Here is a 142,693-nt window from a genome sequence, read left to right on the forward strand (position 1 = left end):
GAGGGGAAGGGACAAAACCCACCTGACACCCAGCCTGGGCTTTCTAGTTCAATATTCCCCCGACATCAAGCAGTGGCCCAATGAATATTTCATTAGTGACGTAATTGAACTTGGCCCTGGGCTCCTCCTCCTGGAACTCTCTGGGCTCCCCGACCTTGCTCAGGCCCATCCCCCCCAGCACAGGCACTGCTGGACCAGGCGGAGGGAGGGCCCTACCCTCCACCCTGGGCTCACCACACCTGTCATTGATCACAAAACGAAGCTGCTCTTCGGACAGAGAGACGACAACCAGCCCCCATCACTCATCTCTGGGGAGGCGCCCAGTTCCCCTCCCCCACCACAGCTCGGCACAACCCGAGGACACATGGCTTCTTACTTGTTCTGAATTTACTGTCCAGTAAGTTTTCTGTTCTCATTTTATGTGACAGGCAGCCAAGCAATTTTTCTCCCAGGCCTCCCTCTGAATCCCAACCACCCCCATAAATCCCTCGGACACCTCCTCTCCGGTCCCAAGAGAAACAGAAAGGTTAGCTCGGCTTTGGTGGCCTCTGCAGGGAGGGGGCAGCTTCTCCCCAGAGACTCCCCCGGCGCCTGGTGGCTGTCTGCCCTGCGCCCCGTGAGCACCGACTGGGGGGGCGGGAGGAGGGGGTGGGTGGAGAGGAGGCAGCCCCCCCCCCACCTGCAGCACTAACAGCCGGGGCGGGGGTGGGGGGGTTGGAGGGGCGATAGACCTCCTGACCCACTCGCGTTTTGTCTGTGGGCACTTTGCAGGACTCAGGCTCCTGCCCTGAATGTCCATGAGGGGCACAGCAGCTGGACCAGCCCCATGGGTGGACGCCGGGTGCAGGGACGGGGTGGGAAGGACCGGGCCAGAGTTGGGGAGGCAAGTGAATCAGGGCCCTGGTGTGGCCTGGACAGGGGTCTGGGCTTCGCTCACAGGAAAGGGGTCGCCAGTGGCTTCTGAGCAGGGACTTCAGGCAGTTTACAAGGCTACCGGCTGCCCTGGCTGGCAGGGGCCCTGAATTAGGGAGAGAGTCAAAGCTTTGAGGACAGAGTGATGGGGGGGGGCGGGCAGCGGGGGAGGTGGTTCTGGGGGCAGCCTGTGGGAGGAGCCGAGCATCGCCCCTGTGAAGGGGGGCAGGGTTCCGCGGAGGAGGGAAAAGCGGGGGTGGGGTGGACGCTGCACCTCAGGCAGCCCCCCACTGGCTGTGTGCGCTGCTGGGCACCCTGAAGTTCTCTGGGGCTCAGTCCCCGTGGGGTGCTGCTGCGGGGGTCTCACCAGTGACTGCATTAAAGTGGGATCTGGCACAGAGTGAACACGGAGGAAATGTTACTGCTTCCACCGTGTTTAACACGAGAAGCCGCTGAAGAGGGTGAATAACTTGCCCCAAATCGTCATCGGGAGGGATAAGTCGGCGGCGCTCCAGGGCATAGTAGCCACTCCCACAGCGGCCACCAGAGGGCGCCTCGGCCTCAGGACCAACCGCAGCTGGGGCGCACCTGGCACCCACGCGCCTGAAACACCAGGCGGAGGGTGGGAGACGACCAGACGCTGCGCCGGGTGGTGCGGGGTGAGTCGCCGCACAGGTCCCCAGGAGGAAGGACCGTCTAGGCTCCAGTCCGCGCCCCCTCACTCACAGTTCCGTGAGCTTGCACATACAATCTAACTTTTCTTTAACCTGAACGCCCACGGTGGCCCCTTCCCCAGCCGTCGGGGCCAACCAAACCCACTCTCTCGCAGCCGCACGAGGGTTGATGCGGGATCTTGCGGAGGAGCCTCTGAGCGGCTCTGTGTGGCCGCCGCGGTTGGTCCCCGGATGGAGGGGGTGCAGGGGCGGAAAGGAAGAGACTGTGCAGAGGGAACAGCGCGTGCGAGGGCTCAGAGGCAGTGGTCGGGGAGAACAGGTGCATCCTGGCGCATGGTGCGGGGCTGAGGCCTGGAACGACCACCGAGAGCAGAAGGCCAGAGGTCTGGGTGGGGAGGGCCCCCAAGGGTTCCTTGCTCTGCTGCTCATGAGACCGCTCGGCCTGGGAGGGGAGCAGCACAGACCCCACTGACCTGGGCAGCCCTGGGGGTTGAGGGCGGGCTACCTGGTCCCTGGCACCGTGGACGCCGGAGTCAGGGAGGGGAGGGAGGAGAGGCACCCAGACCCTCGAAGTTCCAGTGAGGACAGAGGCTGGAATGACCTCGTCCGACCTTCAGTCCCGTCCTGTCCCTGTGGGGGGGGCCTCAGGGAGCCACACCCCTACACTGAGGGGACGCAGAGGCTTCCAGAGTTCATGGTGCATGTGGGGCTTGGGCACAGCTGCCCCCGTGGCGCCCAGGCAGCTGTCCTGAGCACGGGGACAGCCTCCCTTGTCCCCCACCCCCCATTTCCTCTCCCCCTGGCTCTGTGGCCCTGCCAGGTGTCACGGTGCTACAGGGACAGGTGAGGTTTCCTCAGAAGCTGGTCCAAGAGGGTGAGAAGGGGGTTGGGGTCAGAGAGGGGCTGGGGACACGGCCTGTCACCGGGGCCTGGCTAACGGGTCTCTTCTCTTGGCACAGACGCACAGAGCTTCGGCTTGCTGGACCCCAGACTCTGCTACCTGTTGGACGGGATCCTCTTCGTCTACGGCATCATCATCACTGCCCTGTTCCTGAGAGCACAGGTGGGCGCCCCTGACTCTGGGGGCGGGCGTGGGCCTCCCTCGGTGGGTGTTCAGAGGGGCCACGGTCTTGCAAAGTCTCGAGCGTGGGTTGTACCTATGGCTTGTACCGTGGGCCGAGCAGGGACCGGCCCAGGGGGCACATTGGGTAGACTGGGGACCCTGTACTGGCCAGCTTAGTGAGGAGCATTGACATGCGACACCAAGGTCTCGGTGGGGGGAGGCAGGTGCTGCTGGAAGGAAACGGCCTTGTACTTCCGTCTCTCCCCAAGTCCACTGTCCGTCTGCCCACGCAAGTCCCTGGCAGGAAGTGGGAAGTCTGGCCCCAGCTGGGTTTCCGTGGAGCCTCACCGGGCCTGGGTTTCTGGAGGGGCGGGGGCTCGGGTGGAGGACGAGGGAGGCCTGGCGGGGAAGGAGGTTCCGGCCCTGTTGTCGCTGCAGCGCCTCAACCCAGGCTGTCTGGGAGTTGAGACTTGGCTGTTTCATTGGAAAAGCAGAGTTGTGTGGACTTTCTCTAATGTCTGAAGGAGCCGCCCCAGGTCCCAGGTCCCTCGGGTGGGCCCCGGCTCCGACCTGCAGGGCCCGGCAATCTCCGGCTGGGCGGGGAGCGGGAAAGGGGCGGCTCGGGTGCGCCCTGCGCTGGTCCTCAGGACCCTCCGCCAGCACCAGGCGGGACTCGGGCAGCACAGGAGTGGGACCTTGTGCAGCCACAGGGCCACGGTGGGGCTGTCCTCCAAGGTGCTGGGAGAAAGGGCCTGGGAATATTCTGCGGGACACAGAACTGGGGATACAGAACTGCGTGGGGTCGCCTGAAGTCTGCCAGGACCAGCGCGGTGCTGCCGGTGTCCCTGTGTGGGGTGGGGCTCACACCGGGCCACCAGGCGGCAGAGCAAGGTGGTGGCCCCACTGGGGCACTCACACTGTGCTGTCCCCTCTCTTCCAGTTCAGCCAGAGTACGGACACCGTGGTACAGGCACAGGGCCAGGGCCCAGGTCAGCTCTACAATGTGAGTCTGCTTGGTCTCGCAGCCAGCGGGGATGCGGGGGCCTTGGGCAGGGCATGGCCGGCAGGGAGAAGGGGCGTCCTCCACTGAACCCCGGAAAACCCGGGCAGTAACACACCTGCGTCGGCGGGAGCTAAGAGGCCAACAGGCTCTCGGGACCGGGTGCTGGAAAGGCCCGCTCTGCGCGGTGTGGATGCTCACAGGGCCGGGCTGGCGGGCTCCTCCCCTGCGGCGGACCCCGTGCAGTCAAATGGACCACTGCCCCGACCCGTGGTAACATGACTCCGAGGGGTTCTCTGAGATGCTGGGACCCGAGGGACCAGTTACTGTTACCCCCAGTCCCTGCTGCTCTCTCTGAGAGCCCCCAGGGTCCCCCCCCCAGGTACCCCCCACCCCGCCCACACGTTCCTGTTTCAGGAGCTCAACCTGGGGCGGAAAGAGGAGTATGACGTGCTGGATAAGAGACGCGGCCGGGACCCTGAGATGGGAGGAAAGCAGGTAGGACTTTCTTCTTTCTGCCTGTGCCAGTGTGTGCGTGGGGGTGGGAGGGGCAGGGCCTGGCGGGAGGACCCTTCAGAGCCACTAGCACACAGTCACTGCCCCAGACCCTGCCTGCAAGGGGCCGGGCCGGGAGAGCTGGCCCCGCCCCCGGGTCTGCACCAGTTCGCGCATGCGCATGCATGCTGGGGGTGGGGGAGCTGCACCGCCCCCTTGCCCAAGCTCCCCGAGACCCTGACTGCTCCTCTCTGCCCCTCGGGCCCCTGAGATGTGCTCCCAGTGGCACCATCTGCCCTAGGGGGACAGACCAAGAGAGCCACCTGGGAAGGGGTGCTGGGTGCTAGGTCCCTGAGAGTGCGGTCACCACCGGGCAGCTCTGTCCCCCTCCTATGCCAGGGCAGCAGCTGGACGAGGCCAGGATCACCCTGCCTGACACCAGCAGGGACCCTGATGTCCCCCCAGCACCCCCCATCTGAGCTCTGTGCAGGGTGTGCTGTTGTTGTAGAAAATGGGGGGACCCCCTCCATCTCCTTGACACCCCGCCCCCCAACCCCCCAAACCTTCTCTCCTTACCTGGACCGGGAGGGGTGAGCGGGTGGGGCTGGACGGGTTGTGGGTCCTGCTGAACAGAGGCTGGCCGTGCTCCCAGTGGGGGTGCTTGGTGCTCTTCCCCTTCAGCGAAAGCCTCACTTGTAAGCTTGTGCTACAAGGGCCAGTGTGTTGGCCGGGGGACCGACGGGCTGCAGCGGACACCCAGTCTGTCCCGGCATGGCTGTGCAGGGGACTGTGAGGGGCCCACAGAGGGCAGGGTGGGGGTGGGTGGGGGCGGGTGGGGCGGCTGCCCCCACCGTGACAGCCCCACACCTGACCCTTGCCTGTCTCTGCCGGCAGAGGAGGAAGAACCCACACGAAGGCGTCTACAACGTGAGTGGGGCTGCGGGAGGGTCCCCTCCTGTCACCCCCAGGCCTCCTGTCCCTCGGCCCCAGCTCATGCTGCAGGTCCTGGGGGCCGTGGGGGCAGGACCTGCAGGTCAGGCTGGGTGGGCCCTCCGGGGGCTCCCATTCCCCGTGTGGCCCTTCACGCCCTTCAAAGGGAGGCCGACCTTCCCACCCCAGTGGGCCTGACGCTGTTTACAGACGTCACTCTGGGTCTGCCACAAAGCAGGGGCCTGGCGGGGGCCTGGGGAGAGGTGCCCCTGCACCTCTGCAGCTGGTTGACAACTGGCTCAAATGCATGATTCCGGGGCCCACTGAGCCCCGAGCTGCCCACCACCCCTGTTCCATGGCTGGAACCCCATGTCTCGCCCTCCTGGGCTGCTCAGCTCCGGGCAAAGGGCTGGCAGCCAGAGCCCCACCCGAGGGCTGAGGAAGAGAGAGTGGGTGGGAGCTGGCTCTTGGCAGACAAGTGAATAAGGACCCCCCAACTCAGGAACCGAGAGGCCTGGTGTGGGAGGGGCCCCAAGTCTGCCGCAGTGGGGGACCCGTGTCCCACGCTCCCCCCTCCAGGCGCTGCAGCGGGAGAAGATGGCTGAGGCCTACAGTGAGATCGGGATGAAACCCGAGGTGGGTGCCGCTCCCTCGCCAACCCTGGGGGGCGGGGGTGTGCTCCATGGGGAGCCTCCTGGCTCTCCCCGCCCACCCACACCGCCTGCTGAAGCCTCATGGTGACCACGGGGGCGAAGGTTAACTCGCTCCTCCCCACCCGGCACTCGAAGGACACCACTGAGGCGCCAGAGCCCTGGAGGATTCAGAACTAGGCCCCGATGCCAGGGGCCTGAGCCTGGTCCCGGCAGCGCAGGTCTGTCACTACTGACATGGGGGGGCCTGTGGCACTGGAGGCCCAGGTCACAGAGGACCTAGAGTTGGGACAGACTCTGTGGTTGGGGCTTGTGACCCCATGGAGCTGCTGCTCCTGGCAGCTTCGGTGACCAGCCAGGACCCACGAGGCTGTGCGGAGACCTGTGTATTCCAGTGGCAGGCAGCGTGGCCTGGACCCCCGGAACCGGGTGTCCGCGTGGATCTGAGTGGGCAGAGGAAACCTGGGCGCGGTGGAGCCTGGTCCCTCCCTCCCTCTGCAGAGGTCCAGGCCTGACCGGTGCCCTCGAGAGAGCAGAAGCCACAGCCGACAGCCTGACCCGCCCCCTTTCTCATCTCCCCCGCAGAACCAGCGCCGCCGAGGCAAGGGGCATGACGGCCTCTACCAGGTAAGGGCCCACCTGCACGCCTCGAGGTCCGCCGGCACCTCCTTCCCTGCTGGCGCCACCCAGCCAGGGCGTGGCCAGGCTCCCACATGCTCTTGCTAACAACTGGTCAGGGCGAGCGGTGGGGGCCAAGCAGCCACTACCTGGGGCTGTGCCATGCGGCCCCCGGCCACCACCCGGCCCGTGCAGCTGCTCCACCTCGGAGCCTCAGACCTCTGAGGATGGCAGGATGGGCGGGGAGGCTGAAGGGAGAAAATCAGGACCAGTAATGAGTTTGACAAGGAAGTGCCACAGCGAGGTGGCTGGTTTATGCAAATCAGGGGAGATGCCTAGGCAAACATCACCCCAGGGGTCTCCTCTACAGCTGGCTGCCCTGGCCAGGTCCCAGCTGGGTCCCCTCACTGACTCCAACCTGGCAGGCTGGCCCCAGTCACCGTGATGTCACAGGGGCCCCGGGACGTGGCTGAGACAAGCCTGCCCGTGGCCTGGCGGATGGAGCTGTGTTGGCGTGGCCTGGGAAGAGGCGGCAGGGGCTGCCTGGGCACAGCACTGCAGAGCAAAGTGGGGGTTCAGCAGGAGAGGAGCTGCCCTCCGCCATGCCCAGTGGGGACACCACTGTCCCCCGCCCCGGAAACGAGGGGCTGGTCCCTGGGCCTCTGGAAATGTGTGGACACTTCCTGTTGGCCCAGTGGTCTTGTGCCCTGACAGCCTCCAGCCCACTGTCTTTTCTGACTTCCTGTCCCCAGGGGCTCAGCTCGGCCACCAAGGACACCTACGACGCCCTCCACATGCAGGCACTGCCGCCTCGCTAGCGGCTGGGCGCACGCTCCCAGGCCAGCCCTGCAGACACGGAGATTGTGAGGCCCAGGACAAACCGTTTCCGACCTGGCTCGCAGCCCTCACCACTGAAGTCTTCCACTCCCGGAGCAGGACGCTTCGCGCCGTGACCGTTTGGTCCCTTCCACTCCCAGCCCTTCGCTCACAGGACTTTGCCTGGTGCGCCGTGAGGGAGAGCGTCCCTGGGCGGTGGCCGGTCCTCCGGGAGCCCAGGGGTCCTCAGTCTTGTCCGGGGACTGTGGCTCCTGCCTGGGGGTGGGGGGGGGGAGGGGGGGCACTGCCCCCAGCCAAGCGTTTTGGTAAAGCCCTGCACATGCACCCCCACCGAACAGTCCTAACTGTGCTGTCCATTTACGCTGCTGTAAATTTGGCTTCTGTTATCAGCCGTCCATCCCCCAACCCTGCTTGATAGCTCGTAATGGGGCCAGGGGCAGCCTCCTCCTGCAAAGGTCTGGCCAAGGGGCTGGGCCGGCAGTGGGAAGGCTCTGGAGCCCCCCTCAGCCGGCGCCCCTCCCACACCGTGGTCTGGGGCCAGACGCCCTGGGGCTGAAGGAGGAACTCACCCGTCTGCCTTCACGGGGAGCCTGCCAGGAGTGAACTAGTGTAAAACCCCACGCCGGCACCGAGCGTGACCGGGCGGGGAGGCCATGGCAGGGCCGAGGCCATGTGCGTCCTGGGCACTGGTGCCCGTCACACTGAGTTCAGGGCGCACCCATCACCGTGCAGGCCTGCAGGGAAGAGTCCACACCACTTGGGCCCACAGAGACCCTGGAGGACAGGGGCCCAGATGGACACCCTTCTGCTTGGCCAGGTTGAACTTACGCCGGTTTGCTAAAGCTGCCTCTTTGCCTAATAAATGCTTTGGTGAAATCACTGCTTTAGGTCAAGTTTATTTCGGCAGTTCCCGGGGAACAGGTCTGCCACCAGCATGGGGGTCAGACGGCCTGTGGGCAGGGCGCAGCGTGGCGCCGGCTGTGGGGTGTGAGACAAGCCCAGGGGGCTGCGCAGCACTGCCCTCAGAGGGTGTCGGGGACGTGGGGACAGCACTGATGACACAGCACAAACCTCAGGCCCCAGGGACCTGGGAGGGCAGAGGAGAGAGGGCAGGAGGTAGGTTCCCCTCACCAACAGCAGGCGGCCCTTCCTCTGGTGGCGGCGGCTGCGGATCAGGCCTAACTCGTCAGCCCACCGGCTGGTGCTCGGTAGAGGCTTTGGGATCTGAGCCTTCACTTGTTCAAAGAAGTAGCTGGTCCGGGCTGTCAGCGGTCCAGCGTCTGGGACCCCAACCAGAATGACGTGCGCCGCGGCCAGGCACACGTCACCCTTCCCGGCAGCTCCTCTGTCCCAGCACCTGGCGAGCCACCGGGAAGGAGAGAGAAGTGTCAGGAATCGTCACAGGGTTAGGGACTTAACTAACATTTTGTCCGGTCTCAGCCCCATCCTCTGAAAGGACACAGCACCCTCAGCAGCATCAGGACCCCCGGGGGCAGGCGGGCAAGAGCCGCTGCCAGGGGGTGCAGAGGAGCCGGGAGGCTGGAGTGGGGGCGACCTCCAGGGGGCAGGAAGACCTCAGTTGCGCTTCACCCACTCAAGCTCCCCAGGGCAGCGCCCCTGAGCTGTGCCCCTGGGCTGTGCTGGGTCCTCTACTCACGGGCTTTCAAAGGCAGCAGGGGGCCCGTCCGCAGGTCAGGCGAGGAAGCCTCAGCCGCACGCTGGTTTGCAGGTCTGCTGAGCTGGGCGGCCGGTGTGGCTTGCTTGACATAATAAGGGAGTTGGACCCACTGTGTCAAGAATTTGGAGGCAAGGGGAGGGGGGCAGGGCCAGGAGGGGGTGCTGCATGCAGGACGACCACAGACAGGCACCCTGGGAGGGGACTGAGTGACATGCTGACAGACGGAGCCCCAGCGCCAAGGTGAGAGGGGCCCTTGCAGCTGGAGAGAAAAGACAGCAGCAAAAGAACTCCTTTCTGGTGGGCAAGTCGCCGGGTCCACAGGCCACTGCACGTGGGTCAGGACACGCCCACCTTCCAGGAAGAGCGATGGGACCCCAGAATCGCACTGGCCCTGTTTCCTGCCTCCTGAGGGTGAGGCCAGTGGGCTTTGCCTTCCAAAGTCCTCGTCACCCTGGTGAGTACACCGGCGTCTCTACCAAACAGGATTCCTGTCGAAAACTTGGAGCAGTTTTAAGGGAATAATATCACCCACTTAACCACAAGCTGTAAATACAGGAAGTGGGGCTGGAGAAGGTTGGGTAGAGGAAGAGGACCCCAGCGCCCTCCCGTAGAGCCCGGCGGCCAACAGCCGCCCCCTAACTCGAGGAGTGTGTACGCCACGTCCAGCAGGCGCTGGTGAGAGAGCGGCGGCCACAGCAGTGTCCCCCCGTGATGAGTCGCGTGAGGACGCAGTCCCCCTGCCCTGTGGTCCACAGCAGTCTGGAGACAACCGCGCACGGAGCCAATCCAGCAGGAGGGCTCTGCTCGGGCAGCAGAAACAGTGACACGGCAGTCGAGTTCACTGTCAGTTCTGTGGCCAAGTTCCCAGGGAAAAGGGGTCTTTGGAGAGCCCCCTCGTGGGGTCCATCAGGGGCCTGCTGTCTGTTGGCAGCGAGCACTAGGGTCTGAAAAGCCCCCTACTGGTGGCTCCTGCGCCCCGGCACTCAGGCTGGGGGGAGCGGGGTGTGCAGCACCCAGGTCTGGACCCGAGACTGTCAAGGAAACTCAGGACAACGTGGAAACACTTGGAAAACGGTTTAATGGTGTTGTACAACAGAAACGAACTGCACAGTTACAGTCGGGTTTCGTATCTATAAAAATTACAGCAGACAAACACACCTGCACAGAACCTAGGCTTTCCTACCACTCACCGCCACCTTCACAGCCTCTCCCGAGCCTGCAGCCCCGCAGGCAGCCTGGGGAGGGGGGGTCACAGGAAGGGGACTTTTAAGGAGACAGCACCACTCATACCCTACCCACCCCCCCGACTCCTCAGGCCTAGGGAGGGGTCAGTGAATGCCCCCAAATGAGAAGCTGCTTGTGTTTCCTGGGACCCAGATAATGAAGCCCCTGACTCCAAGTTACCAGCTGGTTTTTATCAAATCTTCCTCTGGTGGGGGAATAGCTACTGGGGTGTGGTGGGGCCGCAGTGAGGGGCCGTAGGACGGCCACCCGGACAGCAAAGTCACTTTGAGGAGACGTGGAAGGACTCCCAGTCCAGGACCCTGGGACCGCCACTGCCTCGTGACAGCCGCCGGACAGTGCTGGGAAGAACCGTTTCCACCGCGTCGGGAGTCTCCACACAAGGGAACTCCAACTCACATTGTCAAGTCAAGTACATGAAACCAGAAGCTCTGGGAGGCCTTGGGGGCCAACCCCGCCCTGTGCCCTTCCCCTGACGACACTGGGGAAGTACCCCTGAACCAACATGTACAAAACAAAGCAAGAAAAGAAAAAGGTGGGGAAGTCATTTAAAGGCAGAAAGAAAGAAAACAGCTTCAGAAAAACACAATCACTGTGTCTTTACAACAGAACAAAGCCCCAGCTGGGAGCGGGAATCAGCGAATCGGCACTCGGGTTGAACGAGGACGTTTATTACTGAACAGCATGTACACTCAGAGGCTTCCATTGTCTCCGTTACTGTGGACACCCAGGCAGTGAGAACTGTTATGTTAATGCACAGAGACACACCCCAAACATACAAAAATACTATTATTTCAAACTACTAGGATAGGACAGTTCAGTTACCTCCATGCTATGACTGTACACTAAACAAATGACGAGTTAAGCGACATTTTTTAATATCCCAGGAATATACCAAAATATACATCTAAGCTTTGGAATTGCTGAGGTCAGACGAGCGACGCGAGTGCTGGGCACGCGCACGGGACACGCGAGTCTGAGGTTCTGCGGGACGGAGTCATCTTTGGTATCTGCGTCAGGCTGACGTTGCTCATCAACATCTGGATTCTGCTTTGGGATAGAGCTTGTAGGACCCTAGAACCAACCCCCCCAATCAACCGAGAGTAAAAAGGTCTGTGTAAAAAGCCCCTCTGCTTGCACCCCCCGCCCCCCGGTAAAAAGCCGCAGGCATCTACCCAGCACAGAAGGCCGTGCCGACGATGCATAGTCGCGCAGTGCAGACAAGGGACCGGCTACGTCAGGGTGACAGCTCGGCAGTTTGCCCGCACACTCTCACACCCGGGGAGGGGCTGCCTCCAAGTGTCCCCGGGGGAAGGACAGGGACGGAAGGCTCCAGGGCCCAGAGGTTAGCACCCGGCAGAGCAGCCAGGCCTGCGCCAGAGTCTCCAGCCCACCCCCCACTCCGGGGAGCCCTGGGCCGTGGGGGCCCGCCCTGCCCGTCCCAGGCCAGGCCCTGCTGCGGCCATGGCGGCTGTGGGTGGACGGCTACGTGGCGGGTTTGTCTGCTGAAATGCCAGTCTGCTCCACGGCGCGGTCACCAGTCGGCCGGGGCCGAGTGCGCACCTGCAAACCAGATGGGGAGGGCAGCCGCCTGCCAGCCCCGCTGCGCTGCAAGCCAGGGCGCCACAGACCAGGTCGGCACCGAAGACTGCCCTTCTCTTTGGTTTTTTTTTGTTTGTTTTGAGTTTATACAATCATTAAGAAATCTTTGGTTTTGGCTGGAAATTTAAAAAACAAAACAAAACCAAACAAAGAAACCGCCCTCCCTGGCGAAGGGCGGCTGCGACGCAAAGACCGGCGGCGCCCTCCGACGCGGAGTGGGGCTGAGGCTGAGCTACATTCAAAGGGAGGGTGGCTGGGGGTGGGGCGCAGCTCCCAGGAGCCGTGGGACGCGAGATTGTCAACTTATAACGACGACAACGAGGACAACTTAAACATCTGGATCTCTTTTGGTCACGTCACAGGACCGACAGTGAGAGGTGTGCAGCAGTCGGTGCCAAGGGGCCTCTTTGGTGCTGTCCCCCCCCAGGTCCTGAAACGTAGCAGAATGGGTAGGCAAGGGTGGGAGCTGGCGTGTGGCCAGCGGTCGGAGAGGGGGCGCAGCCGGCAGCCCCCAAAGGCGGTGGGGGCTGCAAGTGTAGACCTGTGCAGACCCCTTGCAACACAGAGGAACGGAAGATTGCAATCTGCCCTCAGTTCGCACCAGCTTTCCAGCAGCGGCATTCGGAGGTGTCGGAGGTCCCAGCCCAGGCCACAGGCCCCTGGTGCTACGGGCCAGAGCCCGGCAGGGTTCTGGGAGGGAGGGCAGGCTTGGCAACTCTGTGGGGTTTAGAGACACTCAAAGCGAGCTACTCAGTCACAGTTGGAGTGAGGTTTACGGCGGCCCTGGGCTGCAGTGGGGAGAGGCCTGCGCTCACTCGCCCAGCCTTGGCCGCCACCTAGGAGGAGGGGACAGATGGGGGAAGTGGCATCTCCAAGGAGGGCGAGGGTGCACACAGGCCTGCTCCCCAGAGGTAAGGGGCTGCAAGTCCGTCTGTCCCCCCCAACCGAGCCCCGGGGCCGACGGTGCAGGCTGCAGAAAGGCCACGTCGCAGAGGCGGTGGGTCTCAAGTTCGCAGCGCAGGGGGCAAGGCACACCCCACACGGGCCCGTGCGGCTCAGAATGGGGCAGGTCTGTCCCTCACTAACAAAACCATCACCCTCTGAAAGTGCATTGATTTTCCTGCCACATGGCTCCCACAGAGATGGGGGGGGCCCCGGGCAGCACAGGGTCCTGTCCCTCCGAGGCCCCAGCTGTGCAGAAGCGCCTGAACACCTCACCAGGAGCAGTGCCGTGGCCAGCCACCTGCCTGCAGGCTTCAGGGCGCACAGTCTAAACTTAGGGTCCCTCAGCTGTGCTCGGAGTGGACGTGGCCCACCAAGCACTGCAACACACAAGTGACAAAGGAGTCCCGGGGGGACTTCGCAGCAGACCTCGATGTTTCTTCGAGGGGACCTAGGTTTGCGGTCTGAACCATCTGAGAGGGTCGCACGTCTGAGCCAGACGGTGGTGCAGGTGGTGGAGCCCTGTGCAGGGTGGGCAGACCCCGGGACCCGGAGGGTCACAGAGGGTGTGCACCTTCTCCGGGTCCTGGGGGGTCTCATTCTGCAACCCAAGTGGCACCCACTGAGCACGCTGGTTTCCTCTCAGCCCCGTGTCAAGTGCCTCCATCTCCCACGCCCCACGGCCTGCCCAGAGGTCTGGGAAGTCACACAGCGCAGACACCCTTCCACGTGGCAACCGAACAGGCCCATCAGAAAAGCTCTGGTAAAGTTCGACAGCCTCACAGTCTTGCACGAGTATTAAAAGAGCGATACATTTCTTGCCCCCTCTCCCTGTCTGGGTCCCAGCAGCGGCGCCCGGGACCACTAGCTCCTCCACTCCCGGAGCTCGGCTGGCAGGATGCCCTGGAGCAACACCCAGGACAGCCAAGGACAGCCTCGTGGCTCCCCAGGTCACCCTGCTCTTGAAAATGCTCACCTTCTACAAGCAACAGAACAGAGACAGTGCCTCGAAAAGCTGCCTGAACTCAAACTGGCTGCCCTGGCCCTGCAAACGTTAGATGCAGGGGAATGAAGAATTCCGCCCTCCCCCACCCCCGCGATTTCCCACAACCCCAATAACCTCACGGCGGCCCTGGGCAGCCCCGCCTGCCCCTCAGACCAGCAGAGTGGGATGAAGGACACAACATCGGCTGCTGGCACAACATCCGACGTGACGTGGGGCAAGAAGAGCCCGCTCCACTCCTGCCGCCCAGCCCCACGCGCCGTCCGCTCCTCTCCTAGTTTAAAGGGGCACTTGCAGCCACTCGCACGTGTGCGTCTCTGCCCTCGCATCCGCTACTGGGGGGCGGGTGAGAGCCCTTAGGAGAGGCTGGCAGGGCCAGTCTGCGGGCACTGATGCCCAAGGGGTGCCTGAACCCGCGGGTGGCCCCGCAGATCAGACCACAGCGAGGCCAGCGGCCCCTCCACCCAGTCAGAGGGGCGGCATCGCCCCCTTCGGCAAGTCAGACACAGGAAAACAGACTCCACGGGCGGCAGTTTCCCTCCACACGTGGTCACCTGGCCCCCCGCCCCCCGAACCCCACGCGCTGTTGCCTACAAACAGGACCCGACACACACAGCGTCAGTCAGAACACACACGAGTCACCTAAGTGCTACAGCTACAGTTACCCCCACTCCTTAGAAAGTTCTTTCTTCTATCTGTTTTTGAGTTTAAACCAGTTCTGCAACAATGCTAACCTGTGCTGAGGTATTTCACGGAGGTGCCAGGGCTCACTGCTACCCTTCAGTGTCACCCTCATGGACTAGGGTGCTGCCATTCCAAGAGAGAAGGGAGAAGGGAGGAGAGACCAGACTCCAGGCCCCGCCTTGCTCCTCATGGGCTCCTGAGTCTGGCTGAGGCCAAGGGCAGGAGGCCCTGAGGGCAGTGAGCAGCGCAGCTCGCACATGGGGGTCTGGGTGTGAAGCAGGCAGCTCAGAGACAGCCCTGCCCGTGGGCAGAACCGTTTCAAACAGCTGCCCAGGAAGCCTGGGGTGCCCCCCGCAGCATCTTCGGGTAAAGAGAAGGGTGAGCGGGCCGGGCCCCCGCCTCTGCCCAGTGCCTGGTGAGTGCCACCTCTGCAAGGCCGGTCCGAGCGCCTCCTGAAGGGCCGAGGAGGGCTTGTTTTCCTTCTCAAAAGTAAGGTGAGCACTAAGGAAGATGGGCCATTTCATTAAGTGTTGTCCTCAGAATGTCTTAAAGACGGAAATGACTTCAAATGGCCAGGGCTTTGAACGTCACACAGTGAATGCTTTTCACACACACACACACAAAAGTGAACCCATAACGGTTACAATCAGATTGACCGTCCTTTCTCACTGGAGTAACCCTAAAATTCGGACCTTTGGTCTGTAACCCTCTCAGCTCTATTAATGCGGCTGGAGGGGCACCTGCTCTGGAGCCGACCGAATGGAAAGTGCCGGCCAGGCCCTCTCGCCACCGAGGGAGTCTCTTCTGCAGCCCCTCCCCCCTCCCGGCGCCCGAGGCCCCCACTTTTGCCTGCCTGCCCTCCTCCCCCGTCTTCCTGGCCCAGTGCTCCACTGTCCACCTGGTGAGGAAAGTTCTGCGAGGGGCCGTGGCTTGGGGACAACTCTGGACTGTGACTAGGCCACGTGGTTATCACACACTAATTGCCATGCTTACTATCAACATGTATAACTCTGGAAGTCTATACTAATGTCCCATATTTGCAAATGTAAGCCAGCTTTCCCAGCAACTTAAATAGAAAATTTAATGTTAAAGATTGGGTTGAATTTAAATATCGTGTCAAGCAAATATCTGTGCTTCTGGGTAATACAGACCAGGTTCTCTCTGCCTTCACAAATGAATGAAGGAAAATAGGGCAAAATAGTATTTTTTAAAAGAGGTATAATTGTGCTTCTTCCCCCCAACAATGAATTATGTAGAACCAACCAGCAAGATAATCTTACTAAAGTTTTTACATCAGCCCCATCTTCCCTCTAAAGAAAGACTGCGGTCTCGAGAGCGCTGCCATGGCGCACACGGGTGCGACCCCACGGACAGCAGCGGGGCCCTCGGCCGTGCTCTGATGACGAGCTGCGTCAGTGGGGTCAGGACCGAGCCTCCTCGTGAAGCAAGCACAGGGAGTGTGCACGGGACCCGCACATGGCGCCCACTCCAACAGCGTGGGCTCACTCCCGCAGCCAGGAGCCTGGCTCCACTCAGACCTGTCCGAGGCAGGACTGCGGTTCGTGACCGAGCGCACTGCTGTGAGCAGCCGGGGTGGCCAGGCCACTCGCCACTCCCCAGGGAGGGCCCATCCCCACGGGCCAGCGCAGGGCCACGACGCACGCACCAGATTTAGTCTTTGGTTTAACGCGCTAACCAGTCCCAGGGGTGAAGCAAAACTGGCACTGACAGGGGGAAGCCAGGAGACAGGTGTGCTGAGCTGCAACGGCCCATCTGGCCCTTCCTCCCAGAAGCACAAAAACTCAGACCGACACCTCTTTTTGGTCAGATGCCCCCCTTAATTTCCAGACTCTTCCACGAGGAGTCTAATGCTACGTCTGAGCAGCTGGCTTCGGAGGTTCATTCCACGCAGAAAGCTGTTCTTGAGGTGACAGCAGGAGAGGCGGAGGGAGAAGGACACAGACAGGCAGAGCCGGGGGCAGCGCGGCCAGAGGGCCACCTAGGGATGGGGCGGGGTCTGTTCTAGTCTGACAGCCAGCAGCGAGCTGTGTTAGTGTTCCGCACAGACAGCCGGGCATGTGTAAGTGCATCTTTCATCTTGCAGCTTGTTTTTAAATAACAGAAAAAACCCAGTTAGCTTTGTCTAAGAATTTACTTCTTTTAAATGCAGGTTTCCAAGCTGGTTTCAGGCTTGGGTGTCCTCATGGGGGGTCCCTGGCAGGGTCCCTTGTCCCGAGCTGACGGGAGGGGACAGACAGGGCCAGGGACAGAAGGCCATTGCCCCGGGGGCTGAAGTGGAGTATTTCTGTGAATGCTGCAGGCGCCGGGAATCACAGTCCGGAGAGGGCGCGCCCTCTGAGCCACACGGGGACGGAAGGACGGAGCCTGGCCTCGCCCCTTTGGGCTTCAGTCCCTCAGGACTCAATTCTTCCTTTGGTAGCCACTTTGGGAGATTAATGCTATCGCCTCTGACCCAGTATTGGGGGCACCCGCACCCCCTCCCTGAACACTGCCTCTGCACCTGCCCCCCTCCAGAGAGCCCCCCACAGGCAGCGGCGGGAGGGCCGACAGTGCTACAGCCACGGGCCCGGACTGCTCAGGAGGAGGCCCACGCTGAACCGCGTCGGGGGCAGCGGGCGTGGGAGAAAAGTGTGTCACTGACACTGTCGTTCGGTTCACACACCACACGAACTAAACTAGCGAGAACTCAAGTTCACGTCTGCCCAGAGGATAGTACAATTTACCAACATAAAAGATTAAAAGAAGCAGCAACTTTTACATAAAATTAATAAGGACAATGAAAAAGAAATTGTCAGTAGCATCTAACTCCTCGATGGGTCTGAACCGCACGACATGAACTAGTCCATCAGTACAGCAGCTAAAATTGGCTTTGGTTCAAGCTTAGTTAAAAAAACACAACATAAAACACACCGCACGTCGAGAAGGCAGGTGGACGTCTGCTGGTCACCCAGCCTGCGGGCCGCTGACCCGGGAGGCGCCTGCGGGTGGGTGGGTGGGGGGGTGAGCTTAGCGAAGCACGACAGGAAGACGGAGCAACAAAAGACCGAGGGGGGACCAAAGTGTTTCTGGCCTTCGAACTGCAGCCACTGCCGACCTGGACGATAGAAAACACACACGCACACGTGACTGCTTGCCGCGCCCCTCCCCACGGCAAGGAGACCCGAGTGCCCAGAACCCCGCTCTCCCCTCCACGGCCCAGCGACCTGAACGGAGTGACCTGCAAGCCCGCAGCCCGTGGCTGGAACTCGGGCAGTGCGGGCTCAGACGGGTGAGGTCAGCGAGCACCTTGGACGCTGGCCGGCCGGGGCTCGCCTGAGTCGGAGAGGCGACCGCACCCTGTGGTTCTGGGGCAGACGCTACACTTAGGACAGGACAGGGGTGGGAAAGGCTCCGACTCCCCTTCACCCTCGCCCCTCTTCACCTGCCGCATGAACCCTTCCTTTTCTGGGGCTCAGTCACACAGCCCAGAAACACCTGCAAACGGTGCCACCAGCTCGCCACCCCCGCCCCTGCCTGCCCAGAAACCTCACTGATGTTAGACCCGCCTCACAGGGCGTCACTGACCCACCCAGGCGAGCCCCGCGGCAACCCCCACAGGGCATGCGGAGTCCCTGCCCAGAGCCCCGCAGAGGCTCTGAGACCCACAGCGGCCAGCACATGCCTAGTCCGTCAGAGGACAAGGACCGTCTCAGGGGCACAGACCTACAAGCTGCCTTGTAGATCTAGGAACAGGAAGTCTGTGGCCAGAGGAGAAGGGGCAGCGACCTCGGACCTGCTCACCAGCCCTCCTGGAGATCAGTCACCAAGGGAGGACAGTCCAGCAGGGCTCCTCCAGAAAACAGAGGAGGGAGGCACGTCCCAGTCTCGGAACGTCCGTTCACCCGGGCCAGGCCGGTCAGGGCGGTCCGCGCGGACCCCTTCCACACAGTGGGACAGACACACACACAGCAACAGCAGGAGCACTTCTCAGGAGACGGGAAGTCGGGAGAGCCACCTGGTCAGGTGTCTGCAGTAGTCTTTGCCCGTGGGCGCGTCCCACCGGCACCTGTGCCCCGCAGGAGGCGGGAGCGGCACTGGTGCACCCGGGGCCCCGGCCTGGGGTCCTTCAAGATCCGAGAGCCACAGTCCAGCAGGAGCCCCTTCCCACACAGAGTGCTCCAAAGGCACCACCCAACAGGGGCGCGGGCAGTGGGGCGTCCGCACATGCCGAGCCTCTTGCATAAGTGGCAAAAGAAAATAACGTCCCAGGACCTCTGTAAGAGTCATAGGGGGCAAGGAAACCAGCAAGAACGTTCCGCAGCTGAGAACACAAGCCCCCTCGACCCCACAGCCCCTCCCCACAGCGGGGGGGCTCACTGACACAGGATCCAGGAGCGAGAGACAAACACATCCAAACTATATACACACAGAAACCACCACAACAGTAATAGTAGAGATACAGTAACACAGGCCTAAGTTGTACCAGTTAAGAAAGGGACCCCCAACGCAATCGATACTATTATAAACACCTTGTTAGGACTTAATGGCCTATACAACAGACCCATAAAAATGATTTTTTTTTAAAGAAAAAAAGGAACTTAGACAAACAAAAACCCCTTCCTACACTGGAATGGTAACCCACCTTCTCTGCTGTCCTGGCTGCTGCAAATGATAAGTAGTGAGTAGTCCTTTCACTTATTTTTTGTTTGTTTTTGATTTTTTTGTTTCTGCTTTTTTTTTTTTTAATTTTTCGTTAGAAAGTTCTCCGATCCATGAAGCAATCCTGAAAAGACAGTGTTTTATTACAAAATTAGGCAAACGCTTCGGGCCTCCATCCTCTTCTTCCGGCAGGTGTCTCTCCTCCTCCTCTTTCCCTCGCCCTCTCTCCGAAGCCAGAGGGGCCCGGCTGGCGCCCGGTCGCGCTGCGTGTGGAAGAGGCGGGCGGCAGCCGCTCACTGCGCCTTGGAGGCGGTGGTGGTGGTGGACGCGGCCCCGCTGGCAGAGGCCACTGTGAAGAGAGAGTTCTGGATGGACTCGGTGGAGGTGGAGGCGGCGTGAAGGCTGGCAACAGGCGCAGAGCTCCCCGCAGAGGCTGCGGCGGCGGAGACCAGGCTGACGGGGTTGCTGGTGAGCAGAGAGAGGTTCTGGGGGTTCAGGAACAGAGGGGCGGTCACGATGTTGGGGGCTCCTCCCGCATTGGCAAAGACCAGGTTCCCAGTCGCATCCAGTGATGTTATTGGAAGAGAGCCACCAGAAGCAAGAGCTACGGACAAACCCCCACCAGGCGGAAGCAGAACGTTAATACTGTCCGGGAGAGGCACCCAATGGACCGGACTCCCCCACAGCCCAGCTGGAAAAGGGCAGCCCCCCGCTGACCGCTGTCCTTAGTCAGAGCGCGGTCTTGTCACCAGCTGAAGGTCTGTCTTGGTTCTGAAAGAGCTGCAAGGCCTGACCAGTCGAGTGACCCCGAGCTAGACGGGGGTCGAGGCGAGGGGACTGTCTAACCCATCAGAGCCGCGTCGCCGGCACAGGACTTCACCTGATGTCGCCCACCTAGAGGCACCTGGTAAACCCCGTCACTTTTCCGGCACAGGTGGCTGACTTCCAACGACCTCCATGCAAACCAGCTCCAGTGAGTAAAGCTCTGAGCGCTGGTTCGCCTTCCTCAGCCCAACCGGCACTGTCAGAAACATGAGCACTTCGTGGTTTCACGCACAGAAAAAAAGCCATCTCTCAAAAGGCTTTAGTTTTAAAATAAATTACATGTTACCGGTCGAGTGTAACACGTGACCAAGCTCGCCCTTCCTGAGGCACAGCACTGGCCCCCACTCTGCATGGAGCGTGGCAGGAGGTGGCGGAGGGACACAGGGCCGAGGCGTGGGTCTCGGTGAGGACCTGCTCAAGGACTGTCTGTAACGATGGTGTCAGCGGGGTTTTCTTTAAAGTGACTCGGTGCCTTCATTTATTAAGTTCTCTTGTTATGTCACAGTCCCCCCAAGTCCCTGGACCCATAAAACCACGCAGATTGGAAGGCTTCCCTGGGCTGTCAAAATTCGGTTCACTTCTCACGTAATGTGTAAAGAAAGCCAGAGGGACCGAGGGGCGGCCCTGACTCGGCCACCGTCACGCGCAGAGTCCACCGTGACAAGACCTGGTGCGTCTGGATGCTCTTTGAGAGCCCAGGCTTAGGGCCACAGATGGGTTCGAGGTCTGCCCGAGAGTCCTGCTCCCCACCCTGTGGTGCACCGCTACTGCGAGAGAACAGGGATTTCCACGGATCTGATTCCAAGGAGAGCCCCTGACTCACAAAAGCCTACGGGCCTCGCCAAGAGCGCAGCACCACCCAGCTCGCGTTTTCCACGGCGCTGCAGGCACATCGTCCCTGCAGTGCGGCCCTTCCCCGACCTGGGCTGACAGCTCCCTGCTCGTCCCAAGAGCTCTCACTCAAGCACAAACCGTCTTCAGTTCGAGAAGAAAACCCTCTGATTCACCCGGCAAGTCTCTCAGACCAGAGCCATGTTCCGACGCACGTGCTGGGGACGCAAGTGAGACGCCACACCAGGTGCGCCCTGCAGGACGGGCCGAGTGAGGGCTTCAGACGTGCTCGAGACTGGGCCATGCGCTAAGGCCCATGGGCGTGGGGACACATTACAGCCCAAGGGTGAGTGTGCTCCAAAAAGCTGGGGCCCCAACAAGTCCTCTCCTTGGGTGGGCTGTCTTAGGGGATCTTAGGGTGGAGGCGAGGGTGGGGGGTTCACCTGGTCCAGTCTGACCCCAGGGTGAGTCTTAGATAACCTTCTCAGGGGGAATTCTGCCCCAGTTCTATGCACCGGAGGAAGTGAGCCCCGGCATGCACGTCCTCACTTCTATGACACACCGAACAAGCGTGTACCTTCTGGACTCGCAGACGTCACCCCCGGCTCCCCACACAGCTGCTTCACAAGGGCCCCTTCCCGGGCCTCACGTCAGTCCACCCATCCATTTCTGCCTCCCCCAGTGACCTCCCGCAGAAGCGCCATACTGACCTTGAATAGTCGCCAGTGTGCTGTTGCTCATCAGAGCCGGGCTGAGCGCGCCGCCCAGGGTCCCTGGGTTGAGGCTGAGTAAGGCACCTCTGCAAGCGAAAGGGGCGGGCGGGTTGTCAGCGCACACCACGCCGCACCCAGGGGGCCAGAGGGGCGGCCAGAGGGCTGGGGGAGCAGGAGGGGCGAGGCTCATCTGCCGCCCCTAGGACACGTGGCACACAAAGCAAACAATCGATGGCCCCTCTTTGCAGCACCTCATTCTCTTTTTCCAAAACAAAAGAAAATGCCAGAAAAGAAAACGTATCTGCAGAGTCATCCTTGGCGCCCGACACTGTAAACGCGGAGCCTGTTGTGGCAGCTCCTCGCCTCCTGGAGAGTCAGGAGGCGGCCAGCTGAGCAGGGGGCTCCCAACAACAATGCGGGCGCCTGGGCTCCGTCGCCGGCCCCACCCCCCAGGCAGGCCGGTGCCTGCTGCCTGGCGTCTCACCTGGAAATACAGGTGTGCCTCCTGCCCTTTCAGACACAAGTCTGCAACATCAACATCCCTAGGCCACTGCAGAGCAGCCCCCTACGAGAGCTCAAGGTGGGAAGAGTGTGCTCTGACCTTCCAGATGAGGACCCTGCTACAAAGTTGCCCGGCCCGCCCTGGGGCCCCTCGGGCGTAGCAGCAGAGGTGAAGCCCTTACCCAGCTGCGAACTGCGACGGGGCCATGAGGCCTGGGCTCAGCCCCGCGGCGGCGGCCATGGCGGCGAGGCTGGCATTGGCTGGCAGCTGCGCGGCTCCGGGCAGGGCGGTGGCTGTGGCTGTCTGGAGTCCTGCCGCCGTCACGGTCACCTGGCCTGTCCCGAGGGCAGAGGGCAGAGGGGTGGAGGCAGTCTGCGTCGTGCTGGTCTCACCGGCGCTGGAGGCCTCAGAGGCCGAGGCGGAGGCCGATGGGGAGGGGCTCAGACAGGGGGGCGTGGCGGCGGGGGCGGCTGCGGGGGCAGTAGAAATCACAGTCGCTGGCGCTGTGCTGTTGGCGGAGGCGTCGGTGGTGCCTGCAGAGACGGCCAGGTCAGTACCCGCACAGCGCTTTCTGCGGCCCTGGTCAGTGCTGCTATGGCAATGACCCGCGAAAACGCTTCAGGACCACAGCTCAGGAAAGAACGAATACACGCAGGGTGCTGGGCAGCTGGACGAAGAAAATGGACATAGGGGTGTGTGGGTGAACACATGGGCCTGTGGAGACAGCTGTGCATCTCACACACACCCACGCATGGGTGTGCACGCTTAGTTCTGCTGAGATGCCCTAAAACAGGGTCCCCCCCCCCCCCGGCCCGAGGACAGGTACTGCTCTGGGCCTGTGAGGAACCTGGCCACGCAGCAGGAGGTAAACTTGAGGGTAATGTGCTAGAATCATCCAGAAACCACCCCCGCCCTCAGGTCCATGGAAAACTGTCTTCCACGAAAGTGGTCCCTGGTGACGGAAGGGGGGACCGCTGGCCTGGGAGCACCACTGAAGCAGTGGTGGGTGTGTCCGGTGCCCACACCCGGCCTCGGAGCACCCTTCCTCACTAAGAGCTTGGACTCTTGGAGAAACGTGAAGGGGAGCCCACGCGTCTTGTGTCGGGGAGAAGGAACCCACTCAGAGAGTGCCAGGGGCGTGCTAAAGGGCACAGGAGCTGATAGGATGCTTGCTGGATGAATGTGGGGCAATTCCACACTGAAACAAAGAGGGGTACCATTCCAACCTGCGGGGCACAAGAGTGTCTGAGTCCATCCTGACAGAGAGAAGGAGAGGGAAGTCCACCCTTAAGTTTAATGGCGGCAGAAAAATGTTTGTTTCCTTTTTATGACGTGATTAGGTCACGGAGCCAAAGAGGTTTTATGAAGTTAGACGTGAGTGCAGATTCAAAATCCCACCTGTGGTTCGGCGGCACATGACCAACCAGAGGTGAGTGACCGCAGGACACCTTTACATCACGTTTCCTTAAAAAGCTTCTGAGGGCAACGCTGTTAATTTTAAGTGTATTTGGGAAATCTGCTATTTCAAAGGAGGCCACAAGGGGAAAAAGTTGTTTATTTTATGGTGAGTGTGTCAGGCACTAAGCAAGAAACAGATTTAAAAAAAAAAATCCAGGTCTTTCACAAAGTCTACTACTGGCAAGGACAGACTAAATTATAAACTATAAATTTATGACACTGGTGGGTAGGAGTGACTAGCTCCTGGGGGAGGTAAAAATACCTGCAGCAGGAATGGCCGGGCACCGGAGCCAGGTCACTCCGGGGCCCCCAGGAAGGCTCAAGGGCTGCGCGGGCCCCCCTCCGAGGCCGCCGCCCTGCCAGGGCGCAGGGGGCAGTGCGAGGAGGCAAGGGGAAGCCAGGGCCGTGGGATTCGCCCTCAGGGAGGCGGAGGGGGTGCGGATGTGGCGTTGGATGCAAAGGCTGCAGTCGGGCTTCTCAGAGGAGTTACCAAAAAGAAGTGGGTGTTGTGAGAGAAAACTGCAGGAGCAGTGCAGAAGTCGAAGTACAGTGAGAAAGAACAAAAAAGATGGTTTTTATGTGAAAGTATTATTTCTGACAAAATTAACTGCGCCTGATTTTTCTGGAGTTCAGGATTTCACATGTAACTTGAAAAAAAGAAGCCCTTCAGAGCTGCATGGCACCGTGTCACGGCAGAGTCTCACGGCACCTCTCACGGGCCACCACCTGCCTAAGTGCTGCAAAGCCAGCGGCGCACCTGGGACGGAGAGGCTGGTCACCGCGGCGCTGGTCAGAGGGAGGACGGGGCTCACAGCGAGGGTGGTGGCTGCGCTGCTGGTCACAAGGCTTGGTGGGGTCGCCACCTAGAGGTCAGAAACGAAAATATGCAAAAGCATTTAAAAATGAAAACTTCACAGTTTTTTAAGTCTGTATTGTAAACTTACTTTGCCTATAAACATTAAAAAAAACTGGCAATATGTTGAGAGGTCCCTTCCCTGATGGCACATGGCTTTGCCCAGGTTTTAGGAAGAAATGATTTAAAAATCTCTCAGTTTTAACACCGTTGACTTTGGTGTAACCCAAGTCAATAAGAAATACTACACCAGTTGTCACCTTAACCTCAACAAGGAAACTATGCAACGAGCCCAGCCCAGCGAATCTCAGCTCCTTGTTTTGTTTCAGTTTTGACTTGGGGGCGGGGGCAAGACTGTCCTGTTTCTGTTCTTGATGAAAGGATGACATGGAACGAACACGAAACAAATGTTTAAATACTGACAGTATCTCTCTGAAACAACATCAAGTGCTTCTACAGTGTTGTAAGAAACCCCATTCTCATTCCAGGACAAGCGAGTCCCGAACACACTGCTCAGCCGCCTGTGCACCGCGCCCCCCACCGCCTCGGCTGCCCGTCACCCGCACCTGCCCTCCGCCCCCCTGCATTGGCACTGCGGACCTGCGTCTTGACAGCCTCCCGGTGCAGGGCGACATGCAGACAAAATAAAGCCAGTGCACAAGGAAGGGTCAGGGGCGTACCCTCGGTCTCCCCACTGCTGGGGACGTGGTCTGACGTGTGCAGTCTCCTTCATGTCACCCTAAAGGTCAGAGGCGTCACACGGACACCCCGTGTCCCTTCAGTCTAGGAAGATGGCCCTAAGAATCTGAACAGCGAGGCTCTAAACGCAAGGCCACGGGTCTGAGAGTGAAGACCCGAGGTGACCATTCTCATACAAGTTCAGAGCTCTTCCTGAACAAAGGCCACCCGGGAACTGGCCGTCCCTTCGTCACAGGGTGTGAGTTTAATGCACTGGGCTTTAGAGCTCAACCTGAATGAAGGGCCGTGAACAGTTTCTCAACTAGCAACACGCAGCAGCGAACCTCCGCAGCGAGAACCACCTGAAAAGCTGCACTGGAGAAGAGCGCAGTGGAAACGCCGTGGAATGGGGAGAACCGAAATCGTTCCCTTGAAAAAGGAAAGACAGACGAGTTCTTGGTTTAACAGCGTGAGGCTTCATTGCTTTGATAGCATCTGAAACACGAATGTGCACACGCCCCTTCGGCACAGACAGATGCACCACACACTCTGTGATGGACTCCGTGGAGCGGACAGGTCACCTGTAAACTGAAAACGAACCCGCGCGGCCCCGTGCCCCCACGCACCAGTGAGGTCGGGCTGGGGAAAACCGCCTTGATGGGCGAGCTGCTGGTCCCGCTGCTGCTGGGCGGGTTGATCCGCTTCTCCTTCTGGCGGCGGTTACAAAACCACACGCGGATCACCTCCTTCTCCATGTTGAGCTGCTCGGCGATCATGGTGATCTCCTCCGAGGTAGGCTTTTGATTCTGCAAAGGAAAGGCACCTTTGGACTCCGCCTCCGAACTCCTGGGTCAGGCCCCCGTCACCAGACCTCCGATGAATGAACACGTGTTTATTAGTCATTCTGTTAGCTTCGAATAAGTTATTCTTCAATGTTTGCATTTCTTCCTTTCAAAGACTGTCGACCTTGACTAAAATCAACGGTCTCTACAGCCTGCTGTGTCAGCAGGGATCGGAGGGCTTTCTGGGGGCCTGATGCATGCGACCTCGGCTGGGCGACGGCTGGGCCTGTGGGTGTGACAGGAGGTGTCTCCCAGGAAGAGGGGCCGCAGCCTCAGGACTCAGGGCCTGGCCAGTGACACACGGGCACCGAGTGGCAGACACCACAGACTCCTGACTCAGTGCTCCTTCCCCTGTGCTCAAGCCTCTCGGGATGAGAGTCCAAGTTGTGTTGGAAACTTTGATTGTACTCCTTGCTACAAAAAAAGTGCCAAAAGTCTGCTGACTTTACCTGAGCAACAGCCTGACGTGGGAGGCCCTCGGGGCTCTGACCCCACAGTGCCGTGGTACACACAGGCGCCACAAGGCGGCCAGACAGGCCACCGCGCTTGCCCTGGGAGCCTCTGCGCTCAGGCCGCCTGTCCCACGGAGGGCTCCGGGGACGCGGGCATCCTCGTCCCATCGGCGTGTCCTTTCCTCCAGCAGCCCCCACGCCACGCCGACAACCTCGGCACGCGAGAAGGGGACCCCCACTAACCTCCAGGAAGCTCTTCTCTAAGGCCACTCGAATGTTGGTCTCTATGCTGGTGCGCTTCTTCCTCCGGCGGTTCAAGCCCTCAATCCCCTGCCCCGGAGAACTCAGGGCACTAGGGCTGGAGAGGGCTGAATCGGACGAGAGGTTCTCTGTGCGGGAACAGAAAAGGCGGTTGGAGGGGCTGAGCATGTGCACCTCACGCGTGTAACACACACACACACTAACACAACAACAAAGGTGACCCAGCCATTTCAAGCTGCAGGCAAGTGTGCAAAGGCTCTCATGACCTGCGAGAAAACACAGCTGCCCCCAGTATCCCTCTGCCGCTCTGGTGGGTGCCTGCCACCACGCCCTCTGACCCCTGCGCCTGAGAACTAGGGATGGACCCTTTCTGTTCTCCCACTCAGCTCAACCTCTGCGGAGTTCTGCTCTCCTGTTTTGGTTTTGCTTGCTTATTTATTATTTATTAGCTCCAGAAATAAAACTTGTTGGAAGTTACCAAACATTTACTGTTTATCTTGCCAATGACCTCTCATTTTATTAGTAAAACGTAGGGCATCAACTCTCTAAAAACATCTGAACTCATGGAAGCTAGAAGAAGGCTCCGTCGTGCAGTAGCAGAGCGGCCCTGGGGATCCTCCACTCCGTGGAGGTGGGGGGAGGGGCAGAGCAGCGCCCTCAGCAGGGAGCTCAGTGAGGTCTCAGAGCCACGCGTGGCCCCAGACTGTCCATGCGTGGGGGCTGCAGGGGTGTCTTTTCCAAACACCTGGTCGTGTCCACAGCTAAATGAGAGCCCTCGTCTGGGGTTTCCGTGCTTCCTTACAGAGCTCACAGCCTGTGACTCTGCACCTCAAACTCTAGATTTTCCAAAAGGAAACCTCAGCATAAAACACACAAGTCAAGGCCCTGGCTGGTGTAGCTCAGTGGATTGAGTGCGGGCCTAGGAATCAAGCAACCATGGTTCGATTCCCAGTCAGGGCACATGCCTGGGTTGCAGGCCAGTTCCCAGCAGGGGACACACAAGATGCAACCATACATTGATATCTCTCTCCCTTTCTCCTTCCTTCCCCCTCTAAAGATAAATAAATAAAATCTTTAAAAAAAAAAAAAAACACAAGTCAAAACCAGCCCCGGCAGGTGTGGCTCAGTGGACTGAGCGCTGGCCTGGGAACCAAAGGGTCGCTGGTCCGATTCCTAGTCAGGCCATATGCCTGGGCTGCAGGCCGGGTCCCCAGTTGGGGGCACACAAGAGGCAACCACACATTGGTGTTTCCCTCTCTTCCTCCCTCCCTTCCCCTCTCTCTAAAAATAAGTAAGATCTTTAAAAAAGAAATGAAAAAATGAGCTGCTCAACTTCTTATGCATGAAATACGTGGTCATTTTTAGTAACAAGCAGAAATATTTTTAAGAGTACATTTATTATAATTCATTGAAGAAAAATCAATAAACCTGACTTTCGAGTTTACCTAAATGCATAGGCCTTCTCTCCTTTTCACTCCGCAATCCCCAACCCTGGCTCAAATTCGAGAACTATTCCAAGGCTGGGATTGTTGGTGACTGTGTGCACTGCAATCACTATTTAAACAAACTGGCGCTCTGATTTATGGAGCATTATTTACACAGATGCTCCGAGACTGGCTGCGCGCTTCCAGATTCTGTAGAGCCACTAAGGCAACACAAAATACAAACCCTGATTACACAACAACCCCCTGAACGATGCCCATGGACAGCGGGGCCATTTCTCACCTGCATCGTTGAGCCACTTCTCCAAGAGAGGCTTTAACTTGCACATGTTCTTAAAGCTGAGGTTCAAGGCTTCGAAGCGTGAGATGGTGGTCTGGCTGAAGTCATTCCCGTACAGTTTGCCCATAGCGAGCCCAACGTCGCCCTGCACGGGAACACGGAGCAGGGGGAGGGGACACGGGAAGATGGAGTCGGCTCACTGACACTGAGGCCTTCCCTCCGCAGTGCCCTTCCAGACGGAGATCCCCCACTGACCCCTCTGCGAGCTCCCACAGCGACACCCATCCCTGAGCGGGTCCCTGTGGCCAGGGAGGACGTCAGGCCCCGATCCTGACGACAATCAAAATCACCCCGGACTCTCTCCATGTCGAATCTCTTCTTGCCACCTCTGCGCCGACATGCGGCACTGAGAACACCAGACCCTCTTGCCACCATGGTGCTGATACTCTGACAAGCCCCTTACTGGTGTAACCAAAGTGACTGCAGTAATCTGGAGGCAAGTTCAGTTTACCTGCCCCACCTGCAGGGTTAACAGACAACTGCCTACAGAACTTCGGAAGTTTCTGCACTAACCAAACTTCCCATAAATCACTTTAAAATCTAGAAATGATGCCTAGTTCTTTTTTCGCCCCTGTAAAGTATTTCTGGGAGCACTGAAAAAATCTATTTTCCACCCTTAGTTTGGATTTCAAAGTTGGTTACAAAAAACAGGTATTCTAAAAGACTACTTTTATAACTGTTATGGAGATAAAAATTCACAGTAGAGAAGTTTGACCCATTTAGGAAAACCTTCATGGGCACGGAAACTCAGTCATCTCACAGCACCGGAACAATGGTACCCTGAATATATTACAAAGATGCCTTTCTCCATAAGCCTGTAACCTTTGAATGTACACAGTTCTTTTCTCCCAGCTGAGTCTCTCTTATTAAAGCTGGAATAGGCCACATCTTAGTAGTTATTTTTTGTAGAGGTAACAGAAGCTCCTGGAGTTTAAATGGTTCACCCTCTCACTGCCACTAGGCCAGTGACAGGTCCGGAGGCGTCGCCTCTGGTCCAGAGGCTGCGGTGCTAACTCTGCCGTGGGACGGCCCACACCAAGCTACTGCCAGCTCCCACTGTGACTGGGCTGTCCCGGGCCCCTGGTTCCCCTAGGAGCCATCTTTTGGACACTACACTGTTTATTAGCCCCTGTGCTGGGTGGTAGTCAGGGAAAGGAAAGGCCATTTTAACTCCATTTTCTTACTGGGAAACCACTCTGACAGTTTAACAGAGGGGAGATGGTGGACCCGAAGGGTGAAACGCGGCACTGAGAACACCAGACCGTCCCCTGATCTCCAACCTGGGCCTTCCCGTAGGACAGCCGCCGGCCACAGGTGGCTATGCAGATGTCCACTAATTCAGCTCAAGTAAAGGAAGTCCCTTGTGGACAGTGGCTGTCCTGTGGCTGACAGACCCGTGTGACGGGCCGCTCCCGCCCCCCCCAGCATTGCGGCGCCGGTCTCTGGGCCCGGGGCGGAGGCCCACGGATCTCCGTCCAGTTACAAAGAAGCTGCCAGAGCAGCGGGCGGGCGTAAGCGTGACATCGCCCTCCAGGCAGACGCTCACCCGTGTGGAGTCTGGGCACGGACGCGGTCGGCGAGTGCGCACGGGGTGCCCCCTCTGCGTCAGACTCCAGACCACGCTCGTGTCCCAGACAGTCATGTCTGGGTCACTCTGCTTACACTGGAGCCTCCAGAAAACGGGCGTCGGGCAGACTGTGCAGCTCTCTGAACGCCAGGCCTGCTCTCGCACTTGAGATGGCCAGGCACGTTTCTGACCTTGCAGCAGGACTTCACAGTTCACTAAGAATTTTTTCACAAACATCTACAATGTCTTTCTATGAAAAGCAACAATAGTGACGAGCAAACAACAACTAAAAGACTGTTCAAAAATCACATCATAGCGAGAACGGACAAAGCCTTAAGCTGGTGGCCATGCCATCAACTAAGTAAAACTATGGTGACAAATGACCACAACCTGAACAAGATTTACAGCCCAGTCTCACTTCGCATTCAAATTACTTCCCTGAGTAAAAGCAGCAGGAAGGGTGCGCGGCTCCGCCCCGGTGCACCCCTCACAGCAGCTGCGTGTGGAGCGGCAGCCCATACACAATTTGGAACTGCATCTACGCCTTGATGTGTTTCAAAAAGCAAATGGAAAAGGGAAGGAAGACCAGGGCTGGGAAACGAGGAGGGGTCCCGTGGGAGACAGCGGTGGCTCCTGAGCAGGTGATGGCCCCCACAGTGACCCTTCTGTAGCCAGTGAGGGGGTCAGAAAACACCCAGCAACCTGGGTGTTTACTCAGAGAAGAGGGACGTCTGTGCTTCACCTGGTAACGTGCGTACTGCGTGTGAATAAAATGAGTACAAGCTCCGACACCACGACTGGGCCCCAAACTTCAACCAAGAGTGAATTCCCCGCGAGCACCTGTGGCTGGTGCTTCAGTCCACATGCTCAGAGCCAGTGAGCCACTGCTGCGGCCAAGTCATCTTGGAGGTGTGGAGAGTCACACCAAGTCACAGGACAGAACCATGAAGCAGCACACCAGACTGCAGGGAAGTTCCTCCATGAGAGACAGACAGACAGACACAACACTGGCAACATGGTGGTCAGGCGAACCACCACCTGAGTAAATGAGTGAGATTTTGAAAAGCCTTTCCACCCTGGGCACATCGCTTTGGCAACAGTCTCCTAGGGAACGCGTGGGCGGGAACGCGCGGCCATGCTGTGCTCATGGCCTCAAGCCCAAGCACTGAGAACCTGCCAACCAGACACTTAGCTGAAGCTCGTTAACAAGCACCGACCCATCTCACCGCATCTTCCGTTTGTTTTAAGAATGCGCCAGATCGTTGGACGTTTCAATCTTTCTCAGCTGCTGTTTGTTTTTTCACAGCTGAAACGCCTCACAAATACTTAACTGCATTCTATCTAAAATTACATCTACTTAAAAAATCATTTTACATTCCTAATACGTAATTCATTTCTTTGAGCGAAAATAAACTATCCAAGAAATAGAAGGAGTAGAGTCTGTTCCCAGTACCACCCAGAGCACATCGGGAGGCTCCCGGGGCCCAGCCACCCCAGCGGGGCCGCTTCACTGCACCTGCAGCCTGAGGCGCGTGGATGGAGCCCGGGCGGCCGAGGTCTCCGGCAGTGACCGTGCGCTCCGGTTTCCCCGATGCCACGAAAACGCCTGGTCCGATCCACGCGTCAGTCACTTTTCCACCCCCTTATGTAAATACTCTACTCCTTTCCCCGCTTTAGAAGCATTATTTGTAAGGCTAATCAACGAGCAATTAAGTCAGTGGCAGTACTGTACACTGAGACTCCTGTTTAAATCACCCCACGTACTCTACTTTGAAAGCCCTCCGTTACGTGACATGAACGAAGTTAACCTGGGTTTTGATCTGGATTTTTCGCTCCCGGACTCTCGCGTCGGTAATGTGTTTCAGGCTCGCTCGCTGTGCGCATGGGTCTGTGTGCGTGTGCGTCTCTGCCCGCCCTCCACTCCCCAAAACGGTGGCAGGCACGTCTCTCGACCCGTCAGCTCCTAGCGAGACCCTGCAACCTGGGGCCTCTCGACCTCACACACACAGCAGTGAGGTCCAAACCAGGCCTCCTTCCGGGGACAAAACCCTCGGCAGAGGCACCTCAGTCCCTAGTGGGACCTTTTAAACTCGCACCTACTGGCTGGTGCAGGGTCACCTCACAGGCCTGTGTTCTGAGAGGTTTTAACTGAAACCGCAGATCTACAGCCACGCAGGCACACTGGTCTGTTCTCATACACGCAGGAGAAATTCACATCCTGACAGACACGGGAGGCCGAGGACGGAAACCTAAGCTGAGAGCGGGCTCATCCTACCTGAGTGAATCCCAGTTTGATTCGTCTTTGTTTGAAGGTCTTGGCAAACTGCTCAAGCTCCTCCAGGTCACTGGGCTCCTCCAAGCTGGGAGTGTCGATGCGCTTTGGTGTCGCCTGGCTCTGTGGAAGTGTCTGAATCGGAGTCGCAGCTATTGTGCGTGTCGGGGTTGCTGGCTGTTCGGGAGGGAGCAGGGGTCAGAACAGACACAAAGAAAGGGGTTTAGGCTGCGGCTGGAACGTGCAGCAAGTACCCAGCCGAAGGTAACAGCGGCAGTGGGGGAGGCCGCTGAAGACCCCATAATACAGGGAAGCCCAATGTCACGTTCATCAAGTAAAGCAGAGGGTGCAATTATGTCCACTATATTCACAGGTAAGGTTAAACTGCAAGTATACATAAGGAACCAGACCACCCAAAAATGAAGCCCAGTATATTCGAGTTTTCAAATGGTCTGAATACATGTACTTTATGCCTTTTAATAGATTCGTCATTTTTTAAAAGATTTAGCTTGTTTTTTGAGACAGGAAGGAAGGGAGAAAGAGAAGGACAGAACCATCCATGCGCAGTTGCCTTTCGCTCATCCCCTGCTGGGGAACTGCCCCGCGACCCAGGCATGTGCCCTGACTGGGAATCGAACTGGCAACCCTTTGATTCACAGGCTGAGTCCACTGAACCACACCAGCCAGAGCTCAGTCTCAGTAATTATTTCCGAAGGCTGACAGAGGTAATGCTCTCATAGTTCACTGGACAATTCCTTCACTGCTAGACGCTTTTTGTCTTCGCTAACACAGGCACCACCACAAGGAGCAATGCTGTGTGTGCGGCTCCTTCTGCACCTCTGGGCTCCGTTCAAGATACAGTCATGGCGCACTTCCTGTAGCAGACGAGTTCAGAGCAGACAGCACCTTCTGGCCCCAGCGCTCACCTGAGTGGCTTTCCAAACAGCTGCCAATCGGGGGGAAGGGTGCCCACCATTGCCCTCATTCCTAGTCCTCTTCTCACACAGTCACAGTCTCCCCAAGTGTGAGTTTTTATGCCTCCTTTGAAGTGAACTAGCTTTACATCTGAACCCATTTATATACTAATATTCTCATTTTCATCCTTCAAGAGCTCATCAAATGTTAATTCTGTGTTGTATCGATGCAAATTTCTCCAATCTGCTTTTCCCTTTTACTTTTCAACGTAAGTTTTAAATTAACAAAACAAAAAAGGTAAACTTTTATCCTTTTTAATATCATCTGTTGTTTCAAATCTGGGGAAACTTTCACTTATTTGTAACTGGGATAAAATTTCTTCTAAATATTTAACTACTGGAATCCGTCTAAAGCTTATCTGGAAATGTGAAATGTCCTTATTGAACAAACACAAGCCCTGAGCAGCCCCTGCTGAGTGTCACCGGTGTCAGCCTCTATGGCCCCGCTGACCTTTCCCAGGAACCTCGCCAGGGGAGCCAGCGAGCGAGCGAGCGAGCGACCACAGGCCAGGGGCACATACCAAGTCTGGGGCTGTTTCCTCCTGCAGGTTGAACGAGTCACACACCCTTTGCTTGGCCCTCACGAGTAACACGCTCTCTCCAGCTGAGCTAACCAGCCTGGAAAACCACGCGGCGGGATTCCACAGCCTTCAGGGGTGAGCCCCACCCCCCTGCTTCGGCATGCAACACCAGTAATGTTAACCTGGCCGTCTTGGAGGGGCCCCAAGGAGCAACCACTGCATCAGACACCCATGCAGCTGTACACCGCCTGGCCAGACGGTTACTTCATTTCTAGGCTTGAGGACGGGAATAAAAAAGGACTAAAAACTGCTTGGGTCCATTTAGGTGGCGTGGTTACAGACATGGTACCCCAGCTCCGGAAGCCCAAGGCCAGGCTGGCCCAGACTGGCAGGTGCCACCGTGGAGCTTAGGGGTGGGGCGTGATGTACCCAACTGCCACCGTGTGCAGAGCACACAGGCTGGGCGGGAGTTGCTCATGTGGGCTCTTCTCAAAACTCCAGCCTTTTTCTGCTCAGGACATCCACAGCGACACACACACAATGGCAGGTGGAATTCAGGAGACTCCCATCTCCCCAAACTCCCAGTGCCTGCCCCGCCCCGCCCGGTGACCCTGACAGGCCCAGACCTAAAAACTGTCATCCGGCGGGCAGTCTTTTCTGTTTGGCCTCTTTCTCTCACATAATGCTTCTGAAACCCATCCACGGCGTTAACTGCAGCAAAGCGCATTTCTTGCCACTGCTGCGCGTTACATGGATGTGCCAAATGCTGTGCTACCTGTTCACCTGCTGATGGGCATTGTGGTTGTTTCCGTTTGTAGTGACCATGAAGAAAACCGCTACAAACGTTTACATACCAGGTTTGATGGACACAGATGATTTCATTCCCAGGAGCAGAACTGCTAGGTCAGAAGACACATTGATATTTAACTTGATAAGAAACTGGCAAGCTGCCCGAGCTGGTGTAGCTCAGTGGATTGAGCTCTAGCCTGTGAACCCAAAGAGTTGTCAGTTCAATTCCCAGTCAGGACACATGCCTGGATTTCAGGCCAGGTCCCCAGTAGGGGGCGCGTGAGAGGTAACTACACACTGATGTTTCTCTCCCTCCTTTACCTTCCCTCTAAAGATAATTTTAAAAAAAGAGGAAGAAACCAACCAACTACCGTTTTCCAAAGCAACTGTATCATTTTGCAACCCCCTGGCTGTGTGAGAGCAGCAGCCACTTTGCCTCCCTGCCGCCCTGGCTGGCGTCGTCTTTCCCACCCTGCCCGTTCTGACGCTGTCTGGTGACATCCACACCCCCCAACGACTAATGCCTGGGGCGCCCTTTCCAGTGCTTACCAGGCATTCACACACCTCCTTTGGTAAAGGACCTTCAAATATTCTTTATACTCCCTTTTTAAAATATCACGTTATCACATTACTGAGCTGTATGGGCTCATTATATTTCCAGAAATGAGTCTTTTAGCAGATGTAAGTTTTAAGAATATATTCTTCCAGCCTGTAGCTATTTTTTTCTTTTAACAAAATTTTTGCTTTTTGCAAAATTAAACTTACCAATATTTTTCTTTGATGGTTAGTGCTTTCCGAGCCCCACATAGGGAGTTATCGCTTTACCCCAGGACACAAAGGCCCCCCCCAAGTTCCCTCTCACAAGTCCACGCCTTCCACCCCCTTCATACCAATCTCTGCTCTGCGAGAAGCAGCGCAGGGCTCTTGCCTGCACAGAAGGGCGGCCGACGGCCGCAGCACCACGTGTCGGGAAGACTTTGCTTTTCCCACTGAGACCGTGGGGGCTGCGCGGACAGTCGGTCAGCCACAGACATGTGGGCCCCGGGCCCTCCCTCTGCTCTGTTCCTGCCCACGTGTCAGTGCCACACTGTCTTCCTCACTGCCGGCCATACAAACAGTTCTCTGCGCCAGGCGGTCCCTCCACTCTCGTGCTTCTCAAAACTGCCTGACTAGTCTGCGCCCTCCGCACTTCTGCACAGACGTCAGAAACGGGGCGCCCTCTCCCGACGGGAGAGCCAGCGGGGCGCTGACCGAAGCTGTGTGGGGTACAGTGCCCTGTCTGTCAGTCTGGAGAGGACTCTCCCGATTCACGAGCACATCAGGTCTCTCCATTAATCTGTGTCTCCTTTCATTTCACTGAGCAACATTTTGTAGTTTTCAATGTAAAGATCTTACAAATATTTGTTAAGTTTATGCCTAGGTACTATAAATACTTTTTCTTAATTTCAGTTTCCAAATGACCGGGAGAGCACATGGGTTTTTCTGCGTATCAACTTTGTACCCTACGTACCTACTAAAGTCGGGTAACTCCAGCAGCCTGTGTGTGCCTTCCCTCGGGTGTTCTTCCTACATGGGCAATCGTGCAGTCCACCCACCAAGCGTTTGCTCCTTCTTTCCCACCTGCATCCTGTATTCCCTTTCCTGGTGTTACTCCATTGCTGGGAACCTCAGGACGAGGGTGAGTGGGCATGCACACTCTTCATGATGCTGGGTTTTTGGTAGGTGCCTTTGACCAGATTAAAAAAGTCCCCTTCTGTTCCAAGTGTGCAAGCGCTCTTATCCTCAACAGAATTTGAGTTGTGTAGAACCTGGTGATGTGTTAGGAAGCAGTGGACCCTTCCATGACTACAGACAGAGTCAGAGCTGGAGGGGCTCCAGGGCCACCAGTTCAGAGTGCCACCTAATGGACAGGTGCAGAAGTGCAGCCCCAGAAGTGAACCAGGCTCAGTCCAGGCTAGAGGAGCACACCTGGTCTAGCATTCCGTGTTCGGGGCCCAGACTGGTGCTTTCATATGGCTACATTGCGGTAGAAGTGAGCTAAAGCAACACCGGAAGATCGAGAGGAAAGACAACACAGGGGTCAGAGCTCCTCTGCAGCTTCCGAGAAAGGGCCGAGGACGGCACTGGCCCTCCTGGAGGTAGCGGGCCTCCGGGTCACGGGGCAGTCTCTAGGACAACGTGGGGGCTGGGGTCAAACAGCCGGAGCTCAGTACGCACTTGCCACTAACAGTGTCATTCTTTACAAGCGTGTAAGAAAACAGGGACTCTGTGAAGATTTTCAAAGACTATACCAATTTGTTGGTGTTGCTTTATCAAGCTGAGAAGCCCAGCTTTGAATTTTTAATCAGATTTTGAATACCAGGATTATTTTAATTAGGATGTTCTGGGGTTCGTAAGTGCGAGTTTAACTGGACAAAGCCTAAAAGTCCCTGAAAACCGCAGGACGGGAGGAGGCAGATCCCCGGGAGGTGCTGACCTGGGAGGTGAGCGCGATGCCGGGCTGCGACTGCAGGAGGTTGGCTTGGCTTTGCTGAGGTAGTTGCGTTAAAAGGTTCTGCGCTTGCAGGAGACCTGTTAAAACACAACACGTTACGCTAGGAACATCAAGCACTACTGTGAACATACAGTTTTAAAAAAAAAGAACAAGACAGTGAAGAGGAAATTTCCAGTGGACCTCCTGATAGTCTCATTGGCCTTAAAACTCTCAGTATCTTCCCTGCCTGACTGAAGTTCAACCTGGTTACCATGACCTAGGCAGCAAGACACGACGCGCTGCACTGAGACTGCCGGGTCCCAGTGTGGCCTGCATGCCCTCTGCCTGGCCGCCTCTCTGCTCGGAGAGGAATGGAGGGCCGTGAAGAGGACTCTGGACACCCAGGAGCTCAGCCTCGCACCCAGAGGCCGTCACAAATGGCCAGAGAGCTGTCTGGTTCACGAGGGGCGGGTGCCCCCGTGGGGGAAGCAGGCAGGCACTGGTACAGCAGAAGTCTCTGGAGTGAGCCGTCAAGAAAGAAGGCTACAAAGCAGACGACAAGGAATCGGGGAGAAGCGCTCGTGTCCCTTGGGTGGAAGCCTGGCCACCTTGACACCCTCTTCACTGACTCCATTAACTAGCTTCACAGACATGAGTGAACTCATCGCTGACCAACCTTCGGTCTTTACAATTCACAAAATGTGCACAACTTCTAATGTAAGGCCTTCTCCTCGTCAAACAAATGGCTGCTGGAAGCGTCCTCACCCCGTGCTCGGCCCCCAACACGCGCCCTAGATATCTGCCCCAGAGCCAGGAGCAACTGCTCCTGGCAACTGCTGAGCGATTTCACTCAGACTTGTAGCCAAACCCTCGGTTTTCTCCCTGGTGATTAAAGAGACGAATGGCTGTGAGGGACTGCCTTCAATATTGCGGCATGTGTGACTAAGCACGTTTTTAACACGAATACCGAGTGTAAGGTCGGTCAAGTTCAGCGGCAAGACCGCTCCCCCGGCCATGGGGGGCTGGGCGCGGGCTCACCCTGCTGGCCCTGGGGCGTCTGGGAGATGATGAACTGTGCGGGCTGCAGGTTGGTGGTCGGGTGCACCAGCACGAACTGCTGCAGGTTGAGGTTCTGCTGCTGGAGCTGCTGGAGCTGCTGCAAGTCCTGCAACATGAGGGTCAGAGCGGAGGTTGGAGACACGGGGAGGCGAGCTCCGCGGCTGGGCTCCCGGGCGGTCCCATCCCCACGCGGCAGAGGCCCGGCCCCGCCCTGCGCCCCATACGTGCAGACCAGCGCCTCTGCGGTACAGCCCAAAGAGCGGCCAGACCCTGGGGCCCTCAAGGGTCATTTTCCTCGGCGAGCGGTGTGTGATTACTCCAAGCCTGATTTCCAACAGTTATTTAAAGTTCCCACAGAATAAATGGTCAGAGTTGTGTGTTTTGATGTGTAGAGACCAAGATGGGTTTTAACAATTAGGTGAGAAAAGAATGTTGAGTTTTTAAATAGTTGACTGATTTTTCTCTGAAGTAAAAATTAAGAGTGCTCTCTGAATTTGCATAAAGAAATTTAAAAATCTATTATGATTTATTAATTCAGTACCAGCCTATTGAACTTAGCAATCACTGTAAAAAATTTTAAGTTATGCATATAAAAACCTGGTCCATAACCTGTCAGTATCCCCTTACATGGGCTTAGGATTTAAAACTGTCAATGACCATCCACTTACTAATCTTGCTAGTAAGTGTCAGCGCCGGGGCTCCCAACGCAGGGCCTCCTAGCATGCCCCCGGGGATAAGAGAAGTGGCCACAGGAAGACGCCACCTTGACAGAGACTGTCTGTAACAGTCCCCAAGGTCAGTCTGACACCCACTCCTCACTCCCCTAGTTCGCTGCTTCTTTCTGACGTCACAGTGACGTCCGTGTCCGAGGCCGCCCAGTGGGGGGAACACAACAGTCTGGCACGAGGCTCGTAACAGCGTCCACAGGTGTTACTGACATGACTGCTCACTCTCTCTTCCTGTCCTTGAGGTAAAGGGTCGAGTTCACCTTCCTCCCTGCTTGTACTGCCTATGCCTCTTCAAAATTTTATTATATCTAGCTACTTTGCCCTAAAATGTGAAAAATGAAAGCAAACTACATCCCAACACAGTTCTGCACCAAGCTCATCGCTCGGCCGTGGGGACAACTCGCCAGCACTCACATGCTGGCTGCCTTCCCTGGGGCACAGGAGAGCACCCAAGGCTGCCATAATGGGCTAATTAAAACCACTACGGTAATCCCCTGCTTCCGATATGTGCTAGCCAATTATTCAAAAATCATCAGTTAATATGAACAGCTGTTCAAATAATCACTTACGTGTTTGTAATATCACAACTCAGATAAGCAAACAAATGTACCATTTCTAGGTCAGTGTCAGGGAAGGCCACCACTCGCCCCAATGATCTGGAGTTCCCCAGGCCTGTAAGGGCCCAAGCAGTGTTCAGGGAGCGGGTCTGTGTGCCACGGAAGTGGAGCTGCCTTCCCAGGCCCCGCCACCTGCCCGGCCATGAGGGCTCCCCACTCACCTGTGCAATCTGTATGGGCTGAGACAGGGGGATCTGCGTCATGGGCGTGGCGGCGGAGGCGGAGATGGTGGCCCCCGCGGCGCTGTGCTGCTGGCTGGCAGAGTGCTGCTGCACGGCGGCGGCCAGCAGCTGGGCCTGGGCCTGGGCCTGCTGCAGAAGCAGCTGTTGCTGGGCCGGCGTTAGAGCGAGCTGGACAAAACCAGGACAGACAAGTCAGGGGACTGCGGAGAGGGGCCCCTGAAGCAAGCCCATGGCTCCAAAGTAGGAAACTCAAGAGCCTGAGACCTTAGCCACCAACCTCACGTGACACGCCCGAGGCTGACACGGTCAGCAGAGATCGAGCTACCATTACTAGCGGGGTGCTTACAGGAAAATGGTGGACCTCACTTTGGACCTAATCGCTCAGACTTGTCCAGCGCCCTAGGGTTCAGGCAAAGAAAGTAATTAACTAGTAGGCAAGAAGAAAAAGAATAATCACTGTGGACAGGATGTGAAAAGAAACTGACACCCAACAGAACAGCAGGTGATGAGTCTGATGAGTAAGAACCCCGGGAAGGACTGATAAGGCCCAGCGGGTCCCCTCGCAGGAGTCACGCCACGTCCCCGCGTGCCCGTTACATCGGAAGAAGTGACTGGAGGACACGTGCTACGTTTGTCTCTTCCCCACACCTCCAGAGGCTCCCTCCCAACACAGCCTTTCTGCCCGGGAAAGCAGTGGGTCTCTGGGACCGCACCCCCTTTCCACACATCATCTCTGAGAAACGGGTGGTGACAGCTACTCTCTCCATATGCAAATGAGTCCTCCTAATGCCCAGGTTTAACAGAGGTTCCAGCCACATAAACCTAGAATCCCAAGTGTCTCTCACACTATGAGACACTCGTCACCCAGAGCCAAGCTCTGGCAGGGACACAGGAAATGCATTCAGAGCAGATCTAAACCGGCTCTCCTGATGCCCCTCACTTCAAGCACACGCCCGGTGATCGGCGTGCTCTCTGTCCTTCTCGGAGACTCACGCTGCCCGCAGGCTGCCCCAGCGAGGGGAGCGCTGTCCTGTCCGAGGAGTGAGCGCTGGCACTCAGGGGCTCCCCTCCTCCTATGGGGTCCCGCACCCCTGTGCCTTAGAGACAGAATCAGAGTCAAGCTCTTCAAAACTCGGCACCTCAAGATATGTTTACAGAGACTTTACACAACATATAAACAAGTGTTAATCTCTGCTAAATGGATTCCGTAAACAATTTTGGAATAATACTTACAAGAGCCTCCCAATGCCAAATGAAAATGAAGACTATAAAAAAATGTGTGGCCTGATGTGAAACTGAATAATAAATAACTCTACCTTGCCACTCCCCAAACCCCTCCCCAAAAGATAATAGAGGAATTTTCAGCACTGTAAAAATATGTAAATGGTGCCTTAGAGTAAAGAGAGATGAAAAGTTCAAAGCTCAAGACGGACATAAGCCGACATGGGATCGGTCAGAATAAACGGCACCTGCTGAGTGCCACTGAGTGGTAGTGCCCAGGACCGTCCTCCGAGTCTGGCTCGCCACCGCCCTCACTCTTCGCAACAATGCTGAGGCCTGGGCACCACTTGACGCCCGCACTGAACCGAAAGCCCAGGCACAGGGAGACACTGACCAGCCCAGACAGCAGAGTGCAGAGCCAGAATGTGAGAGGAGAGGTTTCATTTTAGAGCATCACACAGTAACTTAAAACATTTTCCTTTTGCAGGCTCTAATCTGGTCTTGAACTTCTGCTCCACAGTGATGTTGTAACTCAAACTGACAGCTACGATCTCATCCAGAAAGGAGTCTCAACCATAGGGCAGCAACTTCCCCGCGTGACAAAGCCACAGTTGAAACGCAGGCTTAAAAAAAGCCCTTTGTTTCCCCAGAGCATCTGCACTTGTAAGAAAAGACACCCTGAAAACAAAAGAAAACCCCCTTTTTAGAGCTGCCTCCAGCGCAAGAAGTTCCTGGAAGCTGTGTGCACGCCAGGCACAGCCGGGACCGCTTGCTGCCTGTTGCAGGGGAGCTCCTGCCAGACCCCGGCCAGGGACCGTCCGACCGGACAGGGGAAGGCCAGCACGGTGCTCTCAGGGACACTTACCCCAGTGATCTGCCCTCCGGCCAGCATGAGCTGGGTCTGGGGGAGGGCCGCCGGCACTGACGGCTGCGGGGAGGGCTGGCTGGGCTGCTGGGCGTCCCCCGCCTCCTCACTGGACTTAGACTGCAGGGAGAGCAAAGAGGTCCCAGAGCGTTCACTGACAGAAGTGTGCTCAGTTCCCCATGGTTCAAGAATTACCTAACACATGAACTTATCCAGTCATGGGTTTTCAGCTTTGCTCTTTTCCTTTCTTATAAATCCTCACAGTTTCCTAATTTTACATACTAAGTTTATAGATTTCTTTTTGTTCCAATGCCAGCAAAACTTTAATTATAATGTTTAAGAACAGAAAATAATTTGTCCTCCACAAAACACGGGAAATCGCCCACACCCTCCCCTCCAGAAAAGGGGCGGGGAGATCTCCTCTCCAACCCTCTGTGCACGGGCTCCCGAGGCCCAGCCTTCAGACCGCACTGGGCAGCGGGCCTGGGACTTGCCACCACCTCCCCAAGGTCGAGGGACAGGATCGCTGGGCCCCAGAAACTCCTCCTCCTCCGCTACTGAAACAGCCGCAACTCTGCCACGGCTGTCAGGTAACGCACAGGTGTGGAGGGCGACCACGGCGCGCAGGAGGGAAGGACTCACTCCCGGAAGCCACCCAGAGAAAGTTCCCTGGTAATTAACGCTGGTTATGTGGAGCACTGAAGTTCTGCACAGATCTGCGCATTTCCCACCACCTGTTTGGGGACTGCGGCAAGGCTAATGAACACAGAGGCTCTGATTAATCCTGCCAGTCAGTGAGAGATAATTACAGAGCAGGACTGTAAACACTCGGCACTGGAGACACAGCCTGTTTGCCAACATCCCTCTATGGGATGAAAGTTTACCATGGCAACCGAGGCAATTTTCCGCCTCCTCTCCCTCAGAAAGGAAGGTCACATTATCTCCTCTTCTTTTCCCTCCTTGTTTCCATGTGTTACTAGGTCCATATTCCACTGGGTTTCATGGACTGCTCTACCCAAGGTCTTTAGTTGTTAGCAACTCTGAAATCAATCTTCCAGAATACTGTTCTTCCCTCTTGACTGTTAGTTACCTAAACACACAAATGAAAGGAAGCAGCAGGTCCACTGAAATATTGAGGAGTCCATGCTTAATACTTGAACTTGGCATGCTGTGCCACATGGTTCACAGAAGAAACGGAGTCAGATTTGTTTTGGTTTAAACTTGCGCCTGTCTGAAGCCACGCTCTCTGCCAATGTGTCTATGAACAGGTTTCAGCACAAGCTGGAGAGCTGTCACGTCTGCCTCGGGAGCTCCGAACCTCCCCACTAAGTACAGGTAAGAACACGGGAGTCTGGGTGGTACAGGTAAGAACACGGGAGTCTGGGTGGTACAGGTAAGAACACGGGAGTCTGGGTGGCGAAGTGATTAGCAAAGGCCACGCAGCTGGCCAGCTGGCACCGAGGGGGACTCCAGCCTGGGGCCCGCCCCTCAGCCCTGTGCTGCCCCTGCACACCACAGAGCTCCCCGAAACACGAGGATGATGATGAAAGAGACACCTGGAAACAGAGGGCATCGAGGACATGCTTGGCTCTGTGTTTGGGGATGTGCTACAGCTTATGACCTAGAAACACGGGTCCTGGACTTACATATGAAACTTTGAAAACAGACTTTCCCCGGTCACCTTCGGGCATTCACAGGGGCATAATGTAAAAGTCATCTTCATTAATAGCAGTGATTATCATTATTTGGATCTTCACGAGAATCAATAGTAAGAAAAGGTAACACTCCTAAGTACTTCCCATTACAAAATTATTGCACACTCATTACATAAAATTTGAAAAATACGGGGAGAATGGAAGACTTGCGCCCGCCCGCTCACCTGCACATTTAGAGACTGGGCTGCAGCCTGTAAACCTGTCCCAGCGAGCTGGACCTGCAAGGAAGCACCGGGCAGTTAGGGCCCAACACGTCGGCACCACCACTGGGGGTGTCACCAGCAAGGACCTCAAGAGCCTTAGTAAGTGTGTCACTGAGCCTTGGGTCTATCCTCTGGGGTTAGAACTGTGCAGACGAGCATGTCTGCCCCCCGCCCATGGGAAAGCGCTGCCCCCACTGTGTTTGGAGGGGTGTCCCGCACAGCTGAGCTGGTAGTGCCTGGGTGCCACGCGTGTGTCAGGCGTGCCTTGTGTCGCCACTCTGCTTGTTTGCAGACACGGAGACATAACAACTCAACTCATCTCCCACACTGTGTGAAAACACACAGAAGCACAAGCTACTTGCATACGTTATTTTTATCATTATAAACTACCAGAATTATCTGCTCGTTCTGATTTCAAACTCTCTATGCACGCGATGCCCAAGGAGAAACCTCTCATGCACACACACCTGCACACTCGAGTCCTGAAGGCATCTGCAGTCACAGAACTCAGAACTGCTGGCTGTGGAGAAGACTCCATCCTACAAGCCACACAGGACAGTCTGTCACATTTAAAGTAGGCATCGCACCACTCGGAAAGTCCAACCATGGTCACATTAAAATAAGGACCACCACTTGACACCAGGACAGTAAGAACTGATCTCTGTGTCACCGATGGTGCAACGCGAGGAATAGCGTGACATTCACACAACCACGGCAACCTCTCCAGAGGTACCCATTCGTGACCAGGAGGAGCAGTGACTTTATCCAGAGGCACCCAGAAGACGAGTGGCCACAAAGCCACCAGCAACAACACAGGTGCCTCTGGTGTGACACACCAGGAAGAGTGTGACATCACTCTGGTCTTCCTGCCCCGAGTCTCATGGTGATGAAGCACCAGACCAACTCCGACTGAGCGACATCACAGGACAACCAGTCTGGGCTCCCAGATGCACCAACGCCCTGCAGGCACAGACAGACTGGCTGGGCCGGCGACAACTCAGCCCAGGGCAAGTTGACAGCGGCTCAAGCCAGAGAAGCAGCAGCAGCAGCAGCGGGAGAGGCACAGAGTCCACAGTGGGTCCTGAGAGCCGCCAGGACACAGACGCAGGGGAGGGCCACGGGCCAGCCTGAGGCTGACTCTGGGTGACTGGGAAACCGCAGTGTGGTCGGCAGGAGGACACACGCTCCTTTTGGATCTATCACAGAGCACCGAACTGAAACATTAACAAGCTGCTACTATGTCCTTTATTTAAAGCCGATCGTCCCCAAACAAACTCAAAGATAAGAGCACAGGCAGGTGATTAGCTGCAGGCGGGGGTCAACAGTGGTGTAAGGCGATGACCAGACTTGATGTGATCACCCAGCTTGCGCACGTGGAAGTACAACGTTGTGCCAATTTCACCTCAATTTAAAAGATACCCTACAGTCCTATTAGTAGATAAGAATCCTCAAAAAATGAAACCCCAAACAAAAAAATCCCAAGACTGGTACAGAACCCATCTCAAGACACAGGGTGAGCAGGGAGGGCGACCAGACAGGCCACGCGTTTGAGGCCGGAAGCTCAGCGGCCAGCCCTGGGGCAGAGGGAAGGGCCCCGGCGCAGAGACGTGAAGAATGCATGGTCTCTGACTCTCTGACTCTCTGACTCTCCGACCCGAGACGCAAGCCACACCTGGCACCAGCGGTCGCGTCTACCCCATGGTCAGCCACCGCTCCCCAGCCTGTCCCTGTCTCTCACGGCACAGGCGACTTTAAAGGGTGCAGACCAGCTGATTCACAAAAGGCACCCGACTTGCGTTTGTCTGAGTCTGTCCCCATGGCCAAATCAAGGTCCGTGTCTCTGTCAGGAGGACACGCAGGGCACGTGACACCAGCCCATCAGGCCACAGTGCAGCAGACTCGGTCGTCTGACCAGGGGTTCAGACCTGTCCACTGTAAGGGCCGCTGGTGTGGCCCATGTGACAGGGAGTGGTGTGTGAGGAGACACCTGAAGGCTTGCGAGTGTCCTGTCCCTCACAGGCTTCTACCCAGAGGCAACACGACTGATGTCCCCTAGCAACCCCCAAGCACGGGCTCTGACCCTGGGGCTGCAGTCCACACAGTGCCAGTGTCTCAGGGGAGGGGCTGAGCCCAGAGGTCGCAGGCACTGGAGGCCAGTGAGGGTGGGGGCGGAGCATCGGACTTACACACACGGAGACTGCAGCCCTGCTGGCGACACGCACCACTCATAGCAAGGAGCCGTCTGTCCCCAGGCAGCTGTGGGGGCGATCGCTGCCCGCCACCTGCGCTGCAGGACTGTGGACATGCCATTCAGAAAGGCACTGTGAGAAGTGAGGAGCGCCAGGCGCAGTCACCTCGACCCCCCTGGGAGCCCGGCATCCACGCCCCTCCTCTGCACCCCTGCCCACCAGGGCAGAACAGCCCGCCTACCTGGTGGAGGTGTCCGAAGAAAGCCTGGGCCTGGGCTGTGGAGATTGCGCCTCCGACGGGCACCGGCTGCTTCTGGAAGTCCAGACCGTTTGTTTGTGTGCCTAGGACGCAAGCAGAAGAGCATGCCAACAGTGCTCAGGCGTGCGCTTTGTACAAGCCAAATTCTAATACCATCCAGGAAGAGAGAGGGGTGACAGGAAAAGGAATGCAGGGAGATGGCCCCTCCTCTGGACGGCAGACACGCATGGGGCCTGGGGGGGCGCCCGGGAAAGGGACGGAAATGTAAGTGATGGGTCACAACCTAGACAGCATCGAGAGCTTGGATGAGGCACGTGGGACGGGGTCAGACATGAGCGACCACTGCCGCCCACTGCTGAAGGGAACAGCAGTGCCGGCTGCCCCTGGTGTCGCCCCTCTCGGCGTGTGGGCAGAGGAACTCGGGGGGCACTCTGACAAGACAGACGCACTCTTCACTGCACTGATAAATGACAACCTGAGGCAAAGGCAACCACTTACAGGACAGTCACAAGAGTTTCACCAGCCCCTTCGATCCCAAAGTACAGACTGACGCCTGTGACAATCAGCAAGGGCTCTGCGGGGGCCATGGTGCTACATACAAATGGTGTGAGACTGGGCCTAACTTACGGAAAAACATCCCGCTCCAAGTATTTTCTCAGGCATGTGGTACATGGTCTTTAAATGACCACATCCAGCCATTAATTAGAAGTGACCGGAATGCTTTCTACTAATGAAGTGTAACAGGCCACAGGAACCCGCAGAATCACCAAGACACATGCTCGGGCCCGGCCCTCCATCCCCCGTCACCGGGCCAGCCCGTCTGCCCATCCTCGCCCCGTACGTGCACACGCAGCGCAGCAGCGAGGGGGCGCAGGGCAGAGCCTGAAGCAGTATTTCTAGAAGGTGGAACGTGTGCCATTTTTCATCCTAATTTCTAGCAAATGTTCCACTTTTCCTTGAGATAATTAGAAGAGGGTGTGTGTGTGTGTGTGCGTGTGTGTGCATGTGTATTTCACCTCCTTAAAACCTCGAAGTGACTGTTCTTTCAGGGTTTTCCCCCTGTAAGTAGGGAGCTACAGAACTACCTAGACACACGCAGCTAGCGAGGTGCAGCCAAGACAGGGCCTCTGTGTCAGGCAGTGACAAACGAGAATGGGATGAAATCTGAAGTGATCAGGGTCACTTGCAGAAGCCACATACTAGAGAAGTGCCACCCTCTTACAGTCACGCACTGTGCCATTCACTCTCATCTCTACCTCTGTGCAGGAAATCACAACTTAGGCTGTGGTTTTAAGCAGCATTATTTACAGTTGCTAAGATCTGGAAGCAGCGCAAGTGTCCGTCAGCAGATGAGTGGACAAAACAGCTATGGGACTTTTACACAGTGGATTACTACTCAGCCCTAAATAAGCAGGAAATCTTACCCTTTGCGACAGCACAGATGGACCCAGAGAATATTATACTAAGTGAAATAAACCAGTCAGAGGAAGACAAATACCATGTGATTCCACTCTTCTGTGGAATCTAATGAACAAACTGAACTAACAAGCCAACCAGAGACAGACTCACAGATGGAGAGCACGCGGACAGCTAGGGGAGGGGGTCAGGGGTGGAGGGACGGAGCAGAAAGGAGAAAGGGCTCGTGGATCCACACGGACACCAGGTTCGTGACTGCTGGAAGGAGGGGGTGTAAGGGGACTGAATGGTAATGAAAAAATATAAAAATCAGTTAGTAAAAAAATAAAAAGTAAAAAAATTAAAAAACAAAACAAACAAGACTGTGCAGCATTAGAGAGACGTATTCAAGGCACGTTAAAGGGATCGAGAAGGTCAAGGAAGACATGGTCTGGAAAAGCAGAGACCAGCCCCGGAGACGAGCACACTGCTGGTGTAGGGCATCTTCCAGGACCACGTGCTGCGTGATCACAGAGACCAGGGAGAGTCTACACGCCGGTTCCACTTTCACGTTCCTGCAGAAATGGTAACAAGCCCCTTACAGATCACAAAGCATCAGTAACACAAGACCGACAGAGGTCTGCCCGAAGCCACTGGGGCCGCCGAGGGAAAGAGGCGTGAGATGCAAAGACAAGTCTTCTTTTAAGAGGCAACGAGGCTCCATCGGGAGGTGAGGGACAGGAGAAAGCAGAGGTGACAGAAGTCAGTCTTATAAAACAGAGACTCGAACTTGTCTAGGAGAGAAGGGAACAGGGACACACACACGACTTGAGTGTGAGGACCATGGGGGAGACAGGGATGTTGGAAGCCAAGACCAAACATGTGCCTAGAGAACACGGGAACACCCACCTAAAAACCGGGCAACTGACAGGTTGGGGGAGAAGGTGATGATGCAAGAAGGAGGGTTAGCGTCAGAGAGCGTTCAGAAGCCCCGACAAACATGGCAGGAAAGCGACCCCAAAGGTGCTCACAAGGGCAGGACCAGAGCTACAGCCGCCAGGAACACGTCACTAGGACAGTATCACTGGGTGAAACTCAGAGATCTCGTATCCGGCCTCCTGACCTCACCGGTGAAGAAGCAGATTCAGGGATCTTAAGTGTGTTGCTCAGGACGTCACAGCTAGCTGATGGAAGGGTGGAGACATGGAGCGGGTTCCCTGGCTCTGTCTAATCACTCCCCGGGAAGCGACAGTGAAAATCAGGAGAGCAGAAATGGCTGTCAAGTAAGCGTGGACACAGAGAACAGGAGGAGGAAGAGGCCAAAGGCCCCTGACAGCACCGGGAGGCGTCACGCCACGTCACGGAAAAGCCCGGAGTCTGCAGGAGGGCGGTCTAGAGCCACCTGACGGGCAGAGAAGGGAAGCCGAGGGAGAAGCTCACCCCGAGAGACTGGAGGAAAGGGGACAAAGGATGCAGTTAGGGCTGAAAACAGTGGGAGAGCACCACACCCCATGCTGGGTGGACAAACACAGGTTTCCAGGTGTGAGTATGGGAAACACCGAGTTCACGCTGTGTTACTACTTGTTAGTTACTGTATTTGCCTGCGTTGCAGCTGTAACCCCACGTCTGCCCACCCCTGTGACAGACACACCAAGCTGGCTCTTTCTGAAGCACCGCACAGCCCACAAAGCTCTGCTCGGATGTGATAGCCAGTGAGAGGGGAGCAGCACATAGCTGAAGGCTGACGGATGGCAGCACGGGCAGACGCCGCAGACGCCGGGAGGAGCGCGGCGCAGACCAACGCGTTCACGCCCATAACACAGAAACCGGGACTCGGACGACTCCAGAAGAAAGATGTATCCAAACTGACCCAAGAAGAAACAGATAATCCAAAGAGGCTCATAGCATTTGAAGAAATTAAATTAGTAAATAAAAATACCCACCTGCCAAATAAAAAGCCTAGACAATTTTCCTCTGTTTGCTTCCAAAAATCTAAGGAAAAACAAATCCGATCTTAGAGTTGGAGGAAGGGGAAATACTTCCCAATTCATTTTATGAGGCTAGCAAAACTGAAATCTGACAAAGGCAAGTATAAAAAAGAAAAAGAAAGCTACACCTGGCTGGTGTAGCTCAGTGGATTGAGCTCGGGCTGCAAACCAAGGGGTCGCCAATTTGATTCCCAGTCAGGGCACGTGCCTGGGTTGTGAGCCAGGTCCCCAGTGGGGGCCACATGAGAGGCAACCGCACACTGATGTTTCTCTCCCTCTCTTTCCCTCTGTCTAAAAATGAGTAAATGAAATCTTAAAAAAGAAAAAGAAAACAAAAAACCAGACAAGTCAGTTTGACTCATAAATATATATAGAAATAGGCTAAATAATAATAACAAACATAATGGAGTCAGATAAAATACTGTGACTAAGACGAACTTATTTCAGGAATGCAAGGCTGGTATGGAGTTAAAAACACCAATTACCATGATTTACCACATTCAGTGAAGGAAGTGCTATCATCATCTCAGAGGGAGGCCCTCAGACAAAATCCCACGCCCACTCACGAGAGGCCTTCTAGACAAGGAGCAGGAAGACACGCCCTGCCCTGCGCCGGCGGGCCGGGCGCCCCTCAAGGGCCGAGCACAAGGCGAGCAAAGCAAAACAGGCGAGAACACACCCGGGGCGGAGGAGGACCTGACTTCGCATGCACGCAGACCGCCCTAAGGAACCGAAGTCTGTTACTAGAGCAAGAAAGTGTAACAGCACACAGACCCTACTGAAACTCCACCAAACTACAGCAAGTTCTAGAAGCAAAAAGTGGTAACATTTTACTTAAAAATAATAAAGGCATAAATAAATGCTCATTTATGAGACGACTCTACATTGTAAAGATACATGCTCTTCCCAAACAGATGGATTCAAAGCCACTCCATGTCAGATGTAATTTCATCTCAGTAAGTTATGTCCCTTCTCCAGTCCCTTCTCCTTCTCCGGGTGGGAGGCGTGTAACTGACAGGCTGATGTGAACATATAAACACAAGGGCCATGGGCCCAGATGTTCTCTGGAGCAAGGTCCGGGAAAAACAGATTTTTACTAACTTTATTCTCACCTGTAGGAAAATGAGTGTGACCTGTGACCTGCCAGCTGTGGGGACCACATCTTTTTCAAATCACTTACACATGTCACATAAAGGAAATACTTCGAGGACTAAGGAAAGAAGAAAGTCCTTAGTCTAAAACTTTAACATCGTATGAACAATTTTGTTGGCAAAAAGAATTTCCACCAAACATTTATTCTACACTGCCCCTCACCTAGTCAAACACTGCTTCCCCAGCTCCACCTTAAAGATGTGAGCCAGGTAAGTGGGGGCAGTTTCCCACCTGCTTCAGAAACACGAGGAAGCCCCTGAAAAGCTGCAGTGAAACTCTTAACCCTCTGATTTTTCCCGGTGCCAGGGTCCCTAGCTTAAATCACAACTCTCTGCCACAAATCTGCCCGCGCTGCTCACGTGCCCACTGCTGTCCCTGCGGCCCTCCAGCCCCTGCGCACACTCCCCGGACACCCCAACGGCCTCCGCCCCCAGCGCCGTCTGAAGTGCGTCCTGCCTGGAAACATGCTTATCGGCATGCGTTATCTGCACCTATCTTTACCCCCCCACTTCTCTCCCTTAAAGAGCCAAGGCCTCTTCTACTCCACGCCGCCCCGTCACCCAGTGCCCTGAAATGCACAGCGGGTCCTCCCTGGGGGCTTTCACCCACCTTTCTTTACCTCTCCTCTCCCCCTCTTACCTTCCCTTTAGTTCACAGGATCACCATTACTGAGCATTTACCGAGCATCCAACTCTGTGCAATGGACCATGATTATGCTTCCCTCTCTTACAGCCACTGAGAACATGGAGGCACAGAAGGGCGGAGTCTGCCCAAGGGAATACCCCCAGCCAAGCGAGAGAAGCAGGGTCTGAACCCAGGCACCATGGCCCCAGGGCCCGAGCTCCGAACCACCGGCTGCACGGCCTCCCTTACAGAGCCCTGTGTTTATCTCCACCCTTTCGTCACCACTCACTCCTCTGTCCACAGCGGCTTCTCCCCCTACCACTCACCTAACACCTCGTAAAAGGTTCCCACTACCTACTACCTGTCCAATCCACAGGCCACGTGTGTAGCTTCCTGTGTCCTGACCTCTTTGCAGGACCTGCCTCCCCAAACGCTAAGGCCATGGATCCACTGTCGGCCTCACTCCACTCTCCATGGCTGCCCCTTCCGGGTCATTTCTGTGATGACCAATGCGGAGCCACTGCCCACAGGCAGCTCCTGGGCACGGCGGTGTGGCCAGCACGACTGAGGTCCATGGCCTCCTACAGGGCAGCGCGGGCACTGCAGCCCACCCCCACCCCACTAGGTCACGGCAGAGCTCTGTCCAGTCCTACGCCCTTGTTCCCAGCAGGCCATCTCCGAGAACACAGCCACAGCTACCGAAAGAGCCAGGTTTCCTCCTCGGGAACATACTGCTGCTCTCCTTCAGTAGACTGCTTCTTCACCCGCAAGACCCCCGGGCGCCCCAAATGCAACGCTTTCAGAACCGAATGTGTCACTTCCTGGCGGAGGCTCCTCCCCCACCGGGCAGTCCCCACACAGAGGGCAGCGGCCACCCCACCAGCCCAGCCCGGAGACAAGCGCAGGTACTCATTCCATGTCACTCCCTCTCCTCTTCCTTTCTTTGCGCCCCTCAAAGCCCACCCCCAGCCTCCACTGCCACCACCTGAGCCTGGGCGGTCAATGACATCAAGTTCCACGTGGTGGGAAAACTGCTTTGTGCTTGTCAGAGAAACACCACGGAAAGAGGGACAGGACAGGACACTGAGCCGCCCCCTACGGAGGAGAGACAAGTGCAGACAACCCCACACTCTGTGCGTACAGCCGCCCTTTAGAAACAGGTAGTGCCCCCCATTTCTCCTGGTCACCAGTAAAAGTGAGTGCATCCCCACCCACAGAATCAAAATCTGTGGCCAGGTTATCTCAGTGAAAGTGCCATTTGCTCAGTCATTCGTTTAACAAAAGTATAGTCTTAATGTAAATGCCACTGAGTATTCTCACAGATTTAGCAGTTACTGTTCCCCACCCGAAACACCCCAAAAACCCCACGTGCACCACCGCAGGGCCAGGCCAGCCCTCAGAATCTCCCAGAGGCCGCACCCTGCCGCTGACACTCCCAGACCGGCAGGAACAGAGTGCGCGCTGTCCTGATGCTCCTGGGGCTCCAGCCGGTGTCCATGACCCTGCAGCCACCACCATTCAGCCTCCCTCCATGGGGCTCCAAGGGCACTTGGCATGGCATCTACCCCCTTGAGCTTGTAAGCACTGTGGCCAGCAAGGAATGTAGTCCAAACAGTAAGATACGTAATAAACTTAAGTGATAAATCACAATAAAAGCAACAGAGCATTAGAAATGGCCCTTAGATAAACACAAGTTCAAGGGGAAGCGGCCCTTCTGAGTCTAAAGTCTGGATCGCTCTGTTTCGGTGAGAACGTGGCATGAGGTCTACTCCCCAGCACGTTTCAGGGCTTCTCCCGCAAACACCGGCACTTTCCCCAGAAATGGCCTCCAGACCCAGTGCTGGCGGGGATGCCGGGATGCCCAGCTCCTCAGGGGACGCACAGAACACTCCTGGTGGCCGGTCTTTCTGGGTCCTTCTCTCACCTTGGAGACAAGGACGTCTGACCATGGCATGAATAAACCCCACAGAGCAACTCATCACCGGTTGCCAGGAACTTCTGATAATAATAATTTTTTAATGTATCTCATAAATATATATGATGTTGTGTTAATAAATGTCCTTGGCCTTTTTAGTTGCCAAAAAGATCTCGATATTATCCTGGGGACGTAAATAATCTGAATGAAAAATCAAGTGAACAGAAGAGCCTTACTCTATCATAATTCAGGTTTAAAAAGACTTACATTTCATTTAGTACAAACTCAATGAATCAACAGGTAAGTCAGTTGCTTTAAAATAAGTTGTAATATTTCAAAACAATTATCAGAAAAAATCACATTTCATATTTAAAATTTTAAATTTAATGTCACTTTTCCTTTGTTAATTATAAAATAATTAACACTAATAAGCGATGGTAATGGCAATGGCCACCCTGATGCCTGAAGCGCAGGGGGAGCCTCTCTCTGAGGGCGAGTGGCCCCGGATCTAATCCCTGGACGCTGTGGGAGATTCCCCTCACATGGTGACATGAAGGACACTGAAACTCTGACTGAGTTAAGGTCTCTGGATGGGAGACCCTTCCCAAGTGTCTCGGTGGGTCCGATGTAATCACAGTGGTCCCCGTAAGGGAGAGAGGGAGGCAGAGGACGTGTGGTCGTGGACACGGGGGTCAGAGAGAGGGAGCCTGGAAGACGCTGCACTTCCGTCTCCGAAGACGGAGAGAGAGGCCACACCCAGAATGCAGAACCTAGGAAAGGGAAGGAGACGGCTTCTCCAAGGAGCCTCCAGAAGGAACGCAGCCCTTCCAAAACCCTGACACCGGGACTCCCACCTCCAGAACTGCACGATGATAAAGCTGTGTTGTTCTACCCAGAAAACTCCTGCCAGCCCTGCAGCCCGCAGGCGCGGTGAGGATCAAAGACGCCTGTGCGACGGTGCTCGATGCGGCGCCGTTCTCTGTAGGTGGGCAGTGGGAGTCAGCATTCCCAACCACGGACGAACGGACAAACCGAACGTGGTCTCGGCCGACCACGGAATGCTGTCCAGCTGCACGTGCCCCAACACAACGACCCTGACGCTACTGTGCTGAGCGAAACAAGTCAGTCTCAGGCAGACAGGTACTGCATGACCCTGCTCACATGAAGTATCCAGAACAGGCAAACCCAGAGACGGTCAGCACACGGGGGGTCGCCATGGGCGGGGGAGGAAGAGAGGGAGTTACTGCTCCCCCAGGGGCTGCAGCCTTGTCCAAAGGACTATGTTATGAGCAACGTCATTGCCATTCCCTTTTCCAACGGGGCATTTGTTGAGGAGATACTGATTGGGCAAAGTACTCCAGTCTCCCCCTGCGCTCCCTCCTGACCGTGGGCTGCCTGAGCTGCTCCCTGGGAGGCCGTCCAACCTGGTGGGCGAGGTGGGCTGTAGCTCCCTCCTTTCCTCTGAGCCTGGCCCTCAACATGCGTATTTGCTCTTCTTGGTGTTCACTCTAATCCGGGCCTTAAAAGCAGCAGTGCCCAGAAGCGTCCACCCAGCCCTGCCCCAAGCCCACACGCTCGGCCATCGGGTGCAGGAGAGGCTGTGCGGTCACCGTTCCCGAGCACTTCCAGGTTCACACCCGCTGTCGCTGAGACAGGACGGTGCTTCCCCAGTGGGAGCTTTAGTAGCTGCAGTGTGCAGTGCATGTAACGAAGTAGCCAGCCACGCACGGTCACAGACTCCGCGAATGGGAAGGGCCACCCTCCTCAGGACTGGCGCCCCCGCCTTCCCTGCAGACAGCCCCCCCCCCCCGCGACTTCGAGGAGAAATGAGAATAAGTGTGAGAGCCGATCTGTGAATCAGTCCTCGCTCTCCTCCCTTCCACCTCGGTCTCCTCTCACGGGCTCACCGTGCCTTCTTCTCCACAGGTGGAGAAAAACGGCCAATCTCCGTTCCCTTCAAAGCCAGCCCCCGCCCCGTACTTCTGATCCCAGCCCCACTGCCCACGCTAGCCCCACCCGCTGCTGTTCTGTCTTGGGTCTCGGTCTCTCAGCACGTCCTTCCTCCCGGCCCATGAACACACATTGTCTCCAAGACACACCGGCCGCCCCACGTTCCCCTTCCCTCCTGCCACACTGCCCTGCTCCGCCCTGACCCCATCGCCTCGGATCTGTCCCGGCTCCCAGTGACGGCAAGCTCTTCAGAGACTGAGGGCGTCTCTGACGACACAAGTACGCCAAGTGACACATGGGACGAGCACATACTGAACACGCGCACCAACAGCCCCACACGGCAGACTTTCTGTGAGTGCGCATCAGACTCAGCTGCTCCGCTCACAGAAGCTGCTCTGGCAGAAGACAAAGAAGTAACAACACAGTTTTAGCTAATTTCACAATATCATTCTCCTTAAAATACCAAAAGTCAAAATCATTTTTCCAGAAATATTTAAAATTGTAGTAGTTTACACAAAAGTATCAAACACATTCTTCACAATAAAACAATCGCAGGCTTGTTATAGTTTTAAATAAAAATCAATTTGTAATATCTGAATAATTTCATGCCTCATATAGTAAACAGTAATTTAATATAGAAACTGGAACTCAAATGTATTTTGAGGTTCTAAGCTACTAAAGTGATGTCAATGGGAGATGCTAAGGACAGCCGAGAAACTGACATGGAGGTACCAGCTATTCTCCGACGAACGCAGAGGCCCACGACAGGGAAGGATCTAGAATTTATGAAGGTCGCTCGAGCTGCCGTGGACAGACGGAGTACATCGCCGGGCCCCAGAGTGGGGACGTCTGACTACCTCGTCTCTGATGCGCCTCTCAGGCCGTAGCCCTGGCAGCAGCTGGCGGAAGAGCAGTGCACTTTTCCACGGTCCCCGCCGGGGTGGGGAAGCCCGAGGGCGCGCCCGTTCCCAGCTGGAGTCCAGGCCTCAGAGACAGTAACCAGGGGGCACCTGCATCGATACCACCGAGCTCTATGGTGGGAGTGACTCTGCCATGCATTTCACATGAAAACCGGGCAAGGAACTCATGAGACAGTGTCAGCACGGGCTCCAGCGAGAATTTGCAGTTTTATTTCATCGCCGTTCAAGGGAGAAACACAGGCAGGGGGCCCCTCCTGGCCCTACCTTCACTTCCTGGCTGGCTTTGGGCCCCAATGTCCTATTTCCTTGAACACTAACACCTCACGGGCAGGGCGGGCACAGGAGCGCCCTTCGACCCGGGAACACAGGCAGAGTGCACTCCCAGGAGGGCTCCTCGGTGTTGGAGGTGCCCAGGAAGTGGGCGGAGTCCCGGGGCTGGGGCGGTGTGTGTTCCTGGCGTCCTCCCATCACTCTGAGAGCATTCCTTGTCCCTAAGGTATGCATATCTCCTCTTCACTGCTGCTCTCTCTCCCTGAGCACCTTACTGGAACCCACTGGCCAGCCTCTGTCTGTGAACAAGGCCCACACCAAGGCTGGTGGCCAGACCCAGCGCTACACAACCATGGAAGACAGGCCCGAGCGGGACCGAGAAACAACAAAAAGGAGGCGGATGCCAACAGTTCAGACCAGCACGCGGCCCTTCCCAGCTCAGGAGGTGCACGGGAGTGTCACTGAGAGGGGCAGGTGTCCTTCCGAGACTGCAGGACTAGCGAGTCCCGGGCCGGAAGCTGCTGCATGGCTGCACTCCTCTGCTTCAGAACAAGGGGCTGAGTGGCCCGTGGTGTGGAGACCAGTTTCCCGAGTGACTCTCCCCTCCCAGCCCTGGAGTCGGGCCTCTTGAAATGACAGGTCACAGAGGCCACAGTCCCTGCACCTGGCAAGCCTGGCTGACTTTAGAAACTACCAGTTTCCGTGTCCCCCTGCCCCTGACCCCCACGTGGCTGCACACTCTGATTTCTGCCTTTACCACCGGACCTGCTCTCGCAGGCCAACACTCTGAGCCCCGTGCTCATCGAAGAGCGTGGGCCAAGGACTCGGTCCACCCGCGGGGACTGAGCCTTCCTCTCCTGGGAACTCAGTTTCTCATTTATGTATTAGCCCTCTCCTGGGAGAGGGTTTAACCAAATGTCACTGTGTAAAGAAAATGGCCCCAAAGTAGGGTGTATTAGAAACAGGGTTCTAACTAGGTGTAGACACCATGACAGCGCTGGCATAATCTGCTGGGAGTGCGGGTGGTAAGGGTACTGTTTTGGTAACGCCTGTAGCCAGGGCAACTTTTTGCTGAACAGTCAGCGTGTGGCACGCACGTGCGTAACACTTCCTCTGCGGTGCTCACAGCAACCTGGGAAACGCATCACCCCCACTTCACAGCCATGTGAACACAGCCCCAAACGACTGGGAACTGCCTGACACCACACTGCTCATCAGCAGCACCTCCACTGTTCGTCCCCGGAACTGGGGGGCTGAGGGCAAGGCTCTGAGCTGCTCCGTGCTGCGCCGACCTGCGTCTGCAGGAGGAGCGGGCGTCATGTGCAGAGACAGCCCCGGGCCTTGCAGCACGGGACTGTGTTCGACCACCCGGCACTCAGCCGGACCTGCGTGTGCGTGCCCACCCGAGCCTGGCCCCTTCCCGCACTGCTCCCAGGTAAGGGTGTGCCCCGGAGGGGCGTCTTACCTGTGCTGCTGTCCCCACTCTCCAGAGACGCTTTACCGTTTTCTGACGGATTGTTCATTCTCGAGTCTGCAATAAACCAGAGGTGAATAAAGTTTTTAAAAATTGAGGATGCAGTGAGGGAGGTGAAACCATGGCAGAGGAAAGGTGAGACTACTGACCGATGTCACAGCCCCATGGGGTGAGGGGACAGAGTCGGCGCGAAAACACTGGAGATTCTAGAGTCCACCAACCTTGAAGTGACCCACTCATCAGTAGTCTAATTTATTTTAAGATTCTCCCAAGAAAGACAGCACAAATCTAACCTAAAAAGTTTATACCAGTGTCTGATGCATAAAAGGTGCTTTATAATATAAACATAGAATATGTTAAAGAAACAAAATCCCTCGCTAGGTAAAATGTGTTATTACCAAATAAAGCTTCTCCCCCCATAAACATAAATGTTTGTTAGTTACAACCAAAATAAACCGCTGACCACTGACAACAGACTGGACAGCACTCAGCAGAACAGCACAAAGTACAGCTAAGGGGAAGTACCTCCACGTTTATTCCTGCCCCCAGCGAACTCAGCATGAGTCAAGGTGATATGCCAAGTTCGCACCTCTGTCATCCAGCAGAATGAGCTGTCGCACAAGGCACAGCATACACATCGCATGCTGTCAAGACTGAGACAGCCACACGGCTCGCAGACGATGCTGTCCTGTGTCCCAGATGAACCTACTGGCAGAGCTCCTACCTCCCATGGTTCTGTTTCATGAGGATTCCCACAGCCGCAAGTTTTTCACCAAGTAGTATTAGGTATCCCAGAAGACGGCAACAGACGAGAACAAGCCTGCCTTTCTCCTGCTTCCCCCAGAGGGTGAGACGCAGCACACGTTAAATGTGCACCTTATTCTACATCCCCCGCAAACTCCAACTCAGCACATTTGTAAATCAAACAAGTCTACTCTCAAGCCAGTTCTGTCTTTTCCCACCAGGCTCAGAGCCATTTAACTACTGGTTGGTAGAGAATAAACACTTTAACTGCATTATATTTGATCTTTTGACCAAGGAGCAGGTCTGTCTAATGTTCAAACAGGAAATCAGTGTTCGGAGTCCCACCCACACTGTTGCAACGGCATCATGGCACCATCCCGTGCACAAGGGACGGGAATGCTGCAGAAGGAAGCCCCTCGGTGAACATCTTGCCCCTCCGGAGGCAGCGGGCCCGCGCCCTGACACGGCTTTTCACACAGATGCCTGCCCTAGGTGCTTACACGGCTCTGCCACAGTTTGGTTTGTTCTTCAGAAGTTCAAGGGTTCAGACTCTTACGTCTTCGGTCATAAATGAGGGCTGTTCTACAACTTCCTTCCCCACACTGTCCAGAAAAATGTGAATCTCCCCTGAAAGCACGCTCAGGTTTGAAAGAAACAGGTGTGTGGCTTAGTGAGAATCGGCTTTCTGAATGACGCAGCCCAAACCTCACGGAAGTCCACACAGACCACAGCATTAATGCAACATGATGCACACCCAGCAGATGCGCTGCTCGCTGCGTCCTTCAGACAGGGTTCGCTACAGAGTGGGGGAATAACGGACCGGCTGACGCTCACCGGGGAAGATGATGGTGATTTCCTACAAATACAGAACGAAGCAGGCACAATTCCTAGTAAATCATGAACCTAACCGTGTACAAGTCACACCCCAATTTTCATATTTCTAAATTAAAGATTGTGTCCCGGTATCCTGTCTGAATCTTCTAAGGATTTTCCATTGAACTGTCAAGAGCTTCAAAACATTTGACAAAATTACTTCACGTACAAAATAATAAAATAAAAATTCTGATTACCTGTACAACTATGGGAAGGCTATTTAAACACGTATTGTTAACTAAAAAAAAATAGATATAATTTCTAATTATAAAATATAATACTAGAAATGTTTCAAAACGGTATTTTCCTTTCCTTCCTTGAGTTCCCAACTTAGTAAATGTAAGAGTAAAGAAACACAGTAATGTCCTTTTTGATACTCTCTGGGCACTCTCGACCAACTGTATAATGAGTCTAAAACACACACTGCAATTTGCTCTTGGACTGAACTCCTGACACCAGCTCACTGGTTCATTCATTCACCTTCATGCTGTGCAGACTTTAGCACTACCCTGGGTTTAGGCCATGCCTTCTCCCCAAGACTTCAAACATTTTCCGAATCGTTGCTTTATTCCAGCCTCGGCAACTGCAAAGGTGACAGGGACAGCCTCAATTTTTCAGATGGGAAAGACAGCAGACAGGAAAACAATCATTTGCAAAGGTTTGAAAGACAGCAAAGTCCTGGAGTTCCCACCATCAGTCTGACTCTCCTGGTGGCCAGATTAACCAAAGAGGCCACCACCTTGCTTATGGCAGACAGACCTCACCACAAAACAGGGCCACCATGGGCCACCTTATGTCTAAAAACCAGAATGGCCCAGCGTAGTTTGAAGCTTAGTTACCAAAGACAGTTTACGCAACCCGGCCAGACAGTCCTCACCCCAATGGGCCTGTTGTTCAATAAGGAAAATTCTAAAAATAGTCCTTCCAGGGCTTAAAATTGTTTTCCCAAAGAAGAGAAGTTAATTTTTGAAAAAGGAAAAAGCCAGTATCAGTCATAACTCAGAAAGCCCTGCCACTGGGGTCTGCAACTGGACCCTCCCACCCGGTGGCGCTGGCAGAGCAGCCGCCCTGAGCCGCACTGCTGGGAGCTGTCCTGCACGGGGCTCATTTTCACCAAGTCCTTGGTTTTTATACAGGGCACTCGAGCCAAGTATGCAAAACATTTTTATTAATATACATATTATTTAGATATACTTTAGACCTTGTTTCAGATCTGGAGTTTTCAGAACTATATGAAATGCTTTCAAAAGAAATTTCAAAACAAATAAACAAATAAATAAAGGCCAAAATCTCCATTCAAGTTGAATTCTCAATCCACATTATTTACTGCTAATAGCCTCTGAACCAGAAGAGCTGGTGGTGGGGAGGGACCTGTGCTTTGTAAACGCTCCCCGCTCCCGCTCCCTCCGCCTCTCCCCCTCCCCCAGAAGGGGCCTATGCCATTAAGTATTTCCCCACAGCCAACCGCAGGGCCTCTATTTCCATACCACAGCCGGTCCCTGCGAGCTGCGCGGTACCCACCTAGAGCAAAGTCACTGCAGTCCAGCATTGCTGTGAGGTCTTCTAGGTTCACACAGTCCAGGGCAGGGAGGAAACAGGTGGCGGTCTGGGGGGCAGAGGGTACCACTGTTTCTAACAAATCTGGAGCACAAGGGTGGGAGGTGGAAAGTGGATCGGGGAGAAGCCACTACTTGAGTCACACCACAGCCATCTTCAACTGAATAAGGAAACTTCAGTTGCTCAGAGGAGTTTTAGTCTCTCCTACCAGTGAGGACTGACATTGTCAAGGCAACTGAAGCATGAAAAGTTCCCCTTTTTGTAATAAAATAGAAACAAAGATTGCAGCTGGCAGTTTCCATAATGAAGCTTAATCAGTATGCGCGTGATTAGGGCCCTATGCAAATCTCTCCTCGTTAGCACAGCAGCCAGCACTTTGAAGTCCTCGAACAATTCATTTACAGAACACACTGAAAGCACTCCCTGCATAATTTAAATTATTGCATAAATATTTATCAGTCCATTTGCATATTAATTGGCAGTGCATGAAGAGAGAAATTATCTCCTGAGTGCCAGCATAATAATTAGGAGGATAAAATGAGATTTCTGCCAATGGCCTGGCTTCTCGGCCCCAACCTGTGGTAGTGGCAGGGAGAGGGGAGGGACAGGAGAAGGAGTTCTGTTCAAATGCCTCTGAAATGACATGTACAAATTAGCGACAACTCTACAGACTTAAGCACCTTTCATCTTATTCCTGCTGGCAACAATGACTTCAGTAATAAGGGGATTTGCAAAAACCTTTCCACACAACCCAAATAATCCCAAGGAAACAATGAGCAAGGTGGAAGCAGAGCACAGGACGCGGGCGGCGCTTCCCGCTGATGGGGATGCTTCCAAACCCGGCGGCGCTGCAGGGGAAGGTGCCCCTCACCACGGCAGCCACCGCACAGGTCCAGAGGCAGGGCAGGACCCACAAAACTGTCTCGGGGGAAGGCAGTCCCGGGGCGCCACTCTGTGCACTCCAAAGGGAGAACGGGCTAGGTCAGCCGAACTGCCACTCGGCGTGCGCGGGAGCCTCCCCATCACTTGGTCTAAAGTGCAAGGCAGCGGGTTACTCACAATGGTCATCAGAAAATAGGCCGTGCGAATTGTAGAATAACTTAGTATTTCAAGTAATTTCTACTTAACTGATAGGAATATATACACGTGTATGTATAAAACCCTACTAAACAATACATCTATTCAATTTTAACTGAATTTACAAGGTAAAACATCAATCACAATATGACAACATCCCACTTGAATCATTGTGGGCAGTTCAGAAGATTTATAAAACCACACGAAGTAGACATTATTACCTCTTTTAAAAATCAGGAAACTGTGCCCTGGCCGGTGTGGCTCAGCTGATGGGAGCATCATCCCATGCACCAAAAGGCTGTGGGTTCGATCCCCGGTTGGGGCGTGCACAGAAGGAAACAGACCCCCGTTTCCCTCCCACTTGATGTCTATCTCTCTCCACCCCCCTCCCCGATCAATGGAAGTGTCCTTCCGTGAAAGGACCCTTGGGTGAGGGTAAACACAAAACACTAAGGACGCCGAGCCGCAGAGAGCTGGAGCACTCTGCCCAGAGCCGCACGGTAACGCACGTCAGGCTGCACGGCTGGACCTGGCTGACGTGCAAGTCTGTGCTCTCGGCTCTTACGCGTGATGAACAAGTTGTAGGTCAAGGGGCCTCAAATACAGCAACACTGAAACAGCCTGTTTTCAGTGTGGCCTGTGGGGAGGAGACCAACAATTGGTGACAAGGATTTGTGTTTAAAAGTCAAGTGTGTGTAGATACACAGACGCATGCAGCAGACCGAGGCACATTCCCGGGAGTATTATCCCATTAATAACTGCTTTGATTTTGAACCAGTCTTTGAGCACGCCAAGTGTCTGATTTCTAAAAATGTCACTTTTGCCAACACTAAGTTTGAAACTGAACTTGACATGCATGTGAGAAAATGAAAGACAAGACTTTTATAAAGAATTTTAAAAAGATCTTGCAAGTTGAAAACAGCATGAAAGCGAACCAAGAGTCTCAACTTCCAGATCAGCCCTCCGTCTACACCGCCAGTTCCTCTGGTGCAGAGTCACGAAGAGCCTACGAGGAGAGGGTGAGGGGAGAAACACAGCGCTGCCCTCTGGGACCAAGAGACCTCAGGTCCTTGCCCTCTCACCCTTGACCTCATTTGCACCACGACCGCGTCTTTCTCACAAGGTGGCCACAGGACAAGTACACTCCGGCCTCTTGGGGAGCCCGCGCCGGGGAGACCGCAAGGCCTGAGACAGACACGGGAGAGCTGCCGAGAGCGGCAGCTGTGTTCAAGCACAACCCCCACTCTGTGTGAGGACAAGCAAGGCCAGAGGATGGAGCAGAAGGCAAGTCTCCAATGAGGTTCAGGGCAGAATGTGCTGGGCTACATAAGCCCGGCTCGGTGGTGGGGAAAGATGGGCGCACTGATGACTGTGACTGGAACACAGGAGATGCCAATCAGTGTTTCTTCCCCTCCCTGTCTGCCTCATAGTGTCTCACGCGCAGCTCTGCCTCTCCCCAGCCACCTTTCCCTGCTGTCTGCAGGGACACTCTGAACGCCATCAGTCCTGAAGCCCCACCTGACAGCCACCGGCAACACAGGACGTCTGCTGACCGGGGCTGTGCAGGACCAGGCCTGAGCAGTGCAATAACCACCTGCTAGGCCCAGGGCCCTGTGCAGGGAGTGGCGCTCTGCATGGCAGCGGGCCTGCTGCTCTCTCGGGGCTAGCGTCCAGAGAAGGACCCCTGCACTCTACCGTAGAACTCACTCTCTGCACTCCAGGAGCAGGGAGGGGGGCCAAAGGAGGAAGCAGCCCTTACAGACAGCGAGCCAGGGTGACAGGAAGCCTCACTCCAGTACAATGCAAAGGCCAACAAAACGCCCTTTCTACACCCTTTCTGCCGCCCTTCATCTAGGCGCGCTGTGCACTCCAGAGGCAGCTTTGGATCCCACCAGACTGCCCAGGCCCCCGGGCCCGGCGAGGCCAGAAGGGAGCTGACAGACGGCTTTACTCACAGTCCCAAATGTTCACCACGTGCTCTCTGTTTGAAATATCAGAATAAAACAGGACCTAAAAGGTCACCCTTAAAAAAATCTGGAGGTTTGTGGGATTGTCAGTCATTTATGGTTCACTATGAATTAATCCAAATCAACTGCTTTCATTTTACATCTCGTTTAGGAGTTGATATGTGATATAATGGTTGTTTCTGCTGGGAAAGAGAGCAATAAATACTCTCATAACCTTATTTCATAGAAAGTAAACTGAGGTCTAGACCACGCCTTGTAGGTCACTTATTATTAAATGGCAGAGAAAGGGGGTGGGTCGGGGACCAGGACAAAAGAAGGGGGCGCGAGAAGAAAAAAACATAAAACACACCGTGACTCTCAGCCCGTAATGTGCATCTGCAGGTGGACTGTCAATCAGAAAGTCAGGTTAAAATAAATGCCATAAAACCGCCACGTATACCTTCAACATCTCGTTTTAATGCGAAGTCCGTGAATACACACTCATTCCCCAATTTCTGATGTCGAACCACAGGCTTTGCTTTCGGTTTGGTCCCACTAACTGTGTCTTTTCTTCTTCCTTGGATAAAATCACACCCTTAATACACACTCTCATACTTGCAGCTTCAGTTTCTTCAGCTTTGTCTTTCAAGCTTTTCATGTCTTCATATTTTACAATGTGTACTATGTACAGAATAAATATAAACAAATTCGGGGAAGGTTTCAGGAAACAATGCTACTTCCTAGATGCAATACACTCTGCTATCTCCTAATACATTTTTCTAAAGTGCGTTTTCAAGCTGCTAAGGTGACCTCATGACCCACAGATGGAAAACTGCTTTAAAAATAAGACAAGAACTTAAAAGACACATAAAGCCATCTGATTGAGAATCTTTTTCATTCTTCTTTCTTTTAGAATAATTGATCCCTAAAACTTTACAGCTTTTCTATTCAAGTCTAATTCAACAGCATTTTAGTAATTACCCTTTAATAAATCTTTTCAGTGTTGAAGTTTTCACAGAAACATCGTCTTTCTTTCCTTGCTTCATATAATAATTATTTAAATTATATAATTAAAACAAGGAGCACAACGGACTTGGGGCACGACCCAGTCTGCGACTCACAGCCACCACAGTGCCCACTCCTGGACGCATGTCCGCAGGGGGCACTAAGCTCAGGGCAGCCTCAAGGAGGCCATGGGGCGGAGATCATGGGGTGGAGACCCCACCAAGTCTGTCTATCCAGTGCGCCAGGAAGTGGGGGTCTGTGCAGAAAGCCACAGCATGAGGGGGCAGCGAGGGTGAAACGGCACAGCTTCTGATTCCCCCTTCGGCCCGTGCTCCCCTGTATTTCTGCATCCGTGGGCACGGCTCCTCGGCTGCCCCATCCCACACTCCGGCAACCAGAAGCACACCATTAGAGTCCAATCCCCAAACTTGGCTGTGAAAGCGTCCCTGTCGTGCGGCTCTGTGGAGTCTTGCCACTGCACCACCCCCACAAGGCTCGCCCACTGACCCTCGCGTCCGCACATCTGTGACTGTCTGCCCGCACTCCGGCTGCCCCCATCCCTGAGCCAGGCCCCGACACACTCAGTGAGCGCTTCCTCGGTGCTGCCTGACACTGGCGTGGACGTGGAGGATACGCCGCTGAGCCACAGACGCTCACCACGGAGCAGGGGAGAGAACCACTGGACGATCACCCAAGTAAGTAACTGCAGAGTGTGAACACTCCGCGGAGCGGGAGAACACGTGTTGGCTAGACATCTGTGGCCACCACTGGAGTTCCTCCTCTGATGTCCATTTCTTAAACCCATGAAAACCAGGCTTTGTTTTCTTTAAAACCATATGCTGCTTTGATCATTGCCATGCATTTCCTAACTGCTCAGTTCCGTTTCCGATGCTAGTGATTGATGACGTCTCTCTTACTCTCGGTCTTCAGAGATTTGTGTGGCAGCACAAAGGTGACGAGCATCCCGGAGTTCTGTGTGAGACTTACAGCGCATTCTCCCACTGGACTAACAACCTTCCCCAAACTAACCGATGTTCTTACTATGCCTTAATACATTACCAGCACAGTGGCGTCCACTCCTCGGCATTCACGCTCAGCCTGCCCAGAGTGCCCTTCCTCCCTGTGCAACCCGTGCAAAGCCCGCCTGCCCCACAAAGGCAGGGCCCCACGTCATGACCGAGGGCCTCTGCCCCCGCGGCTGTAAAGTGACCACGTGGCTCTCTGGGCCCCACGGCAACTGCAACCCCCCCTGCTGAGTGTGGCTTTCTGTTCTGGAACAGTCGGGGACAGACAGGGTTGGTAAAGGCAGGCCCCACACACCCTCTGCCCAGCTCCCCCAATGGGCGACATGCTGTGTAACTGCGGTCTGCTTCCAAATCCTGGAAACTGATGTTGGTGTGCATGGTACACACGGTTCCATGTCCTTGCACTGCCACATGCGTGTATTTGCGTAACCACCTCTACACTCAAAACACAGAACTGTTCACCACAAAGACGTCCCCTCTGCCATCCCATGACAGGCATGCCCACTCCACTCCCCATGCTCCTCCACAGCCTCGACACCCACGAATGTCACCCGTTCCCACGACTCTGTCATTCTGAGATGTCACACAGATGGAATCAGACTGCACACGCCACCGGACCACTTGGGGTTGACTTACTATACTCAGCACGATGCCCGTGAGACCCACCCAAGTTGAACGTTTCAGCACTTCGTTCCCTCTCACTAATGGACAGGGCCCCATGGCTGGGATGTCCATGGCTGGCGAACCACTAGCCGAGCGAAGGGTCTGGGGCAGCCCCCAGGTTGCAGCTGGTACTGTAAAGCTGCCACAAACCTCACAAGTGGGATGGACATGCAAAGAACCACAAGCCCCATCCCAGGACAAAGCAAGTGCAATGAAAGCCCTCGTGAGTGACTCCCACCTTCGGCATGGAAAGCACATTTGTGCGCATGTTTTTGTGTGGACATAATTTTTATTCCTCTGGGATAAATGCACAGAAATGAGGCTGCTGGGCCATACATTAAGTGTGTGTTCAGTTTTTAAAGAAATTTCCAAATGTTTCCCAGAACAAATATCCCATGAACTCCCCACAAACAGCAGGATGGCTCCGTCTCCCCAGGTCCACGCCAGCCTGTGGCGCGGGGACACCTGGCTGGTTTTGGTGTGCACGACCCTGGTGGCCAGTAACACCGAGCAGCTTCCCGTGTGCCATGTGCCGCCCACACATCTCCTTCAGTGACACAGCTATTCCTTTCTTTTGGGTTTTTCTAACAATCTCTATTTTCCAAGGGGCTGTTTGTTTCCTGTTAGGATTGAGTTTTAAGAGTTCTTTATCAGGTATATGTGCTTTGCAAATAATTTCTGCCAGTGAGAAGTTTGTCTTTTTTATTTTCTTCAGAGTTTTAATAAAGTCTAATCAATTTTTAATTTCATCAACTCAGTTTTAGTGTCATGTTTAAAAACCGTGGACCAAGCCCTACACTCTAAAAATAGTCTCCTATGTCCTTTTCCTAATGTGTTGAGTTTAAGATACAAGTTTTATTTTTAAATCATTTGTCGAAGGGCCCACCCTTCCCCCACTGAACTGCTTTTCCCAAATCAGCCGGCTGCACTTGGGGTCTATTTCCAGGGTTTCCACTCTGCCCCACTGGTCCATGCGTTGTCCCCCCTCCAGCACCCTCAGGCTTGACTCCTACAACAACAAAACAAGTCTTGAAACTACAGACTGATTCCCCCCACTTTGTTCTTCTTTTTCAAAATTTTGCTAGCTATGCTAGTTCCACTGCATTGCCATATTAATTTTAGAATGTCATCTATTAGGAATTTTGTGGGGATTATGATTGGAGCTGCGTTACACCTGCACATCAGTATGGGGAGAACAGAGGCTTCCCATGCTGACTGTCCAAACCCGCGGACCCAGGGCATCTCTCCACCTCTGTGTCCTCCTTGGTCCCTCCCATCACACGCTGGAATTCTCAGCATCCAAGTCCTGGACATGTTCTATAGGATTCAGAACTGAGTAGTTCACTTTGTTAGCCATCCTTTAGGGTAGAGGTCTGCTGTCGACAGACTCTGTTTCCCTTCCTCTACAGATGTCTTCATTTCCTGTTCATTCCTGCAGGACATTTTTGCTGGGTATAGAACCTGGGATTTTCCGCTCCTTCTGCACTTGAAAAACAGCCAATGCCTCCTGGCCTCCGTGGTTTCCTTCTTGTTTTCTTTCTTCCACTGTGTAGCCCCCTTCAGTGCCCACAGCCCGCAGGCAGAGGCCGCCCGTGGCTCCGGGACAGGGTGCTCTGGTGCGCGGGACTATGGCCTCAACGGCTCCTGATGAGAAACCCACTTCTCCAGGATTGTTTCCCCCATAAGCAAGGTGTTATTTCCCTCTATTTTCCAGATTTTCCCCCTGATGGTTATAACCTCAGTTAAGAGAAGTCTACCCAACACAAATCTACCCAGATTACAAGGTGAATACTTGGAAGTGTGGCGTTGCAGGTCTGTGTCACTCTCCATTAGAGTGACCGCTCTCACGGCGCTGCCCTTCCACACGGTGACCTAGGAGAGCCCGCGCCAAGCACTCAGCACCTGTTCGGAACCGAGTGCCCCCACAGGCCTACTCTGCAGTCCCCGTCATGTGACCTTCCAGGAAATAGGGACTTTCAGGTGACATGGTGAGATGAAGTCATGAGGAGGGACCCCATCCAACGTTACTGCTGTCCTTCCAAGAAGGGGAAACTTGGGTACAGACACAGAGGGAGAGGAGCGTGGCAGGACACAGATCCCAGCTTCCCCACACGGCCTTCTCACGAGCCAGCCCTGCGGCCGCCAGAACCAGGAGGCCACGTGCCTCTGTTGTCAGGCCGCCCGCCATGGTGTTCGCTGTGGCAGCCCAGGCAGTAACACGACAGCAGAGCCTTCATTTCCATCCTGAGAAACTGCTGGTCTTTTTAAAAACTGAGATGAGGCTATAAGCTATTTTTCAAATAAGCAGGAATTATTGAAATGACAATGATATTATATAATCTCTTGTTAAACACTTAATAAGTATAAGGTTTTTCTCCTGTTATAATAAAATCCTTAGGTAATGCTCTTGAAAGCTGCCGTGTTTTTTAGCCAACTCTCCACCCGTGGGCCGTCTGTACTGCATGTGGTAAGCATGGCGTGTTAATAATGCCGGGACCACCTGAACACAGCTTAAGTACACGGGTTTTTCCCTACTCCTTCTCATGTTTTAGTCCTTAAATCACATTTCTTAAGAAGTTTACATTTTCTTTCGAAAACCTAGAAAGGACACTTTCCGGAAGTGAGGCTGACACACAAAGAGCTGCACGTACTTGACACGTACAACCTGCCCAGTCTGGAGGTGAGCATGTGCCCATGAGACCGCAGTCAGGGCCGTAAACTTACCCATGACCTCCAAACATTTTCTTTTGCTACCCCTCCCTTCCTCGTGAATTAAAAAACTTTTGTGTGTGGTAAGAGCACTTAACATAAGATTTACTCTCTTAGCAAAGTTTTAGGTATATAATACAGTATTGTTACTATAATCTTATGAAAACTTAAAATTTGATTCCTCCATAAAAAAAGAAAATGCCCAAACTGGCCACCCCGGCACTGGATGCCACCCCGGCTGGACTCAGGCCAGTCCACACACTGGCCCTGCCAAGAGCAGGTGACCAAGACAATGTAGGGTTGAAAAGCTGATTGCACAGAAATCAGGACATCATTTCAGACAGAAGGTAATTTGCTCTGCTGCCTGGACTTCCGCCCCTCTCTGAACGCTAACCATGCCGGCACGTAGCGGAGCGAGTCTAGCAAGTGCCCGGCACAGTAGGAATTCAATAACGGTGAGCTGCCGGCCCTGCCCACCTCCTTCCCTCCTAACTCAGAGGTGATGAGCAGCTGCAAGGGATGCTGGGAGTAGTCAAGCAACTCTCTAACCTGTGCACAATGTCAACAGTATCAATACAGTTCATGTCATCTCTGTAAGCTCCAGTTAGTAAGAAATACTTTAACTAGAAAAACAATAAAATCCATCAATGTATCTCACCTTTTAGAAGCCCTGACATGACTCCCCCAAACAGAAAGGTCCCAGGCAGCCTAACGTACATTACTCCTCATTCAGAACAGATCGGATTAAAATGCACATCCATTACAATTCTGTGCTGTGGAATCTCCACACTGTTAGCAACGAAAACAGCCACATGACATTAGCCACTCAAATGTACACTGAAGATCTCATGCCTACGTTCTGTGTGTCCCGCCCTCTTGGCCAGCGAGGTGGTAATTTGATGAAAGACTCCTGGGGAAAGGTGAATTCCAGGTTTGAGGGCAGAGATTCTCCTAATCTGGGCAAACTCAGGTACTCTGAGCATTTCACTAAAGAAGAAGGAACTGTCTCTAAACTCTGGACATTACAATTCCATTTAAGATAATGAGCTTTTATTTGTGCCCAAGCCAGACACTTGAAATGCTGCACTAATTTCTAATGATACTCCTTGCTGCAGCACCAACTCACAAAACTTTCATGACCCCTGACAGTTAATGAAGGTTGTTACGCTGCTGTTAAGAGAGAACATACTGGATGTAGAGTAAACAAAACCTCTGTCTCTGTTCCTGCATGAACACTCGAAGTGCAGCAACAGGAAAACCCATGCGAACTGTCACAACACTGTGTTTACTCTCTGAGGCTCGTCGAGCCAAACCAAAGGTACTCAGCAGAGAAGAGGGTGTAAAGGTGCTCTAGGAGTCAAAACAGTGTGTGGATTCTGACCTCATCTCTACACTGGCTACATGGACTTCCGGAGGCAGGTCACTTGACTTTGCTGCTCTTCACTTAGGTCAATCTGTAAAGTGATCAAATGTAAGCTCCCATATTCTGATGACTACATTAATCTCATAAAGCTATTGTCTACAAAGAACTTTAATTACACCACCATACAAGGATTACTGCTAAAGGGACATTATCACAGAATAAACCCTATCAGCATTAATTTTACCACCGTTTTGAAAGAAGCCGGAGCCTAATTGAAGTCTAAGGGCTAACCCTGACTGCCCCCGTTGAGGACCGGGCTCAGGCACTCCCAGCGATGCTCTGTCACAGCAGCCCGCATGGGTCACACACCCCTCAGAGTCAGACACGAAACACACACATCTGCATGTAGCGGGTCATTTCTACAGTCATTCCACAAAGTTAACAGCAGCCATCGTGACACCTGGATTTATCCGATGCTACTAAATTAAGAGATTACGTTAGCATAAAAATATCTACCAGGCATAGAAAGACTGCATTCTTTCTTTGAATTGATTCATTGAAAACAGAGTAGTTGGGTGGTTAGAAAGGCAGGAAAGTAAACTAGCACCATAAGAGGTGCACCACACCCCCGCGGGACAGGGACTGGCTGCCCTGAGGGATGCCAGCTGCTGGGGGGCCCTCTCCTGCCCACTGCCTCTCCACAACTCAGGGCCTGGCAGCTGCCCTTACTCAGGAATGGGAAGGCCAACCGGAAAAGTCCCTGGAATATGTACCCTCGAGTATTCTCTCACAAAGCTGGATAAAATGGCCTACTTGTTGTTTTCTTTAAAAGGCCCGTTTCTTTTTGTTTTTAAAAGATTTTATTTATTTATATTTAGGGAAAAGAAGGAGAAAGAGAGAAATATCAATGTATGGTTGCCTCTTGAGCATCCCCTACTGGGGACCTGGCCCACAACCCAGGCATGTGCCCTGACTGGGAATCAAACAGGTGACCCTTTGGTTCACAAACTGGCACTCAATCCACTGAGCCACACCAGCCAGGGCCAAAAGGGCCTATTTTACTAACTAACACACACACACACACACACACACACACGCACACCCAAATTCAACATGAACCTTCCTCCAATTTACAAGTATCTATTCCGATTAGCTTTGGATATACAAGCCTATCTGGAAAAAGTCCAGCCATTGTTAATATAATGAGAACAGGTCATATAACATCAATGTAGCCTGGCAACCAAGGAGAGTGAGCTGGAACGCACACGTGTGAACAAAGACCGCACTATACTAGTTAGTAGGGGCAGTAGTCACAGCTCAGTGAGCATGTGTACTGTGTGGCCGTTGCATTCAAAATGACTGACACAGTAGACAACAAATGTGCATCAAATTTTGTGTTCAGTTTGAACATTCCTCTGTAGAAAGTACTGGGATGATTCAGAGGCCGCATCCGTGGGCAACCAGTGATTGGCAGCTTCATCACAACAACCCACCGGCTCACGTATCATGTCTTGTGCTGTTTTTGACAAAACATCAAATCACCGCAGTGACTCAGCCCCCGTACAGCCCAGATTTGTTGCCTGGTGACTTCTGGTTTTCCCAAAACTAAAACCACTTTTGAAAGGGAAGAGATTTCAGATAGTTGGTGAAATTCAGGAAAATATGACAGGGCAGCCGATAGCTATTAGAGAACTGTGTGAGGTCCCGAGGTACCTACTTTGAAGGGGACTGAAGCGTCATTGTCCTATGTACAATGTTTCTTGTATCTTGGATCTTTTTCAATAAACATCTCTATTTTTCATAGTACATGGCTGGACAGACCTTATATACACACATAATAGGCACAGATGGGTTGATGTAAGTTGCTATCACTGTATTCTGAGAAAAGGCACAGGATCACATTTTGTCTGTAGAAAATGAGGAAGGTCACTACCTGGCACACCAATGTGGAAGTCTGTTCGCCGTCATTGGCTGCCCACCACTCTGCTGCAAGGCCCCCGAATGCAGTGAGCTCAGCAGCCATAAGCAACGAAGAGGGTCGGCACATGCGCTGACTCTTACCTGCCATGTCTGAACTGCTGTAACTAATTAGTATGAATTAGTAAATAGACCGAGAGATATGACTAATTAATAAAGACCACCTATGTTTTATGTACTGTACTCAGGGCTCACGTACAATAACTAGCCCATACAAATTTTCCTACACATTTGTGATGTTTCTAATTATTTCATGAAAATGAATCAAATGAAGTTGAACAGTGCAAACAAAAATCAAATATGCAAACAGTTCAAACTGTCTTCTTAAAAAAAGTTATTTCTGTAACAGAAGGGAATCATACTATTTCATAACACATAAAAGTCAAGATGAACATGAAATTCTGCCACAATTCTCTCAGAGTGGGCAAAAGTTTACTAGGATGTGCTATGACATTCTACAACTGAAAAGAAAGAAACTGAATTCTTCCTCTCTTGAGGGAAAAGGTCCGATTTGTATACATCTTAAGTTCTTTAAGAAAAAATTTTTAAAAATCAGCAAATTATAAGAGGATTTGCCTAAAACAAAACAAACACCACCTGGAGACAACACACAGAACAAACCTGAACTTCAGCACTCGCCCCCAAACCCTCTAGAGCAGAAACTAACAAATAAGAACACCCGCCCACCCTTCCCCTTCCAACCAGTGTAAGGATGACAGACTCGTACGTTCCTCCCGGCTGGTGTTCACCGGCTCACCTAGAACCCTCTGACTCTTCCGAAATCCCCCCAACTTAAACCAGATGCAAATGAGTCAGGTGTGGCCCTTGCAGGGGCAGCCCCGCTAGACCCCAAGTCCCTGCGGAAGCGCGCACAGCTGGCAGGGGCCACGCAGCTGCGCTGGCCTCGGGCTGGCTGAGCAGGCTTCGATGCTCAGTGAGTGAAATAACAATTATTCCTTGTAAAGAACAAATACAGCCATGGCTGGCATGGCTCAGTGGGTTGAGTGCTGGCTGTGCAAACCAAAAGGTCATTGGTTCAATTCCCACTCAGGGGACATGCCTGGGTTGAGGGCAGGTCCCCAGTTGAAAGGCAACCACACATGGCTGTTTCTCTCCCTCTCTTTCTCCCTTCCTTTCTCTCTAAAAATAAATAAAATCTTTTAAAAAAAAAAAGAACAAATGCGAAACAAACATACCCATCTTTGCTCGAAACATCAAGCAAAATAACGCCAAGTCTTTTCCTTGCCCAGGAGCGGCTTTCTTTCTTTTTTCTTTTTCTTTTTTAAGGATTTTATTTATTAGAGGAGAAGGGGAAGGGAAGGAGAGAGGGAGAGAAATATCAATGTATGGTTGCCTCTCGTGAGTCTCCTGCTAGGAACTGGCCTGCAACCCAGGCATGTGCCCTGACTGGAAATCGAACCATGATACTCTGGTTCACAGACCTGCGCTCAATCCACTGAGCCACACCAGCCAGAGCCAGAAGCGGCTTTCTGTCTGGTGGCAGTGACACAAGTGTGTTGAAGAGTCACAGGATGCCAATTATCAAATGGCGATGACTCTTTCACTAAAGAAACAGAATAGTTTAAGATAGTATTCCCTGTGGGTCACTTAATGTTATGACCAACGTCCACAGAGAAAAACAATAAAAGTTCAACCTGAACAGTGGTAAATATTGTGCATCTTCTACTTAAATAAACTGAATATGACCATTTGCTGGTTTTACTTGAAGTTAATATTTCCGCAGCGGGGACTCTCAGAGAGCGGTGCCTGCATCAGCATCGCCAATATGCGTGGAAGCACCCTATGGTCTCAGGCCCCACCTCGGGCCTTCTGAGCCAGAGCCTGTGCAGGAGACCCAGTGGTCGGGGATCCACAAACCCCACACGAGTCTGAGGCCAAGGTCTGAGGCCCATGACTCACTGTGCACATCCAACTTCAGAGACTGAGGTAGGAAAGAGAAAAGGCAGCACTTTCTCTCTCTGCGACACTAATGAGACACAGCGGCAGAGAACAAAATGCAAAGGGGAACTCGAGGGCCTCTGAATGGAATCTGCTGGCTGGTATCTCCTGGTCCGAAAGACATGCAAAGAGTGGCTCGTCATGTCCTTCCCGCGCATGACAGGCACAGAGAGAATTTGTGTACCTTTGTGATGACAACTCAAGGGAGCAGTGTCCCTGCACATATGACAGTCACTACTGTCCCTAACTCACTTCCAACCACTGAGGCCTGCAGACTTGAGGCAGCAACCTAAGCATTTATTACTTTATAATAAAAAAATAACTTTTCTAAGATGTTCTATGTGCATGCAGGGATGACTCTGAAGTTTAAGTCATAAATTCGAACACCCCTCACTGCTACTAACGTACAAGGATGACAGTTCTTCCTTAGTACCCACCCCTGGAGGTTGCCTTCGTCGCCTACGACTTGAGTCTCGTCCCCAGGCCTTCGGCGTACCCACCCACAAGTCTCCCTGCCTCCTGTACACACCGCGTGAGTAGCACTTCACAGAAACAGCTAAGCCAGTGACATGGAAGTGACCAGAGACAGAGATCTAACGCAGAAAAAACACTGGGTAAATCAAACATGACCGATGCTCTTAGTATTGATGAATTCAAGCCACCTGAATAGTTTTCTGCAGCTCAAAATTAAAAATAACCTGCTAATACCTTCAGTATTATGCTTGCAAAATGTACTTTTAAAACTATATTTTCAAGTTAATCGAGACAAGTCACATTTTAAAAAGCCCATACAGTTCAAAGGAAGTGTTTGTTTACTTACTCTCAGGACCGTTACGTAATCTGTCTGCTGAAGGGACACGCGATGACACTTTACTCTGGGTCACTGACGCTGCACACAGGCAGGAAACAGAAAGCAGAGATGCCGGGTCCCGCAGAGGTAAGGCCCGTGGGACTGGCTGGGCGGTGATAACGTAGGTGTGACAAGTTATGGTTTACACTCGAACATCTCACCTACAATGTCACACAGTGTGCTTGAGTGTGACAGTTGTGTCACAAAATGACGTGCTTACAATTTTGCAGTAAAACATTTTGTCATTAAAAAGGTGCACCACTACTGCTGGCCCCTGTATTGGACTTCACTGCTGGCTGTCATTTTCTTTCCTTAAATTAGAAAACGCATAATTTTTAGAGATGGTTTTAATTTAATGTTCGAGGAATGTTTTCGCTTAAGGAGAAGATTCAAATCTCAATTTCTAAGCTTGATTTATTTCCAGTAATTATTCTTCAGGGAAAGAAACGCATGAGAAAGAAAGTATACGGTCATGACTGTGAGCCACACCAACACAGCGACGGAATGAATACGGGCGGGAGACTCTGATTGACAGGCCCCTTCCAGACACCCTCAGTGCCCTCCTCACGGTCACGCCGATCTCGAAGCACTGTCTTTGTGCCCCAGTGGGCCGGAACTGATCCACAAACTCCGGTCCTGTCCAAGTGCGGGCTGCACAGGCGCAGTGCATGCTGGTCGCCCTTCCCACTCTCCCCACAAGGAAAAGGGCAATGACATTCAGCCAATGCCCTCAGCTCAAGGGAAGGACATTACCTGCGGCCCCACAGCTATCGAGTTATTCTGGAATGGACTAGCACTGGAACGAAACGTTCTGGAACGGAACGGCAGTGATCACTGTACTCCATTCTGGCCGCTGAGACCAAGGAAAGCGCTCCCTTTTTTCCGGGCGTAGGCACTTTGCGCAGAGAGCGAGGCTCCTCCCCCTTCTCTGGACGTGAGCAGGAAGCACATTTCCCTGGCAGCTGGCAGCTATTTTGCAGCCCTGAGGAAAGGAGCCTGAGGGCAAAGCAACACCTGGGTCCCAGTCCTGCCTCCCCTGCAGCCTCTGGCCTGTCGGGCTGATGGCCAAGTGGATTCCCTTGTGTTTCAGCCAGTTTCGGTCTCTACTACCTGAAGCTAAAAGCGACCCACCGATAACAAATATGTAAATTATTAAGACTAATTTGGTACTTGTAAATTAAAATCAGAGTTTTCAGACTATATAAGGATTTGTTTTCTGCTAAAACATGGGGCTGCCACACAATGTTTGGCAACTTTGCAAAACTCCCATCATACATGCGCATCCTAGACAAGCTGTAATTTCCAAACTGTGGTCTTACGATTCACACACAGTGGCATTGAGCTATGGTTTTCAGTCTCGACTCCACTTTTCCCTGCACACCAGTCTCACTCTACACGTGCAACACGTGCACCCGCATTACTAGCTGTCAGTTTCCCAAAGGCTTCTGTGCCTCCTGAAAACCACAGTTCTTCCACGCGAGGTCAGGCCGGCGAAGCAGGCACATGAACCTGCTGTCAGCTCCAGTGTGGGCGGCACCACAGGCACACGCCCCAGGCCTCCACGCCCCACAGCCCTCGCAGGCCCTGCTCCCTCAAGCCCAGATGCTCCTGCCCAGGTGGCTTCTTCTGGCTACTCAAGTCTGTCTGCGTGTCATCTCCACGGCAAGACCTTCCCCAACCAGTCAAAAAAGCATGCCCCTTCCCAAGTCACTGCCATGTCACCCTGCTTTATCGCTCCCTGTCCTCTCGTCACTGTAAAACGCCAAGCTGCCCGGGCACAGGCATCTCAGCAGTGCCATCCACTGTCACCTCAGTGCACAGGAGGGCCCGACAGGTGCCCCGAACTGGGTGTTAAGTGGACGCACGGAGCCAAGAGAGCCCACTGGCACTGAGTCAGGGATGCCAGCCTAGGTCCACAGCATAGCGCCCTGAAAGAAGCCACTTCCAGAAGAGACAGGAGTGTGTGCTGAGAGAACCCATCTACTAATTTTGAGGACAGGCAGCCCCTTTAACAAAATCCTACTATACTCCTGATAGCATATTTGAATTTAAACAGTTAAAATATTTTTACATTTGCAATTTATTGTTTTTTAATTTTTTATTTAGTTATTTTTCAAGTACAGTTTTGTTTATTTCTCCCATTCCAGCCCACCCCTCTCCCACGCACCCCACCTCCCTCCCATTTCTACCCCCCTTAGTTATTGTCCCTGTGTCCTTCAGTTAAATATATTTTTAACTAGCAAATAGTTCTTTTGTAAAATCAGGGCCATAAGGGAGGAGGAGTGCCTCTGCTTGGTGACTTCGTGGCCCCCGCCCAGAGTGCCAGACCCTGGCTCAATCCCTCTGTTTTGGTCCCTAGATTAGCGTGGGTTCTCGGAAGTGATCCATTCAGAGCTGCCTTCTAGCTCACTGACGTGAGATCTGAGAACACGGTGAGCAGAGACTCCAGACCCCAACTGTAAGTCCAGCCTGATGTCCGGGTTCTCGGTAAATAGGGGGACTCAGTTAACACCCACATTAAAATACGCTCCATGGCTCATAAATGAACACATGCTTCTCAGACACTCAGCTGCTCCAAACCACACCCCGGAGTGCAGCTGTGCCTCTGAACTCGGCAAAGCAAGACGACCCCTGGAGGGAGTCCTACTGCAATTCCAGCTTCTCATCGAAAAACTCGGAACAAGAAGTCACTTCCTCTATTGGCCTTGGTGAACAAGAAAGCGCACTCTGTCGGGAAATGGGTGAATCCATGTTAGTCAACTACTTACTACGTGCCAGGGTCTTAAAACGGGGGTGTGGCGTTTACTTAGATTCACTCTCGTCACCAACTCCTTCGCTCACCATTCTCTCCTACATTCCAGTCTCTCCTCCAGAGCTGAGGTTCTTCCTCTCGTTCAGTACATCCTCTGAAATGTCCTTCAGCATAGGTATGATGGGAGCCAATTAAGTGTTTATTTGTGAGAAAATGTCATTTCTTGAATGAAAGTGCAGCTGGGAAGTGTTAAGCTTGGCAGCTATTTGTCACATCGCTAAGCCCGCAGCCTGTGGGCTTCCACTGCCACCGGGCATGGAGGCGGGGACGTCGCTCCGTCACAGACAAGTGTCTGTTTCTCCTGCCCCTATTAAGACATTTTTTATATTTTATTTTCTAAAGTTTCAAATAATATATCTAGGGATAGGGTTTTTATCCATCCAGCTTGGGCTTCCATTGTGCCCACTGAAGCTGACAATTCAGGCCTTTCATCCCTTCTAGAAAATTCCCAGCCAGTAGGTATTTGAACTGCCAGTAGCTGAGACTCCCTCTATTCTCTCTGGAGCTCCAATTAGATCCATTTCAAACCTTCTCCTTCGATCCTCGACGTACCCTCACTTCTCTGTCACACTTTGTCCTTCATCTATAGCACTGCGGCTGCACGTCTAATTCCCAGAGATCTGGCGTCGATTCACTCTTCAAAAAGTATCTAAGCTCCTCCTTAGTTTGCTCAGTTTCTTCTGTGTTTCGGTGACTATTTCCTTCCTTCCTACAGATGTTTGCCAAATCTGCCTGGTCATGTTTATGCTCTGGTTTTTGCCCGTGTTTTCAACCCCCTCTTTTATTATTGAAATACTTTCCATTTTAAAACGAACTCTGAGTAAGTCCAGTCGTCTGAAGTCCTCCGTGGGGAGGCGTCTACTCCTGCTCAACAGCAGCAGGTTGCTTTGCTGCAAGTCTAGTGCTGGCTGGTTCCTTCCCAGGTTCTGCAATTTGGGCTCCAGGCTCGCATCTGGAAAACGAACCTGGAGGCATCTGAGAAGCTGGGGTGCCAGTACCTTCCTTCAGAAAGGCCACGTGCTTGCCCCTGGCCCGCCCAAGCACTCTGGCCCAGGACCACTGTTACCGAGTTATCACTAAATGAAGTAGGACCAGAATGACTGCCAACTTCAGGCTTCGGCCAATGAGTGAGTTGAGGCGTGATGGAGGGGAGGACAAGAAGGCAAAATGGGGGGTGACGGGGGGGGGGAAGGGGAGTCGGGATGTGTTTAACCACGTGCCAGAGGAAGAGCTTCTGCAAACAGTGAACTCACAGTCTGTGGTGACAGGGAAGGGCCCCTGCCTCTGTCCTGGTCACAGCACTCCTGCACATGAGGCCTCAGTCCAGAACCGCACCGCATGGCAGGCAACCCTCCACCCTCCACTTCCCGTGCCAACTGGCACCTGTCCCCCTCATCCTAACCATGCGACAGTGCCCTTAAACCTCCATGGTGACTCCAGAACTATCCCACAGGTGAAGGGCAGGGACTTCTATGTCTTCAAGCTTGGGCTTTTCTTTATTCAAGTAATGAACTAAATCTTCCTTATTCACTGTTTCATCAATCAGTCACCTTGCCTGCTATGCAAGAGTGCTTGCGAGAGGGCAATACAGTGAAGAAGGATGCAGCCCAGTGAACAAAGACGATCCCTGCTGAAGGCTCTATTGCAACCTCTAATCCAAGGCCACGTTCATTATCCTTTTCTTCCCTCCAGCCTGAGTGGAAGACACACAGTGAGGAGCAGGTCAGCACCGTCTGAAGTCCCAACCACACAGTGAAAGGAGAGGTCAGGCCAGGTCTGCATGTGTGTTTGGGGTGGTGGGGAGGGGACAGCATTATACACACAGGCTCCTGCACCTCCTACTGCCCACCATTTCCGAGCCTCTGCCCTGGTGATGTTCTGGGCCAGGCGACCCTTTGTGGTGGGGACTGTCCTGTGCACTGCAGGACGTGCAGCAGCACCCATCTCCCCTCGACTGTGACAGTCAAAAATGGCTCCCAAGGAGGGGCAAACTGTGGCCTTCCAGAACAGTGCTCTAGACGCCCACAGGCAGGCTCATGCCAAGTGCCGACACCACGAAACTTCAACAGTTTTCCCCCCAATTTTAAGTTTGGTTCCACATAGGTTATCCTTTTCTTGTTTGCCATTTAAATCTTTTTTTCCTGTCATTTCTCAGTTCCATCCCAATGAAAAGTAACGTTAAGACAACACTCCTGTAGTGAAGCCGTCCACCTGACAGCAGAGAGCCGACACCCAAGGGGACACAGGACAGATGAGCATGCTTCCACTGCTACGGGAACTGTGCTCACAGTCCAACCGACTCCCACGTGTCTGTTTCATTACTGAGAGGGGAAACCAGCTCATCAGTCTGTAGTGAATGTAAATCAAAGTGGTTATTTTTAAAATACAGGGCATTAAAAGGCACAGAGCAGCAGAAGAATGGCAGTCAGATCTGCCTCCCTGCACCAGCCCAGGCTTCCTGGGCTGATTTTGTCTCCTTGCCGGGCTTCCCTGGGTGCGCACCGCTCCCGTCTCCCCAGCAGTTTTCAAAGGGGCTAAAGCCACTCTGTGAGAAGGCTGACGACATCAAAGCCCCGCGGCCAGCTGGCTGTGGGTGGCCTGGGAGGAGGAAGAGGGAATGTGAGGTAACGAGGGTCTGGTGTTTACCTTCTGTACGGGCCATGTGGACGACCAGAGGCACTGGGCAGAGTTCTCGTTTGCTCGAAAAAGAACAGGGGAGCCTAACGGGGAGGGCTTTGTTCTCCAAAGGGGTCTCCTTCCCCCTTTTGTGCTTCACTTAATTCCCGGCCTCTGAGCTACTCTTGAACTTGACAGGCTGGGAGAAAGAAAGAGCAGAGAGGGGAGCTGGACACACAATGAGAAGGGGAAAGGGAGGATTTTAAAGAGAATTCATTTAAAAAAATTAGTTCTACTGCCAGCCTTGATGAAGTTTTGAAACTTTAAAGGAGTTTGAGAGCATCTTTCCTGTGTTGACAGAAATTCAGTTTTCCCAGAGATTGCAACAAATACCAAAACAGACAAATAAGGAACAGAATGTTGTAAGAACTTCTTACGTTTTTCTGGTATACTGTGTTTCCTGAAATAACGGTAAGAAAGTATCTGATTCTCCACAATTACATGGAAGATGGCATCCTACCAGGCAGGATGAATCGCAAGGTGCGTTCCAGGTTTGGTGGAACCTGGCTGGCCGATGCACCCAGAGCTCCGCCAACCCACCACTGCCACCTGCAGGACCAGCTCATATGAGAGTTCCATGCGTACTTCAGGCCTAAGACTTTCAAGAGGAAACAAACATCACAACTAACCCCAGCGGGAATGGCAGCACTTTCCCAACAGTGAGTAGCTACACATGGAGAGCAAAGCCGTCGGCGCCTCTGGACAGCGCTGGGTCTCCCTGACCGCAGACACAGAACTGCCAGAAGGGCCTTGGAGATGTTACGGGTCACTACAAAAGGCTCCTTCAAAACAGGGGTCGAGCTGACTGCAAAGCAAGATGACTGTCCCATGGCTTCAAAATAATGGATGCCCCTTTCCTGACTGTAAACTATGCATCCATTTAAAACACCTGAGCACGTCTGGCATGTAGGAGGGGCACCCTGCTCCCACGGGTACACTAGTATTCTCCTTCCAGGTCTTTCTTCTGTGCCTATCTGACAGACACAGTTTGGTATTGGAGGCCAAACACACTAGCTTTTGGTGTTTTTTCACCACCACCCCCATTTAATATGTTTTCTACCTCCTTTCATGTCAATCCACACACACTGTGGTGGTGGGTAGTGTTCCGCCCTAAGAACGTACTAATGACTGGTATTGCTGGGCATCGGACTGCTTCTCCAACAAGCATTAGGAAAAGCACTGTGTATCTCTGGTGTAAAAGTTTCTGAAAATTAACGGCTACAGGTAGAACTCCTAAACCAAAAGGTACAAACATTTTAAATTTTAAATACTATCCGACTGCTCTCCACACGTGTGCCGCGCCACCTCCTAACACTCCGTGAGGACGCCTGTCCCCAGACCCTAGATAACCACCTTCAAATATGCGACTCAGATAAATTGCTTTAGTTTTCCATCATTGTACAACTTCTACACGTGAATACTCTCCTTCAAATCGAGCACAGAAGCCCTGGCTGGTGTAGCTCAGTGGACTGAGCGCAGGCCTTCGAACCAGACAAATTGGGCACAGAATACATTTATTCCCCATATTTACTGATGAAAATATTTTATAGAAGTAGCATTACTTGTAAGCTGCCTTTAGAACCAGTCGCTACATCACAGTCCCATTTAATTTCATCTTACAACAGAACTACTACTCAAGCTCAGTACTCAGCACAGTGTATTCAGAAAGCACTAGGCATCTCCAATCTACCCTTAGAATAAAATGTGCTACAATAAAGAGATTCAAAGAATTTGCTGCAGGTCTCAAAGGCAACTGTAAAAAAGGCAGGGTCACATACGCAAATGAGTGGCCTCTGCAAAGGAACTATTCTGAAGACAGAGCATTCAGTCAGATTCATGTACACGAGTGTGCATGTGTGCGGGTCAGAGTGTGCTCGTCTGCGAGTCAGCGCAGCTGTTCCACTCACACCTCACGGGGACACAAAGTTGTGAGGGTCTGTGGATGCTGACAGCGTAACTGGGTCTGAGTGTCGCCCCCCCTCCCCGCCCCAGGCAGGCTTTTCCAGCCTCCCCAGATGACACTCGTCCCAGCCCCAGAAACTGTTGCGGACAAGGCCTGGCCTGCGCAGTGTTTAGCAGCATTCCTCGCCTCTAATGACTAGTGCCATTAGCACCACCCTACAAGTTGTGACAACTAAAAATGTCCTCAGACACTGACTGCCCAATGTGCCCTATGGGGCAGAACCAACCCCAGCTGAGAACCACTACCCCAGGCTCACTAACAGAACTATCACCACATTTCACCACCGCGTGTGCCGACTCGTAAGTTCAATTTTAAAAGTTTACACATATATTTTAAATACTTAAAGTAGTTGTCAAGTTCTTATAAACCTCCACCCACTCTGCACCGTCAGTGAATACGGCAGCCCCGAAGACACAGACTGAAACAAAAACACTGACTCGTCTAGTCACTAACAGATTTCTAACAATGGTGTTTCACGAGGGTCCCTAACTCTGGGAGTCGGTGACTTGTTTGTTCCCACCACTGTGAACTGTCCTGCTGTTAGGCGTCTACAGTGTATCCAAACCCATCATTCTCTGCTTTCACACCAACACAACTTTCACACCAACCAACAACGCTTCTCATCCCAAGAGACTTTAACTGCTCTCTCAGCTCCCACTCTAGGCTCCGGGTCTCTGCCCACCGACCATCCATGCGTCTGTCCCTCCGCCCATCCTTCCGTCCACCAACTAGGAATCTCTGAGCATCTGCTCTGTGCCAGATGCTCCACACTGAGCACACATGAGCACACGGAACTCTCACAAAACCCCTCCCGCTGGAGACACCGACATCCGGACAGTGGCGGGCGGGCAGTGAGTGCCCCGGAGAAGAAGAAAGTGGGAGGACGGTGGGGTCGGGCCCGGTGTCACCCACAGTGGCCTGGGATGGGTTCCCCGGTGCTACGGAGACCTGAAGGAGCCGGAAGCGAGCCGCAAGGGCACCTGGGCACGCATCCCGGGTAGAGAGGGCGGCAGGCCGCCATGGCCCATGTGTCATGAACGGGGGATTTACACAAGTAAATGTGGCCAGTGAGGTAGGAGTGCTTGGATCTGGGGTGTATTATTAATTACAGCGGCATTTTCAAAATTGGATCATGTCATTCCTTGACTCAAAGGAATACTTTCTTTCCACTGCACTTTGCATGAAATGAGAAGTCCTCAAGCCGGCCCGCACAGCTCTGGCCCGGACGACCTGCCTCGCTGTCCCGCCTCCTCTGATTGCAGGCATCGGAAGGTGTCCGCCATGCTGGCCTTTCAGGTCCTCTGCCACCCAACTCCTTTCCACTCGGGGCCCTGGCGCACACCGCTCTCCGTCCGGAAGGGCCCTCTCGCCTCCCCCCCTCACCCCCCCAGCTCACACACATGGGTTCTCAGCGTGGAACCCACTTCCTTGAAAGGGCCTCCCGCCACACCACTCTGACTGCCCTCGCTCCCGCCCCATCCAGTGTCTTGAGTTCCCGGGAGTCGTCTTCCCTGATGGGGCCACCCCAGGTAATGCCTGCAGCAACTCAGTTCTACCGAATGAGCAGTGTTCGTCCCTCGAGACCACAGGCCGTAAGGAGAAGGGGCCACTTCTGTTTCACTCCCTGTCACATCCTCAGGGTGTGGCACAACGCAGGAGCCAATGTGGTGAGATCACGCTTCCTGAACAAATGACAGGACTTTCGTCCCAGCTCTGCCAGACAGGGGCGGGTCACCGACGTCCCAGGGCCCTCACCGTGCTTCTCACCTCCCGACTCTGAGAAGACACAGAACTGGAGGAAATGAGACGGAGAAAGGGGACACCCCAGGGGTCTTCAGGACAGTTTTTCCGAGGCAGGCAGGGCACGGTGGGAGGCAGAAACGAGAGAAGGCTGGACTGTTCGGCCTTGCAGCCCGGCCCTGCTCCAGCAGCCAGACGGAGGCATGTGCATGAGCAGATCCGTGTGATCGGAAGGGCCCCTCATCTGTGATATACGAGTAACTGAGGAAGACTTTGAAGGGGAAAACTTAATTAGGATCCAACAGGTGAACAGGGCTTTGACTAGTTTTAAAGGGTAGTTGGATATAAGAACATACACATATATACACATATTTTTATTACACACTAGTTAAGGAATATTCTACCATTATTGTTTAATAACTCAATTAAGCCTTCATTTATTTTAGTTATATTTATACAGAAACAAAAACATGACCCAACAATTGAAAATACTTCCATTTTCCCATTCATTCGTTACTCGCAGTTCGACCAGGTTAATCTTCCAAAAGTGAGGCTCAGATCACATGACTCAAAAACCCGAGTGGCTCCCCACTGAACCCGGTCCGACGCCCCAGCCTGACATTTAAGACCGTACACAAACCAGCCCCGACTTACCGGCCCTGCATCCCAGCCAAGTTAAACCGCTCCGCTCCCAACACAGCCAGGCTGGGTGCACACTGCCCCGTCTCTCCGAAATGTGGTGCCGCCCTCCACTCCCAACCCCCCCATTAAAATCCCACCTTCCTCGGGCATGACCGCCCCTCGTTCCTGCCACTCTCGTCTGTCCAGCCTCCCACGTGGACACATGGAGCCGTCCCCCCTCCGACGCTGCCCCGCCAGCTCTGCGCCTCCCTGCAGCCCACGGTGAACGGCTTCTTCCCAGTCATACAGTTCTGATAACATGATTGATCTCTCCAGTTAAAACAAAGTGTAAACAACCTCTAGCCCAGTTCTGTGAAACTAGATGGGTACATATGTACATGAAAACAACTATATTTATAATCTGTAAACTGACCCAAGAGCCTGTTCTTTTGACGGCAGGAACTGTTTCTGATTCACCTTTTGTTTCCACAAATCTTTGAACAAAGTACATACTTAAACAACTCTATTGAATAAAACAGTCAAAAACTAAGTTGAATTTGCCCTTGGCCCTGGCTGCTGTGGCTCAGTGGATTGAGTGCCAGCCTGTGAACCAAAGGGTCGCTGGCTGGTTCAATTCCCAGTCAGGACACATGCCTGGGCTGCAGGCCAGGTCCCCAGTAGGGGGCGCGTGAGAAACAACCACGCATTGATGTTTCTCCCCCTCTCTTCTCCTTCCCTTCCCCTCCCTCTAAAAATAAATGGATAACCTTTCAAATGTGCCCTCAGGTCTTAGCCACAGAGCCACATTAGCAGAAAGAAGCCCGCAAGCCCCCGCACTGCACCAAGCCACCGTCTGAGACCATGCGGGGCGGGGAAGGTGTGGGTTAAAGTGCGTGGGAAATACTACCCTATACTAAGAAGCTTCCTATACAGTTAGGACATGGGACATATTTCAAAAGCAGCCAGAAAACAATCAAAGTACAAAGAATCAAATTCCAATCATGAATTTTACGACACCTGGTGCTGCTAATGAGTGCCATGGGCAGTCCAGAGGGGAGGGAGCAAAGCCAGCTGGCCTGGATGAACAGTGCTTCTGAGAGGTCTGGCCAGACAGCAAGACGAGGTGTGATGCCCCAAACCACTGTGCTCCCCAGGCTGCGCCAAAAGCCATGTCCATCCCCTGTTAAAACCACACACATCTTGGTTTTTGCCCTGACAGATGTGGCTCAGGGGGCCGGGTGTCATCCCACAAAGCAGAAGGTCGCCGGTTCCACTGCCAGTCAGGGCGCAGGCCTGGGTTGCGGGCTGCGTCTCTGGCAGGGGAGTACGTGTGGGAGGCCATCAGTCCGTGTTTCGCTCTCACATCAGTGGGACTCTCCCTCTTTCTATCTTTCTCCCTCCGTCCCCCTCTCTAAAAATAAAATCTTTAAAAAAAATCATATAGGTCTTGGTTTTAAGGAGAAAAATAATCCATGCAGAGCACCTATGTCTGACCTATAAACATCTGTGCTCACTGGCCCCATTTCCTGCACCAAGGTCCGCTACTGGTGCCGGAAGGAAAAATCCAGAAACCCCGAAGGTCACTTTCTGTATCTCCTCACCTGCAATGTGATGGGGGAGGGGCTCGAACCCGGCCGGTCCAGGAAGCCAAATTACATTCTAAGAATGAACTACGTAAATCAGCACGGCCCCTGCATGACTCATTCTGACAACTATGTCCTTAAGCCTAAGTAACAGGACAAATTCTCAACAGGTCGTACTTGACTGGAAGTGCTCTCACTTCTGTTCAACCGTTTCAAGTTAGAAAAGTCACAAACTCATGCAAATGAAAGCAGAGTGGTTTTAAGTTGAGACCTTAAAGCCACCTGGCCTGGGTCCACGTTCCCAGCTCTGAGCAGGCTTCTGTACCTCAGTTTACTCATCTCTGAAATGAGAACAAAAATAGCTCGCAACTGTCATGAGGTCCAACGAATTAATGCATCGAAGCGCTAAGTCCACTGACCTAGCAGACAGAAAGCACCCAAAGACTTGCTTCTAACTGTTACCAGCACCCAAAGAAACGAAGGGCACTAGTTCCGCAATAGCACAACAGTAAACGAAAAGTATTCCAAAAGTGACAACGGACACCGTCTCTGCATGTGAAACACACACACACGAAACACCCGAGCTCACACCGCACACCAAGTCAGCTCCAGGGAGACGGACGACCCAAGTGGGGCAAACGAACTTGAAAACTGTGAGAACAAATGAGAGAATCTGAACATGGAGAAGAGAAAGATGTCTTTAATAAGTACAAACCATTTTTAAAGGCCAATAAATCTAACAGTGTTAAAACTAAAAACTGTTGTTCATCAAGAGTCCACTTAAAAAAATGCAACTACAGGAGTCCGGTCAAGACGGAGGTGCAGGGAGAAACCCGGGCTTCCTCACACAGCAGAAGGAAGGCAACTGCCAGTCTGAGATCAGTAAGTGACCAGTTGTGCCCGAAAATCAACCTGCATGGGGCTCTGACAACCAAGGAGTTGAAGAGCCTTCCACCAGACCAGGAGGAGGGACGGAGAAGTCAAAAAACTTATATATACAACCAATGGACATGAACTAAGCTGGGAGAAGGCTGGAGGGCTGGAGGGTGCAGGGCGGAGCGGGGATAAATGGGGGGAAATTGGGAAAACTGTAATAGTATAAGCAATCAAAACACTTAAAAAAATGCAACAATAGCCCTGGCTGGCATGGTTCAGTGGATTGAGCACCAGCCTGTGAACCAAGAGGTTGCCAGTTCAACTCCCAGTCAGGGTACATACCTGGGTTGTGGGCCAGGCCCCCAGTAGGAGGCGTGGGAAGGGCAACCACACATTGATGTCTCTCTCCCTTCCCCATTCTCTAGAAACAAAAAAAATCTTTTAAAAAATGCAACAGTAAATCACAGGCTAGGAAATCATATTAGAACACAACCAAGAAAGGATTAGAATCCAAAAAATTCCTACAATTCAGTGAAAGAGAAAACAACCCAATGAAGAATGGGCAAGCTATATTACCTGCCAACTCACAGAAGAAACACAATGGCCAATAAGCATATGAAAAGATGTTTATCTGATTGCTAATAAAGAAGATGCAGCCCTGGTTGGCAAGGCTCAGTGGACTGAACGTCAGCCTGAAGGTTGCCGGTTCGATTCCTGGTCGGGGCGCGTGCCTGGGTTGCGGGCCAGGCCCCAGTTGGGGGCGTGCAGGAAGCAACCAGTCAGTGTTCCCCTCTGCCGATTCGCAAGGGCAGGGTCTGCACTCTGTCTGTCGAGTCCCCAGCTGGCAGAAATTCTCTCTGAAGGCTCACTCGCTGGCAGACCACTGCCTGTGCAGAGTCACTGCCCAGCGGGTGCTGGGGGGACAGCAGCTGTGAGGACAGCAGGTGGAGAGCGGTGGCACAGGCCACCAGCCAGAAAGCGTCCCCACGCAGAGACATGACCAATTTGATGGTGTGGGACATGAAATGCTGCCCCTCCAAAACTTCTGTTCTTCTCATTAGTAGACTTGTATTACAAAAGCATTTTCTCAATAATTATTTTTAAATTTTTATTTATTGATTTGAGAGAGAGACAGGAAGGTAGAAAGAGCAAAACATCAGTCTGTCGTTCTGCTCACTCACACATCGACTGGCTGACTGCTGTATGTGCCCTGACTGGGGACTGAACCCACAACCTTGGCATGTTGGATGACATCCTTTTAAAGAAGCTGCCTAGCCAGGGCTACTCAATTATTATTATTATTATTATTATTATTATTATTATTATTATTATTATAGTTTGAATTTCATCCATTAAAAAGTATGGAACTTTATTTTCTACATCATTATCTTTGATTTTGCCTCTTCTACAAAGTCTAAAACATTTACTCTCTGGGCCTTTACAGAAAAGGTTTGCCAGCCTCTAAATAAGAACAACGGCTCTAAATGTTAAATCTTGTGTAAATTTAGGTAAGCTGTTAAACTCGTTGTGTCTTAGTTTCCTCATCGGTGTCTGCCCAAAAGTGTTGTGGTTAGACACAGAAGTGATAACTTCCGGTCCAGATGGCCACGTGGGCAGGCATGACTCAACTCTTCACACAAGAGCATCAAAATTACAATTAAAATACAGAACGAGCATCACTCAGACCGTCAGAAATGGGGTTGAATGGAAGTATAACAACTAGAGAATTAAAGAAACCGCATCCATCCAGACAGGCAGGAGGCGCACAGGTGCAGAAGGGGCTGCTCCCACAGCTACGAGTGGTGATAAAAATTCAGGAGGGACATTTCAGGAGTGAGGAGGCCCAGCCCCCACCAGGCCCCCCAGCCCAGGGTTCCAGTGCCAGGAAGATAAGTCCCCATCATTTCTGGCTGCAAAAACCAGCAGGGATTGAGTCAGTGGAAGGAACTGCTGGAGCCCCACGCAGTTCCTCTTAAAGAACCCACACACGGACTCACCTAGTCAGACACACTCCCTCTGGGCTCCAGCAGCAGAGTGGCAGCTGGAGGGGCACCGGTGACGTGCAGGGAGGACCTGAAGGACCTGGCATCGAGGTGAGCAGAGGCCATTGTCCCTTACCTAAACCCTCCCTCCACAGACCACAGAGCCAGAAAGCTGGGATCACATCTGAGACTCCGTCAAACTGGCTAACACTGTTTGACCTCTTCGGAAATGCCCTGAACTCCACACCACACAAAACTAGGCCCACCCAAGCTGCTTCTCCCTAGGAATGGCTGGTCTTGGCTCATTCTGCACAACTTGCCACATCCTTTCGAACAAGAAACAGCTGGCCTCGGTGAGCCCCAGGCCCAGAACTGGCAGCCTAGATTCACGGCTTGGCTTCGTCTGGGGGTCTCCAAGCCCAGCACAAGCAGCAGCCATCTCAGATGGCTTCACAGCTCAGGCGGGATGACCCCGGGCAAAACACAGGTCGGGGCTGACCTTGGCCTGCAACGCCAGGGAAACCCCAGGGCCAGCGCCCCCAGTGGACAGCTACAGACCACACTGGAGCACCACCATGCTGCCCCTGCACAGCTGGTCCTCCACAGAGAGCAGAGGCTGATGGTCAGTGGTCACAGCCAGTCCCTGCAGCTGACTGGCCTGGGTAAATCCTCCCACTGATCTGCCAGCAGCAACCAGGGCTCACATACACGAGGAAGGTGTTCTCAGCCCACACAAGGGGCTCACCTTGGGTACCCAGCTTGGGTGATGGGGAGGCTGTGCCACTGGACCCTACGGGACACTTACTACATCAGGCCACTCTGCCAAGATGTGGAGTGAAAGCAGCTCTACCTGATACACAGAAAAACACAGGGAGACTGCCAAAAGGAAACAAAGAAACATGGCCCAAATGAAAAACAGATCAAAACTCCAGAAAAAAACTAAATGAAATGGAGATAAGCAATCTCTCAGATGCAGAGTTCAAAACACTGCTCATAAGGATGCTCAAGGAACTCAGCGAGGACCTCAGCAGCATAAAAAAGATCCAGTCAGAAATGATGGATACACTAACTGAAATAAAGAACAATTTACAGTGAAACAAGAGTGGAGTGGGTAAAGCCGAGAACCAAATCAATGACTTGGAACATAAGAAAAAAAAAAAAACAGAACGAGAAAAAAAGAGAATCCAAAAAAATGAAAATAGTATAAGCACTCTCTGGGACAACTTCAAGAAGTCCAACATTTGCATCATAGGGGTGCCAGAAGGAGAAGAAAAAAAGTAAAAAATTGGAAACCTATTTGAAAAAATACTGAAAGAAAACTTCCCTAGTTTGGTAAAGGAAACGAACATGCAAGTCCAGGAAGCACAGAGAGTCCCAAACAAGATGAATGCAGAGAGACTCACCCAAGACACATAATTAAAATGCCAAAGGTTAAAGGTAAAGAGAGACTTAAAAGCAGCAAGAGAAAAGCAGTTAGTTACCTACAGGGGAGTTCCCATAGACTGTCAGCTATCTTCTCAAAAAAGAAATTTTGCAGGCTAGAAGGGATTCACAAGAACTATTCAAAGTCATGAAAAGTGGGGACATACAGCCAAGACTGCTCTTCCCTGCAAAGCTGTCATTTAGAATCAAAGGGCAGATAAAGAGCTTCTCAGACAAGAAAACTAAACTAAAAGAGTTTATCATTACCAAACCATTATCATAAGAAATGTTAAAGGGACTTATTTAAGGAAGATCAAAACTATGAACAATAAAATGGCAAAAAAAATACATATCCATCAACAATTAAATCTAAAAAACAAACTAACCAAACAAGAAGAACAGAGACAGAATCATGGATATGGAGAGCATTTTGATGGTTGCCAGATGGGAAGGGGGTAAAGGAAAAGGCGTGAGGAGGGGAGGGGATTAAGAAGTACAAATAGGTAGGTACAAAACAGCCACAGAAATGTGAAGTGCAGTGTAGGAAATGGAGCAACCAAAGAACTTATATCCATGACTGATGGACATGAACAATGGTGGGGGGATAGCCTGAGGGAGTGGGGGGTGCTGGGTGGAGGGGGACAAAAGGGGAAAAATCAGGACAATTGTAATAGCATAATCAATAAAATACAATAACAAAGAAACAGAAATAATATATAGAGAGAGCACCTAACCATTAGGAAGAGCCCAACAAATACTGAGCGTTATTACTAGTGGAAGAAAACACACAAGTAAAAGCAAAAATTAATACAAGTATACAAGCTTTGCAATTTCTCCTAAGTGCCACGAGGAAAAAAGGACTGAGCCCTAGCTGGCGTGGCTGGTTAGAGTCGCAGTCTGGGCACATGCCTGGGTTGTGGGCCAGGTTCCCAGTAGGGGGCGTGTGAGAGACAACCAATCGATGTATCTCTCAGACATGGATGTTTCCCTCTCTTTCTCCCTTCCCTTTCTCTAAAATAAATAAATAAAACCTTTAAAAGAAAAAGAAAAAAGGACTGAGAAAGGTAACTAACAATCAGGATGTCAAAACACACCCCAGGGCACATTCGGAAAGAGGAGAAACCCAGGGATATAAAGGGGGAGTTGCTGACTCTTGTCCCCCCACCTCTCACAGAAAAGAGGAAGAGGCGCCCAGCTGTGAAACTCCTGGGCTGACACTCCTAGCTCAGCCGGGAAACCTTGGGCAAGGTATTTAACGTAAACCTCAAGCTTCCTCTTCTGCAAAATGGGGGCTAAAAACACTGGCGGCCCTCCGAGACCCCTGCACGCTTGGAGAGTGTGAACGGCTGAGCATGGGGCCGATCCTCACCACCACTGTTCACTGAAGTCCTGTCTAAATAGGTCCCTTAACGCACCCTTCAAAGCCAGTCATGTATGGTTTATATTTCCCATGGTCTCTAATGCTCTTGCCTCAAATCATGGTTACTAAAGCTTTTATTTGACTCCTCAGCAAATTTCTTTACAGGTGAAGTGATTGTTTACTCTTGGCCCTTTACATGCTAACATTTTCCACTGAAAATCACTGACAGGCTCAGAAGAAAGGTATTTTTCTATAGGAAAGAACTGCAGTAACTGATCTCAGGCCAAAATGCCATCCACTCCTCATCATTTGGACACAGCAGATACAGTGCTACTATGGGGCTCTTCCACGGTTTGGTCTCCACAGAACAAATGAAATAGAGCCAATGCCTCAAAGGAGTTGTTTGTAACAACTATCTTTCTCACGCTCACAGGAGCACTTGCCGGCTTTCCTGTTTAAATCAAAGGAAAAGCAGTGCCAGCGTCAGACTTCAACGTGCGCGAGCGCTCCCTGCTCCAGACGAGAGCTGTCTTCAGCACTACCTGCTCTTGTGCAGGACGACAAATGGCTCCCGCAGGACAGTCTACAGCTCACCTTCCCGACTTAATAACAATCTTGTCGCTGAGCGTGTCCAGGGCAGCAGATGGCATCGAGAAGCAGCTCAGTTATAAATTTAGGAACAAAATAAAGGTCCTGGGAGACGCCTGCACAGGCGCAGCAGACAGTGCAAAGGGACTCCACGTGCACAGGGCTTTGCTGCTGTACAGGCAACTCTCCTGCAGCAGCAACACATGGGGATGGTGGCCTCCGGTAAAGGCCGGCTGTCTGGGGGCACCGGGCCTCACACAGCAGCACACACTCGCCGAGACTCTTCTGAGCAGCAAAGTCATTGTGCTGCCGGATCTCCAGGAGCTTTCCAAGTACAACAACTTACAGCAAACCCTCTCTCCTTTCATCCACAGGCAGCTCGTCCTAAGGCCATAGTTTCTCCACTTTTCTGGTAGCACAAGTAAGATAACCAGTAGAAGCATCACTGAGTGGGAAGTCCAAGATCCGCATTCGAGTCTCAGCCATCACTTTTCAGAAGCTCCAGCCGCTTTCAGGCCAAGCCGCTTGGCCTCTGTTGAACTCCACTTAGGGACTCAGGGTTGTGCCCCGTGGCTATCCCATCAATTCTTCACCTAAAAGTCCACGTCATCTCTGCCATGTTCCCCCACTTCTACAGTAACAAAAGCCATGATGTTTCTCTATCAGTTACGACCCTACCAATTTCTTGGAAGAGGAAATCTTAACACAAACTGAGATAAATTAAGTGGGGGAGGGGTATTTATTGGCTTGAATAACTGGAATAGCCAGAAGCAGAGTAGAGCTCATTGCAGACACTCAAGCAGTATCTTCAGGACTTGGTATTTTCTCCACCTCCGAGCACTGTCCCCTCCCCGCATCCCTGCCTGCCCCGCCTCCCTCTCTTTTTCTGACTCTATTCTCAGTCTCCACATGGGGGTCGGACAACTGAGGCTGCTCTTCCCTCCCAGCAGCCCTGCAGGTTGAAGTCCTGCAAGGATGCCTTCCCCACTCCACCCCCAGCTCACACAAAAGCCAAAGAGATAAGCAGCTTTACCAGAAAAGCTGCCCACCACTCCCTGGGGACTCAATCCCAAAGGCGTGGCCTGAGAGTCCGGGGAGCAGTCCCTGTGAGCAAAACCACAGATGTCCTTCACACCTTCTCCTGTCCAAGGCCGAGTCCCATGCTGAGGCCCCCACTCCCACTCCCTTCACTTCCCTCATCAGCTCTACCCCCACTTCCAGAACCTAATCACCCTTCGCCTCACTGTCCGCCACTTAGTCCACAATCTGGATAACTGAGAAATTGCCGGCTCCCCCTAGGTGCCTCGATCCAACCAGCCACCGAGTCTTGGTTCCGGTGTCCAAGGGACTCTTGCCTGGTCATTGTGCCCACAGCTGATGGCCCTGCCTCAGTCTCACAGCACTTACTCAATCTGTACCCCGTGACACCTGTGACCTGAAGTTCAAGTCTAACCTTCTTCTCCTTTCTTGATACTTCTTAATGTCTCATTTCCCAGAGCATATAAACTACCTTATAGCTTAATCATGCCAACTATAGGCAATTCCCAAAGTTGAGTAAGCTGATTTTTACCCGTCCTTTTGTTCACATTGCTCCCCAGACTGGAGTTCACCTGGGCCACTCTGTGGGTTCAAGGGGCAGTGCCCTGCTCTAAACCCATGGGGGAACGAGGTTCAGCGACGGCGTCCCTACTTCTAGGAGGCCTGTGCCGAGTGCCCACTAGGACAGCTCTCATCGTGCCCTTACTGGACCCAGTCCGTTCCTCCTCACAGCCCCACACCACCTCCCACTCCCACTTTACAGGCCTGTCCCCTTCTTAGGGTTCAAGAGCAAACAAGCAATGGGATCATTAAAAAGCCATGTAAAAATGCAGAGGTCTGAACCAACACCATGCTAACTAACCACACCAAACCAGAATCAGGGCCCAGGCACCAACACCGTGAAAAAGCTTCAAGGTGATTTACGCTGCCTGCCCCATGTCTAAGGAAAGCCACAGACAGGTCTGCTTAAGAAAAGCAGTCCCTACGAAATACACACAGGTCCCCAGACTGCTGCTGGCAGAGGGGAAGCATTAAGTGTCATGGGATGTGAGCTACACTTGCCAAAACTCACCCAAAGGAAGACAATGAACCACAGTGTACCACTTCTGGGCATTCCAACTTAAAATTCTTATATATGTGGTGGGGGATGGGAAAAGGGACGAAGAAAAGACCTGAACCACCACTTTCTCTGATAATTGAGAATGAAACATTGTCCTACACAGCCTACCACTGAAGCCAAGAATAAATGCTTCTGATTTTAGTTTCAAAGTTCTCTATAGTTATGAATCAGACTCTAAATAGGACTGGCTGCATTTTAACAATGAAAGAAACTAGTGTCACCTTCTGCATAAGCTTCCTGTGCAGCCAGAATCAAGACAGCTATGGAGCGCAGCCCGGGCGGACCCCACTCCGGGCGGATCCCACTCCAGCAGCATAGGGAGAGACAGGGTCACTGCTGGAGCAGATCCAACTGAATAAACATTCCCTGCCGGCCCCCGGGGCTGTCCACGTGTGCTGGCAAGGTGAACGAGGCGCAGTGGCTACCTACAGGTCGCTGAGAAACACACTGCAGCACAGACCCCTCTGCAGCGCGGCTGGCCTCGCACTCGCGGACTCGACACTGCCCGATGGCTTTCTGTGGGCCCCACCATACCTTGACCTCACACGGACATTCTTACTAAAAACGTTTAAAAGAAGAGTGAGGCACTTCCTGGTTTGAAGCAGCATTATCAGAAGTTTTCTTCTTCAAAAACTAACTTAATGTGTGAGCAGGCTTCAAACAACCCCAGTGTCACTGAAACAGTTATCTCTCACCTACTATTACACAGGTGCCTGCAATATTTTGCCCAAGGGCACAACCCAGGCAGAGGAGGTACCATCCTACATTCTAGTCCAAACCAAACTGACAGCACTTCCCAGCTCGGTCCGACTCTGGGTGTTACTGAGTTGCCGACCCCCCTAGTAGCATCATAAAGGCAAGGAGCAAAGAGAAAAAAATTAAATAGTACAGCAAAGACATCAGCCAAATTTCCTCTTCTCTTCTTCATGGACACAGGCAAACCAAGCATCAAATTAAAAAGAAAAATAATCTCTGAGTCTTTATTCCTTTAAATTAAATAATCTTAACCAAATATAGTTCCAAGTTTTACCAAAAAACACTATAAAAATAAGGAATTGTAGAAAAGAACGATACCTTCTTCTATACAAGCGGGTTGGTAAATCACTCTATAACTCAGAGGCTAAAGTTTTGTTTCTGACCCTCAAGCATAAACTCTTGGGTTGGTGAGAGCTAAAAGCATAATCATTCAAACCATCAAAATCAAGTGCTGTAGGCTTTTCTTCGAAGTGCAGCTCTTTTGACCTCCGAAGTGAACTTGCCCCTTGACAGTCATGTGCATCTACAGTTTCAGAGGAATCTCATGAGCAAATTCCTCCTAACATGCTCTTCGCCACACCCCGTTTTAAACGTGCACAGGACTGCAATGGAGTCAGGCCATTTCTCAAACACCCAAAGGCCCAATTAGATTATACAAATGTGAATTAAGTGTACACGCAAATCAGTCGGTACCCAAAGTCGCTGGTCAAATGCCTGCCGGCACCATCTTCAGTACCACAACCGAGAAATGTGGCAGCGCCGCAGGCATAGGCCAGCACACAGCAGCCCGAGGGCCACCAATGGGCCACCTGAGCTAACAGGCTCCTCGTAGAGCAGGGAACCACCACACTCCGTGGCACTTCCAAAGATTTTTCAAGTTTTTCTATTGGCCAGAAATACTCTGGTTCATTTTGCATTTGTGCTCAGTTATGAACATTCTTTAAAGTTTGCAAAAAAGTAGGAAACCAGATCTAGTAAAAGCCGTAACTTAACACACAAGTATATAGAATATGGATAACAATCTGGTGTGTGCTCCTGAATGATCGACAGTGGAGCTTATAATGGTGCTGATTCCTCTTTACAGTAGAGAAAAAACTAACACTGACAACAGATTTGGGGATCTTAGACCCCCCCAAAGTTCCCATCAGTGACTCCTGCGGGGGCCTGTCCTGCGTGGAAAACTGTAGGAGCCTGTTCGGACAGCACTCCGGCAAAGCCCACTCCCAGCCCTCGAACACCGGCCAGAGAGGGGCCGCGGGGCCGCAGCATGGTAGGCATGCTCCGGAAAGAAAGGCCTCTGCGCTCATCTCCACTTGCAAAGACACAGCGCGTGAAACCCACTGCCGGTTCTAAACACACTCTCTACAGAGGTCTGGTCAGACCCTCCGAACAGCAAGCAGGACGATCTTCATCTGTAAGAAGTTTCTAAAGGGACCCTGGACGAAATAAAAGGTAAGAAAACATGGGGAAAACTGCCAACCCTTATAGAAAAGTTACATTTGACTTAAACAATATAGAAAGAAGAAACAAGAAAAATATTAATGTTATCTTATATCATATCTCTTGCCTCTCCATTCTCAATAACAGAACACAGAATAAGTGTCTCCCATCAGGCACGTGAGGTCCGCAATGCCATACACTCAGTGATGACAAAATAACACGCTGTCTACGCCCAGGTTGCAAACCTACTCTATCAAGCACAAGACACGCCCCTAGACCAACAAGCAGCAGGCTGTCAGACCAGGGGGATGTCTAAGAAGTATGACCTTGTAATGAAAAAATGTATTTTCCTAGTACCCAATACAAAGACATGAAAGAAACCCAAACCGGTAATTTCCCACTGATATACTGAAACTTCCCCTAAACTCTATTTCTCCCCACTCAGCGGAGCAGTGACAGGTACCGGGCCGAGCCTCCTCCAGTATGAATGAATGCAAGGCTAGTCTTAAAGCTGAAAACCCCTTTGTCCAGTGGTGAAGTTTCTCATAACACCTTTCGTGTGCACACATGTGCACACACACACATCTCACTATTATTACCTGAAACTGCTGTTAGTTAAGTCTTTACTGATTTCTGGAGGAACACACTCTGAAATCACTAATGTAACATATGAACTTGCTTTTAGAACCCTAGCAAAATAAACTGAAGTCTGTGTATGCATATTTATTTTTAATCTAGCCTAAACCCAGCCTGATTAGGAAAGGTAATAAAATTTGAAGAAGTAAAATAATTCACAATAAAGAAAGCAGGGTGTTATTGGAATATCTCTCTCAGTAATGCCCCAGTGCACCAGAAGCCTGAAGTAGGTAATACACTGTGGGCCCTTGGGCTTCTTCTGCTGGTGAGATCACTAGGAGCTGTTTCCAGAGTCCACCTGATCCACTCCACGATTAAAAACAAGACCCAGATGCACTGCGACAGTCTCCATGTCAAGGTCTGCGCCAGGCCCGCAGGGCCCAACCAGACTGCACACCTCTGCCTCTGTTACTTGTCCACATCGGCCCCAAGCAGATCTTCTGCCAGGGCAGGGGACAGGGGACAGGGACACGACAGGGGCGCTAACAATAAACTAATTCCATCAAACATAAATTCACATTTTTTTCCCTGATGGTGTTGTGGTAACATTCTTAAGAATAAACATACCAGTAAGCATCATTTTCCATTCTTACCTAAAAGTTAAACACCATACTTTAAATTCTGAGAAGCACCTACAACATTGTAACCACACCTAACTGAAACAAACACCAACAAAAACACTGTGCCCCAAGCCATGACTCCTGCTTCCTTTCCCCTTGACCCAGGGTGGACACGCCCTCCCCACACTATCAGGCCAAGGCCAAAATCTGAACTAAAGACTAGTGTCCGTCCACTTGTTCTTCATGCCAGAGCCTCTTCTTTGTTTTCTGGGAAGAAAATGCCTGAACACACTGCCCAGAATGACAGATAAGGTCAGAATACTGCTAACGTAAGTAGTTACACTAAGAAATATACCAAAAAAGGTGACGTACGCAAGAATGGAACCATGCAGATAACACTCCTTTTCATGGAAGCCTTTGCATTGTTCTACACAAACCAGAACAAAATGTCAATCACAAAGGTGAGTATAACCTGCTAAAATGAGTATCTACCATCTGGCAGCAAGCGAGGGGCAAAGATGGTAAGGAGGAGCACCCTGCAAATGACAGCATCGTCCCTCGAGGCCCATCAAGGGCTGCCCTGCGCCCGGCCTGTCCTCGCCCAGGGGTGTCAGCACCCCAGCCCCGATGACGGTCTTCTCAGTCTCTGTCCCGGAGGCCATGTCTTGCACTCCATCATCATCCAGGACTGGGCCTCCTCCAACACCAGCATGTTCTGCAACCCCCGGTCCTGGATCTCTTCCTTCACTCCACTTAAGACCAACTCATCCAGACGTCCTGCCCCTCCACCTTCCCCCAACCATCCATGCACTCCCACCTTCACTTCCTTCTCAGGTCCACTGAGACCACAGGGCCCATTCGTGACTCCCGTCAGCACTTCCCAGTCCCTGGCCTCCTTGTCCCTCTGCTGCACGGCCCAGCCGAGCCCCCGGTCCTGGAGGGCCCTACCTGACGCTGGCCCCGCAGCTGGGAAAACTTAGAAGGCACAGCCTGCAGGCTGGTCCTCCAGGGCCTGGCAAGCTGCTTCATAAATCTCTAGAATCCAGAGTGGAATGGGCTGAGGAGGGAACTAAAGGTGTGCAGCGGAGGGAGGAGGTTTGGGAGCTTCCGTTAAATTCAGAGAAGCCTGGAGACAGGGAGGAAAAGACTGGTGCGCAGAGTGAGCAGGCTGGGAGGAGGAGGGCGCGCACACCAGGGTCTAAGGGGCTGGGGAGTCGGGCACGAAGGAGGGCACGTTTGGAGACACAGGCAGAAAGAAAGGTGTCACAACTTCTGAGAATAATGTATTTGTTCAGCAACACACATTAATTGACAAGGGTTTATCTCCAGTGCAACCCAGAGTTTAACTTCCTGCACAGCCCAAATCCTGAAATCAGACGGCGGGGTCTGAATCATGGCTCTTCCAGCTCTCGGCCGTGGTACCTCCCAGACAAGGCGGTTCACCTTTCCGGGCCTCAGCCTCTCACCTGTGAAAAGGGGGCGTCTTAGTCCTGTTGGGACTTACCCAAAACATTTTAACCACCATTACCCCAAACCCCTTCACTTTCCGAGTTGAGTTTTAGAGTCTCCCAGAGGGTAACAGACATATAAAGATCCTCCCCCAAAAGTTTGAGTGTTTTGTTTTGGTTTTGGCTTTGCAGGAAAATATTCCTACTCTTCTCTCCCAGGCCACCTATAATCAAGATCTGATAATCCTATTTTATAATATCAAATATTTAAACAGATATCATAGCAAAATGACTTAGCACCGTATCTTTATTTGAATGGGTTCCATGTGAGAGGAAAAAGAGGCAGCAGGGAAAGATAAGGAGGATGGCAGAAAGGCCATTACGAAACTTCATACATTCACTTCGGAAATTTTGCCTGAAGTCACCACTTTCCATGGGCTGGGTCGTTTTTTTCCTTCCCAGGCCACCGAGAGGACTCTGGAGACAGAGCCTTCTGCACCGCCCAACCCAGGCTCCAGGGCACAGATGCGGGTGTTCCAGCCCCGGTCCTGCTGCTTCTCTTCCGTCACAGCGCACAGAGCTGCAGGGACCACCAGGGCACCAGCTGTGCCCTAGGTAGGCTGCGCAACTCGGAGCTGAGGCTTCGACTCAGAGCAAAAAGCACTAAACGGGCCCTCCATAGTTCGCCCACTCTTAGCGCCAACAAGACAGCACAGACACATAGAGGACAACGGCCCTTACCTAACTGTCTCTAAAAATAGTTCCCCGCCGGACAGGCAGCTTCATTTCTAAAGCCTTGAAAAAAGCAGTTGACAATAATGAAGAATTTCTGAGTATCTTCCTTAACCAATCAAATATAGAAGTTAGCTAAAGTTGGCTGAAAACTGGGATCAATACACTTAAATTATTTTAAATTGAGTACCCCACTTTCTAGTTATGTCACCTTTGGAAAATTAACTCCCCTGTGCCTCAGTTTCCACATCTAGGAAATAGGTAACAATACCTCCATCACAGTGACGTGAGGGTGAAATGAGGTAGCTATGGTACACGTAAACCACACCTGGCACATGACTGGTTACTGCACAGCACCCGGGACGGACGGTATTGCACCGCACCATCGTGAGTTGTGTGGCAATCTGAGGCTGTCTATTAATTAATTTCAGTTCAAGCAATAAACCTTGCTGCTGACTTATTTACCCACAGGACAGGGCACTCTGCTTCCAAATTCTCGTGACAGCGTCGCTTCACCCCCACAGGTAACACTTGGCCGCCGTCACTATGTTCACAGCCCAGCCCAGCCAGAAGCAAGAAGCTTTCCGACCCCCCCCCTCCAACAAACATCTGGTCATTTCACCTGGCATTAGGGAGAGACTCTGCAGACAGACCACGGGGAGTCGTGTGTGCAAGACAATGGGTGTCGGGGAGATGAACCTGATAAGGTGGTCACTTTACACTGTCCAAACAGGCAGGAGCAAACCAGAGAGGGGGCAGGCCACCGACCACTTCCTGTGCCAAGTTCGCTACAAGGAGTCCTACCATGGAGGAGCCTGAAGTGGCTTCTGAGTCACAGTGGATACTCCCACAGGGTTACTACCGAGAGGTTCTAGGGGAGGATGTCAAACACTGCGGGGAAGGCCCTGCACCGGGCCGCGGGAGCGCCTCTCACGATGCGTGTGCCGGAGCACAGGAAAAAGTGAGCTCTAACAGAGGCCCGCGCAGGTCCCAGCCCAGCTGTGGCCTGGGGTTGCTATCTGCCTCATAAAGCGAAGCAGAGGCTTTGTCTCCTGGAAAGACAGAGTCGTCTTCTCCTCTGCAAAGCCTCCTCCATAGTTAAAAAAATAATAATAATAATAATAATAATTAAAATTTAAAAAAAAAAGAAAAAGTGAGTTATAACAACAGCTGACTGTCAGTTACCCACCAGGCACTTGTTTTGGAACAAACCAGTGATAACTCCACTTGGCTTCGGTGAGGCACAGACTAAAATCATTCACCTGCTGCCCTACACGTTAAATCAGGAATCCCTTTGCTCCTTAACTATTTCATGGTTTTAATTATTTCTTTCTCCTTGAAAGCAGTAAGATTACCAAGCATATAAAAACACTCCTAGGCTTGCTCTAAACCACGGCCGGTCTTCGTTTCAAGTCTACCCCTTTCCTTATCATGCGAACTTCCCCACTGCCCCACCAGAAGCACACACTTCCCAGTTTCTTCATCCTTTTCGGGTTTTTTTTTTAATGCTTTATTTATTTATATTTAGACAGACGGGAAAAGAGAAAGAGGAGAGAAATATCAATGTGTGGTTGCCTCTCACACGCCCCCTAGTGGGGACCTGCCTGCAACCCAGGCATGTGCCCTGACTGGGAACTGAACTGGTGACCCTTTGGCTCTCAAGCCAGCACTCAAGCCACTGGACCACAGCAGCCTCAGTGGGGTTTTCTCCTTTTTGGTTTTTAACCTTTCTGACACAAAGAGGTTTCTGTCTGCGCAGTCGAGGCTGCTCTCAGGGTTCACCTGTTTACATTCCCACTCCGAGTGAACTGCCTCTTCGTACACTTCACCCATACTTCTGCTGGGGGCTTGTCACTTGGTGTTGAAGTTTAAGAGTACTTAATGTAATAAGAATAAATTTAACTGTATCATTCACATAGGCTGCTACCACTCTCTCCCACGTATCACGTAACAGCTGTACCCCTGGAATCTCTGGCACATAGAACCTTAAATATTTGGCAGGTAGTTAAATCTGCCCATCTCCTTTCGTGGCACCTGAGCTGTGTGTTGTGTCAAAATCCTTTCCACCCTAAAACTAAGGAAAAATTATTCCTAATTTTGTCCAAGTACTTTTCTGAGTATCTCTTTAAACATGCAAATCTTTAACCTCCCCAGAATGCATTTTTGCATATTGTATGAGGTATGGCCCTAATACACTTAAAAAAATAAATATATAAACAGCCTCCTTCCTAACATGCCCTGGTCCCTCCACCCTCCCGTAATTTAAACCATCCAGGCTCCTCAACTCCGCGCACTGCTGACAGGAGACGTTCACCACGTCTGCTTTCAGGGGATCGCTTTTCAAAGCACCCTGCTGTTCAGGGGGTCCGTACTCTGTCTCCAGTTCTCCCCACACCTGCTAGAAGGACAATAAAAGGGAGGGCGGGGAGGGAGTATCAAATTTGACTACAATGCTAAAGGAGAGCCAGTGCACCACCCCGGCAGTTCACCCTGTGCACGCACACCTGGGGTAGGTAGGCACTGCCCCTGAGCTGCTGCCGGGACGGCACCGTCCTGGGTGCTCTCAGGCTCTGGCAAGGCCGTGAAGGCACACCAGGCGGCATCGAGCCCACGCTCACTGCGGGCTGGCGCTGCCTCCCAGCACACCCAGCACGCCCAACATAGCTGTGGGGGCTGAGAGTCTGAGCCCAGAGGCTGAATCTCAACTTCCCCCTTTCTGCAGCAGGCTAGTTAGCTTCATGTTGTCCCTCTCGGTGGCAAGCAGTGTTTTTAGAGGACAGCATGCCTGGGCCAAGCACAGAGCAGCCTGGAGAAGAAAATGGGCAGGGTGTGGCCAGCGGCAGACAAGATGTGTCCTGGTGCATAACGAATGGATTTCCTTGGCCTTGACCAAGGAAGAGGCCTGAGCAGTAACTGTAATTACAGCTAGATTCCTCCTAAAGCAAAATAAGAGACTGCGGAATGGCCAGAGCTCTGCCCACTTTGTAAGTGCACGTCCCATTAGCAGGTGCACAGGTCGGTGGCAGGCACGGTTCCCACATCTCTCTGTCCGGTCCAGGACTTGCAGAGCAAGAGCCAGTTCCCTTGAACTCAGTTACAGCAGGAACAATAATGAAGTCAGGTTTCTGGGAGCCAGGCTGGCCTGTCCTGAGTCACCAGTGTGTCACCACCCTTCGGGTGCCACCTGAGCAGCCAGCCGGTCTCCTTGAACAACAAGACTCTCTCTTCTCTCTACCTCCGATGACAACAACCAACTAATATCATTTCAAACCCAATGCAGCGGAGTCTTTATGCTGAAAACACTTCTTAGCAGCCCACACTGTGCCAGCAACCCCGTGCTAATGTGGACACATCAAACATACTTCCTGTCCTCACAGAGCTCGTAACCTGTAAAAAGCTGAGAGAGTATTCACGAGCGATTGCCAAAGGGATGCGGTATCTCCACCCTTCGTACTTCTCCCCAGCTCCGCGCAGTACTGCGAGACTCTGGTCGAGTCCTGCTGGCGGCAGGGCTGCAGGGCTGTGGGTGGTGAGTGCACTCCAGCCTCCCCACCACCACTGGATTCGAAATGAAAATGTCTTAAGAGCAGGCAGAGTAAAAAAAAGTAAGTGCATGCTGGCTCCCCGCTGCTGAAAGCAAGTTTGTGCAGGGGTGGGCGAACTTGGTCTCCAGGACCACTGTGCCACAGCTCGGCTGCCCCCACCCAGACCTTGCGACCACCCCCCTCTGTGAAAGAGCAGCTAACAGATGACTGCAAGAACAGCACCTGACTGCCATGACTGCAAGAACAGCACCTGACTGCCGAGGGGAGGTGCATGGGGCACCGACGGCTACCACGCAGGCTACCATGCAGGGTCGGTGAGAGAGCACTCAGAACAGGGAGACATGTTTGCCAGCCACTTTTTACACTTCCAAAAACACACCATCTCCTTCAAACTGTGGTTAGTCTGCACACCCATTGGTTCCAGATAAACAAGATTTAACTGTGGCTGAAGTTCTGCCAAGTGGACGGGAAACGGGGGTCCAGGGAGAGGAGGGCAAACGTGTCCGGTCCTGGGGAAGAGCGTCCTGGCACTCAAGCCAAGCCGCAGAAACCAGCACTGTGCTGCCCCAATCGCACACTGTGCCGTGGCCAACCAAACAGCGCAGCAGGGCCTTGCAAGCTGCAGGCACCAGCAGTAGCTGCTGTGAGCGGCTGACTGAATGAAACAGACCGCTTTGTAAAGCACTACAAAGAAGCTAAATAACAAGCCCATGGCCAGCAGGCGGCGAGGCCAGGACTCCAGCCCAGGTCTGTCTGGTCCAGGAGTCGGTGCCAAGGCCTCTGGTGGGGACCCGATGTCACAGGAAAAACATGCTCCATCTCCCTGAAAAGTCAACTGTAGTCAAGGTTGAATAATTCTGAGTATGTGATATACACAACCAATACCAATCTATTATGAAGAGAATACAGAATTCATAACTACTTATTTTCGATTACATGGGCCATCCCCTTTGTCATTTTGGACGGGCCAAGCTCTCTAAAGGACACCAGCACACTTTCCTCCTAGACAGGCACGGACAGAGGAAAATCTGAGCATCGAAACATCATTCCACAAATACTTGTTGAGCACTGAATGCATAGCACGCCTGTGTGAAATGCCAGGAATACAATGTAGTCCCTGACCTCAAAGACCTTGAACTATTCTGAAAAGAAGCAAGTCTACCAGTCATTAGGGGCACTAAGATACATGCCCGCAGAGGATCTACAGAAACAGAGAAAAGACATCTACCTCCAAGTCTAAGAACTCCCAGGGTGACCCAGGCTCCCCTCTCACCCCCGCCCCGCTTCCTGAGAGAGACACAGGGTCAGCCTGCTGGGGACTGGACCCGGTGGGCACTGCTCCCGAGAGAGTGTGCAGGGCGCTGCGAAGCAGGGCTGCAGCCGAGACTGCACAAGGCGCAGCTTATGCTCGAACTAGTGTTACGTACTTACTCACTATTGTATCATTTTTCCACACAACATGGCAAATCTACTTTTGCCCTACTCTGTATTTAAGAAGTTATAAACTTTCTGGAAAACCACAGCATTCTAAAATGGCTAGAACTAGTAAAACACAAGAGAAAAACATCTGAAAAAAGTATACAGAACAAGAAATAAAAAATTAATAGGATGCCCAACTTACAGTGAAACTATGAAAATGAAAACAGGTGTTTTTCACCTATCACCATAGCAAAAATTTAAAAGAGACTGAGGGGAAACCCTCAGATATCAAAGGTAAAATCTATTTTGTAGATAAAAAATATAGCATGCACGGTACCTCTCTAGGGCAACCTGGCCAGAGATAAAAAATTTTCAAATGTAAATGGAAATTTATAACTACGGAAAAAATCAAACATCCATCAAAAGGGATGGAGTCATCTGGGTGGCCCATCAACACAATAAAACACTGTGCAACCACTACGAAGGGGAGGGGCGGTATGGCGGGACGAGGGGAAGGACTGCATAACAGAGGCGGGCCTGTGCAGTATCCGGGGAGCTGACAGCTGCAGACATGTCCGTCCACTCCAGCTGTACAGGACCAGACCAGGCGAAAAGCGCCCCCCTGTGGACCTCACTGGGCTCTCAGATCAACCTAAGACTCACCAGTGGTCAGCCACAGCCACCCTGAGTAATAATTCCACAACCAACTTATCATTTGTTATGCAAGCCAGCAGAAATCATTCAACTAAATAAAGTTCAGAGATCTTTAAAAAGTCAGCCTTGAAATTACCCAGAGATTACACACACCTAGCAAATAAAAAGGATTATTTACCCAGGAAAACCCCAAATAAGAAGCCGTGAAAAAACACAAGGGGCTGGGGGGTGCAGTTACATAACAGGCCGTGTGCCGTGCACGTTCTCGAGGGGCAGGGCGGGGATGTACGTGCCCTGCACCCACAGGTGTGTGTGTGCACCCACAGGGGCGTGCTCCGGGAACAGGTTCGGAAACTGAGCCAGAGCACCTGCTCCTCACAGCACGACAGGACCCTGAAGACCTGGCTCCAGCAGCAGGGGCTGCCCCGACACCAGCCCAATGCTCTGAAATTGCACCATTTCTCCCAGCAAAGCTCAAAACCGGTCCGTTCGTCTTCTCAGGCTACAGTGACGTCCCCCTGCCTCCCACAACACCACACTTCTCACCCACTCCTCCTAACTACGCGGCTGGCACACGCATGGACGTACATCACGGCCCATCAGAAGAGCACTTTTGCTGACTGTGTGAGGAAGCGGGGGCAGGGAGCCGCTCAGCAAGGTGGGGCGGAGAAAACATTTCGGACACAGGCAGCCTCCCAACCAACGGCGATTCGGGGCGTGGCTGAGGGGGTGTGGGGCGGGGGCACGGTGCCCTGCGATGACCGCCCTCACCTCAGAACAATGATCGGCCGTCACGTTTCTGCACCTGAAACCTACACCACCCCCCCCTCTTTAACCACAGCTCAGCAGGGGAGGGAGAGTGGGAAAGAAGGCCATCACACTGCCTGTGCATCAATTTTAAGTACCGGCTCATTTGGGAAACATTAAAACACTTTAAGCACATGTTAATCAAAATAATATGTAGCCACGGTAAGCCTAATTCCCTATCTAGCCGACTGGGTCGTGAAAAATATGATGCCCCAAATGAAAATGGTCTGAATGTTAACATCTGCAAACAGCTTCAGTTTAAAACAGAATTCTTACAAGAGATCCAAAAAGCTTAGGATTCTGGTACCAGAGTCAGCGATCTGCACACAAACTGCTCCGGCCCAGTTCCTCAAACAGCTGGAGGCTGGGTCAGCGCTGGGTCTCCCCGAACTGCAGACGGCAGTGCGCGGATGACTCCAGACCCGGGATCTGGCCCTGGGAACCAGGGAGAGCGCTACGGGTGAGCTTGGAAATAGCTGTCATTGAATACCGACACTTCCATTGACTTGGGGTGGACACTAATGGCTAGGAGCATGACGATCGATGCTCTTGCTTGCAGCCCCCGTGCCCAAAACAGGTCAGCGACCTGGGTGAGCACCCAGCTTCTTTATAAGCCTGACAGGTGAGGCGACAACCGTACACACCTCGTGGGGTCACTGTGAAGAGTAATGTGAAAATGCTGCAACGCATTCGGTGCAGGAACTGGCACGGAGTACTCAGGAGATGTCCATCACGCAGTCCCCAGGAACGAACAACTGGGTGGGAGGGGCAGGGTCTCTTCCAAGTATCCGGCCACCGCAAAGGACGGGGTCTGGAAAACCACCCTCAGCTAAACCCTCCTCTTCCTGGACCAGCCAAACTGAACTTCGGTTCCTTGAAAGTGCTGTGTTTTCACCAGTTTCGAGGATTATGTGCGTGCCATTCCCTTTGCCTCAAACACTTTCGGCCCCACTCCCTGCCTCCCACCCCCCGGGGCAGATGGCCCTGCAGCGTCCTTCATATCTCTGGGCACGTCACTTGCTCAGGAAGCCCTTCCCAACCCCCCGGTGAATGGAGAGGACCAGTCCGAGTGGTCATTACAGTCCAGTTCATCTTCACACCAAGAACAAGGACGGTTCCTGACAGGCTTACTGTCTTGTTCATTCACATTCTAATAAGATGTTTCAGGTTTAAAATCTAAATACCACCTTCCCAGAGAGGCAGGCCTGTTGCTAAAATAGGGTCAAGCCTGTCATTCTTTATACTCATAACATGTCTGTTAAAATGGTATCAGATGAAAGCCGACCTACTCAAAGTAGCTGTTGTTTACTGGTCCTCACCCAAGAGATGTTTTTGAAGAATTCCACAGCTTAAAAAGAAAAAAGGGGGGGAGGAGTGGTGAAAACAATCCACAACTTATCGATGAGAACCCTACGGGCCAGAACAGTTAAGTGATTTGTTCCGCACAGAAAGCTAGAAAAGCTGTGAACAGAGTGAGAATCCCAGCAAAGATGGAGAACCCCCAATTTAATTGATCAAGCATCATTTGCTAAATGTCTACTGTCCCTAGCAGTGTGTTTCTGCTCTCAAGGATCAGAGGAGGAGTCAAGAATTACTCACATAAACTAAATTAGAGAAAAAAAGTATGGCTGTGAATAATCCAGGCTGAAGTCGCTAAATTCAGAGAAAGTAGGACAGGAGTAGAGGCTTGAGGGAGGGACCGGTTGTGTAGCTGGAACAATGGATGGATAGGCTCCTTGCGATAGACAGGGAGAGTTTTCCCTGAGGGCAGCAGGAGAGGCCTAAGGACCCCAGGAAGGGGCCTGAAGGGGCCTAGCGGGCGGCAGGAAGACCTCCCCAGCCCTGCACCCACGCAGACGCGGCAGCTGCGGCTCGCCTTTCACGCAGCAAGCCTGGCCTCACATGCATTCTGAGAATAATTCCGATGGCTCTGAGAGTTTGAGAACCCTAGCTGGTGGCTCGATGGGTGGCAGCGTCATCCTGGGCACCAAAGGTTGCAGGTTAGACCCCTGGTCCTGGCACCCACAGGAGGCAGCCTGTCACTACCTCCCTCCCACATGGAGGTTTCTGTCTCTCTCTCTCCCCCCTTCCCTCTCTCTCTAAAAAAACAATAAAAACATGTCCTGGGGGAGGATTAAAATAAACAAAGTTTGAGAACTATCTTATTTACAAATGCAAAAGAAAAAGAAAAAATCAGAGAAGTAAATTGTCCCAAAGTCACAAAGCTCATCAGTGGCCTGGAGCCCGGGTCCTGGGCGGCCTGTGCCCCTTCACTCCACCGCACGTTCGGGAGTGATGTGGTGCGGCGGGAGCTTATCAGCAAGGTCCTCACAGAGCACCCCAAACACCAGCCTGACCCCCATGGAGGGTTACTCACAGGTCCTGTGTCTCAAACGGGGACAGAAGGGAGGGTGCACAGCCAGGGACAGGAGCCCGAAGCAAGCAGCAGGACCAAACCCAGGCCACTCTCCCAAGACAGCTGGCCAAAGTCAAGGACATGCTTAGTTCACTGCAACACAGCACCTCCACTGTATAAAGTTTTGGAAGAGCATTAAGGGAGCAGCCCCCCTTCCCAAAGTGGTGGCCATGCCCCGCAGAGTCCCTCTGGCAGCACAGCCATGACACAGCAGTCTGAGACCAGCAGTCTGAGACTCCTGCGGGGCCAGACAAGTGTGCAGGACTGGATTCGGGGCTGGTCCCCCTTTGCTGCTCCCACAGCATCGCTCCAATGTGGGCATCATCACCACCTGGCTGCTGGAAGGCAGAGCCACACAGTCAGGCCCGAGGCCACGAGGAGAGGTCTGGAACTTGGTGTTCAGGCTCCACGCTCAGGCCACAGTGGCAGGAGCATAATCCTCAGCCCTCACATTTCTACCTCGATCACACACGTAATTCAGTAATTACGTGAATTCAGTAATTACCTGACTTTCGCAGTGAATGTAAAACCTAGCAACGGTACGTCTGATGCTGAACTCACTGCCTGGTCCGCAGACGGCTCCTCTGTCCAGGTCCCTTCTTCTGCTGTTCACAGCACTGCTCTCAGGCATCTAAGCTCAAAACCATTTCCCCTTTGACTCTAATTAGCTGCTACATACTTTACATGCAGGGCTTTGATCACAGCTCACAAACAAAAGCATTCAGTGACTCCTACCACCTCGGAATGAAACCCCAATTTCTGCACCAGCAGCCCAGAGTCAGAACCCCCCCCCCCATCAGAGGGCCATTCTGACCTGCGGGTTTGGCTACCCCCCAAATGCACTCAGTGCTTATTAAGCACATGACCCTGAGAAAGTCACTTAACCTGAGCTTTATTTTACTCACCTATAAAATGGGTATAATAATACTTGCCTGAAAGGATCAACTGAGGTCATAAAAAAGAGTGCTGCTATAAAGTTTAACATATTATAAAAACACACACATTATCATTATGTCACAGTTATGGTAATTTTATTTTATTTTACACCTGCCTTGCTCCAGAAAGGATAAAAAGTAACCCACATAAAACACAAAATAACAAGAGTTTAAGGGGGAAGCAATAAAAGAAATACAGAACAAAATGGAACTGAAAATAAAGCTAAGAAAAGCTCATGCCACAACCACCTATGTCATCTTTCAGGTTAATAACTTGGCCTAAACACTGCAGTTGGATTTGGAAAGAAAACTAAGTCAAGGAGACAATTCAGTGTCCAGAGAACTGGAAACCAAACCACTGGTCAGAAAGAACACAGTTCCTGCCGTAAGACCAAGTCGGACTTTCCCCCCAGGTTCTTGTTCTTCGATGTAAACGGACAGTGTCCCCAAAGTCTTCCTCCCGGATTCTCTGTTTCATTACCTCACATCAGATTGAAAGCCTCCTGAGGTCAGGTCATTGTCCTGTTATGTTTGCACGTATCTCTAATGGCATATAAAGCAATCACTCCATCAACACCGTAACTCAGCTTTTATGTAACGGTTTCCATAGATCCAACCTCTCCCTTCCTATTTCAAACCATCTGGCACACCTTCTACCAGGATTCCATACTCCAACAACCTCCACCGGCCTCCCCGCACTTGACCTTCACAGCACAGCCTAGGCCACCACCTGTCTTCCCTTTCCTCTAACGTCTTTTTGCCCCACTAAGCTCCCTTTAAAATCTCACCTTCCACTGGAAGTCTGAGGAGCAGCAACGTGGTGGAGGGAGACTGGGGTCCAGAGGGAGACTGGGAAGTTAAGTCTTGTGTTCTCCAGGGCCACTCAATGGTGCGGAGAGTGTGAGCACATGGATGAACCACCGGGAACGTTTCCTCATCTGTCTAGCTGTGGCTTTGGGACGGGTCCAGCCAGTCACCTGCCAGCCATATGGTTCTAGGGCGCATGGGTCCCTTCACACTCAGACACACCCTGATCTCGCCTCTGATCGCTATCGCCTGTTATGTTCTTTCCTATGTAACTGCACACACTGTCTTTCCAACTTCCCTGCTAAGTGAACATCAACTCTACCACTGCAGACAACTTTTGTAAGCAAAGAACTGTTTAAAAAACTATTTTTATCCCTGGCTGGTGTAGCTCAGTGGATTGAGCACGGGCCTGCGAACCAGACAATCGCGGTTCGATTCCCAGTCAGGGCACATGCCTAGGTTGCAGGCCGGTTCCCTGCAGGCCAGTTCCCAGCAGGGGACGCACGAAAGGCAACCATACATTGATGTTTCTCTCCCTCTCTCCTTCCCTTCCCCTCTAAAGATAAATAAATAAAATCTTAAAAAAAAAAACAAAACTATTTTTAAGAGACTGATTATAACATACTTGCTTACTGCAGTATGAATCAGCAAAAAAAGGGGGGCATTTTTTTCATTAAGCAGACCATTACGATAAGCGTACTAAAACAAGAAAACAGTTAAGCTACATTTCTCTAAAAAAGCATACCCACTCTAGGTTACAGAGCCAGTCAGCGCAGCTCCGTGATGACAGGGTGGCCACACGCTACACACACTGCGCCGATACGCGCAAGTATTCACATGTCCCACCACAGAAACAATGCCCCCAGCAAAAGAAGACCGACTACAATTTCTAGTATGTTACTAATTTCACTTACACACTATTCTACGATTCCAACATTTTTATAAAGTGACACAGAGAATTATGAATAAGTCACGTGACGAACTAAACTGTACTTGCAGGGATTTCCAATAATGTAGCAGGCTTCACACAGCTACGGCCATCAACATTCACACCGGGCTCAGTTCTGTGTTTTCCATGTTGTCTTTAAAAAAAACGGCATTGTGTATCCTTTTCTCAATGAATACTCAGGCTCCTGGACTTAAACAAATAATCTGATCAATCGAGAGGCTGTTTGGTTCTTGTTTTGCTCTTCACTAGTCCTGTCAGCAAAATCTAAGCAACACTAAACTTGAGTGTTTGTTTCACTGGAAAAAATAAATTAAAAAGAAAAAACAAAGCAGCTACATCAGTCACTGACTACAAACGACACCAATGCTCAATGAATGAACGTCCTGCAGTAGAAACACGCAGAGCTCCGGCACAAACCACACGTGCGGAGTGTGAGGGGCTTCCTTGACCAGACGCCCTGAAGCTGAGGACCATTCTCACCGTCCAACTCCAAATACCCTGTAGATGGGCCAGTGAGTCAGGCCGCTGCTCCGCTCCAGCTGATTTTATTTTTGCTTCCATCGCTATTACTGCTGAAAGAGTTTACAAGGGCTCACTGCCAGCCTAGAACACAGGCAGGAAGATGTCACCACAGAGTAAAACCGATCTGTTCCTGGGAAGAAATACAAATCTACAAAGTTATCCAATTATCCTTATTGGAAAAATGTCAACAACGTACAGACACGCCCAGTGAAGGAAGACAGAGAAGGAAACGGCCCTTCTCTGTGAGCTGCAATTACTACCTCTTCCAACCCTGATTCTGCGCCAGAAGATATTTAGCTTATTTAAGCAACACAAAAAGATAAGAATAAAGAAAATTTCTGGTCCAAAGAACTTCCTTTAAAAAGGTAGAGAAGGAAAGACTTCATCCAGGAGAGATAAAGAAACTCCAGCACAAATTCAACTGTACTTGCAACGTGGAACGAACGATCCGATCCCATCCACATGCTACAGCCCAGTATTAGATTTCCCCAAAGAAACACATAAGCGTGTTTGCTCAGGCACTTAACAATAAAGGAGGCAACGGCAACGAGAACAGGGTGACTGGAAAAGGGCATGTTTTGTCTATGACTTGTTCTGTTCTGTAAATGGTAATTATTTTAATAGTTCTAAATGCAAGCACTTCCATTAGGAAAACACATTTCTGCTTAAAATTAGGCTTCACAGTCTTTATGAATCACAAAAACAGGGTAACTGAACAAACACTGCCATATAAAAGCAAATTAATGGCAACCATATACCAGAATTTTCAAAAAAAATTAACTTCAGCAGTGACCAAAAGACGTCTAGGGCACAAAGACTGGGGCTGGGGGTCTCCAATGTCAAATGCAAACCCAGCAAGCGGTCACCGGAAGGTGATGACCACTGCATGACGTTGCAGCCTTCCCGGTGCAAAGGCAACACACAGTCATGGACACCGGCGGCCAGTTTTAAAGACACAACTAAATTCAAGGTCAAGTAATACAGATTCAAAAACTTCTAATGTTTCCTTTTGAATGGCAAACACTGTGAAAGATTTCATTTAAACGTCCAGTTCTGTGGTTGTAGAACTGCCTGCTTAAGATAGTAAAGGCTCCATTAAACATCTTTGGTGGCTTGACAAGAGCAACTTAATTTAACATTCTGAGTCCTAACCTTCTCTCTGAGCCCCCTGACCAAGTGAACAACAGATTAACCATGACTTCAACCTCTGCAGCAATGAAACATTCCACTCTGCTGCTTTATGCTGCCTATCGATGCAGAGAGTAGTAAATTGAAAATACGCAGAACACCACACCATCTGAACCCGAACAGCAGTAGCCGGTTGTATTTCCCTTGGCTGCTGGAATTTTTGACAATGACAAAATGAAAGGAATTAGAAATTAGTTTGGGGAAGAAGTTAAAAATTACTTGTACAGTAATGGCTTACAAATAGAACAGTCCTTTTAAAAATTAAAAACGCTTGGTCAGCTGTGACATGAATTTTCAGGACCTGAATTCAAAAGCACCATTATAATTAACAGGTGGGGCAAGTGAAGGAAGTAACTGTGGGTTCTCTGAAAACTCCTGGGAAGCCGCCCCACAGATGCAAAGGCAGACAGACAGGCAGGTTCCAGCTCAGGGGCCCGTGCAGCTGTAAACGTGCCATGGGGCCAGGTCACAAGTTAGGGTCAGGGGTGAAACTTGGTAGAGACCCTGCACTCCCAGAGCATTCTAATCATCACAAAAATAAACTAGTTGGATTAAAAAAAAAAGTCTAATAGGAAATCTACTCATATATCCAAAACTGTAAGTGAAATCACCACCTCACAATGGGACAACTTTAAAAATCACGTATCAATCAAAGTAAAATGCATAAACTTGTCCAGACTAATTTAAAACAAACCCAAAACGAATTCTGAATTATAATTTTAAAAACTGTTTGCAAAGTGCGTGCTTTCCTGTAAGTAGTCTACCTCATTTTAAACACTATAATTTCAGCCTCAAAGACGGGAGAGCCCTCAACTCGCTTCGACTTCGCCTCCTTCAGGGAAACAGGCCCGAGGCACGCCCGGCCTCTCCCTCAGCCAGGGCCATGCCCCGGTTAAGTCGAGCAGCACAGCTCCTCACAGGAGTCTGGGAGACCACAAAGAGCCTGTCCGATAAAATGAGCACGCATACAGATCACTTCTGGGATGATCCATTTGAAAATCTGAGGAAATGAATTTTTACAATAGCATGGAAAGCCAACCAGAATAGAGGCCGGTTAATAATACTCATCATTCTCTGTATTACAAAAATTGCACCATGAAATTTTGTTTGTAAAATGCAAGGTACATTTTCTCCTCTCGGATAAAATACCCATGGCCTCGGTGGTGGTTAAATTGCAGCTATAAAGGAAATTGTCCCGAGATAAATGGCTTCCCTATGAGAAGGTTTCATTGCTACACTTCACCTCAGGACAGTAAATCAAATTAACTGCACGTTGTCCTCTGTCAATGACATCATCAGTTTGACCACATCTTGGGAGTCGAGTGTAGAAACATATGCTACTTCAGGCATAAAATCATATTCCTGCTCTTCGTTCACCTGACCTCATGCTGCAGGTCTGGGAAGCAGTCATTCACCTAAACATTCTCGTGGAAGCTACAGATTTTTTCCCCTGCTACATTTGGGGCCTGCCTAGTGGAGGTTAAAGAAGAAAAATGGTGAAAACTGGTTATTTGAAATTGGCTTGCTTCTAGCCAAATTAAACTGAAGACCAACATCTGAACAAACCTGTAGCTGGCAAGTGACCATGAAGTGCCGTAACAGAATTTCAGAGGCTTAACACATCAGCGTTAAACAATCCTTCTTGATACTTTCCTCTACCAGCAACAACACCATGATGTTAAAGACACACTACACAAAATAAAAGGGTTCAAAGGAAACTTTACCAAAGGACAGGCCAAAAATCAAAATCACTGTTTCCTCTACATAGCCAAAGTTAACAACCACCCTTCACAGATCAACAGTCCCAAGTCTCCGTAGAACGCAAAATCAATGCTGACAACTCGGAGACTCAGGAGGGTGTGTGTGCTGAGAGGGCAGTGAGCTCCAAGACCAGGGTGGACAACACGTTCCTGTTTCGCCCTCCATTCTAACCCACTTAACCACAGCACAAATGCGCAGGAAAGGCAGACCCCGGTGCTGCTCGGAAGTGCCGCAACCAAAATACGCAAGTCCACACTGTGACTGGCACAAAATTAGTATAAGGCCCGTTTCAGTGAAGAGGCTGAAAAGGCAGCGCAGCCCTGAGAAAGTTCTGAAAATGCTATCAATCGGGATTTCTAAAATACTTATCTATTCCACAACTCCTGGAAAAAGAAAAAAGACGGGATTTGGAAATTCTGCAGACCTACCTCTCCACAGAGCATGCCAGCTTTTCATTTGGGGGCGGGGGCCCAGGGAGAGGGGGTATCTATCCCCAAAACAGAGTAAAACCCAAAGAGCTTCGCTTGGCCTCTGAGAATAGGGCAGGTTCCCTCTTCCTCCCCACCCCTTAGGCCCAATATTACTGCAAACTACAAGAAAGTCTTTTTAAAGGGAAAACAAAACAGGGCAGAGTTGATGCTCAGCTCGAGGCTGTTGTAAGGCTGTGAGGCCCCAGGAGGGTCGCCCGTGCCAGCAGAGGAGGGGGTGCGCGTGGACTGGGTGGGGGGACTCCTTTTGGTTATTAGTAAATAAATCAGGCGGCAGAGAACATGAGGCCTAGGCAACTGCAGGAGGAGCCAGGCCTCGCTCCCCCTTCTATTCCCGGCACAGCCTGGGTTTGATCTCAGAGCCCTGTGGATTGCCAAGAAAAAAAAAAAAAAGAATCATATCGAACCACAAAAGCACATGGGGCGAATGTAAAATATAAACACGGCGTTGGGCTGTGAGTGGCTGTTATTAAAGGTCTGAATTACTAAACATGAGAGGCGGGGAAAGCCAGGCGGCCATTTCAATAATATAAACCTCCCCGAATTAGACATTATTCAAATGAGAGGATCGGCGCAGCGGCGAGCGGGTAGGACCCAGCCCCCAGGCAAGAAGACGCGGCCGCAGACCCGGGAGGGGATCCCCGCCTCTTCACTCCCCGCAGGAGGGAGACCCGGACATTAGCAACTTGTCAGGCCGGGGGTCCAGGAGCCAGACGTCCTCACCGCCGCGCTCTGGGGACATAGGGGCGCGGGGCCCGACCCCAGCTCGGCGGTGCGGTCAGGGAGGGTTGTGGGGGCCACACCACGCCGGCGCCTCCCACCCCGCTCCCCAGGGACTGTGCCCGACGGTGACCCAGGGGGCTGCTGAGGGCCGGCCCCAGGACATGTCCTCGGAGGGGGACTTCCGAGGGTCCCCCCGAGGGCGCGAAGTGGCGCCCACCCGCCGCCCTGCGTACGTCGAGCGCGGGCCATCTCGGGTCGGGCCGCCCCTAGCGGGACAAGCGGGTGCGACTAGGTGCCGGGGCCGTGACCCGGCTAGACCCCCTGGGCCCAGGGCCGCGGCAAGCGCTCCCCGCGGACGCCCCCCGCCGCCCCGCCCCGCCCGCGCCGCTCCCGGGGGCACGCGCGCTCAGGTCCGGCAGCCGGTCCTCTCCGGGCCCGCCGCCTCCCGGCATTGTGCCGCCGCCGCCCCGTCCTCCACGACCCCCCCCCCGCCCGCCCGGCCGGGCCGCCCGCGCCGCCCGCCGCTATGAATATGTAAAACGTCTTCATTGTCCTCCTCGGCCCCGGACCCGCTCGGGCTCGGGCCGGCGAAGCAGCGCAGGCCGGGCCGGGGAGCCGGCGGGCCGGGCCGCAGCCCCCGGTGCCCCGGGTGCCCCTCCGCCCGGCCGCTCGGAGCCTCTCTCCCCCTCCGCTCGGCGCCCGGCGGGGGCTCGGCGCTCTCCGGCCCCCCAGCTCCCCGCCGTTAATTATAATAATCCTGAGTACTAATAAATTATGCTAAGTCGCGGGGGGGCCGCGGGAGCCGGGCTCGAGTATGAATATGAATATGTAAAATGCCGTAATGATTACCTGCTGCTGCTGCCGCCGCGGCTGAACTCTCATCTTGACTCGCTGCTCCTCCGTCCGCCATTTTGAATATTTTAACCAAAATCACCGGGTCGATAAGCCCTCCCCCGCTCTGGCTCCCCTCCCCCCGCCCGCCCTCCACACCGCCTCCTCCTCCCCGCCCCTCACGCGCCTTCCTGTCCCAGGGCGCGCGACAGGGGGCGCGCGAGGCCGACCCCGCAGAGGAGCCCCACCCCTTTGGGCGCTCTGCGCACGCGCCTCTTGGCCCTGGCAGCTCCACCGTCGCTAAAGCGCCCTCAGCCTGCCAGTCATCCCTCCGCTCCATTTTTTTTTTTTTTCCGTCTTGGCTCTGCACATGCGCGACTCTCTCCACGCGCCTGAAGCGCAGTTCGCGCATGCGCGACCTCCTTAGTGCTCCCTCCAGCAGCGCAACCTGTGCCGTGTGGTAATGTAGCATCCGTCCCTCTCACGGTCCTTCTACACTGCCTCGCTCCCTTCCCAGTTTTGCTTGGGTTCCCCTAGGGCCCCGGGACACTCTAAAGGTAGGATAGGGACCCCTGCGGCCCGGAGCGTGGAGAAGCGTGGCTGCACGTGGGCGCACTTTTTCAGGCTTTCCGCGTGGTTTGAAACACCGGCCACGAGGCGGGGCCGCGGCCCCCCCTAGGTGACTTCCGGCCCTGTGGGCAGGTAGGGCGGAAACGGCCGCCCCCGGGGCCGCACCGAGGCACCTGCTGAGCGCCGCGTCTGCGTCCCGCTCGAAATTTGAACCAGTCAGTCCCCGCCTCCGGCTCTCGGGCCTTAGGCCGGAGGGCCTGGGCGGGAGGAGCGTCCTGTGTTAATTTAATTAGCCAAATTCCTTCCGCTCCACTTGTTTGTAACACCGGCGGCTTCCGCGCGACCGGTACATCAAATTCCGCTCATTGCCGCCAGGCCTCGGACTCAGGCGAATCGGAACAGCATGAACAGACTGGCTTCCTCCCCTCCCCTTCTCTTCGCTTCCGAACTTCTATTAAAACCCAGCAGTAGAGTGGCAATTGATCTAATAAATAATGTCGAAATCAACAATAACTTCGTGAATCTTTGCAGCGTTTCTCAGCGTAAATGTGATAGGTGCTTTCCATTTTAAAAGCATTTCTTTGTAACTAGCCATAACGTTCTAAGATTTCTGTAACTTGAATGGTACATTCTCCTGACAAGACCCAGGCGTGATTATTTTATTGATCCCTACTAAAGCCCTAAGGTTCTTTCCCGTTTTTTAAATTTTTACCTTTTTAATTACAGTTTACATTCAATATTATTTTGTATTCTTTTCAGCTGTGCAGCACAGTAGTTAGACAATCACAGAGCAAAAAGAAGAATATTCTAAAAGTTTTTAAAAAATCAGTCTAAGATCTTCTGGAAGAGAGAAATGACTGTTTTAAAAACTTGCATGGGGTAGAATTGCAGTTTCTTCACTGAAGAGAAACTGATCTCTAAGAGATGGTCAGCAGTTGTTTTAACCGCTAAAGTTTTCATCATGGGTCTTAGTCTGCTGATTGAATGTCTTACACTGTGAACATATAGTTAAAGAAAGCTATTGTGAGTGATGGCCAATGAATTTGGGGAGGGATGAAAGTCATGGTAATTAAGCCTTAGAATGTGTGCACGACTGTTTACAGCAAATAATTGGGCCACCCTGTAATCTAATTATTTTAAGCTACACCAATGAACACATAAAGTAATGCAAAATTTAATCATGTTGCAATTAATCTGGAAATGTGGCCTGAATTATATTGAGTAGCATTATGATAGGGGAAGCCTCAGAATAGTCCACCTGTTTGAAACAAAGTGAGGCGTATGCCTCTGCTTTAAAGGCAACACATTTGAAATCATCTCCACTAAGAAAAAGCATTCAAGTACCCCATTACTTAAATTCCTATTTTCTATTTATTTGTTTTGCTCTCTGGTAGAAAAGTGAATTAATGCCCTGGCTGGTGTGGCTCAGTGGATTGAGCACTAGCCTTTGAACCAAAAGGTTGCGGATTTGAGTCCCAGTCAGGGCACATGCCAGGGTTACAGGATAAGTCCCCTGTTGGGGGCATGCAGGCTGCAACCACTCAATGTTTCTCTCCCTCTCTTTGTCCCTCCTTTCCCTTCTGTCTAAAAATAAATAAATAAAAATACTTTTAAAAAAGAAGAAATAAAAGTGAATATCATTACCATTTTGTTTCAATTAAAAAAAATTCATGGAATTGAATTTTTGTTTAACAATAGTTCTGTGAGAAAAAATAGCTTAACACAGTCTGTATCAGTGATTTATTTTCCTTTTAATGAAAATATTTATGTTTCCAAATACATGTCCAAAGCCTAGCATGTCTGGGCATAGCAGGTACCCATAAATATTTGTTAAATAAGAGTAATGAATGATATATATGTTAGGATTATTTTTTAAATTGATGGTTACTTAACCAATATTTATAAACATCTGCATTTTGCCATTAACTTCACTAGGTGCTAAGGATATAAAAATGTGTAAGACACTGATTTGACCTCAACAAACTCATGCGAATCAACTTTTTTTTAACCCTGACAACTCTGAGGGTAGGAAATCTGTTTATGACAAGTCTCTAGGGTGGGGAAATTGACACACAGATTGTATATGATTTAGCCAGATTGGCATTCTCCAGTAGAAACAATAGGGGATGCAGAGCTATATATGACTTTTATTTTTTTCTAGATTTTATTTATTTATCTTTAGAGGGGAAAGGAAGGAGAGGGAGAGAAATATCGTGCATCCCCTGCTGGGAACTGGCTTGCAACCCAGGCACGTGCCCTGACTGGGAATTGAACTGCGATTCTTTGGTTCGCAGGCCCACGCTCAATCCACTGAGCTATGCCAGCCAGGGCTGACTTTTATTTTATATATGTGATTTGTTAAAAGGAATGGGCTCACACAATTGTGGAGGCTGATCTGCAGTCAGAAGGCCTGAGAAGCGGGAGAGACGGGGGTGTAAGTGCCAGGCTGAGTCCAAAAGCTGGATGCAGCGTTATGTTCCTACCACCATTATTCCACACCATTATTCCTGTCTGTAGAAGTCAGAAAGCTCACGCAGTTCTCATGGAGTGGAGTGTACCTCCTCACGGGTCCGTTAACGTTAACACCCAACTCACGCTGGGAAGCCCAGGTCCCATGGCAACGTGCTGGCCCACAGTGAAGTATTCAGTCTCAGGGTCCAGTGGCAGGCTGAGAGCTATTTCTCAGAAGCAGAGCAGTTATTCCTAGAGGATGCAGGTCTCTGCTCTAACATCCTGAGGGTCTGAGCTGCCGTTCACCTGCAAGGGCTGCTAAGGGCTCCCAGCAGCACCCCTGTCAGCCGGGGACACTTCCAGCACCATCAGTCTGCTGGATCGGATGGCCCAAGGGCGGAGCAGTTCTCACAGCACTCTGGACCGACCCATAGTTTGCTGTGTATAATGGCCACTTTCATGTCCAAATTTCTGAGGGAAAAGTAAGGGTGCGCATCATACATGGGTATAATGATTATGTACCATGGGTGTAATAATCCCAAGTATAATGAGCACAGAAATGTGGGTATACATCACACACAGCAAAATATGGTATTTCAGAGCCTTCTTTTTTTTCTGGGCATCATTCAAAACTAACAGCTTTTTGGGGCACTTGGTAAACGGGTCAGAGGAACATGTTGCCTCCAAAACCCAAAGAGGCCCAGCTACCCTTCACCTTGACACATGCAGCATGGGGATCCCCATCTCCTTTTCCTCCAAGTCTTACAGGATACCCAGAAGCTTCTCCAGGAGCCATTTGGATCCTGCCTCGGGTATTTCCACGGTCTTCTTCCTGGAGTGGACGGAGAGGGCGCCCATTAAATTAATGGATATATCCTGGTCATACACACTCACATTCCTAAAAGTATGTCATACCTACTGATTGTAGCTTCTCAGAGAACGCACGCTGAAATCTTCACAAGTCGTTACTTGTCAAAAAGCTCAATGTCATTAACAGAGAACTCTATGATGGATACACAGCCCATTTTTCCCCTGGGTTCAGGGTCAGCAAATTCATGAGTACTCTTACCACCATCCCTTCCAAGCCCCTGGCCAACTTCTCGAACCCACAGCCCTTTCTAATGCCACACCTAGACTCTTTCTCGTTCCCGAGTGACTCTCCCAGAGCAGTGCTGCAGGGCGTCATTGGCGTCTCGTCGGCATCCGCACACAGGCTAAAATCCATCTGTAATCCCGATACTCTTAAAAGCCGAACTGTCAGAAAGCTGTGCACTTGAAATACATTATTTTTTCCCTTGTAAAACTCTTTCCTAGAATTATGCTTTAGACCGATGTCATCAGCCTACATTAAAATCAAAAGAGGAAGAAAAAACCTCTGAGAAATGTCTCATATTTACTGTAGGAGTGTTTTCGGAGTGTCTGTCTTCTTTCTGAGGATTCACTCTTAATATCTCTCAGGCACAGGATAAGTGACTTGTCCAAGTTCATAGAGGAAGAGACAGAGCTGGGATTTGAACCAAAGAAAGACTGAGCTTGTATCCTCTCCGCCTTCCCTCCCTAGCCCCCCAATGCGCTCCCTGCCCAGGCTGCCGCCCCCACCCGCCTTTCTCTTACGTCCAGACGCTCAGTCCTTTGCTTTGTTTCCATGAGTGTGGGTGCCTATTTGCCCCCCCACACCCTGTATTCACTGATGCCATTTCAACCCTTCCTGGTTTTTTTCCTGCCTCTTGCTATCCTTTCTCTCAAGCTTTTTCTAGATAAACTCTTTCTGCATTTACTCATCCATCCATTACAGTCTGACATCTGCTCCAATCACACTCCCGAAGTGACTTCACTGGAAGTCACCTCCTCAGTGACAGTGTCTGATAACATCTTCACTCCTCAGCCCGCCCCATCTCTCAGCAATTTGACGATGGGGACCACTCCTTCCCTGGGAAAGCCCTCTGCCACTCGGGCTTCAGTGACAAATCGCCCTCCCATTTCCTTTTCTTATTTCTCTAACCACGTCATGATTTTCTTCACCAGATCCTCTTCCTCCCACCTCATACGGAGACGCTTGGATCTGCTCCTGCTGCCATTATGACCTGTCCCCACAAGTTCAAGGGTTATCTCTCTGAAGACAACCCTGAAATTTACACCTTGTCAGATTCTGTTCACTGACATTTGTCTTTTCAAGGGCTGGGCTAGATCATCCGCCCTGGTTTCGGCTGTCTCCTTACACTTCCTGTTACAGCACATGGCGTGGACACAGTCTGTGCTTAGCAATACGAAACCAAACGTCTTGCACACTTCTCCCCGTACCGCAGTGACCGCCCGCCCTCGGGTCGCAAGGCCAATGCTCTCACAAGCTCTCGTCGAATACCCACCATGGACTTGGTGTTGCTCTAGGCAGAGCATTTCCTCCTGGTTTGGGAACATCTTGGGTTGGGTACACATTTAATTCGACCTTTTTATCGTCCGAGTCTACATCTATAACTTTGTATTTTATCAACTCTAAGATACACACCCTCCCCCCAACACACATTTTCACATCTTTGAAATCAAGATGCTCCTTCCAAGGGTTGTGATAGGAAAGCATCATGTCATAACTGGAAATGTGTTTTAATGTTACGTAAAATAATGGCACATCTTAATGATCAGTGGCATTTTTAATTCTAGGAAGTGTGATATTCTATACTTAAATTAAGGTTAAGAAGATTTAGTCTCCTGTGTTTTATCACCCAAGAAATACTTAGATATTTTGAGTATACTAGACTTTTAAAATCAGGAAAAGAAATATTTTTAAGGAATGTCCCATGATAAGGGTTTTTAAAAAGGACTTCCGCAGGCACAGTAGGTTTACATATCCAAGCATTTCCTCTGCTGTAAATGCACAGCAGTGACAGAGTAAAAAACAAAGGGAGCCCTGGCTGGTGTGGCTCAGTGGATCGAGCACCGGCCTGCCAACCTAAGGGTCGTGCTCTCTCAGGACTGCCTGTTTTTGCAGGGTGGCGGGACACTGGGACACACCCAGAAGCTCCCACCAAAGGCCAGTCCTGCATGGAGGGGCAGGGCCGGAGCAGGGGACACGAGAGCCACACACATCCCAGACTTGAGCAGAGACAGGGAGAGAGCCAGCTGGGACTCCTGGAGCTACGGCTCTGCCCTTTCCCTCCAGTTCCATGGATATGTTTCCGGAGATAAAACCTGCGATTCCTTCCCTCGGCAAAGTGGTGGGCTATCAAGCCTTCGCCACTGCGGGTTAAGCACACTCTAGGAAGCGTGGGTCGGGCAGGCCATCTCAAGGCGGAAGCCTCTGGCTCCCAGCTCAGGACAGGAACGGTGGCGGGGAGGGTGTCAGGGCCTGCAGGACGCAGGAGATGGAGAAGGCTGGCAGGCTTGGTGGCCAGGGGCCTCTATAAAGGTAAGAGGCAGCGAGGGGAGCTGGGGTTGGCGGTGAGGACCAGTGTGCTGTGGGTGCAACCCCTCCCCTTCCAACAGAGGGGACACAGGGCAGGACGTAAATGTACCCCGTCGCATTGAAACTTCAGGCTGCCCTTGGGGAGGGAGGATCGCTTCCACAGCGTGCCGTGCAGAGGCACTGAAGTTCAGGGAAATTCAGCAACCTGCCCCAAGTCACCCGGCACTGAGGTCTGAACCCAGGGCCACCTTCCATCGGCTTGGCTCACACAGTGAGGCTGCCCAAGTCGGGAGAGGAGAAAAACCTCGCGTTTCTCATTGCCAGATAGTCCTGGCTGCCACTTATTTTCTCATCTATTTCATATTATGGTAATGTTTTCCTGGAATTGGATGATATAATACTAGAAATTGAGGATGTTTATTCGCTGCAGAGATTACACAGGCGGGCTTCCTGTCATGATCCAGGGGCATTGCTCGCTTCACGCGTGACTTCCAGTCTTCTCTGGGTATGATAAACGCTTGTTTTAGGAAATCTGTTTGGACCACGCCTGCTGATCTTCAAAAGGAAAGCATGCAGCGGCAGGATAGCGACAGCCTTTCGATATTTATCAAGTCTGGAGTCTCTGAAATTTGTTTTCTGGGAAGCAGGGCCTGTAAGGAACGGGTCAGTATTTACATGACGCTGTGGATGGTCTCCCTTGTAATAAAGCAAGTCACTCTAACAAAACTATGTTGTTTCATTTCTTCATACAAAATTCACCTTTGAGCCCTGGCTGCTGTGGCTCAGTAGATTGACTGCCAGCCTGCAGACCAAAGGGTTGCCGGTTTGATTCCTGGTCAGGGCACATGCCTGGGTTGCAGACCAGGTCCCCAGTAGGGGGCGCATGAGAGGAAACCACACACTGATGCTTTTCTCCTTTTCTCTGTCCCTTCCCCTCTGCCTAAAAAAATTTTTTAAATGAATTTTAAAAAATTTAACCTTTGAATGTCATATAGGCCCCAACATTTTAAATTTCCTTCCCAAATTGTTTGCATTATTCAATTGTGGACACCAATGCATCTTTGCGGAAGCCCAAAGTTAATTTAAAATTCCTTCAAATAGACAAAATAACGCTCCTGGAGACTTCATTGCTAAGGCAAAACTTTGTCACCCTCTGTCAGAAGTTAGAAACTAATTTTTTTTTTTTTTGCATTTTTAAGGCAGAATTCTCACAAGAGTCATGGGACGTCTAGAGCCAAAGCAGATTACATATCAAATTAAAAGCATAATGGGGGAGAGTCTGAGAAACGGCCTCCCCTCGAGGAGCAAGACGCCCCTCTCGACAGCCTGGTAACAGTGGGAGAGAAAAAACCCAGCAAACGTGGACCTAACATTCAGACAGGGTGGCAGTCTGGGTGCCGTTTGTCTCAGGACAGCTCAGCCCTGCAGACGCCACCAGACCCCAGGGGCGTCACCATCTTTTGGCACCAAGTCAGTGCCCGTGAGGGCTCGGAGGCACCAAGGAGCGACTCAGGTTCACCTGTTGCCTCTGTTTAAGAAAGTAGCAAAGGCCACAGTGTGTTTCTACGGGCTTTTCGAAGCAAAGATTCGAATGTCATAAATCCTAAAAGGGCTGCTTCACTCCTTTGGAAATTTGGCGTACTTGCTATGATTGCATTTCCTAATGATGCGAAATAAATCAGAGTCGTATTATAGAGCACAACTGAATTCTCTTCCTTCTGCCTAAAAGATAAACTGTGCAAGCCAGGCTGATACTGTACAGCCTAGAAGTCTGAAGACCCCACACCTATGGGTATGGATTCTCACCACTAATCCCCAAGTTCCCCTTCCCAGCGCCCAAGCCCATCGCCACAGGGCACCCCACGCTTCTGTCCCGGACCAGCTTCCCAGGCAGCTCGTGCTGGCCTGGCCCTGTATTTGGAGACTGCTCTCCTAGACATGCTTGCCGCACAAAGGCCAGGAGCATCTAGAATGTCTTACTGGGATAACACACAGAGGTGGCGTTGACAAGACACAAACCACCCTCCTCACCCCGTATGTGTGGAACACAGCGCACTCTGACCTTCTGGCACTGGCGGAAGTAATGGCGACAGCTACCCCTTACCCATGTACGACACGGAGACTCTGCGAGGCACCTTCGCGTGTCATCTCCCTAGACCGTAGAGGGTCCCCACCTAAACATCCACACAGATTTCAACCTGAGTGTTGCTTCCAATGACGGGGGCGGCTGCCCGGAATTCTGCACCCCGAGGATCATTCGAGGATCAGTAAGAATCCGGCTACAACCGACCAGTCATGCCTGCCAGGGCGAGGGTCTGGGGTGGAGGGAGTCACACTAGTTCCAGTTGCCGCCTCCTGTCTGTTCTGGTCCAGTCTGTACGAACGAAGGACAAATGTCTCCGTCACCTGGCAAGTGCCTGAGCTGCACCCAAAGCTGAGGTTCCCTCTGATCTGTTGTCACCGCTGTTAAACCGGGTTCTCTCCAGGGGTGTCTGAGCTCCGGCGTCTCTGGGCCACACGGGAAGAGGAAGAGTTGTCTTGGGCCACGCGTTAAACACATTGCAACACGTCATCACACACTAGAAAAAAAATCTCATAATGTTTTAAGTAAATTTACAGTTTTCCACTGGGCCACATTCGCAGCCGTCCTGTGCCACCGCAGGCTGGACACCCCTGCCCACCCAGACGCACTGAAACACTCTGACGTTTAATATTCGAAAGGACCGGAATTTATTACAGAGCTTTGAGCTCAGTAATGTGTACTCTAGAGCAGAATTAGATGCTTTCTCCAGCAAAGTGCACACACACTTGCTCTAACTTAGGACTCATTGCGTGGGACTGGCCACAGGTGCTCGGCATGACCTGCTCTCACAGGTGAGACTGTGGACGCTGTGCGTTGTCTGTCTGACAACACCGGGAAGTCCAGGAAGCTCCAAACCCCATTTGAAAGGCCGAGGACCTTTCCACAGGGCAGTGGTAGGGTCAGCAGGACACTGGCTGTCCCGTCAGGTCTCCCAGCTGACGTGGCAGTAGGTGTGACCCAGCTCGGAGCTGCGCTGTTCACACAGCCTGGCATCGGAAGCAAAGAGATTACTAACTACCCATGTGCAAGTCGTGACACATGGATGACCTCTGGGAACAGCAGCAGAAACGCCAGGGGGTGGCAGCTTGTTCACAGTGGAAGTGGCCCCAGCTGGGCCACCATGGACGGCCACCTCCAGGCTTGTCCAGAAAAGCTAGACAGCAGAGAGACTGCCAGTCCCCACAGCAGGCTGCAGGCTCAGACGCCTTGGGCACACTCTTTGCTGTCAGCCCTGTTATCTCCGAGGACAGAGGACAGGGAGGCATGTGTTGTGTGGTCAGCAGTGGCCATGGAAGGCCACAGGGTCGTTTTTTTCCTAGCCAGAGCAGCCTGCCAGCTTCTCCCCGAGCCCCAGGGAGGTCAGAGGCAGGGTCCCACCCCACTACATGGCCCCCGGCACTGCCCCGAAAGCAGACAGGGGCTCCTCAGGGCTGCACACGGCCTTTGTTGGCTGTTTCCAAGGTGACAAAGTGTCCTGCCCTGTGCAGTAAATACAGGCAGGAGCAAGAGGAGGGACCCTTTCTCCTCCTCTGTTAGCTTCTGTCTGCTCAGCTGCGAGCAGATGTCGAAGCCCCGTTTCCCGGAGTCAGGCTGTCCGTGGGGTGCATTCGTGTGTCTGTGTGTGTGGTGCAGGCGGAACTTTGCTGTCGCTCCTGTGGCCTGGGAGTCAGCAGTCAAGGCCCTTGGGTGCCCCCTCTTACCACTACTCCCAACGTTGTCTCATCAGGAGAGAGAGAAATCCAAATGCAGCTGGAAGTCGCCTTAGATGTTCCCAGTCAGCCGCGAGCCTCTCCGTGGGAGGACAGTATTTTCCCGAACCGCCCACGGTGACTTGCTCTGGCCAGCTGTGCTCCTGGATGCTGAGATGCCTCGGCCCGGCAGAGGGTTCAGAGTGCCTGGCGCTGCGTCACCTGTCACCGCCACGAGGGAGAGAAGCCCGGGAGATGGAAGGCTGGGGGAGCGTCTGTTTCCCCAGCCGCAGCTCCCCCCACAAAAGAGGAAGTGAACAGACAGTAGCGCCTCTCGGCAGGGACGGCCCCAACTCGGCTGCCGCTCTGGTCCAAAGGGCGCAGTAGCGATTCGGCTTCCAGGGACTTTTCAGGAAGGCAGGCCCATTGCTGCTGGACTTTCTGATTTTTAAAAAAAATCCTCACCCGAGGATATTTTCTTCATTGCTTTTGCAGGGGAGAGAAAACCTGGACGGAGCATAGAAACACTGATTGGTTGCCTCTCTTAGGCCCCCCACCAGGAGGAACCCACAACCAAGGCACGTACAGTGCTCCAACCAAGTCACACCGGCCAGGCAGGGCAAGACTTTCCGATGTTTAAGAGGCTCCCAGGAATCTAGATTTTGATGTGAAACTACCAGTGTTTTAATATTCAGACTACATCCAGTCCAAGAATTCACATTCTGCAGCCCAAAGTCAGGCCTCAGGCTCCCACCAGTAAACTGTCCTGAGCTCACCTTGCACTGTGGCCAGACTGGTCTGACCACACTCTGGGACACCCTCGCCCACCTCCCTGCCCTCACCCCCCTCCTGGGCCTGAGAGCAGGAGCTGGAGCCTGGGCCTGCCCACCCCCCTCCGCCCCTCCTGGAATTCCCCTCTGGGCCCAGGTCTCCATCCTCTGTGTCCTGGACCAGATGCTCCGCCCCTGCACTCGCCCCCGCCTTCCACCAAGGCTCTGCACACTCCTCCAATGCTATCTTCTCACCCGGGAGTCCCACCCTTTCTTTTCTTTGCGTGTCTACAACCCAGTGAAGACAGAGACCGACGCTGACACTTGCTGGCGTCCTTAGTGCCTCGCACACTTGGTAGTGCAAAGTGACTGTTGCTTGCAGGGTTCGACAGACCCCCACAGTCAACGATCGGCTTTAGAGGGTCTTGAGAACAAAGGGGGGTGCTCAGGAGGAGCCCGATTCTGCACACTAACTGGTCTCATTTTCACCTACTAAAGGGTGCGGCTAGTTAAAAACAAACAAACAAACAGAGGCTCACGTTTGAATGAATACGCACACACACATGCACGCGTGACTTCTGAATACCGGAGCCCCTTTGTCTGTCTGCAGTTAGGGATGTAAGATCAGGGTTAATCCCATGCAGCCCAGAGTCGGTTAGGGTTCGTGTTGCCCATCCCTAAGACCCCAGTTAGAGTTTGTTTTATGCCTCAAAACCAAAATAAGTTATGACATACAGTTCGGTTCTTTAAGGAGGACATGTAATTTTTCAGCCTGCAGGCAGTGCCTCTCAAGCACTTTTTTGGGGGTGTCCCGCCCAACGACACAGCTGCTGCAGCGGGGAAGTGGGCTGCATGAGCAGACGGGTCAGTGAAATGCTCTAAATGTTGCAGGCGTTATTCTCCAACAGATGAAGATTAAATCCCCGCCGCCCTCCCCGACTCCTTCATCATCCAAACTGGCAGAGGCCCTGGTCTTTTCATGGCTTTGGAAGCAGTTCTGCGCTCACTGCTCCTCATTTCCCCAAGAACCTAGTTTAAACACTAGGAGAAGCCAGTTCTTTAATTAGCAAGTACTTAATAACGAGTGTTTTCTTAAAGTGAGCTGTTCAGTGCGTATGTGAAAAAAGGCCAAATAACACCCAAAGGCATTAAAGCAATTACTGGAAGATGAACGACCGGGGCTGTGCTAGGAAAATGTATCGGAGGCGAAACAAATCACTTAGAAGTGAACTACTTCCCTTTGGCAACTGAAATTACCTTAGACCACCCCTCCCCCACTTCCCTACCCCGCTGCCCCTCCCCGCCCCCTCCCCTCCCCTGTGGTTTTGTGTGACATTTCTTTCAAATGCTACTAAGCCCTCACTTCAGTCAACTTAGACAAATCCAGGATGTTGGTATTACTCCACTTCGGTTCAGAACACTCTGATTTCATGTACTTTTAATCTTTGCAATAAAGGCAATTTGTTAATACATAACTAAACATGAAGGGATTTTATACAATTGTAAGACATCACACAATTGAATTTGTAGGTAAGACAACATTCTCTTTTTATCATTCGGTTCAATTCACCGGCTGGTTACTGACTGTTCTATGCTATTCGGTCCCTAACTTAGATCTGGGGGTCTAGAGGCAAATATGACATCATCCCTGCCCTCAAGGAGCCTACCAAGCAGGCCATGAACTACAATTTGGTGATTTACGTATAACAAGCAAAAGATGTCCCAACCACAAGGCAGCGTATAACCTGATTTAGTCTGGAGGTGGGACAGGCAGTAGAGGGGAGGCTTCCCAGAAGAGACGACACCTTGGCTGGGTTTTGAAGAATGAACAGGAGTTCGCAGGGTGCATCAGGTCCAGGCCCTGACACTCCAAGCGGAGCAATAGGATTTTGACGCTTGATTTTTTTACATTTTTAATTGTTGTTCAAGTACAGTTTTCTGCCTTTTACTCCCATCCCACCCCACCTCCTTCTTTTTGTCCACGTGTCCTTTATACTCCTTCCTGCAAGCCCTTCCCCTTTTCCCCTGAAATTCCCTCCCCTCTAGTCACTGTCTTTCTTCTTAGGAAATTACGATTATCCTGTAGAGATAACAGAACCAGGAGCCTAAAAGGGAGCTATCGGCTTAGTGATATGTATTGTCCTTCAGAAAAACGTCCCTGGAATTCTGATTTCGGCTTACAATGTTCTCCAGCTAGTTTCCGTGGGGGAGAAAATGTATCACTGGATACAGTTTCATTTGTTTAAGAATGAAGTGGAAACCACTTCTTCGATTTTATCTTTGTTGGCTGTGAAGAAGAAAGACCACTGACACCTCATTCTTAAGAGAAAATATAGGCCCCAAATAATGAGTCAAAGGAGGCAACATCTCTGGGCATCTTCCGTTGTTCATGTGTCATGTGGACCCCGGTGGGGGGGGGGCACCCTACTCTGTGTGGGTTGCTCCTTCCTGACACTAGTTCTTTAGGAAAAAAAAATCATGAATGGAAGTTTGACCTGCAAGAGAGTAGCTAGTGTAGTAACGGAACATGAAAAGATGTTTGAATAATGACCCCAAGACAAATACAATTTAGCGAAGAGTCCGATAGTGATCCTCTCAGAGGTTTCCTGTGAAAGGCCTGGTTCACACAGATGTGCTCGTCGCTGACCCAGAGTGTCATGGGGTGGGGGGCCGAGTGGCCTCCACAGAGAGCAATGCTCCGTCCTAGCAGGTGTGTGCAACTTGGCCTCAACGAGGCAGCTGCTGTTCAGCAGTAAACTACTGACCCACACACACTGGGAAGAGTTCAGGGTCCCCAAAAGACAGCAAGAGGTTTAGGTGTTCCTCTTGAGTAGCCAAACTTTCGGTTTTATTTACCGAAAGAAATATATATACATATATGAGAAATATTGCCATCTGTGCGATGTGGATGAACCTTGAGGACAGTATAGTGAGTGAAGTAAGTCAGACAGCGAAAGACAAATACTACAGGACCTCACTTCTGTGTGGAATCTAAAACATCAAACAGCAAGAACAACAAAAGCCCCTCCAACTCATAGATCCAGAGAACAGATTGGCAGTTGCCAGAGGCTGGGTGAGGGGTAGGCTGGATGGGTGAAGGGGGTCAGAGGATACAGATGCCCAGTTATCAAATAAATCAGTTATGGGGATGTGATAGATAGCATGGAGACTTTAGTGAATAACACTGTATCGCACGCTTGAAAGTTGCTAAGAGAGTACATCTTAAAAGTCTTCATCACAAGAAAAATAATTTTTTGGAAGTCTGTGGCAACAGACAGCAACCAGACCGCCTGTGAGGTCATTTCACCACGGGCAGGCCACCCGACCACCGACCACCGCACACCAGAAACTAACACAAAGTACGTGTCAATTATACCTCAATAAAAAAGGAAGGGACAGGCAATTCACTTTAATAATTTCCAAGATGTTATCAAATGCCCTAGACAGAGCTGGGTGAATCAGCTCTGTCTGATTTGCACAAAGAGTTTCGCATGTTTATATCGGTTAAGTGAAATAATCCTATTAAAAATGTTGCTGCTGATTCTGCACCAGCTCATTTTGGAAATGCTTAGGTCTCCCTTTTTTTTTTTTTTTTTTTGAGGTTGAAATAAATATTTATAGCAAATCAAAAACGAAGAAGAAAAAGAAATGTCCCTGTGCTGGGGAAATTTACATTCCTTGAGGAAAGAAAACCAAACCAGTGGACAGATAACCTGGCTCATGGTGATCTTTTCTACGAAGAAGCACAGAGCCAGTTTAGCGCCCCAGGGAGCACATTTTCCAGGGGCCGCCCCGCAGCCCTGCTGGGGTGGGGGAGGGGCGGGGCCTGGAGACAGGGAGAAAGTCCTGCAGCTCCCGCCCGTCAGCCCGCAGGCCCCGAGGCGGTGTCTGTGATCCGCACACACCCACCGCGAAGATGGGGATTACTGTTTTCCCTTCTTTTTCCCTCCGCTTCTCCTGTTTGTCCTTTCCCTCCCTTCTCCTCTCTCCAGACTCTCGCCACGTTTCCTCCCTTCCTTCCCTGATGACTTCCACCTCCCTTTTAACAGCACCCCAAGCTGGCACACCCTGGCAGGGAGCCTGACGCCGCCCGTGAAACGCCGAATTTTGCGCAAGGTGGGGAGAAGGGCAGAAGAGGAAGTCTGCCTCAAGGAGTCGCGCTCGCGGTCCCTGCCGCCTGGGGCTGCTAAGAAAGCCCTTCCCTCGCCCCAGGCCACCCCTGGAGCAAACCCTGCCCCTCCCGCCGCAGGAGCCGTCTGTTCCTCTCCCCCCAGGCCTAGGTCTCACCCGGGCTGGGACCAAGGGGCTGCAGGCAACACCTGTCTGGTCTGTCAGCAGACACCCGCAAACTCACCGATTCCCTCACCCGCTCATCTGCTTCTGCAATAGGGGAAATTCACGCTGTTTAGTTTGCGTGCGGTTTCAGAATGTGCTTGACCTTTTACCCCGCAAGGTGAAAAGTCACTCAACCAGGGCACGTCTTCCACACCCTCTTTATCCTCATCCCGAAAGACGCGCGATGATTAGTCTACCGACTGGTAAAGCAAAAACTCCCACCCCAACACACAGACCACCGCCATCTCAAAGAGGAAGCCCGGGGTGTCTTCAGAGACCCTCAGGGGGCGCTGCCCGGTGGAGGGGTGCCTGCCCCGACGGAGACGGAGGGCGGGTTGAGAAGCAGCCTCGCGGGAATGCGGCTCCTCTTCCCCATGCTCCCTCCCAGGCTCCCCTCCGCACCTGCCCCCGCACCTCCTCTGCGCCGTCTCTGCTGTGGCACCTGCCGCCCTGTAGGGGGCCAGTTCGTGGCCACGGGGGGCCCCCCCTGCTGGCCTGCGGGCCCTCTGGCCGCATGCAGCTCTGCAGGGCCCGCCCACTTTGCGAGTGCAGACCTAACTGACTGAGCGATAGAGCAGGGGGGTAGCGCCCCAGGAGGGCCTCTGGCCCCACAAGGTTTCCCCTGCCCCCTTCCCCTGTCCCCCTGCCTGAGGCACTTCCTGACCTGCAAGCCTGTGCTGGGGGCTGGTGCTCACCCACCTCCGGGCCTCGGCCTCCCGTAGACAAAGAGGCCCCTGGCTGGCCCGTACGGGGCGCTCGAGGGGGCATCTCGAATAGCAAAGGCCAACCCTGAGCTGACACGGTCGGCAAGTTGTAAACGCTCAGCACGTTGGGGACTCATCTGCCGGCCTTGGAGGGGTGCGGGAGGGAGGGTCCTAGACTATTTGTATGTCACAGGAAAAAAAAAGGGAGGGAGGAAAACGATGTAAAAGGAATCAAACACCTGGAAAGCGATTTCGTGCGCTCACTCACGCACCGATCGCGCAGGAGAGCCCGCTGGACGGACGAACGTGCGAACTGCTCGTGGGACCCCGCTGGCACGGGCACTGCCGTGTGTGGTCCCAGGCTTCGTGGTATCTACGGGCCTGCGCCCTTTGGGAGCCTAGGGACACGCAGGCCCAGGTCCTGCAGCTGGAATACCTAGCAGCTGCCCCCGGTTGCCATGGAGACCCCGGGGCAGGAGGCGGGAGGTCCTCTCCGGCCTCACCCCGGAGGCTTCCAGCGTTCCCTGCTCCCAGCCGAGCCGCAGCCCTCCCCCCCGGCTGGGGCCACCCTGGGCCGCCCTCTGGGGCCGCGTTGGCGCTGAGGGCGCGTGGAGCCGGAGGAAACCGGCCCTGCTGCCGCCGGTCCGGCCTCGAGGAGCTGCCAGGGAGAAAAATTATGAGGGGAATTAAACTTTCATTTGGCTTTTATTTGGTTTCAGCCGCCAGGACAAAGGGACAGCAATTTCCCAAGTCTTGTCGCTGGTTGGAGGAGAGCTCTGAGAGTGTCTGCTTTATTAACAGCTGCGACAATAAAAGCCAATCCCGTGTTTGTGGAAGGGCTGCCTTCCCAGCCCTGTGCGACCTTATCTGCTCCCAAGCGAGCAACGGCCTGCACGGGGGGAGGGGGGGGTTTACTCTAATTAAGCTGAAAGCTGACCTCTCCTGCAGCCCCTCCCCCACCGCTGCCTGCTCGGCCACTTCCACCCAGGGAAGGTCAGCGTGGCAGAGCCGGGGAGGGGTTGGGGGGAGAAAGAAGGTGGTGGCTCCATTTGCTCATCATTCGTTCTGTATTTAGCGCCTACAGGGCACTCGGCACTCAGCACCCAGCTGGGCCGCACCCTGTACTCTGAAGTTTTCAGGGCTTGAGAAAGCGCAGAGATGTGTGAGCACAGAACAAGTGGAAAAACGTTTCTGGTCTGCAGCGCATTCCATTCCCCACCCCCTCCAAAGAATAAAAGGACACAAAACTTCTCTAATTTTCCTCCAAATCTTCTCCCTTCCTTTGGCTGAGATGCCTAAATTATTGGGTTTTTTTAAATAGATGTAATTTATTCTAATCACTCAACTGGAAGTATATAATGCGATTTCAACATGGACTATATTGTAGGGGCTAGAAGTGATGCACTTGGAATTCCAGAGGCTCCCCGGGACACAAAACGCCGAGCAGTGACACAGTGGAAGATTACTTAGCCGGAAAAAGGAATAAAATACTGATACTTTGTTCCGTTGTGGGTGAATCCCGAATACATGCTAAGCGAAAAAAGCCAGTCGCAAATCACCACATACCGTACGATTCCATTTACACAAAATGTCCAAAATATGCAAACTCACAGAGTATACTGGGGACTGCGGGGGTCTGGGGGGCGGGGACGGGAGAACAGTTGCGGAGGGTTTGGGTTTCTTTGGTGGGGCGGGGCTGGGGGGGTGCAGACGTTCTGGGATTAGACACTGATCATTGTACAGCCTGACTGTACTAAAAATCACCCCATCGTGCACTTTAAACATAGGACTTTTGTACCATGGGAAATACATCTCAATAGAGCTGTACGAAAATTCTACCGAGTTCATAGCTGTGCGGTCCCAGGATCGGGGTTTTCTCTCACAATTTAGCTCCGGCCCCTTCGCAGCCTGGGTGAGGGATGTGCGGTGCCTCAGTGTCCTCCGAGATATAAAATGAGAAGGGTCTAGTTACAAGTCTTCGAGACACTGCGTTCATCGGCTGCTCGGCACAAAACAGGCCTGTACCCGTCGTGCAAGCGAGACCAGCGGTGCCAAGTGTCATGCGGGACACGCGTTCCCAGACCTGCAGCGAACGAGGGTCTCTGGGGGGCTGGGGTGGAAGGAGAGCGGGGTGAGGGGAGGCATCTCAGGTGGGTTGGGGTTGATAGTCGCTCCCCAGCCGGAGAGCGTGATTCCCCTTGAGGGTTATTGTGATGCTGCAGAAAAGTCTCGGGAAAAAGCTGGGAGACGAACCATCCGAAGAGCAGTGTGAGGCGAAAGGAAGCCGAGAGCACTGTGTTGCCCAGGCTACGAGTCACTTGGGACACACAGTCCCTTTCTGAACGAATAAAATTATTCCCCTATTACAGAATGTCATGTAAATCACACTGAACTCGATGCATTTCTTTGCTGCTCACTCTAAGTCTGGCCCAGACAGTCCACGCCCCACAGGCACACACGCTGGTCTTGGTGAAGAAGCGGCCGCCACCAGAAACCTGGCCGCCCGGATGGCCACCTCCGTGATCCCGCCCGTGCACTGGGGGGGGCACAGGGCCCCAAGCAGGAGGTGGCCCTGGGCTTCTTCCCGGCAGCTCCCTCCCAGTGTAGCTGTGACCTTGCCTCCGACTGTCCCCTCTCCCCTTCAACCCCAGGCCTCCCTCAGAGGGCAGGGAGCATAAGCGTCCCCTCGGGGGACAAGCATCCGCACATCCCTACACACTCTGCTCCCTGAGAAAGAGGTGCAGGTTCCGGGGGCAGGGGAAGGGACACTTCCGGAAGATCCCCTTCTCGTGTGTGCGTGCATCTGTGTGTCTGTGTGTTTCTGTGTGTCTCTGCATGTGCTGTGTTCATATAGAACGAGCCCTTGTGTCCTTTTTACCCACACAGGGCCCAAGTCCAGAAGCTGAGACAATGAGAGTCACTACGAAGCCCTGATTTTCAGCCCGTGCAGCAAGAATGCTTGAAACACGCAGCACCTGGCTGTCTAGTCAGGACACTGACCGCTTTTCCCTTAAATGGTCACATAAAAAAAAGTGACAGCAACCCACCAACCATAGCCATCCGGTGTGAATGATTGGAAATTATACCTATTTTTTTTGTCAGGTCAGCAGAAAGCAATGCACTTGTCGGTGAGCCCGGAATTTTACTAACGTGCGTGTTTGTGAGATGGGAGGAGCTGACCCTCGTGCTCTGCAGGGACAGGCCTGGCCTGAGGCAGGACGAGGTGCTTTGTGGGCAGTTCCGAGCACCAGCTGATGTTGTGAATTAAGCCAAGACAACGAGCAAGGACACTCAGCGCCTCACGGCCGCTCCAGCGACCCCAAGCATAAAACAAAAGACAGGCCCAGAAAGAATTTTTTATTGACCGATCCCCAGCACACACTCTGCAGAGGGAATAAAAAATGTCCTTCCAGGAAGGACACCGTCGGAAATCGTGTTCTCTTCAGAACTGATTTAAAACCCAGTGGGCGGCAGGGTGGGTGGGGAGCAAGTCCTTTCGTGTACCTTACACATCGCAGGGTGAGGTCGCCCTGCCCTTCGGAGCTCCTCCCTCAGGTGGTCTGAAGGACAGGGGAGAGCGGGCGAGAGAACCTTGGGAACTAGAAGGGGATGCTGACACGGATTAGGGGGCCTGCAGAGGGAGGGTTTCCACCTCCCGTGGTGAAGCAAGGCAGGTAAGCTCCCAGGCAGGTGAGCTCCCAGGCAGGTGAGCTTCCAGGCAGTGTCGAGGCTCCGCCCACCACGGCCCCAGAGCCCACCAAGGCAGGTTCTCCGAGTTCCCACCTGGAGGCCTGCAGCAGGCAGCTGGGGAGCAGGAAACCGGTCCCAGGGCTGGTGCGCAGCCTGGGAGATTGATTGCCTGGGCGAGGGACAAACTGTGTGTTCGCGTGTGCACCGGTCCTTCACAGGGACACGGCGAGGGAGGTGGTGGCTAGGCCTGGGTAGGGCCAACCCCACCGCAGCCCCATTAACCATGCCCACCCCCTTGGGCGGGTCTCAGAAGCACCTATTAGTTGGACCCATTAGGATGTGGTATTTTTCTACACCAGCCAACGAGTTTCGTCCATCAGTGACTTTATGGGATTCGTTGACAGGAGGAACCATGTCCCCGAGACTGGGAGTTTTCACTGCAGTATGTGTCCATGACCGTGAGCACCAGACTAAACTGAGGAGCTGCTCTCTCCTCACAGTGAAGGTTCGAAATGCTGTCTCCTTTGGAGGAATGTAAACATGACTTGTGTGCAGCAGTGCGGCCAATTAACAGCCTGCTAATAAATCGCAAGATCTTATCTTCTCAGACTAGGACCCTCGGGAGCAGACAGTTCATACCTCTCCTCCCCAGCCAGAGAGCGAGTAGCTTCACCCTCCCTGGGCAGGGAGTGAGAACAGAGACCTGGTTAGTGCCATTACTGCCTGCCAGACCCCAGCACGGGGTAGTCAGGGGACTGGATAACAAACAAACCAACAAACCTGTAGGACTCAGACAAATCCAAGATAAAAGCAAAGCAGTGAATCGGGCCAGAGGATGACCCCAAACTCCCTTATACCTGCATTTCGATACATCAGCATACTGAAAAACGCACCTGGACAGCTGTAGAATGTTCTGTAGAGACCCCCTCTGAGGGGGGTCCCACAAAGTCCCTCCCCTAAAAGTCGCACCTTTAGAAAACAGATAAGAACCCTCAAGACAAAGGACCCCGCACTCCCCCTGGAGCAGGCTCATGCCCTCCCAGCCTCGGGCCTGCCCTTTTGCTTTGTCTCCCCAGCTCTAGGGGTCCCCTCGAGACCTGCAGCCAGGGCAGCAGTGGGCCATGGCAGCTGTCCAGGGCTCACCCCCGAACCTGTCTCCAAAGGCCCCCCTTTTGCCTCTGTAACATCCTTTTCTGAGCCCACGCAGCCCAGCCTAGGTTCTCTCCTGCTGCTGTGATCTTGCCTCTTCTATCTTAAGCCCTTCTTTTGTTCCCCTGTCCCCATCTCTAATAAATGTGCTCTCAGAGTCACCTGGACTCATGTCGTGAAATCTTCCTGCGCAAAGTCAAGAACCCACACAGGGCTGGGGCAGGTGTGACTCGGACCCGGTCCCTCCCCAGTGACAGTGCCAAGCCTCACATTTCTCTCCTTCCAGGCTGACAGGATAGGTCAGGGGGAGCCCAGGGTCCCCTCTGCTGATGGCCCTGCCCTTCCAGGCTGGGATGTTCTGCATGGGTTCCAGAGCTTGTTGACATCCAGGCCGGCCTAACCGTGGGCACGCCCTCTCCTGGCTGGGCCAGGAAGAGCCTCCCTCAGGCTCTGAGGACTGTAGTGGCCGTGCGCTGGGCACACCAGTCAGCAGTGCAGGGGCCTGGGTCCCTGTGACACAAAGGAGCTGAGAGAGGTGCTCCCCACATGCCCTCCAGTGCAGACGTGCCCAGGTTGGCACTGAAGCCCAGCCTGGGTACCTAGAGGCCCTGGGGATACCTGCAAGCATACAGGACAACGGCAGGGGTGGCTGAGGACCGCATCAGCACACAAGCACTCCTTGGGGACGTTGCCAAATAGCTCTGGGGGCTGTGGGGGCTGTGGGGCTGAAGCCCAGAAAGACTCGAAGCCCACCGTAGTAGAGGTTGAAGCCAGATCCCAACAAATCCTGTTCGTTTCTGCTAATGCGGCCCCGCGGCAGACTCCCGGCTGACGCGGCACTGGAGCTGCGGGCTCTCGCTTCAGGCTCTCACTTCAGGCCTTTCATATCAAATGTATCACGGACACGTTTCATTCTCTGTGCCATTGTTTTAGATTGCACTGAAACACTCCACTCCTTCCATGTAGTCCCCCTCCACTGTGAGTTCACAGACTACAGAAACAAAAAACAAAGCTGCAGAACCCCCCAGATGAGCTCGGGCAGACCTGGGTCCGGCCCATACTCACAGACGCCAGGGAAGCTCAGGATCGCAGGGCGATCGGACTCACAGGCATTGGCCAACAGGCCCGGAGCTCGTGAAATGCAGATGGGAGAACAAAGATGCCCACTTGTTCATGCACCTTTAGATTTATACCACCCAGGTGACTTGGGACACCCGACTCCTGGCCGACAAATTCTCTGAGGGAAGACCCCCGGGGAAGCTCCTTCCTAACCAACCGGAGGCAGTCACTCGAGTGTGGAAGCAGAGGGAGAGCTGGTTACGTGGCTCACCTGCTCCTGGCAGCTGGCCAGGCCTCTGACGTCACAGGGGGACACCTGGGCAGGTCAGAATTGAGGGGACCCATGTTAAGAGGGCGTGATAAGATGGGCCCCGCCCCATGCCCGCCTCCATCACTCTTCCACTTCAGACACCCTTCCTGCCTATCATATCATTTCTCGAGCGGAGCGAACTACCTTCTCAAAGCCGGTACAGCAGCTGCTAAAAGGGGAAGGTGTGGACTGGATCACCAATGTGCCCAATGACCCACTTACCAGGTGGTTGCCTCACCGAAGCCTCGCTTCTGCTGACCACTCACGGCGTGCGTGTCATTCCCAGGGCGCGCCATTGCTTCCGCCGACTCCGAGGAGTGGTTTTCCCTTTCCACCCCAGGGGCGCTAGGCCTTCTCTTCAAGATGTTAGCAGAAGAGTGACAGGATAAGCCCGAGGAAAGCAGGGAGGAGGGACTAAGAAAGTCAAGGCAGAGACTTCCGCCAAGATGGAGGTATAGGTGGATGTGCCATGCCTTCTCACACAACCAAGTTTAGGGACAACTAAATATTAGCATCAGAAAACACAACCAGAACACAGAAAATTGAACTTTTCGGAAGTCCGTTAACAACAAATTCTTCAGCCCGACCGGTAAGGGGCGAAACCGGCGTCTCGTGAGGGGTTGCACAGGAGGACTCAGGTCGGACGGACCCAGGCGCGGAATCCAGACGCGCGAATCCAGACCCACGGGTTCCAAACCCAGGATTGGACCTAGTGAGCAACCGAGCAACCCACCGGGTGAGCGACTGCAGAGGAGACAGTGGGGAGGCGGTGCTGCGTGTTGACTGCAGTCGCCTATTTGCGTGCAGGCGGACAGGCGAGGGAGTGGGCGGTTGGACCGGCCGCGGCCTAGAGGGCGCCGCCATTTCCCCGCTCTGACCACGCCTCCACATACAGCGTCACAACCCAGCGACCTGGGAGTCCAAGGCGCCGCTTCTCTCACTTAAAGGGCCAGAACAGACCAAAAATGTCACAAGAAGACCTCAAAGCCCCAGAGATAAATCTAAGCGACAAAGAAATAGCAAAACTCTCAGACGCACAGTTTAAAACACTGGTCATCAGGATCCTCATAGATCTGGTTGATTATAGCCACAAATTAGAGAAACATATGAAGGCTAAACTAATGGAAATGAATGGAATTACACAGAAAACCAATAGCGATGAAAAGGAAACTGGGACTCAAATCAATGGAGTGGACCAGAAGAAAGCAAATAATGGCCAAACAGAAAAGAGTCAAGGAGCAAGAATTCAAAGAAATGAGGAGAGTCTTAGGAACCTCCAGGACATCTTTAAACGCTCCAACATCCGAATTATAGGGGTACCAGAAGGGGGAAAGGCACAGCCACCAGTGGAAAACTTATTTGAACAAATAATAAAAGAAAATTTCCCCAATCTGGCAAAGGAAATAGACTTCCAAGAAATCCAAGAAGCCCAGAGAGTACCAAAAAAGTTGGACTCAAGAAGAAACACACCAAGGCACATCATAATTACATTAGCCAAAATTAAAATGAAGGAGAGAATCCTAGAAGCAGCAAGAGCTAAGGGGACAATCATCTACAAAGGAGTCCCCATCAGACTGTCAGCAGATTTCTCAAAAGAGACCTTACAGGCAAGAAGGGGCTGGAAAGAAATATTCCAAGTCATGAAATCTAAAGACCTACAACCAAGATTGCTCTATCCAGCAAAACTTTCATTTAGAATGGAAGGACAGATAAGGTGCTTCTCAGATAAGATCAAATTGAAGGAGTTCATCATCACCAAGCCCTTATTATATGAAATGTTAAAGGGACTTATCTAAGAAAAAGAAGTTAAAGAAACATGAACAGTGAAAGGACAACAAACTCACAGTTATGAACAACCACACCTAAAACAAAAGCAAACTAAAATGAACAGCTAGATCAGGAGTGGAAACATAGAAATGAAGATCTCCAGGAGGGTTAGCAACAGGGGAGTGGGAGGAGGAGATGGGGGGAGAAGGTACAGAAAATAAGTAGCATAGACAGTAGATAGAAAATAGATGGGGGGGCAAGAATAGCATGGGAAATATAGAACCTAAAGGACTTGAGACACATGGACATAAACTAAAGGGGGGTAATGGTGGGGATGGGGGGGCAGGGTGGAGGGGAATGAAGGGGGGAATAGAACAACTGTAACAGCATAATCAATTTAAAAAAATAAATTAAAAAAAAGAAAGTCAAGGCAGACATTTATTCATTAGAAAACAAAGGGCAAGATACAGTTGTTTTTGACAACATACAAGAAAGTAGATCATCTACTATCTAACCTAAAACAAAAATGAATAAACAGATATAAAACTAGGAACAAGAAAGAAAACGGTCATAAGTACTGGAGAAATGTTTAAGTGTATAAGAGGATGCCTCACACAATACACTTAAAAATTGGCATTAAATAAACCATTTTCTAGGAAAATAGAAGCCACTGAGATGTCCTCAAAAAGATACAAAAAAATAATAAGCCCAACCCTACGGAAGGCCCACTTTTAATATTGCAGAAAAAAACTCCGTGGAAGATGACTGTGGAAACAGAGAGGTTGAACCAAGTATAAACTCCCTGGATCTAAGGGCCAAGTACAGGACACCACACCCAATGGAAGCAGGAGACATGATCTTCTCTGCATCACACCCCCTGGATGGAGTACAAGCCGGGCCATAAACGGGACCCAGTAAATTCAGAAAGATCTCCTGCAAAGCATGCCTTTTGACCAAGATGAACTCGAAGTAGACATCAATCACAGGTGGACACGGGAGGAAGTGAAACAACATACTCATAAGTAAGCGCTCCACGGATCAAAGAAGGAATCAAAAGAAAAAC

The 142,693-nt window shown here is 52.5% G+C and overlaps 2 protein-coding genes across 18 annotated transcripts; one reads left to right on the plus strand and one right to left on the minus strand.

The window, feature by feature from the left end:
- Positions 1-3,119: 3,119 nt before the first annotated feature.
- LOC128626549 (uncharacterized) lies at positions 3,120-7,428 on the plus strand. Its single transcript, XM_053659327.1, has 6 exons — positions 3,120-3,652; positions 4,067-4,147; positions 5,039-5,071; positions 5,654-5,710; positions 6,310-6,351; positions 7,095-7,428. Exons 1-6 carry the CDS (start codon positions 3,164-3,166, stop codon positions 7,158-7,160), a joined length of 768 nt encoding a protein of 255 aa, XP_053515302.1. The 5' UTR covers positions 3,120-3,163; the 3' UTR covers positions 7,161-7,428.
- Positions 7,429-9,916: 2,488 nt separating this feature from the next.
- Positions 9,917-117,738, minus strand: POU2F1 (POU class 2 homeobox 1). 17 transcript variants are annotated; one of them, XM_037167502.2, is made up of 17 exons: positions 58,034-58,223; positions 57,658-57,729; positions 57,500-57,565; positions 45,803-45,903; positions 43,334-43,387; positions 41,455-41,574; positions 39,348-39,536; positions 37,821-37,947; positions 36,786-36,880; positions 32,029-32,202; positions 28,130-28,271; positions 26,387-26,532; positions 25,476-25,655; positions 24,076-24,181; positions 22,042-22,393; positions 21,356-21,444; positions 9,917-11,173 (listed from the first exon to the last, which is right to left on the minus strand). In XM_037167502.2, exons 1-17 carry the CDS (start codon positions 58,149-58,151, stop codon positions 11,133-11,135), a joined length of 2,172 nt encoding a protein of 723 aa, XP_037023397.2. In that variant the 5' UTR covers positions 58,152-58,223; the 3' UTR covers positions 9,917-11,132. The 17 variants fall into 17 exon arrangements, with proteins under 17 accessions (XP_037023397.2, XP_053515297.1, XP_053515290.1 ...); XM_053659322.1 differs by lacking the exons at positions 9,917-11,173; positions 57,658-57,729; positions 58,034-58,223 and adding exons at positions 16,733-19,474; positions 58,753-59,108; positions 59,606-60,214; XM_053659315.1 differs by lacking the exons at positions 9,917-11,173; positions 58,034-58,223 and adding exons at positions 16,733-19,474; positions 58,233-58,591.
- Between the last annotated feature and the right edge of the window lie 24,955 nt (positions 117,739-142,693).

This window comes from Artibeus jamaicensis, unplaced genomic scaffold (genome assembly GCF_021234435.1).
Source record: "Artibeus jamaicensis isolate MK-2021 breed Jamaican fruit bat unplaced genomic scaffold, CSHL_Jam_final scaffold_625, whole genome shotgun sequence".
In the NCBI taxonomy this organism is placed as follows: domain Eukaryota; kingdom Metazoa; phylum Chordata; class Mammalia; order Chiroptera; family Phyllostomidae; genus Artibeus; species Artibeus jamaicensis.

Bases quoted from the DNA above. Each gene is read 5' to 3' on its own strand.
- POU2F1 (XM_053659312.1), bottom strand. From the start codon at position 58,151: ATGCGATGTGTATGCTGTGCCTTGTGCGACAGCTCATTCTGCTGGATG. The intron at 57,566-57,657 runs GTCAGTAGTCTC...GGTTTATTGCAG, and splicing joins CCCATGGGGCTGTGACATCG to ACTCGAGAATGAACAATCCG. The intron at 37,948-39,347 runs GTGAGTGGGGAG...CTCATGTTGCAG, and splicing joins AGCCCATACAGATTGCACAG to GACTTGCAGCAGCTCCAGCA.
- LOC128626549 (XM_053659327.1), top strand. From the start codon at position 3,164: ATGTCTGAAGGAGCCGCCCCAGGTCCCAGGTCCCTCGGGTGGGCCCCG. The intron at 3,653-4,066 runs GTGAGTCTGCTT...TTCCTGTTTCAG, and splicing joins GCCCAGGTCAGCTCTACAAT to GAGCTCAACCTGGGGCGGAA. The intron at 5,711-6,309 runs GTGGGTGCCGCT...TCTCCCCCGCAG, and splicing joins AGATCGGGATGAAACCCGAG to AACCAGCGCCGCCGAGGCAA.